Source organism: Chaetodon trifascialis, chromosome 7 (assembly GCF_039877785.1).
Source record: "Chaetodon trifascialis isolate fChaTrf1 chromosome 7, fChaTrf1.hap1, whole genome shotgun sequence".
In the NCBI taxonomy this organism is placed as follows: domain Eukaryota; kingdom Metazoa; phylum Chordata; class Actinopteri; order Chaetodontiformes; family Chaetodontidae; genus Chaetodon; species Chaetodon trifascialis.
In genome coordinates, this window is record NC_092062.1 from 23232044 (window position 1) to 23376222 (window position 144179).

Sequence of the window (144179 nt, forward strand, 5' to 3'; positions counted from 1 at the left end):
GTAAGGCAGGCTTCTTTTTTTATTATTCATTCACATGCTGCCGCCTACAAGTAAACACAGTCAACGTCAGGTCAAAGCCATTTATCTTAAGTAGCAAGGCTCAATCTGAGAGACGTCCCAGCAGCTGGACTTGACATCTCACAAGCTTCAGCAAAGCTGCTTTCACTGTCTCTGTGACAGTTACTGTAAGTGCCACAACTGGCCGCAGAGCGTTAATGTGAAGCGATCTGGTCTCTTAACAGCGCACTGAATTCTGTCAGCAGTCATGCTCGCTTTTCATTAGCATTGTGAATCACTGCCTAGGTTCATCATACTGATGCTCTAATGACTCACTGCTGTGTAGGTTAGCCTACGTTAGCATAGCTGATCAGTGCGTCAACAAAACTTGGAAGCTTTCTCTGCTGTGCTTTTTTAAAGTCTAGATTTAAAATCACTAGAGATAATATTTACAACAATAAATCAGACATACCAAGACACTTGTGCTCCATCATGCAGCATATTGGAGCGAAGGATTGAACTGGAGAGAACGGTAAAGAACTGACTATTGACTGGCCATTGATAAATAATGTATTACTCTACAGCGTAATTTGATGTGAATTGCAGAATGGTCATGATGAGGTTCTCAATGTTTAATGTGAACAGTGTTTAAAAGTGTTGATAGAGTACAGCTACACAAATGGTCTGGTAATTATTTTCAGCCATTGGCACTGAGCTCTGAATTAATTTGAGAGATGGAGAGGGAGATGGTAAAAGCATACATGCTACAGTTTAGAGTGTTGAACTCAGCCTAAGGCATCTTCGACAGGTCTAGATGTTGTTTGTTTATATAATTGCTCTTTAGTGCAAAATTTCTCAAAAATACTTTCTTTCATTGCAGGTTCTGATCATGCCATAACACACTCAAAGCTTTGAGCATATTAAACATTAAATATATAACCATGACAGCTGTCGGCGTAGTTGAATATATAATATGATACTTTATGTCTGTCATACATATAATATACTGTATATTACAGAATGTGCTGCGTTTGTTTTATACATGACCCATATCATTATCCTGCAGCATCTCTGTCGAATGGTACACGAGCAGGAGAATGAAGGCCAAACTTGGACAAACCTGCAGTCTAACTTGCTGAAGGAATAATAAAACTAAGACTCTATGGTAACACTGGCAGCTCAGACTGTGCTTTGTGGTGCTAAATGCTAATATCTGTATGCGGAGAAGCTAACAACAATAATGCTAACATTGTAATGTTAAGATACAACGTCTGTGCTCACCATTTTACACTCGGGACACACTGCCTATCTGAGCAGGGTGTACATCACTTTGCTGGATTATCAAATGCAGAGTCATTGTAGAAGGGGGCTGGCAGTAGCAGTGCTGCAGTGGATTTGGAGTTCACAATTTTAGCAAGCCTACATTCACTAATTAGCACTAAAAACAAACTACAGCTGAAGCGGAGGTGATTCGTTTTGCATGCACTTGGTCATTAAAAATAGGAAATTTTGACTGATGATGAAGCTCGAAGAAGGATCACCAAAGGTGTAACAACTCAGCCTGAAGGGGACATGAATGTTTGGACCAAATTTCATGGCACTTAAAACCACAAATGTCTCGGAGGCACCAGGGGGAAACATGTCAGGGGATCTCCAAAGGTATTACAATTCATCTCTTGGTGATCGTGAATGTGTTTCACGGCAATCCATCTAATAGTGGTTGAGATATTTCAGTGTGTACCAAAGTGCTGACTGTGGACATCCTCTGAGCCATACTGCCTTCATGGCTAAAAATATATGTGGGTGTAAAACTTTACGTGATGAATGAAGATAACTTAATATTTTCCTCTTTCCTTCATCTAGTATGTCTCTTGCACACGTTTCTGCTCACCCACTGCCTCCTGAATCCCCAGCACAGTGGGGGAAGTGACAAATTTGGTAGCTCTATTGTTTTGACCGAGTCACCTCTACCTAAAAACATAGTGTACAACTGTCGTACAACCTACCCCTAAATATAACAGAAGACTGTTGACGAGCAGCAGGGAACCTCAGGCTCAATCTGTCACATCTCACATCTGTCAGGCAGGTTTGAGCAAATGCATGCTGCATTATTAATGACGTACCGCTTAGGGAAAAGCTGGAGGCCAAGCCTAGGGACGACATCTGTCAAAGAGTAGCACATCTCTTTCTAGGCTGAGGTACTTCAGTCCAGACTGGCTTGAGGGGATGACAAGTGTGTGTGTGTGTGTGCATGAGAGGGATTTCTTCTAAGTTGACCTTCAATTTCCCGAACCTTTATTTATCACCCATTCTTCCTGCTAATTTTCTTACATTGCTATTCTTTCTCACAGTGCGGTTGTATGCAGCTTTGTCAGACAACACACTTGAGGCTATTTTAGAACTCATTAGTTTAATTGGCAATAAACTGCAATTATTTCTGCAGCTGCAAACTGCATTTCTGAGCTACTACAAACAGCGAATTGAAAAGAATGTTGGACCAGCGAATGAAAGAATGCCAGCGCCAGCTTCCCTGGATTTCTCCCTCTCCGTCCTGCATGGCTGTAAGAAGAGATAATAATTACTGCTGAGGGGGTTGGCAAGTTCACCTTAAAAGTTCCCCTGCACCAAAGGAGTCAATTTCCTCTCCCCTGCTTTAATAATAATACATTTGTGGACTTGTCTGTGGCTTTCCATGACTCAATAAAAAATAGATGAATAAATAATAAGCTCAATTGAAAGTGCTTGGAAGACATTCATGCTCCAGCTTCTTCTCCCTTACACAGAAACCTCCCTATTCCCTGCTCACATGCATTATTCATGCGTTCAGGAATGCAAGTGTGTGGCTGGAAGCCTGAATGATGATAGGGAATTGTATACACAAATAAATCACAACAGGTATATTGAAAATGCGCTATTTTGTTAGATTTTTGGGGTTTATCCTTTTAATCTTATCATTACGACCCCTGGAAAATCCAGAGTCAAAAACGGTACACATGCAGCATGGTGCATGATAACATCGAGTGCAGAGCCAGTGCCTGTACTTACAATAGAGATATTCACCAGCACTCTACTAACAGAAAGCTTGAAAAATGTAACATATTATCTCAAGGAAAAATGAAGGTGGAAAGAGGCAATCACATTAGTGGCGAAGGTGGACTAACTAAAAGATCAAAACTCATTTGAGGCCGGTTAATGGCCGCCTACCCAACTGTATAATTTACCACAAAGAAGTACAAGGTCTGGTTCAAGCCTGGTGTGTCAGAGGTTGGGTAATTAACCTCTGTGAGTGAGTATTTACTACGAAAGGATGAATGGGTTGTATGTGTGTGTGTATTTTCCCAGCATTTGTTTTTCACGTGTGCATGTGCGCATGTGCATGTGTGAGTATATCTCTCAGGCAATGGGACCTTGGACAGCAGAGTAATTGATTCAGAGAATCTTCAAATCAATTCTTGGACAGCTGGGGCCGAGGAGATTAGAAGTGAAGCACAGGCGGCCCAGAGTGCAGTCAGACAGGCCCCAGAGCAAACAGTAATCTCAGGATTATAGACCTGGGGGAGATGTACCTGTTTTCTCTCATTTCGCTCCCTCTTGCTCTCCCAGCAGTGACAGTCTATATTCACCGCTAACCACTTTCGCCTAAAAGGCTGCACTCCCTTCTTCCATCTGTAGAGCCTCACAATAAAAAGGTGACTAAAAGCTCGGGCTGACATCGAGGCAAGATTTCAATGAGAACATATGAACGCATGGCAATTGGGGGTGGATGGAGACAGGCTGATATATGCTGTCAGATGACTTTTGACCTTTTCATTCTCTGCATTTTCCTCAGATACAGCTCATTGCAAAAGTAGCCAAGTAAGAGGCAAGTGGAGATTATCTGGCCGTGTAGCCCAAAGGAACCACTTAACCTAATGAAGTAAATAAGGTAATGTGTTCAAAGGTCATTTGTATAATTGTTTTGGTCGGACTGAGTGCAGACGAATGATGCAGACCTTTGTCCCGTGGCTGAAATATATCTCATTGCCCCTTCCAATTGATTGGATTAAATCACGAGAGTAAATCTGTCAACTTAATGGTGGAAAAATTGGCCTTAGAAAGAGGTAAGGAGGAGTAATTTTAAAAAGAGCTTGAGAACAGACAGCACCACAGGCTGCAGCTGACACAAAATAAACCCTTATAACTTGCTCTATGTGCCATATTTACTGTTTGACTTCTGGCTGCTTTTGTAATTCTGCCTCTGAGCAGCCATGAAAAATACAGTATAGAAACCTCTAATTAACCAGAGCTCACAAGGTCCACTGAATGCATCTTTGCATTCACAAAATATGTGTTAATATGAGAGGGAAGGAAAACTCAAATCCATTATGCCATCTGCAGTATTTTCCAAAATTTTAATTGTTTCTCAGGGGATTTTAATGAACAATGCCACAGCTGAAGATTACGTAGAGGGGCAGCGCACACTCACCAATCACTCACACAAGGTATTCTCTAACTGAAATGAAACAGCCATGTTTTTTTTCCCTCATTACCAAGTTTAATATTCAGGGAATCCGCACTGTCTGAGCAAAAGTATTTAAAACTTTAGGTATTAAAATGTTGCTTAATATCTCCCACAAATGAGGAGTATATACATTTTGACAATCACTCACAGTGTATTTTGTTTATGGCCATTTTAATAAGCTGTAGGACAACTGTTCACTTCCAAGACGTGGGGGCAGCTCTGGAATAAAGAGATAACATGTTTGCAAAACAACAGAATGCATAGCAGTACAATTGAGCTGACACCACCAAATGAGCAGCTACCATAATGTTGTATACTCTTCTGGGACCAATGAGTCACTCATGCTTGACTTATCAGTCTGTTCATCAAACTACCTCATGTTACCCGTCCATTTGGCACTGCATCGCCGAAAAACAGCTTTTATTTTGAAATGTTGGACATTAATTCTGAGACGAGGCTTTTGAGGTCTCTTGTCTTCATTAGCGCTGAAATGATTAGTTGATAAATCAAACCGTTGATCAGCAGGAAAAACGACCATCTAGTGACAGAATAATTTAACAAGCTGCTCTTTGCCAGTTTCAGCTTCTCAAATGTGACGATTTCCTGTGTTTCTCTGTTTTCAATCAGAATTAAGTGAGTTTTTGACTATTCCTGATGATAAAACAAGTAATTTGAAGTTGTCACCTTTGGCTCTGGTACAATAGTCAAAAAAATAATCCATCTGGCAACATCAGTAGCCCCAATCTGCATATATCAGAAACCGTCTTTTCTTTGAGAAATTTGAGATCAGACCTGGAGGTCCTCAGAGTGGCTTCTGTGAAAAGCTCAAATTGAAAATGTTCTGTGTGAGGAGATTAGAGGGGGAACAATAGCTGGAGGACGGATATCTCAGTCAGCATATTCCTGCTGGAGGGAGTTCAAATGAAGCCCTGTAACAGGATGAGACTTCTGTCAGCGGTGTGGTCACATTGATGAGAATGGTGGCTCACACAACACTCCGTCAAGGGCTTGACAGGCTCTTAAGGTGATTACTGGATGATTAGCATTACAGTAATCACAAGATGATTCCTGATATGGAAGTGATTGTTGCTCCGCAGTTCATGACCTCGGTAGGAGCCTCATTCTTGCCAGCGAGTGAGATGATGCCAGGCAGATGAGAAATCCTGTGACTGCGTTCATTGCAGGATGGAACATGATGAATTCAACTTACTTCAAAGCAGTGTCATAATGCACTCTGCAGTCTGTCCCTCAGGCTGACGTTAGAGCCGACTGAATTACTGATCCTGATTCATTTATTGTTGCTATCTTTATGAGTTGGGAACAGATCTTTCAAAGTTATAGTTATGACTGGTTTTACCTAGGAATGCCATGCCAGCAGCTCTGGGATGATGTAATGAGGCAAAGTAATGCTTTGAGCTAAATGCTACTGGTAGCATGACACTCCCAATGGCAATGCTAATAAACTGATGTTTATCAGTTATATTAACCATATTCACCATCTTAGCTTAGTGTGATAGCATGCTAATATGTGTTGATTATCACTGACCACAAAGTACAGCTGAGGCTGATCATTAGTTTTGCAAATATTTGGTCATAAACTAAAGGATCTGACAAATTTAAATTTTAGTTTGATGATTACAAATGGAAAAGTCAAGAGAACACCATCGTTATTGCAATCCATCCTTTGGGGACCAATAGGTGTATTATCCTGGACCAAAGTTGTGGTCCATGCAACTAACCGACACCGCCATCCCTAGAGCCACTTGACAATGCCCGACATCTCTTTAAGATCAAAACATTGCTCTGCTAAATTAAATTTACTGGGAGCTCTCAGTGCAGATTCTTTTAGTCACAGCACTAGCATGTGTAAGAAAGCAGATGATGCCTCACCTTTAACTCTGTGTAAGAATCGAGCAACAGAAAACTACATGTCACACACAAAGAGCATGACAATATATGGAAATCTCCCTGCAGATCGTACTGTTGAAATGGTAATATGATTGTGAGCTGCAGTTTGAAGACAGCCAGGAGTCCTTGGATAGATATTTTCCATTTGTGTGGAGGTAAAAGGGGGGGAATCAAGAGATGATGGTGCAATGGTGGAATTTTTGAGGAGCATTTGCTTGGATTATTCCAGAAATCAGATGTAGAAAAAAAAAGAGGAGAAAAAGGCAGCAGGGGCTTGTGAGTGGGCACTGGTTGTAATGCACCACTGTGTGTGCACAGTGATCCAAAACCGGGAGGGACTGGATCAGGAAGAGAAATTAGAAGAGCTCCTCGCAAAGCCTTCTGCTGGAAGCCTGAGGTTTGACACAACCGTGCAATTTTTATACTTGTCAGAATGCATACCAGATGCGTGACATGTAAATTAGACTGGCAACAAAACACAGCCAGTGGGCAGTGAAGGCAACTGAGGTCTGGAGTTACCCTAAAATATCTAAAAGTGTTATCAGGGAATAGATTTTGAATGAGCGTGCCATTGTGGCTGCTGGAGGAGCTCTATTACTCTCCACAAAAAACTGTTGGGGGGTTGAGATTCCTGCCTCACTTCTCTAACGTTGCCAGTGGCAGTGAAAAAAATCAATAACTCCAAAATAAGACTGCTGTTCCTCCAAATCCTCTATTATTACTCCCACGTCACCAATAACTACTGCAATCACTGTCCTTAGCCACACCGCCTCAGATAATCTGATATACTGTCCAAAATAGCCCACAACTGCACATGTACTCTTTTTAGACACAGGGAGGAGTTCACTCTGGGAAAACAGTGTTATCTAAAGTACAGTCCTCTTTCACTTCCCTGATCACATGCTGAAACACAAACAGAACAAAAGCCCAGTAAATCTAGCCAGCGATTGCTGCAGAGTGTTCTCTGGCTGACATTAGGCTTCTCTAATCAGGGTCCTGGAGCAGAGTAACTGCTTGGCCCCAGCCTGAGCTGTTTCAGTCACACCACATTGTGCTGGACTGTGCCGGGCGTGGTTTTTATCATGCATATGCTAGCTGGCAAAACCTCCATAGTGGAAATCTGCAAAGATTTCTGCCAGTGCAGGGAGGTAGAAGCAGTTCAAGCAATGTGGAAAAAACTGCTCTGCACCCTCTCATGCTCAACATAACTCCGTCTCTGAACTAAAATATATAACTTGAAAGAACTCTAAGATATGATATCAAATTCAATGGATTTCAGTGCATGTTCTTTCAGCCTCCTGTCTGCAGCTCTTTTTTTTTCTGCAGCATATATCCCAGAATGACTTTCTACATGGCCAGACAAGACACCTGAACTTTTATTTGGTGTGTGTAGCTGAAAAGAGTGATAGCAAAACAGCAACAGTAATAAAGGGAAAATGTTTCAGGTCACAACAAGGTGAGTTGCACCCATTACTCAAAGACCTGCCCTTCATCCGCAATGGATTTCTTCCTGAATAATTGCTGAACATGGAGCAACGAAGTACATCTAGAAAGAGACCCATGCTCTCTGAATCTCAGATTCCGACAACAAAACCTGATGTTTACATTTCTGAATGTTTTTTTTTTTTTTTAATCGAACTCCGATGTAGCTGCACATCACATGGTCCATGGTTGACCAGTTAGCCACAGCCAGACGTGTAATGTGGCCCAGTAACACAGCTAACATCAATGATACAGTGAAAAGACTTTTATTATAAAAGGAGATAAAATATACTTGATTAATGAAAAATGATCACCCATTTAATACTGCACTCTTTGTTATAGAAATATTCCTTATTTGTTTGACAAATCCTCTGAAATGTGAACGCTCCTCGCCACATTTGATTTCTGCAGTTCCTTATGTATTCATGCAGCCCCTTTTCCAATTTTCAGGATAGGGAGCACATTAGTGTGATTAGCAGGTGGCCCCAAATGTTGATTAATGTGATCTGATACAGGGAGATAATTCTGTCTGATGCCTAATATTTAGCTGATCCAAAAGACAATGGACATTAATTATTGTCGTTACTAATGCTTCTGGCATGAAATGTTCTCATTACCTTATTCCCATCTAATTTAACACCAGGAAAGGCAGAGAGAGAGCGGACAGATTTAGCGAGCACATGAGCATATTATGAGAGAGAGAGAGAGAGAGAGAGAGAGAGAGAGAGAGAGAGAGAGAGAGATTGTATTATTATCTGTTGTTTTTCTATTATGTTAGAAAACATGGATATCAAGGAGCAGCATTGTTTTATTGTATTGCAGAGTGGAGCTAGTTAGCCCTCCTATGCAAAGCCAATATGGAGCAGGTTCCCCTGATACCCTGAACTGACACAACACTCAGGTGATGTGGCTGTTATGAGCGATGAAGGTCACCTGTAACCCTGCACACTGCACTGACACAAATATAAGGTGATGCTTTTTTTCTGGAGAGCTTTGAAACAGTGGACATCATCTTTAATGCAAAGACTAGACAAATACACGTTCACTAGATCAAATATTCTTTTTGAATGGAGAGAAAGTAGTGGTGTAACATCAACTCCGGCAGAGAATGTTGCATTATGGTTTGTTTGTAGCCTTAATATTACTGTGCTCACAAGTGTCTCGCATGTCTGTGCATGGTGATTTCTTAAATATTTACTTAGCTTAACCTACAGAGGAATTAAAATCATGATGGGTGAAAACGAATCCAAAGCATCCTCTGACTTCTTTACTACAGAAACATACCGCTGTGACTGAATCATCGAGCAGCCAAGAATCACCAGACAAAATGCATCAGTCGTCTTATATATGGGCTGATGTGGTAATGTATGATAATGTTAAAGGCTTATGTCTGGGCAGACAAATGGTGTTTCGGATGCAAGCTAAGTCTAAGTAGACCTTCAAACACAACACATGTGGAGAAATCTACAGCTTGACAGATCTTCTGTGCCCGGTTACACCAGCAAAGCTGCGATTGGACAATCAGTGCATAGGGGAGGGGTTTGATGAACTGCTGACGAACACAACCTGGGTATTTTTTTGCTGACGAGGAGTGAAACTGATCGACATTTGTCCGTCATGATGTTTGTAAAATACCGAAAGTGAAAGGCTTCAGGTAACATTCCTTGCTTTCTTTGAACAGACTCATAGCTCAGACCTGGTGGTTACACATCCTGCATTGAGATTCTCAGCATCGCACCAAGAGAGATTTCAAACACTTGCACCATTTTTACTCTATGAAGGCTTCAATTTAGTGATCGAGGACATATTTTGAGCCTGTAACACAAGACCTTTTGTTCTGCTGAAGTGAGATAACCGATCCTTAGGCAGAGCTCAGAAACTGCCTCTCCTCAAGATGACAGAAGACCTGCACAATGTCTCCCTATCCAGCATTCAATGGGAAAACAATAAACAAGCCTGGGGGGGAGACAGAGAGATTGATAGGCGTGCAGCTCTGATCACTCAACCAACAGAAGCTCACTTTACCGGTTCTGCGCTTTATGCACATTTGTGTTTATGAAATTGCAATCGATTGTTTCAATTACATGCACGGTTAGACCATGGCGTTGTCACAATTGATGTGCTACTCTGAGTCAACCTTTGTAAAAATCACTCAAGTTGTAAGTGGTGTAAAAACTTCTTTTTCTGACTATTTTTTTTCTTTGTATCCCACTGCAGTCTGAAACTCTGCAGCAGTACAACCTCTGCATCAGACTATGGCGGCAAATACAGAAACGCACCAGACAATAAAGCTTTACTCTTCTTCTGACTCACATCTATGGACATAAGCTTTGGGTAGTGACCATAAGAAAAAGACCACGGGTGAGGCGAATGCTGAAATTAGGTTTCTCTGAAGGGTGGCCTGGCTCTTTCCCCCTTGTCAGAGAAAGGAGTTCAGTGATCTGAAAAGACCTTTGAGTCAAACCACAATTTCTCCACATTGAAAGTAGCCACCTAATGTAGCACCTGGTAAAAAAAAAAAAAGTGGTCCAGCACCTCTTGTAAGGGGTGTTACTGATGACTGGAGAGTGAAGTGTCATAGAAACACCTTGGTACTAACACTGTTCAATGCATGAACAACACAGAATCCTCAAGATGAAATCAGATGAATAATGAGCAGCATTGATTGGATAAGTTGCTTTTAGAGTTGGAGTTCGCCTTACTGGAGATTTAAAGCCGCATTGTTAGCTAAGCCATGATAATACCGCTCACTGAAACTCCCCAAAGGCCACAGAAACAATCATGACTAATATGATACAGATAGGTGGGTGTTGTGTAACAAACCTCATAAGGAGTGCTTTTTTGGCCAACTTATAAAAAATACTTCGAAACAGCGACAGCAACAACTGAAGTGAGCACCGACTCAAGCAGCGTCTTAAAATCACAGCGTAATGGATGGTAATGCAACAACTTACTGATGTGCGTTTGGACCACCTCAGCATTTCTAGGAATTATGGTGGAATTGAAATGAATGTGCAACACTCAATCCAGTGCCAACTTTCAGGGTCAATGCAAGAAGTAGTTTTTCCTTCACGTAGCACTCAGCACATCATCACTGAATGTTCTGGCTACAGGGTTTGAATGATGATGTGATCGCGATCTTTAAACTAAACTCAAGATGCCTAACACAGGCCCAGATACCTCGTCATTTGTAAGCTTTTTGTGCTTTTTTATCCACTGTGTGTCCATATTTTTTAACATTGTATTGTTTTATTGGTGTGATTCTTGCACATTTCTATTGATTGCTGTCTTTGTTTTTGCTCCTGTGCTGTTTTAATCTTGCGCTCTGTGCTGCATGCTTGTACAAAAGTTGCATTATAAATAAAAATTGAGTTGAGTTGCCTTCCAAGGCTCACCCACTGAAAACAGAAGACAGTTGACTGGGGAAAGGCCCGGCTGGGATAAACATAAAAACAGATGGATGTCCTTTGTGGGCTGTGGATGATTTAGATGAAGTGTAATATGCCTAATAAGTCTAAAGCCTCCTTGATGAGTGTTTTCCCACATTCTGCTGTTGCCATTTTATCGCTCTCCACACAGTGGTTGATGGCATTTGAGTAAAGCAATGCCATCCCTCCTCAAATTAAGCTTGAAGAGACAAATGTTTAGTGTTGTGTCTCCCTACAGAGCTAAACTAAGTGCTGCTGCTTTCTGTGTGACTGCACACTTAAATGTAATCATTGCACCGTGCAACATGGCCACACAACTTCAAACATTACCAATGTAGCAAGACAAAGAGAAATTTACTTACACTTAATAAAACAAATACACTTTGTGCAGTTGCTCAGGTAATTTCTTGTTAATTATTAGCACCTGCACCTGTGTTTGATTACTGTCCACTGAGGATGATTTCTGCCATGTAAAACACAGAACACATAATGCATAATAAATACATAATATACATAATATTACAAAACATGTAGTACGGTTTTCATTTGTCCCCAGGTATGAAGTTTTTTGTGTATATTTTCTATTGTCATATCTTACCTCTATTTTCTTAATATGTCAAGTATTTTGTTTGTAATATAAAAGTTATATGTGATTTATCTGACATTTTTAGATCTTTACATATTTTTCTAATCTTGTAGAGTTTTATCTGCAGCCATTTGAGACACACTTTGAGATATCAGACTATAATAAACTTTGACTATTGCTAACCCAACGTGATTACTGATAGCAGAACATAATACAATCAAGCATTCCTGTTGTGTTTTTTATGAGTTTTCTGCATGTTCATGTTGTTTTTTTAACCACTTTAAATAAATCATAAATAATCAGCTTTTTCTACGACTTCTTGTTTCATTATTTAGTAGCTAGAGAGACCTTTGAGACTGCACATGTAATTAAGGGCAATAAATTAAACTCGACTAGACGGGAACGGCCTCCTGGGCCACCTTAATGTTCAGCATGCTGTGATCTCTCCCCTGTTGTCCTGTTTCTTTACATAGTTATAGCACACAGACAAAAACATCACATGCATCCCATGAGAAAAATAAAAGTTGTTGCCAACTCATTTGTCCTTTCCCACAGCATATAACCCACCCTCCCTCGCCCTCCCTCAATTTACTGAGGTAGCACTGAGGTGTTGATTGAAATTCCATTGACTGTACAGTACACAAATCCCTGGCCTCTAATCCCTATAATTCCAGCATATTGTATTGTCATTAACCACTCACTGGCTGGTAAATACAAATCCTTTCACCTTTCGCTTTACAGTCCATGAATAATTGCTGTATCCTTTCCTCAGAAGCGTTCCCATGGGGGGAACCAAGCAGCACACAGGAAACAGGCGCACTTGTGCTTGACACCATAATATGGAGCTTCAGCATACTGGAGCTCACTTGGCAGAGCCTTGTACAGGTCTGCCATCGCTGACAGAGCAGACACAGTGGCTAATTAGACCTTTGCAACCTCCCAGTGGTGAAACACTTAAATGTCTGGTCTTTGAGTTGAAGCTCCCATCTTTAAGGCTGCTCTCTGGTGGAGCCGGTGTTTGGTGCTCTGTGGTTTATTGAACAAAATGCTCACTTGAAACTGAGGCTCCACCACTGTGAAAGTAGAGACGTACAGCACATACAAATACAATGTGGAAGAAAAAAAAAAGGATGGATTGTAAAATGAAGGCTTGAGAGGGTGAAAAATGTGATCACAACAAGCCACTAGAGATGTGGTTTAGAGCCTTCTTGTCAGTAGCAATAAACCAGTTACTATGTCATTCCAAAGGATATTGGATATTCCTACCAGCAATCGAGTAAGAAAAGAAATGAGCAACATTGTGTATCTTCAACAAATTTACATTCTTGTCAGGTCACTCCCTCTTATTGACTATGCAAGTAAAGGAGGAGCACTCGGGTGAACCATTTCCCACAGAGCCTTCAAGGGATGTCACCACGAACAATATAGGTTAATTAATTCTCATGAGACTTGTACTAGTCTGTGATGATTGTTCAGAGAGATTTATGTTACAACAGAGCTTAGACATGAGAACCGGTTCTCCAGCAACAGGAGCATCAGCGGCAGCATCTCCTGTCTAGATTACACAAAAATACTCTTAAATTCCATATACTGTACATCCTGCAGTAATTTGTCTGCAGTTCTATTGATTTGTTGTGGCAAGAAGGTTCGGAGCAGATTCAGACAGCCTCCTTATAATGAACAAATTATAGCTCGAATGCAGCTTTCAGCCATCAGTAGTGCTTAAAAAAAATGTGGTTTTATCCTGAGGGACGAGCTGTCAGTGTAATTGTAATGATAACTGAAGTAACCTGCTGTTTTCACACTGTCATAGTGTTTCGCTAACAAAATGTCATATGGTGCTTTCAAGACGTGATTTACAATGCTGCAAGGGCATCATGAAAGTTGCATAAAAGTTTAATTAAGTATGACTGTAATGCTGCAGTTTTACTGGCTAATCTAGATATTTCATGCATATGGTAGATTCATTCAAATATTTGGAGAAAACATCATGCCTTCCATAGAAATCAATTGAACTACAATGTTAGTCAACTGGAGCCTATTGTCCTTTAGAAATGGATTGATATTTGTCCGTAATGCTCCCAGAGCTGAAGTCTGACTACCCATAACCATAGCACAAGATTCTAACAATGAGAAATGTGCTTTTATCAGTATGAAAGACACTGGTTGTGAAGGGGTGCCGATACTTTTGACCATACAGTTTTCAAGGCTCATAGGCTCAGGAACACTACCTAAAACTGTTGTCTGTAAACACAGTTTGTTTGTAAATTATCACTTTCTGTTTTTAATTGTGTTTTACACAGAATCCCAACTTTTGGGGGAATTGAGTTTGTAAGAAAAATAACATTACATTGAAAGAATTATGCAACAGACAGTCGCAAAACTGAATCAGCAACATCAAATCCTCCCTGAATTCCATCCAACATTATCTATAAAATTAAATATAGGAAATAAAATGTGAACATTGATGATATTTACATCATATCCAACCATCGTTTTTAATGATTAATCAACACAAATCTGATGCCTGTCCTTGAAGTTTCCTCTGGCTATGCTTTCCCTTCCAGTCAGCTGTCGCTGGCTTGTACTATAGCTATAATGTACTTCATTAGAGGCAAACAGACCCTACAGGACATACAACATGAACAAGGGTCCAATAATTAAGGATTGATCACGTTTGCACTTTCCCATCGAAATTGCACAAGTTTACTTTCAAACTAACACATGAAGCAGCGACATTTTCCACATCAGCTTCAATAAAATTACCGTAACTCTTTAATGGATTTAGATTTACATTCCAGCCCTCCATTAAACAGAATCAACGTCAAACTCTAACCACACTGATGTGTGGAAAATGATTTGAAGAAACTGTTTTTGATGTTTTCAGCACTGCGCAGATAACATCGCATGCAGTGATCCAGCAGATAGAGTCTGAGTGAGACTGACTCCTGTAACTCAATATATGCAAATGTCAGCCAGGCAAGGTTCACTTGTAGCGATTATCCATGTACAAGATCTTTGATTAAGCCAGCGCGGTGCAGTGTACATTGATTGTAAGAGCGCGTTCCCAGTGACCCCTGTCCCTCGTTACAATTTTTTTTTTTAAATCCAATCAGTGATTACTTCAGTAAGTGTGGTGGTCATTTTTCCAGTGTGTTTATTGTATCCAGTCATAATCAGTCAAGCAATGAGTAGGTGTTCTATACCTGAACAAGTGCATGCATTGTATCACGGAAATGTCAAATAAATCTTCTATGAACAGTGTTTTGATGGTAAATGTAAAACAAAAACAAACAAAAAAAAGCAATATTTCTAAACTTCTTATCAATCCCTCACTACACCTTCATGGTCTCATCGTCATCCTGTTATCTCAACAGATGTATCCCAAAGGTCTCTTTAATCCGCTCTGGAAAATTGGTCTCATATCACTCAGGATATTAAGAAATTCTGGAGGGAAGAAAGTGTGCGAATAGGAAACCTGTTGGTACGACACTGCACATTTTTGAGCTCATTCTTTGCATTATCCACCCCCTTACGGATCTGATAAACCAGCGAAATAATTGAGCTCCTCTTGCAACATTTTTAATTGAGCAGAATCTGGCATGTGCATGTTTGACGACGTGAGCTGCCTAATAAAACCGATTGAAATGAGGATAAACGCAAACTGATTTATATATATTTTAAATGTCTCTAAAATGTTGCTTTCTGCTTGCTCATCTGCAGTGTTTAAAAAAAAACCCAAGATACAGATCTATGTTTTAGATCTTGACATGTTGGTCAAAACTGGTTGTGAAGCAATCGCACCTCGACGTGTTCCTCGACTCAAGTGTGACAAGAGGGACTTGCCCAACATGAAACTGCGAGTGACATGCTGCTGGTTGGTATGTGCTTCACTTCACACTCATCTGCTCCCACGATGATGGACAGCACACACACATTCGTGTCCACAGGGAGAGATGTTCCAGGCATAGGCCATACAAGACATAAATGATCCACGGTGCCCGAGGAATATGTTAGAGCGGGTTCATTCATTCGTGTTGTCAGCGCTCAATCTCTGCTATTCTCTTTCTTCAGAAGAAAAAGAAAAAGGCTTCAGCTCCCCTGCTGCCTTTCAGCTTCTGTAAGCATTCCACGGCTTTGCGGCACATTATTTTTAAACTCCTTATCACACATAACACAAAGGGTAATCCTTAACTCACATCAACAAATGCCATAGTGTGAGTTTATCTTGTAAGATTAATAAACATGTTTTTATGGTTTGAGGAAGCTAGTTCCTTGTACAACACCAGAGTGAACGTAATCGTTCAAGACTCCAGCGGAGACATTAATGCAGGAGAGCATGTGCACTTTGTAACATAATTAAAAGTTGTCAAGGGGTAGGGACTGCTGCAGGGTGCAATTACTCATAACTGCCAATGTGATAACATGAAAGTCTGCGGATCACTGTATTGTGCACAAATGCAAACACGTTTCAAATTAGCGAGACACTTTCTTTCACAGGTTGTCTGAGTGTGTGTGCTCGTGTGTTGACTTGTTTACACAGAAGCATATTAAGACACCCGGGGTTGCACTCAGTTTTTAGGCTGTGATCCGGTGTGACCTGCCTGAAATGAACGTCTTCTCATTGACCGACGCCAACAACCTGTGGACCGTTATGTCAAACAGGAGTCTTAAACTTGAAAATCAAGTGCAGGAAACCTCGAGGTCCCTCTCACCACACAAAAAGAGACAGCGTGGAAATGTATCGTGTTCGCTCGTTTTGAAATATTTGACAAGGTTATGTCTCTGGAACATCAAAGTTAAATCAATGAAGAGCCCACGAGAGTATAATCATAAACAAAAACCACTGACTCTCAGAGCTCACACGCTCTGCAAACATCTGTGCTTTCATGATATCCCTTTTATGTTGCGGCAGATTTTATAATGGGCCATTGATTTAGCAGACGCAAAGGAAAACAAGGTGTAAATGCATTCTAAACCATTTATAATGCAGTTTTGAAGCCACTAAGCTTGTCTGGATTGGATGCTGCATATAATTAATTTCTCATTGTTTGTGTTAGACAGGGTCATTGAGGTTAATTGAGTCTTACTTCAAAATTCTGGCTGGGAGCCACACGTGCAGTCTTCAATGTATATTCATTTTAATTAATATAAAGGGAGTATGCAGCCTATGCGAAGCCTAATGATGGGCAAACGCTGTGTAAACAACAACAAAGGCTGGCCCTGTTCAACTCCCTGCACGATTTTAGCTGACATGGCGTCTAATCGTGCTGAGGCTGTCACCGCCGCGCCCTTTTTCGTCACTGATAGATAGGCTACTCGTGTGAAGTGAGTGGAGAGTGGAGATAACCTCCGAAACAAAGCCTCGTGGGGATTGGCTGCTGGAGTATTTGCAAGGCGTGCCATGATATCGGCCTCTCGCTCTGCCTCACTTTGAAGCACTGAACGAACTCTCTGGAGATAGTAAACATATTTAAAGGATGCTTTTGCTGATGGCCTACGCATAGTTCTGAGCTAAAACCACCATAATAATGTTTTCATTCACAAGTATTCACATTCGCCATGAGTCCACCTCTCAGAAAGAAAAATCCGTATTGCTTTGTTCTGCATACCAGCTCCTTTTAATCTTGACTGAAGGGTTACAGTGATGCTTCACTCTTGCTCAGTGCATTTGACCATTGTTTAAAAGATTTTTTCAGCAAAGCTACGAACTTCCTCCAAGTCCAGCATCTCAAATGTGGAGACTTGCACCTTTACGTTGTCTTATATGATAGAAATATGATTGGGTTTTGAAATAACAACAGAAGATATCAGAAAGTGTTAAGTGTTAATGAAATTAATTGCTAACTTTAGGGTACATCCATGCCTATATTGTTTGCAAATTAGGTACTCTTAGTGTATCAAGAAATACTGATGTTTCCCCTTTACGCTCCTTCGCTTCACCTTTTATATCGCTGTATTGCCTACATACATGGATTTGAGGTAGGATTGTTATTTTGGATTTTCAATAAACTTAGACTATACTTTGCACTTGCTAAATGAATGAATGTTGGGCACAGGTAAATTGTCATATGTTGTATAAACCAAAATGAAAGAGAATACTTAAGTCAAACTGCAACAAACTGTTGGATGAAGCGCTAAGAGATCAAACGAACAAAAAAGAAATCGTAAAAAAAAAAGAAATCAAGACATCCAAAGGATGACAATAGCTATGCAAATAATATGACCTCAGCATAGGACAAGAACAACAGCCTGGTCGTGACTACGTTCTGATGACAGCCTGAGTGCAGGTCACCAGTGATGCATACGGTGCACACAGGGTCAAGTGTAATCACAGAATTTTGCGAGAAAATTAATCACACCATGATTGCACTCCATAGGTTCTCCAAGAGAGGCGTTCGAGTATGATTTTAACCCGCCAGCTTGCCTTCTTGACCTTAAAGGTTTGCTTGAACGTCAAGGACCCGTCACTTGAGAGCTGTGCGCCTCGGGAGCGTTGTTCTTGATTGGACAGACTCATATAAGCATATGTGGAATCATGACGTTCACCGTGTTTTTTTTGTTTGTTTGTTTGTTTTACAGAGGCATCCATTCACTCAAATATACGAGTGTTGATTTAACGGTCACAAAACTGTGGCTTCGATTTTTTTTTTTCTTCATACATGCAGACAAACTGCTCCATAATTTCAAGCTGACATTCAGTAGTTACAGACGATAGATGGCGGGAATGATAAGGACAATAACTCTAATAATTCAATTGATGAATCAGGTTGGTCAGGAATCTATTATTACTCTGCACCTTTCTCATCTATAACCAGTGGCTGAACCCCGCTAGCAGTCATTTCCCATCTCACAGACTGTCTGGATGACTGATCAGGGTTGTGATTGTCTACCCTCTCCCCAACACACTGCCGCCACATACGTCAGCAGCAGCACATACATCTTGAGCAGTCTCTAACTCCAAGCCACAGCAGCATGGAGCCCCAGTAAACGTCGCAATCAGTGGCAGAATTGGCCCAATTCCTCATAACCTTGTCTGCACGTGACACCTCGCCTTGAATCACAAGAGTGCGAGGCTGTAGCAAGTGTTCAATCTGTCAGCAAAGCAGCTATATTGCCCCAGTACAGTTGAAGAGGGTAAATCGACATTTAATTATCTGTGTCTAACCACGAAAGCTGCATGGACATTGTAAACCTGATGTAATGGAGTTGCCACAAACCCTGTCATAGCAGCAAAATGTACAGCCAGCAGCTATCCGACACTGCAGCTCTGTTCAGAAAGTATGTGTCATTTTGACAGTGGTCGGGTGTGTTGAACGCAGCTTTGTGAAATGTTTTAAAGCCATGAAGGCACAGGGCCTAAACAAAAGAGCAAAATATAAAATAACACATCTCAGGTGTCCTTTATTCTGCTCACAGTAATTTTTTTTTTTTTTTATCCCAAACATCAAGCTTCTCTGCCTCCACACCTATTTTTGATTTGTCACTCCCTTCTCTTCCAAGAGATCAATTCAGCTCCCTCATAGTTTGAAAAGTTGACTCTGTGGCCTTTTGATGGAACAATCATCTATTCTTTTAACAAAGCTAAAGCTCCACCATCAAAAAAAAAAAAAAAGTGAATCCCATCAAAAAGGCTTGAAAAAAGCCTTCTAATTTATAACCACAGACTGAGACTTAGAGATGAGTTCCTATTGACCCATTGTTGAGGGGAGATGTTCGATCTGCATTATATTCAGTCTGGTGGCAGAGTTCTTTATGTTTCTCTTGAAGAGAAAAGCAAAATCAATGGTGAAAATGTTTCACATGATTCATTTTTAAGGCTCAATCGAAGAGCTGCAATTTTTCCAAATAATTATGAACAATCTTACATCTTGGATTGCACATCTTCTCCAGCCAATCAGAGGTGTATAAGCAAGTAGTGAAAGGCGCCGTGTGGAAATTGATTGTCCTCTTTCTCCTCTCTCACAATCCTCAAAAAAAGTAAACAAAATGTGATGATCAATCCTGTCAACTAAGTACACCGCTTGTCAGTGTCTCCTGCTTCACAGTGGAGGCTTTACTTCTCTGGAGCTATTAGTTATGACCAACTTGCCAGACGAGGCATTGATCACTGGCCGGCTGTAAATGCAACAGCAATCATTTGACGGGGAAAAGAATAGCTGATGGTACGACCCGCTTAAAAAGTGAATGACTTAATTTACTCCAGTAGAGACTGGACTGAGTTATTTCAGCGGTGGTTTGGTGGTTAATAATAGACCTCTGTGGTTCTTTTTGCTTCAACGTGGCCTTGCACAGCCACATCAGCAGCATACAAAGAAGAAGATTTCACAACCCTTACTACCATTTTTTTGTTGTTTTGTCAATGGGAAGCATATTCAAACATATCCTGTAAGAAGTGTGCAGCCTGGTTTGTTCAGGTGAAGCTGACGCTGCAGTCATTTTTCTGATCTGAATTTTGATGAATGTTGTGCAGCTGGTGACAGATTTCAGTTTCACGTTTGAGTATCAGTGTGCAAATATGGCTAATTTTCTTCTTGACTGAGAATGAAAAGATTTTGTCTTTTTATTTCAGACTGTGGTGGAAAGTCACTGAGGACATTGTACTGTACTGTATACTGTATGATTTACTCCATGTCTGACAGCTGAGCTAATGCTTACTTTCAGATTAATTTTCGCGTTTTTACATTAAAAGCATTGGATAAGCTTATAGAAACACAATGCTTTGTTATATATGAAACACATGTCCCCAGTCTTTTGGTCTGTCACCTCTTAGGTGGGGAACGTCTCAGAGGTCTATGAGCTGTTAACACTTCCAACAAAGAGACACTTCTCCTCTAAACTTGTCAAGTAGTTCATTTTAAATAACTGCTTGAGGCTCAAATGATCCAATATTTCAAAAAAGGCAAAAGACTGAAAAAGGAAAAATTCAGATTTCGTGCAGCAGAACCATCCTCGCCCATTAATCATCTTGGCTTGGATTTATCTTGTGACCCTTTAGAGCGGGCTGACCCCTCAGTAGGTAACCTCTGGTCGAAACTGCTGTTACTAAAGTAGGTAAAATTAGCTCTGCTTGAGCAGCTACTGTACAATAACAATAATATATTATATAATAAAATAACACTGATATGATGTACCTTTCTGCAAAATGAGTACATTTACTGATGATACTTTAAGTGCATTTTGCTGATTTTTGCAATTTTACTGAAGTGCAGGACTTTTACTTTTAAAATTTGAGTACTTAACATCGTTGCATTAGTACTTTGACCTACGTAAGGGTCTGAATACTTCTTCCAACACTGATTTCAGACTGTAGGTGGATGACACATTGATGACGTGACACAAATGCTGCTCTGGTCTCTTCTAATAATCGTCCTGGCTCCACTTCCTCCTGCTGCCAAAGTGCATCTCTGCTGTTTCTTGTAATGGTAGGAGACATTGTAACATATGGCACTTCTTACAATGACAAAGAGTGAACAGGAGACAAAACTGATGGCTGCATGAAGACCGAATACCAGCTGCTGTGAGAAACACAAACAATTAAACTCCAGTTTGCTTCAGCAGTTATTCAAAATGTAGAATTTTAACTGAGACACTACATCTTGTGCTTCACATTTCCTCTCTTTGTGTCACAGTGGGGAGCTCTTCCTGCTCCGGGGCCTGACTCCCTCCAGTTATCAGCCCAGGTGATTGAGAGCACAGACAGCCATCTCTCTATAGAGGGCACCCACAGACCCAGAATGTCTTGTTTGCTAGAGCTGTGTACATTTTGTATTTGAAAGAGCAGCAAGTCAATGAATCTCGATAATGCGAGAGCCGGGCCACATAACTCACGTTGATAGTCCTTACATTGTGCCAAGAGGCGATAAATCTGCTCTGGGAGACATGAATATGCAGTGGCAGTCAGTCTGGCTTGTTCTTGCTCGCATGCCCCCTGACGCACAGTTTATTCCTCTCCCCCATTCTAAACAGAAAAATAAAACCAATGAGCCGCTGCAGTATCTCATCAACAGTGTTCTATTAAGCACAAAGAAATGTAGCGGTGCATTTTTCAGAAAATGCTTAAAAACTGCAAATCATTAATGTAAAAAATAAAAATACATATAAAAGGGTGTTGGCTTAGGAATGTAAAATCGAACATGTCCACTACTCTTGCTATAATTTGTGATATCTATCTATCTATCTATCTATCTATCTATCTATCTATCTATCTATCTATCTATCTATCTATCTATCTATCTATCTATCTATCTATCTATCTGCATATTAAAGATGTTTCAAAGAGTTACAAATGAATCCCAGAGGCTGCAGCTTTCATCTCTCTCATCTCTCCAGTTTCAGCCTTTTGATGATGCCACAAGTTTCAGTTGTTTGTTTAAGTCGAAAATGCATGACATCTGTGCCATAAACAGGTGATCCAATACTTTCAGCCCGACTGTACCTCCTCCACTGCAGTGGTGAGAGAGCAGCTCTAGCTTGCATTTGACGGCTCTTGGTAAAAGCATGAAAAATGGACAGCCAAGATGGGCACCAAGCAGTTACGGGGGTTTAATGTACTCATTGACACACACGGAATGTCTCAAATAACAGCGATAAGAAGCCTGCTTTGTCAATGGCCCAATCCTCAGCTGACACTTATTTCCCTCGTGCAAATAATTCATTCCATTCACAACAACTGTAGACAGCCGGGGGGGCTTGCCATCTCTTGTGCTTGAGGCAAAGAAAGAAAAAAAAAAAAAATGCAAATTTCCATCGCAGCGATGTAAATAAGAAATAAACCTTCATCTCTAACATTCCTGATGACACAAAAACGCAAAATCCTAAATCATGATATAAAATGTGATGAAATTAACGGAGAACATAATGCACGTGCATGTGCTACATCAGCGGGAAAAGTGGAGAACCAGGTCATTATTCGGATCCCTCTCACCTCCATAAAATACTTCTTGGACATAGTTGACAAGTATGCGTAACGACGCGTGCCTCTAGTGGCACCGTGGAAGGAGGGTCGTCAGACGCACGCAGATGCACGGCTTTCCATCCAGCGCAAACTGGAAGATTTTTTAAATTCACACTGTGTAACAAAGAGGCTTTTTGGACAGATTTGGACGATCTTCAATAATCAGCCTCGTGCCATCGCCGTGCGCAACTGGAGAGGAGCGTCGCGGAGCGGCTTTTCCACCTTCACAAAGTGTCTCTGTGTTATTTGAACAGTTTTCATGACCGGGACGAGGGACTGGAGTGGTTAACCTGCAGTAAGCATTTTCTGAACGTCTTAAGTGCGTTGTTCCACAGCACTCATCGTGTAACGCTTTTCTCTGTGTGTCTTTTCGGGCGACAAAATCGTTCGAGGCGACCCAAAGTTCCGCAGGCGCAGTTCTCCTCCTCCACAACGGTGCGGGAGTCAGGCTCGGCTGTTGCCGTGGTACTTGCCAGTAGACAGATAGCATCGGTGGTAGGAGGGGATACAGAGACTCCTGCAGGCTAATTGTAGCAGCCTGCGTTCGCAGGTGTATCGCCGATCCGCCTGTGAGGGACTGGGGGGCTTCATCCCGATCGAGCCGCGCTCAGACTTGCGAGTAACAGAAAAAAAGAAAACCCTGAGAGAATGTTGCACCAAGTACAATGAGCGCAAATTTGTCGCAGACACCAAAATCCATATATGCTCCGTCGAATTCAGTTTTGATGAGCAATTCTGAGTCGTCTTTGGAATTTTAAAAAGTGGATCCCGCGACTTTACAACCATGCGAAATACTTGGCTGTCTCCCCGGAGTGCGATTTGGGAATACTGGACATCGCTGATTGCGTGTCTCTTTTGGATTCAGTACTCTTACGGGATGCCTCATGTTATTCGAATAGGTAAGTTGACCACATTTACATTCACACACACACACATACACACACACACACACACACACACACACACACACGTACGCACGCACACGTTTGGATTATAACCTTGAAAGTTGCTCCTTATTCAGCTCGTTTCAGTGCGGGTCAGCATCCGTGCGTTCCCAGCGGCAGCCGTTAGTTTTGGGGTAAATGAGCAGTCCCTTTCATTTTCGCCTCATTCGGGTTGTGTGTGAATTTCACTTAAACGAGGAGCAAGCAGCAAGCAACAAGAGAGCAGTGCATTATTGCAGACGATTGCCTTTAAAATTGAGGATGCCTTCTCCACTCAGAGACCATGCAATGAAATATTGTGGGTCAGTGTGACCTCTATGCACTCTGCTTTGTCTGTTCCATTTTCTGCAGCCAGCACGTTGAGTCACCAGCTGAATTCAGGCTCATTGCCATGCCTTCTGGAAGTAAGTTTTAGCATTTAAGGACAGCCTGTTCAATTAAAAGCTGCAGCATCGAATTAAGAAACAGACCACCAGAAAGTTTCAGGCAATGTCACACTTTATCCAGGAGATATAAGTTTTTATCTCATCTTATCACTGCAAACAAAACGAAGTGCACACACAGTCTGCTCAAAGTTGTCTTCCTCCTCATCGTCCACATATGTGAGACACAAAAAGAAGAAGCAGCGTTGGTGCTGCCTTTTTCCAATCTCGCGGCGAGCAACAATGTGAGAATTGTCATTCGGGGGCTGGCGATGCGATGAAACATTTTGCGCCGCCAAGAGACAGGAACAGAATGAAGATCAATAAGGTTTTTGTCATGAGGCAAATCGTTTTTGACATTTGGCGGAGTGCCATGCAGGACAATTACTCAAAATGGCACTGGCCCCACATTAACATACCACTACAACAGCCGGAGTGCAGGCGGGGAGTGAGAGCGTCTTAATGGCATGGAGCTTTTTGTCTTCGAGGTATAAATGATGGGTGGAAGTGGATGAGTGTTAGAAAATTGCATATTCTATATTCTGCAGTAGTCTAACTGAGGCAAATGGCCTCTCCCAAGCCGGTTTTCTGCTGTATGACTTCTGCAAATCACCAACATACCACTTTGATTTTGCAATTCCTGTCAAGCTCAGCGGGTGGTCTCTGAAAATCTACATTAATTCAAATTAAAGTTATCAGACTTTGATGAAGTATAGAGCTCTATAACCTTGAGTGAATGCTGCCAAGCCTTTCTGGATATTTGACATAAATCCTAAAAGAGAGATTCAACAGAAACACACAGAATTAAGTCCAAGACTGTATGAGGATGTTTAGTGCTGAGCATTGTATGCAGCTGTCCGGCAGGCCCCGGGTGTCCCTGTGATTGACTGCTGCACTCTGAAGGGCCCTGACTTCTCTGACATTGCTTTGTGTGGACTTTGGTGATGTCTTAGAAACTGCATAAATCCTTAAAGCACTCTTTCTACTGATGTGAACTGAAATCGTTTGGTCAAAGGGACATTTTTTCCCTTTCTTTTTTTTTTGTTTTACTGTGGCAGCAGCTCAGATGAAGACCTGAAATAGACTTGACAGGCTTTGTTTTTAAAAATGTCAAAGTGCTGAGACAAATTTACCTTGAAATGTGCTACAGTCGCACTATTGCTTTTTATAGAATCTATCATTGCTTGCGGTGCAGGAGCAGTTCGGTTCTTGAGTGTGTGTGTGTGTGTTCCTGAGATTGTATTTTGACAAGCTGAGAAGAGGGACATGCAAGAGAAGGTTGCTGAATTTGCCTCAATGGCAAAAGAAAAAAAAAAAAAATCAAAAGGCTTGCATCTTCATATGATCTTTTGAGGCTGAGTGTTCATGTAAAACGGCCATGTGTGCATCCGTTCTGTTGCATCCGCTCACAAGACAGACCTGTGCGGAAATAAGAAATGTCACAATATAAAATGTAAAATCGCCGTTGCAAAATTTCAGTCTGTTTTAATCGTGGATAAGCTGCATAAAACATTCAGTGTGTGTGTGTGTGTGTGTGTGTGTGTTATCGCAGACAATCTGTTGTTTTCTCCATCAGAGGACATTATTATTCAAAGTGTGTTGATTCGTTTAGGGATGAGCGTTTTTTTGAGAGGGTGTGTAGTGGACATTTTTGTCCCCCTTTGTTTTTTGGGTTTTTTTTTTTTTGTAATTTGGTACTTGGTGTGCGAGTGCGTGTGTGCTCTGTGTCACAGCCACCCCGCTAAAAACCAACAGAGGGCTCTCTTATATTCAGTGGCCAACGTCGCTCCTCAGCTCTGGTTACCAACACAAACAAACCAGTGAGGATCATGGAGGTGGGCGGTGGTATTCGAGCGCGGCGCTCTCTGTGTCTGCTCTTGGTTAGGTGGCCTGTGCACTTCTCCAAGCACACCATCTGGGTAATGGTGGGCATCCAAGGTAGAGTTGTTGCCATTGATTTTAGTGCTTTTACAGTGCGCTGCTCTAAGTTGAGGCCAGATGGTCGCTCCGTCTCATTCTGCAGCTTCTATTTGTTGGAGGGAATAAAAGACTACTCCTCCTGTATTTGTCCTCTTACCCGCTGTGCTTCTCTTTAGTCTCCCTCCGCCTGCTTTTTGGAATTTTTTTTTTTTCCACCTGACATGTTTTGCAACCTCTCATCTCATCTCGGAGCCATTTCGGCTGATAATGCCCTGTTGTTATAATAAAGATGAAAGTGCAGGAGGATGTGGATGGGATTTTTCTCTCAAAAGGTAGCACGTGTCCACCGAAATAATCAGTAGCTTTGCCAACATGGAAATCAGATGCATATTGCAACAGTGCACTGATGATTTCATTGAATGTGATAATTGCTTTTTGTGCTTTGTTCTGTACATTGACATGAACAGTTTTTAATGTGCTCGTCTGTTTCCTGCGTTGTTGTCTCTTAGATTTCCACTCTGGTGGAGGATAAACACATTTTCCTCTATAACCCCGGCGTGTAGCATTCTCTCTGCATAAATCATTAATTTCCAGACATGCGTTGCTTTCTCCCTCATCAGATAAGGAGCGCCCAATTTGGAAATTTGATCAGGTGAAAATGTATTCACACAGGTGTATAATATATCTGTCGTTAAAGCATTCAGTGATGACAGATTATTATACGTTTTCTCTTTCATCTGTGGATTGATGAAACTAATTCATCATTTGTTGTCTCTTCTCTCTCTCAGCGAGGTTATTCACTGCCTGACAGGGATTTATTGAATAATCAATTACTTTATCTACCTAATACTTAAAGCACTTAATCAGTGCCAGTTAATCAATCTCCCTCATGATTTCATGTTGATTTCATTTCCTCAGCTACTCGCTCTGCCCCTGCAGCACCTGGTCACATGCGTTTCTCATTTAGCTCTCCCTAAAATGCTTTGGGCGGCCATGACTGCAGACTTAATTATTGTGTGTGAAACAGCCTGGACGTTTAAACGTGAGCTGACAAATGTGCAGCACTTGAAGCTGTATGCAGTGTGACCACTCATAAGCTTCAGTGGGATAAATCAGGTTTGTGGTCACCACTCTGGTTGAAGTCTGCGAGCACAGAGCCACTTCAGAGGCTTGTCTTTATCCCCGCACCAGCAGCAGAGAGAGACTGAGAAGTTTTCATGTGATTAACTCTTCCAGCGAGCTATAGAGTGCATTTGCCCCGAGATCCTCCTCGCCGGGGTTTGTGCAAATGTCTCATCTGAAATGACTCAGACATATTTCAAGAGACCGCAAAAAGCTGTAATGGTACTTTGCAATTCTACTTTTAACAAAGTCAAACCCAAAGGGCCGCTTGTATTAAGAATTACCCACAGGAGGATGGCGTTGCTGGCAAAGAGAGGGAAGAGGAGGACATTTAAAAAAGAGCTGATATGAAACAACAATGAGGAGAGATGTTGCATCAAAAGTTGTATCAAATTAAGATGGCCATCACTTGCTGAGCGCAAATGAATATTTCATTTTCATCTAAATTTAATCTCTCCCCAGACGGAGAGAGGAAGCAGGGAGAAGCCTGCTGGTGGAGGTTTGGGTCCGGGGAATTGTCGTGGTGAATATGAACAAAGGCTGGTAGAGGTCGCAGAAGAATTGGATACAGGGAGAAGCTTCTTTGATGTGTAATTCCATTATCTGTTAACGAAAGCAGAGATTGAAGGGGGAGGAATACAACGGCTGTTTTACCTGCGCTGACACACTCCGCTTCATCCACTTCTATAAACATGAACAGATAAATGTACTGCAAAAGAAGCCGCAGAGGTCTATTTTCTGTCTCTCCCACTCTCGGGCAACTGTGTCTTAGCTTCCACACACACGCACGCACGCACGCACGCACGCACGCACACACATAACGGCCACACACTAAAGCCATACTCCATCCACAACATATTCCAAAGCATATGTCTGGTCTCACGGGCCTCTTGTACACAATCCAATTCCATTCTCTCTGTCAGCACACTCACGGCTCGTCATTAGCTTCAATCTCGCTGATGAGAAACGGCAGATGTTCGTTTTGTTGAGCAGGGAGGCCCGTCTCTGAACGCGCTGTCCTCTGTACTCGCCTGTGATCCTGTTAAGACGCTTTGGAAAGGAACATTCTACTTCTACAAACAAATATGTGCTCCGGGCGCGCTGTACTCTGCTTTTTCGGAGGCACTGGGCCCGTTTTTAAATTAAGTCAGTAAAGCCAGTCAACATGTATTAAACACACAGTGTGAGCTGAAGTCAAAGTGCAGTAAATAAACAGTATGTTTATGTCTCAGACAAGGTGTAAGAAATGTGCTCGTAATGTGTCTGATCACTAACACTAACAAGACTTAACTGCGTCAAGGAAGTGCAGGTACTTAACTCCTTGTTCAGTCACACATAATAATGATCATCCAGTAATCCAAGCCACTAGGGGCTAATAGAGCGGATCTACCAACCAGTAAGATAATCCTGTGACACAGCAGGGCCCTATCTAGCCCCAGCTAGCTTAGCCTAGCCGCTGCTAACACACCAGATGGTGTTTTCATATCGTACTACAAAGTGGGTGCTCCGCAGTGAAAGGTCTGCTGCAAGCATATGCTTGTGATGCCTATTGAAATAAATAAGGTGCTGAGCTCCTTATGGCTATGAATGTCATCTTTTTCATTCAAAAAATGAGGAAATCGCTTTGCTGTTGTGGAGATGGCAGATGTTATTTTGCATTTTGACAGTATTTCATTGGTTGCCTTTTGTAACCATTTGGGGAAGGGACAGGTGCTTAAAGGGTCAAATTACAAAAGAAACCCCCATACTGTATTACTTATTCTCGGTACTACAAAGTCTGCATGGCCTTTGCGGTACTGAGGGTCTCATGTCCTTTGGTTTAGAGACATCACCTCAGAGCTGTATACTTCCACCCCAGTGCAATGGAGGGGACTAGGATTTTGAACATTTTGCGCTTTTTAAAAACAGGTCAACAGAGGTGCTTTGAATATGAGATCTCAGTGAGAGCAAAATAATAAGAAAATTACAACAGACAAAACAACACAGATGTAAAATCAATATAGAAAATGATTAAAATAGAGAAGGGAAGGAAAGGGAAGGAGCTGGAAAGCCAAAATAGAAAAACTAGAAGTCAACAACGAGAAGTGAGGTTCTTAAAAGCAGAAGAGTGTCAAACACCTCGAGACTGAAAGATGCAGGGAAAACAAAAACGATCTGCATGTCTCCATACCATTAGAGCAACCCTTCAAATATCCTCACACAGCTCAACATAGAGATGTCCACCAGAAACAGCGACCTGATTGATCTGGTCCACAATCTGCCCCTGCGGCCCCCCGGAGGAACTCGGCGTCATTAAAGCAGGACGTGTGCTTTTTGGATTTGACAGCGTTTTGAAATTCATGGCATATCAACGTTGGCCATTTCCCTATGAATGTTTCTGTACCAAGGCAATGAATCAAATTTCATGCTCTAGCCATTTGTCTTTATTATGTGCCCTTGTCCTTTCCATTTGACTCTCCCGTCTCAGCCCTCCTCGGGGCTCTGCTGGAAAAGTCGAATAACATCAAAACAGAAGGAAGCCTGATCATCTCTCTCTCAGGTTCATGCCAGCAATATAACATAGTTAATTAGACTGATTTTGTCGGCACAGGGCGTAATTTGTCTTCACTTTTCCACACACACTGTATACAGTATGATGGCAAACCACACACACACCATAGGTGCAGCAAGCACCGCGGCAAAAGAGACAGAGTGAGGGAGAAAGAGCGAGGGCGGCTACATAGACGAAGCTAGGGGACTCTTATTTAGCTTGTTAATTAGCTTGAACCTTTTGATCCCAATTTTAAAACCCGCCACGTTGCAATGCTGGCGCCTTTTGTGTGTTGCCCCAAGCCAGATAAAACTAAGCTTTATTCCTGTGCCTTTCAAACACCGTGGCATTCACCGGAGCGGTATTAGCTCTGCTTTCCCACCCCGCCTCAGCGTCGTCCTTATCTGTTCCCAGACGCTCTGTGTAAACTTGGTCACCTCTGACACTTCAGCTACATACTGTTACGCACTTGCATTTTATAACAGGACCTTTTCTTCTCACTGCTTCAGAGCGATCAGGAATTGACAGCGGAGGTATCAGCTGCAATGCACAGGTTTAAATCCTATTTAACTTGGGCTAAGGACAATGAATGGAAGGTGAAACCGTTTCATTCTGCCCTTTTAATCAAGCTCTCATTGTTATAAATGTCAGGTCTTGGTTGTGTGATTCCCCCAAATTGCTGTTCCATGACTGTGTGTGCATGAGTGAGACGGAGAAAAGAGAGGAAGTGTGAGTAGGTGCATGACAAGGGGATGTATAAGGGGAGCTGGCATAGAATCCCTGGAGCGTAGGGGTAGAGCAGGAGTTACTAATCAACTGTGAGAGAGTAGGCTAGAGAAGACTCACCCTCTATTTTCCCCCCGGAGAGAAGAAGAAGGAACAGATAAGACAAACCTCTTCAGGCCAAAACCACTACAAATGAATGGCTATCACTAAAAATATCAGGGGGGAAAACAGAGATCTTTTCCTCCACGTTCTGCCTCACACATCTTTTCCCCCCTCTTCCTTTTTCATCCCGGCAGTAACAAATGCGACCGCGGGAAGCACATAAGACTCGGGGGTTACCTCTCTAGCCCATGTGCTCATCCCTCCACTGATGGATAGCCAGGAGGTTGAAAGTCAATGTCAATTTAGTTAACACAACCAATACCCAGAAGATTCCACTCAGCACTCACGCCACGTGCAGGCAAGACTGTACGGGATGGTCTCTCCTGTCTCGGCGAATGTTTTACCGGCTGCCGATCTGCTGTCCAGGTTGCCCCCAGAGAGCAGTGTGGTTAGCCACAAAATGCTCCCCCGTGACTAATCTGAAGACAGCATGTGACCAGCCTCAGATATATGGAACGAGACAGAGATTATCAGGCAGGGAGAGGAGGGGACGGCGTGGGCGGCTTGAGGCTGGCTCTACGTCTCTTAGTGAAGCCATTAGTGACGCTTGTATGAATTTGGGCCTCAAATGTAAAGCCAGACAAGGTAGTCGCTAACTGTCCTGCAGGTTTTCACCCTCACAGATGACGACTGTCATAGTAACCGAAGCTCGCGTCGTTGGTGAACTGGAACGTGATTGGTGGAGATTATAGCGTGTGATTAGTCTATCATCAAAGCAGCAGGCTGTTTTTTTTAAAGCAGTTCTCTATCAGAGAGAGTTAATGAAAAATTAGGCGTCTGATTGTTTTGTTCCTAAATCATGTTTTCCTCTCTCAAGTGCCTCTGTTTCCTCACTGCCAGCCTCAAGTGTTTTTTCCTTATTTCAGTGATCACTCTTGTGTGTTGCTCCTATTTTTCACACTGTGACTGCACACACCTTCAGTTAAAGCTTTTTAGAAACTTCAGTATTTCCTTATGTTTGGGGAACACAAGTCATCATTTTAATACATTTAACCATAAATAAGAGTATATAGAGTCTAATTGGATCACAGATTATATTTATGATTACAGTATATATGTTGTCCAGACATTATGAGGTGAAATCAGCCACTGTACCTTTTCCTTGTGCTCCTTACTAGTAATTGTGTTAGTTGGTCGAATTTCACAGGCCAAAATTCTAGATGCAACACTTCCAAAGAGAGAAAAAGAAAGTGAACTTCACATAATCCCTCCTGCTTTAACCCCTCAACCCCAGAGTTGTGTTTATACTTGTCTTGAGAAATAAAGGAGAATTAATTCTGTGAAAGCCGAATAACACCGGGCAGACTACGAGCGGCGCTCCTAATTGCTTTTCACCAAAGAGTGAAAATAATACCATGAAATTTGCCTGTGCCAAAATAATCTGCAATCAGCAAGTATTATCTGGTTTGATGAAAAGGATCAACTGAAGTAACGCTGCAATAATCATATGCAAATTTAATGAGACATCTGCAGCGTATTAGGCTGATTATTTTCATTGGTGTAGCAAACAATGCATGTCCTCCTTGCCTGCCATTTTAGTCAGAAATCCCAAGACATTAACATCAGATATCATCAGGCATCTTTAAAAACACATTTGTAATATCCATCCAGAATATTTTCAACATGCAGAATATTTAATGTCTGCAGCAGTTCCAATGGTAGGGTGTGTGGGTGTGTGCAAAACCTGAGCCCCATCTCTTGTAAAAGATGCTAATGTAATTGTGGGTAACACAAAAATGTAAAAGTCTAAACAAGGAGGAGAAAAATATCTTGTCATTGTAATTACACGTCTAGACTCACAAATCTATTAAGAAAATTTAGAGTAAAGAGGTCAATATTCTAAATGCCTCGAAAGGTCAATTAGAAATGTCACAAACTGGATGCAAGTGGGACCAAGGTTTCCAGTGGTTGCAAATGAAGACATCTGTAACTATCATGCCGCTGTGATACCTCTGACTTAGATGTCCACTGTATGTATAAGATGCAGATTTTAATTCCTATCCAATTTACAGGCCACACAAATATTCTCTTCTTTTGCTTTTGTTTAAACAGCCAAATTGCTGTTCACTCCTTCACTCTAGACTTTGATTTTTGTGCTTATTTTTAATTTACACTAAGGAGATTTTGTCGGCTTGACTGGCGCTCGGAGAAGTTGATAGCCATCAGAACATTGACCACATTTAAAATAATTGGCATCACGCTGGCATCACAGAATTAATGCTCAGTTAATGTCCTGCTCAGCCTCATTCTGCACTGTTCACATATGGATCGACTGTCTGCCAGAGGGGTAATTACTTCAAATGTGGTTAGGACCGTTTCCACCGTAAGGCTACGATACACAGAATAAAAAGGAGCAATCTCTTAATGAAGCAATTCAGAATGGGACTGAAATGACAATCAGTCAACAGGAAATGCTTTATTTAGGCATCAGTTCAGCAAAAACACCAGAGTTTATTGCTACAGTGTCATTCATGTCATCATAAACCAGATCTTCTTTTGGCTGTTGGTCACTTGACATCTTCCAGCTGTCATTTATTTTAGCATTTTCTACATGAAATAACCAATTCATTGAAAAAAATCGGCAGATGGAACAATTAGTCAATTAATCAATTGGCCAACAGAAAATTGGCTGGTTATTTTATGTGACAATAAATCAGTATTTTGAGGGTTTTGGACTGTGGATTAGATAAAAAAAAAGGTTATTTGAAGCTACCAGGAAATTTAGGAAATTATAAGCTGAATTTTTACGGTGATTAATTGAGAAAATTAATCAGTTTGCAATTGAAGTAGAGTGTCAGAATCCAACACAAAAGATAGACACATCTCAACAGAGTGTATTATATTGTAAGAATTCAGCATTTTCCTTTGTTAGATGTGTAACAGTATGTCCCTTGTACTCAGCATGGTGGAAAATCAGAGATTTAACCGCACAAGAAGGAGGGATGACTTAAAAAGGGAGGAATATTATCTCTTCTTTGCCTCTATGAGGGTCTCGAGGAGACCAATGGACAATCAGCAGGGTTTGTGAAATGGATTTCCAGTCTGTAATGATGGCTGGCCCAGACAGATCAGAGACAGTCTTTGTCAATATTCTGCGTATGCACTGGAGGACAGTACGAAATGACAGCATGAGCCTGGTGTGTGTGTCTGTGTGTGTGTGTGTATGTTGCTTTACAACTGCAGCCTATTAGTGTAGGAAGCCTCTCCAGCCACTGTCAAACTTAAAACAGAGGACGGGGGGAGGTATTACGTCCAATTACGTGCTGTGGTGCACCTGTGAAGTCTGAGCACTATCAAGCTGCTGGCCTGTCAGATTTAGTCTGCTTATTAATTCATTTTTGTTTCACATTATATGTATCATGGTAATAGAAAGGGAGCCCCCTCTTCCCTGTTTCTTGTCTTCTTCTTCTATTATCCATCGTCCTATCCTTGAAAAAAGAAATAACCATTTATTTGAAGTCGTGTTCTTTTAAGAGGGTAAAAGATAAGCTTTTGTTTGGTTTTCATTCACTTCCTCTCCCTCTTTTCTTACCAGACAGAAGATGTGACTCTGCTAACATATGCTCATTGTGTTAATCCCTTGCCAGGGTAAAATGAGAACTCCCTTCTCTCACCTTTCTTGACCCGTACCCCTTCTGTCTCCTCAACGCACTGTATTACAAGACTTACATTTCAATTTCCGAGCCCAATCACAGAGATCTTACGAGGTGCTGGCTGGAAAGCAATTGAGCCTCATTCAGTCTGATCCCCTCATGTTTCCAGTCCATTTATGATTTTTTAAAGATTTTAAATGGCTTGAATAAACCGCTTGCAGGAGCAAAAGTTTTTTCTTTCTTGTTCTTTTCTTTTGTCTCTTTTGTGTTCGCTCTTCATTTGATTGCACCCACCAGCCACCTTTGCCTCCATCCAGTGCTTCCTTGGTCATCTGTGCACCTTGATTTGAGAGTTGAAGATGGGGGCTGGGGGTGGAAATAACAGCACATGGAAATGGGCTGGTGATTGCCTTCCTCCCAGCGTGGTGATGGAGGGCTTGAGTGATCGCACCCCTCAAGCCCCTCCTTGGTGGTTGATTAGCTGTGGAGCCCTGGAGCTCTGGAGTGACACAGTAGCTCATCAGACCCCGCTCAGTCTGTCAGGAACCCCCTTGATTGCACAGTGCTTCATAATTGTCCCCCATTCTGCGTTAGTGTCCGGTGCCACCTCATCTTCATGTCAGAGAACGCGCCACGCAATGCTCGACTTTTCCTGTTGCTTTTAGGAATGTACACACTTGAAATGTTTCTGTATGAAAGGGATAGGTCATAGAAATTTCATTCATCTGGGATTCGAATAACTAACAGGTGACAGCATGGTAATGCTCTTCGAGGTATTCAGTGCGTAGTATTCATCATACAACTCAACTAGTCTTAAAATGTGACTTCTGTCTGAGGCCTGATGACAGCTTAGTCACAACGTACAATGAATGGAAAATGAAAAGGTCCATTAAAGATGCCGGTCAAAGGAATGCTGTGTTATAGTAATGTATATTGAATTGTATGAATGCAAGGATGAACTGAATTGGCAGCTGCAGAAATGCAGGATAACATTTATGTCAAGGAGTACCTCTTCTTTTTCCCTCTCTGTCTGCCAGCACTAGCAGCTGCAAATGGGCCCAGTGTAATGTCTTTTTTAGTAAGGCAATTGGAAAAGAATTGCCGTCGTGGCATTTATAATCATTGAGTTGGTAGACATGATTGAAAGTTAAAGCAGTCAGAACGGAGAACTCTGAGGGTTCTGGCCAGGATATTGATTCATATAGCTTACGTGGGTGAACTTCCAGAGGTGTGGAACTCATCGAATCATAAACTGTATTAATTATTTTTATGTCCTAGCAGCAGCCTCTGGTGACACTTGAATTTCTTAAAGTTGAGACTCGTGCCCATGGCGTGGTGGTCAATCTGTAAAACACTGGCTGACATTAGCTTCAAGTCAGTGTTTGGACACCGCGATGGACAGCTGAGGCTGAGGACCAAACATGTTCAGGAATCAAAGCTTTATTTGTCACGCATTCAAAACTTAAGGCTGTTCTAAAAGACTAGTGTGAAAAGTCTGAAAAGCACAGAAATATAAAAAAATAAAAGATTTCAAAAATGCAAACATGTAACATGTACATATAAGAGAAAAGCAAAATCATTTTTACACTCTGGAATGCAAATATGCAGGGAAGTGCAAAGGATCCACAGAGGACATGGTGCTCGACAGGGTCAAAGATATGCAGAGGTCAGGACAGAATTCACCATCCCGATAGCCTGAGGAAAGGTCTTCTAGAGTCCCTATCTGCTGGACTTGTAGCTACAGAGGTGTTTGCCTGAAGCTGGAATTGTCTTTTCTGGGTTAACGGACTAAGTGAACCACTGTTTGTAGGGATCTAGGGTCCTGAACAGAGCAGTTCCTATATCAGCTGTAACGCCCCCCTTTAGGGTGCTTTCCACAGCACCAGCGCAGAAGGTCTTCAGCTGTCTGAGGTGATAAAGGTTTTAACCTTTCTCTCTCAGTATATGTGGATGATGCCATATTCTCGATGACGCCAAGGTACCCGAAGGTGCTCACCTTGTCCACAAGTGCCCCTTCAATTGTCAGGGGTGTAAAGCTTCGCTACTGCTTCCTCATACAGTCCACAACCACCTCCATAGTTTTGTCGAGCTTCAGTAAGAGGCGGTTGATGACAGGTCTGCCACTTCTACCGGGTAGGCCTTCTCATCATTGCAGATCCAGCCAATCGCTATTGTGTCATCAGCAAACTTGACAATGGAACTGGAGCTGTTCCTGACCACACGGTCGTGGCTGTACAGGGAGTACAATGGGGGTTAAGTACACAGCCTTGAGGGGTTCCTGTTTTTATTTTTGCCTCTGGTGAAAGGCCCAGCATGTCTGCCATGTCTGTGCCACTCGCCAGATAGTTGAAATGACCTCCAGTCACTCAGCGCAGCAGCTGCCTCTCACTCAACCAAGACACATGAAATGACATCTCTGCGCTGATTCGACTCCTAGAAGCCATTCCCCGCGTTCAAGGCGCACGCAGCACCTACGGAGTAAAACATCAAATGTAAACTACGAACGCTGTGTTTTATAGAATAACTTGACTGGTGTTTGTGATGTGTGCAATTGCATTTAACTGCATGCCAGCTTTTATCTTATTTTCCACCAAAAAAGTGGTCACTGCAGCCACAGGCTTATTCATGTCCAGACTTTCTACTCACCAAATGGGCTTTTTCCCGTTGTCAAGCTTTGGATAAAATCACTCAGTCGTGTTTGTTGGTGCATTCTCCTTCTTTTATTCTTATTTCCCTCATGCCATAAGTAAAAGCATGGCTTTCGATGGCTTACTTTCGCTCTGGCTTCATGCAATTTTCTATCTATTTTAGCACATTTGCTTTATTCAACCATTACAGTTTCAGTGATTTTACCTGCCTCATGTTTACTAGACTTCAAGCATAAAACATGACTTTCGCCTTTGTGTTTCTTTGATAGAGATTATAGTGTCACAGCTCTCAATTGAAATAGGACTCAGTGTCGCCCTTGTGCAGGGTGATAGACTTTACTGTGCCGAAGGAGACTTGTTTTGAGAAGTAAATCCACCATCATATTCAGCTCAAGCATTTACATAAGAAGTAGAGGGCTGAAGCAGATGAGTGGCTTGTCGTACCGTTAACACATTTGTTCAGTCAGGAAATGAGTCAAAGTGTTCGCGGTGCGTCAAAAGGGAAGCCTCAGAGGAAATATTGGCTTTGTCAAGGGTCCCTGAAGAGTGCTGTAACCAGGGTAAAAATGACATGTTGGTTTAAAACAGCTCTCCTTAGGTGTCTGAGTGTGCCACAGGAAGACAATGGAGATACAGTAAGTGACAGTGCTGCATTTTTGCACAACTGGCTGTGGAACATCTATTTTTCGTGTATTAGTCAAATGATTTAGGTCACGGCAATGATGCATGGGGATCAATTTAACAGCTTTTTGTTTGATTTTGTTGCCCTTTTCATACCAACCTCTTTGTGTGACACATCTGAGCATTGTGCGCGCTATGTAATTGGCAGGGGATGCGTCAGAGCACACCTTTGTGATCTCAGGGCTCCTGATGATTCTGATGAAAATCTTTTGACAACTGTACAAATTCGGTTTCGCTCATACAGCCTCCATTTTGGGTTATTGCCAGAGCATTGTCAGAGTGACTCTGTCCATACGGAGACGCATCACGGTGAGGTCAAGAGGTGAAAGTTGAGCGTTGAGTGTTGACAGCTGCTGATCAATCTAAGCCTCTGCACATTTTGTTTAAATAGTCAAGCAAGTTGAGGGTAAACTTTTACTTTAAGTGCAACACATTGTGAAGTGTTGACCAAAGTGAAGGAGGGAAACTTTCTGCAAATCCAAATAAGACAAGCGTTGCCTTTTGCACTTCATCTGGGACAGAAGAGCAGTGTTCACAGAGCCTTATCACATTAACAAGCGTCAGCATCTCCTCTGGTCTGTGTTGGTGAATAGTACAAAATAAAGCTGGGTATTGAATTGGTTTCTGTTTTTTTAAGAAGTGGAGATGAATGAGTTTATCATCAGGAATGCTGGTAGCTGGGCGGCATAGTGACTACTTGCATGTCATGCAGTAACTTTTGTTGGTTGTGGCTGGTGTCATTTGTGGCAAATTGGATATAAAGAGCAAAGCTCCATTCGTGTTGCTTTTTGCTGTATAGAAATTTGGATGTTGCGCCTTAGCTGATATGATTGCTTGCTCTATTTTGGACTCTCCAGTTCTGTCTATTCCCTCAAGGGTCAGAACTATCACGACAATTTACAGGTTGTACAAGTAACAATAATTACATTTTATAAAATTAATGAAATTTTATGTTTTCATGCAAACAGCATAAAGTGCTGCATGACACATTTATCTCAACAAATCAGCTGCTGCTGTTACATCATTCCTCCTATGTGGATGCATTAAACTGCAGAGTGAGCAGTCACTAACATCGATGACTACAAGGAGCTGCGACAGGAAGTATTGTGTTTGCATTAACATATGCTCAACTGCATCAGACCTCATTACAGCTCTCAGCAGAGCAGATGCCGAAACATTAAGTCTGCTTCCTCTAGAAATGTTGCCTGATTGTTGATGGGTATTCGTAAGCATTTGGTTGATACGATAGGGGAATCACAAAATATCTTGTTATTTATGTCAAATGATCTGCTCAACATTAATATGGTTTGTGCTTTTCAGCATATTTCCATCCATAAGAATCAGGAATCAAAACTGGAGTTGATGAGCACAGTAACAGGTGCTGCTTAGCTTGGTAACATGTTAGATGTTTGACATTTTTGCATTCATAATTGCAAAAATATCAAGATTTTTTATTCTTGAAACATTACTGTATGTATCTCTGAATACACATTTTCATTTTCAGCATGGCAAAAAATAAAGGAAGGTTTTTCACCGACCAATGGAACAGGATGAAACATGACTCCTAAGCCCCATGTCCACCCTCAGCGTATGCCTCCTTTATGGGCTGAATAATATGTAATACCTTGAAAAGCTGCACACCTTCCTGGTAATGTGTCACTGCTGGAGACAGATACACTAACCCCAGTTCAAAGTAAGGCATGTCATTTTGTTGACAAGCTGTAGCTGGGTGCCTGTGAGCATGCCTGTGCCGGGGAAGACATGTAATTCTGTATTCTCTCACAGAAAAATCAGCATTGTGACAGGGAGTCTGTCAGTGCTGTGTGCTCAGATCACTTAAGTGGAGCATCTAGATATGGCGGAAAATCAAGGGCCAAATAATGATAGAGCCAACGCAGTGTTGGAAACAGAAACAGTTGCTTATGCACACTAATGTTACACACGCAGTGAAGATGTTTGGTGTCGCACCAAAATACATTGCATGTGTCCTTGAGACAAATGCGTCAAATGCATTTCCTTCCTCAAAGAACATTTGCAAAGCTGATTTTTATTTAAATTTTACTTGATAGACAGACCAGTTTGCCATATCAACCTAAAACTCATTCCTTTTTATGGTTTCATGCATGTCTTCTCCTTGATGTGTTATGGCTTGAGCGCATTTAATTTGAATACTGCCCCTGAATTCATCAGGAACATGTTTTGTGTCAGTGCCACATTCATGCTGGTAAAACGCAACATGCACACAGAATTAAATATTGCTCCACGACACCACTCGGGACAAAAACTCTTGCACTTTTGGCGCGCTATTAAGGCAAAAACAAATGTTAATTCTATCACAAAATATCTCTAGGAGGCACATCTTAACTGCCTTGCTCAAGGGCGTTGTGGTTTTTGTAACTGGGATTAGAACTCCTTCAGGCTACATCAGTGACCTCCTGGTTGCAAACCCACTTGGCTGACCTCATCTTCAGGCATTAAGCCACATAAATGTTGAGCAGCAAAGCAGTGCCTGGTGGTGATACTGTGCATTATGGACTTGCCCTTCCAATGCAAAAGGTCAATGTTGACGCACATACAGTGCTTCCCAGACAACATTTTAATTTCATAAACTCTCTGGAGCTACAAGGAATGTGGGAATCAATAGGTGCTGCTGTTGGCATGTTGGCATTGTGATTAACTCAACCAGAGGCTTGAGATATCTCAAGCTGAATATGTGTGCGCGCTTCAGGTCAGGAAAATGTGGGAGCCTTTTGTTTTCTGCACTGAATTTGGTTCAGGAGCGGGAAGTCAGCGCTGTGGCTGCTGGTTATTAACTTGTTGCGATTCAACATCCGACTTTCGGCCCCTTGCAGCAGCTTTCAGTTTAAACCCCACTGGTGCTTTGTCATTCTGCGCATATCCAGCAGAGAGTAAACATTATCACTTGAACATGCATATCTGCACATCTCCACCGAATGACACACAATTTTGAGAAATGACCTTCAATTAAATTTCTGCCAGAGTCATGTCAATGTATCTCCAAATGTAATCAGTGCAAAGTTTGCTCAAATATAAGAGGAAAGTGATGCTGCTCTTCACTCTGGTTTCTCCTTAATTAACAAAGGGGTATGCATTACATTCGCTCTCATATCACCTCATGGTTGTCATGCTCTTTGACAGTGTTTAATTGAAAAAGGGTGTCTGTAAACTTCTTACCAACTTTATGATCAGCACTGATCATAGAGTGTGTTGATGTGAAGTGAAACCAAAAATTACACACTGTACGCACACAGCATGAGAATGTCCATTACTGATCTCTCGCTCGCTCTCTCTGCTCCATTCATCTTTTTCCTCCTCCTTCTTTTTCACAAACAAACACACACACACACACACACACACACACACACACACACACACACACACACACACACACACACACACACCCTCTTTCAGATACGACATTTGTGTTTTCCAGGCTATATTCTCACATCAGGCCAGGATGAATATGAGACAAGTCATCCATTATAAGGACTTGATTGGTTCTGTAGTGGCAAATATCACAGCCCCATTTAATACTATCACCACACACTCTGATGTGCACATAAACACACACACACCTCAGTGCTGCCTGGCCCAGCCTCTTTCATAATTTTCTTGTCAAGCATAGCAGACAGACTAATGTGAGAGGGCAAGCACAGAGTAAACAGTGGACAGATTTTAGATGTATCGCTGTAATGGAGTAATTATCCGTCAGCGAGGGACGGCACCGGGCTGCTCACCAACACTCTGGTACAGCAGAATCAAAAGGAATCTTCAAACAAGGTATTAAATTTAAATTACCTGCATCTTCTGAAAGTTTGTTAAAGCAGAAGTAGGTTCTTTTCTTTTTTTTTTACCATGACGTTTTACTGAATCCCCAAAGCATCTGTTACATAAGGTTTTTAATACACACATTGGTGTCATCCTGACATTTTAATGCATCAGCTGACATACAGTGATAAACATTTCATTATTTAATGAATTCATTATTAACACCAATTGATGCTTTTAATCAGGAGACAGTTCAACCCACGTGGCATCTCATCTTCTAAGTAATTTAATTAGGAGATGACCGCCTCAACAATAGTCAAACTCATTAAAGAATACTTAACACCAAATTTTGAATGCAAAAAAAATTCATCCAAACTGTCATTATAACATAAAATATATATCTACCATGCCATTTGTCTGCCATACTATTTATTCTGTTTTAGCTATCCCTTTAATATTTTGTGGCAAATAAATGAATGAGTTGGATTTTTTATGACACTATTGGATCTTTGTGATTAAATACTTTGATCTAAGGTATTTCATTTTCTGTCTGGTCAGTTTTTAGTTAATTCCCCAGAACATTTATATACAGTGTTATAGAGAATTGTACAGGCCCACGCAGGCCAGGAAGCAAGTACCTCTACGGCGAAGTAGTTGTCAGGATTTTGGTTAAAACTGCTGATGGAAAATTATTGCAAAATAAAATCCAAGACACAAACGATGGAGTCAGAAACCGTGCGGCAGATTTTCATCTGTGTTTTTCTTTTCATTGGGAGGCACGCACTGGGAAGCATGGAATCACTCTGATGTTCACAGTTTGTGGCTGCAGCTGTACTGGAAACAGAATTATTAGATTTAATAGTATGTAGGGGAGAGAAAAGCAATGAATAAATAAGAGGTTATACAGTGGTGCAATTCAAATTAGCCTTGGATTCAATTTGTCGATGGAATGGTAATAGTGAGGCCATAGAGAGGAGGTTGAAAATGGTGTGTGATTTGATTTCCCCCACTCGCTTGCGTCACACCATGCTAATTTGTGTTTCATGCTCTGCAAATGCAAACCACAAATATTCTCCCCCTCAACCGTGGTGCACAACTTGGCGTTTTTGTTTGTTTGACAGTGCTTTATTTATTTATTTCGTTACTTTGAAAGCATTTACCTGAAATGCGGGTTTTGGTGATAATGGTGAGAGAAGAACAGCTGTTTAGTAGTCTTCCACAAGAGGCACTTCGAGCCCAAGTGACGGCTCGCGTTTCATTTTCAGGATGTCGGCGTAGCCTTGTGGCTCTCTTCAAAGACAACAACAAAAAAGTGTGCGAATAAAAAAAGCAGTGTAAATGGCCCTCCTAATGACTCTCAGCAGGACTACTCCTTGTATCTTTTATGAGGCAGGAAGAAAGGCGTGCATCATTATACAGTGCCCATCTGAAATCCACCAGCAGCATGATGCTCAACAAAAAGAATCCCCTCCTGGCAAATCGGGCGTAATGGGACACATTAGCGTATCGTTAGCCTGTTAGCGTGCCTGGAGGTCAGACACTGGCCGCCAAATTCTTGCTGCTGTAGAAAAAGAAGAGCTGGCTCCACATGTCTTTTCATTCATTTATGAACAGATGAAACACTACCGCAGACATGTCTATGTGAGATTTTGAGTATTTCGTAAGAATTTAGTGGCGATAGGGAGCAATAAATACATTCACATTTATTGTGTTAAGAATAGACGATTGAATAACTGGGCACTAATATTCAGAAACGTCTCAACTAATTGCTGATTCCTTCCTCAGAGTAGCTGCTTAGTTTCTCGTGTTTAAATGTATGCAATGGAAACATCTCTTGTCTGCATTAGGAGCAAATGTATTACTTGGTCTCTCACCTAAAATACACAGTATTCAGTATTAAGAAAATTATTGCAAGTCTTTGGCAATAATGTTCGGTAATGAAAAAGGTAAGTGAAGCAAGATGTCTGTGTTAAGGAGGAATATGTTTCTTGCTGCGTCTATGCTTGGACTCAAAGCGGGGACATACTACAGGTGTGCTTTATTTAAAATGTCACCATTTAGAGCTCAGCTGAGCACGAGAGGCTGTTGAAGATGCCCAACGCATCAATCAAAGCAAATAATATGTACTGAAGGTTGCTAATGGAGAGTTCAGTGTACATCCTGGGTAAGTTTCCTTTCATGTGTTTAGCCTCCTCATAAGGTTATAAAAGAAAAATCCTCACGCTGTAAAATCAAGCAGAGTGAAGGGTAGGAATTATATCTTAAGACTGTCATTACTGTCATGACTGTCATTTGTGAAGGAGAACAAAGGATTTACATCAGCAGTGCAGTATAGATGGCAGGACAGATAGGCAGAGATTTATAGGACGATGGACAGAAACCACAGCAACAGATGATGTGCATGACGGTGGAGAAAGAGAGATAGATAGATAGTTGTGGTCAGGGAGAGGTTAATAAGGAGAAAGAGGGAAAAAGTAATGAGGGCTGTCACAGTAGCAGTCACCTAGTGTCATCTGTCACTCACTGTACGGCGCTCTGTTGATGGGACCAAATCCCAAAATATCATCTAATTTCACTCACCTTCAAAATGATCCGCGCATCCTACGTGGCATTAAGGGGAAAATGATTTTTGAATCGTAAAACAAATGACCTGCTGCGGCGCTGTAATGTAGTATAGAGCAGGAGACGCTTTGATTTCCAAGGAGTGGTTTCGATGCATCACTGTGCAATCTAGTCAGGGGTGAAAGGTGGGAGAGTGGGGGATTGTAAGGCTAACAAGTGCAGGGGCTAGTCAGCAAATAATGGGAAAGTCATCTGTGAAAGATGACTATCAATTAAAGGCACTTAAGGCGGTAATGATCAGCAAAGAGTTCCTAATGAGGATATGTGAAGGTGGGATCACATCTCTGGAAGTCAAGTGCGGTGTTAAGATTCCAGCAGTATGCTAAAAGCCATGAATGCACACAGGCCCACTCATCACACTACCAAGGTCATTAGACGCTGTAATCAACTTAGCTAGCACTATTTCAGGGAGAAACAAAGTTGCTTTGCTTTAAAGCAGCAATGGGAAACCATGTGCCGTGGTACAGCAGGTGATTACACTAATTAGTTCCTTCTGTCAGCTAGAAGGCATGCTAATCAGTGAAATCGCCCTGTGCCGTGTTTTGTTGGAATGAATACCTGCACAGTCCATGCCATTCCCTGTCACACGGCCGCTTATCCCTGCCTCTAATAAAGATTTGGAGGCAATGATCGGTTTACTTTTGGCTGCTGCAAACAGCTGCTGCAATACGGACTAAAAATAAAGGTTCAAGAGTTCTTTACCGTCATGATCATGTAAAAAAATGCATGGACCACTACCATATAAAAAACACAAGTATATTTGTGTATGAAGTCTATATTAAAGGGACTGTTAGATTTCATGTAAGAAATCTAACAGTCTTCAATTCAATGCAGTTGAATCTAACTGTTCAACTGCATTGTCACATATGATGATTCTTCTAGATATTTTTCCACATAAGATGCCGATTTCTGCTGTGCACCATATGCTTCAAGCTTTATAAAAAGCCTTTAAAAACAGCACCATGTTCCATGAGTCTCAGCCACAGAAGTGTTGCCAAAGCCTAATGGGAATATTGAGCACTAACAAAGCAGACTTTAATATCTGTTAACACTTGAGTAATCAATATTTATTATGTGAAAGTGGTCGCTCAGAAGGCCGAACTCCAAATGTGCTTTTTTAGTTTCGTTTAGCTCATTGTTTTACGATTAGCGCGTTTATTGTGTAGTCCACTCGCACTGCTCTTTCAAGCAGCACAAGGCAGCCATTCTCTGAAAAAAGAAATGGGTAAATCCCCTACAAGCTGCATGCTCAGCACCAAGCTGACAAAGCTAGCAACTAACTAACATCGAGCAAGTTTAGGGATTTAATCAGACACGTTTCTCAGGAATTGGTGGAGACCAAAGCAGAGAGTAAATAGCAAGGAACAGCTCTGTCTTTGCTGGATGTGAAAGGTAATTGTTTGCACATTAGTTATAAAGACTCCCATGTAGGATTGTGAAATTTGGTGGAGGTGGACAACTTTTGACATAATGTTAACAGTGCCTTCAGGTTTGGATTACCCCTAAAAATTGCATTTCAGTTGTGTGATTTTAGTTGTCTAACTGCCTTTTCTTTCCTACTGAATCAGTAAACGAGTGGTCTGGCCACAGCGTGGATTGAGCTCGGCTCTGTCTTGGCTTTAGGAAGAGAACATTGTCTGGGCAGGAAAGAGCATGATACCTCTGACACTGCAAACTCTCTCAGCACCTCTGGATATTTGATTATCTCTGTAGCAACTTGCTCAGTGATGACCCCCATTACCTGCCTGGCACACAGGTCAGGCACATATTGCGTCAAATAAAATGTACTTCCTGACAATCTCACACACAAGGCCACAGAAAAGAGAGACAGGGACGAGAGGCTGGAAGAGGGTCCTCGACAACAATGGAACCATCTGTGCATCTATAGGGTGATTCAATCATGGGCTGCAGTGCTACATAGTCTATTATCCCAGATTTATCTCCACACAGATCTGTGTAATAAATCTGTGTCATAAATTTTTTAAATATTTATTTGTACTTTGGAAGCAGCTGACATCCTGAATTGCAAATGTAATTCCCTCACCACTTCAAGCCGCTCTCCACTCGAACACTTTCGGTATTGAAAAGTTTTAAAAACATATAAGGGTTTCTAATAATACACATCTTTATTATGCAAAGGGATCTTGCCACATGGTTTTCTGACATTACAGCAAGTAAACAGTGGATTTATAGATGCAGTGGCTTAACCTTACCAAATGAGATGGTCTCAAAACTAAGCCAAGCTTGAATGGTGCATTCAGGCATCCCTGTTGACAGCTGAAGTATTACATTTTACAACATAGTCAGGAAGTTATTCAACCAGAGACAAAATGAAAAAACCATTAGAGCGAACAGAACAGCGAGCTGTGAAGTTTATCTGCAGCACATAATGGACTTGTACCACATTAATGGCCATTACTTTCATAATAAATGTGTTTTTTCTGTTGTGCCTGGGTTGTGCCTTGCAGCGGCTTTTTTTTTCCCAGTGGTCAGGTTCAGGTTTTAGATCAGATTTCCTAATGACTGATGACCTCCTGAAATCCAAAACATTGTAAATACAACACGCTAAAGCGATTTCTGGAAATTTGTAACTGAAGCAATGGAGCATGGGATCCTAAGAAATCTGCACATTATTCTACTCATGTCCTCCAAATCCAGGCAAAACACAACTCCATTTGCAATGGAGTTGTGTTGTGTCCACATGACTCATTAGGTTGATTTTTTCTAACCTGCAGCATCGCCCTATTTTTGAAATTTGGGTCACACTGGACACTCGCAAGAACATGCTGGCATGTAATTGGCCAGACCTGCAGGGTTGGTGCGATCAAGAGCTGATTGTGTCCATGTGAGAAGACACTCCTCTGATACTTTTTCACCTGGGATGTCCACAGGTGTGAGGTTCTGCGATGTGCAGCAGAACAAGGAGATGACAGTACTCAAATGCCAGCATTTTGGTCTCAGAAGCATCGATTGTAAATCCATACTAAGCCTTGTGTGGATACTGGCATCAATTCAGGCAGTTCATTTTCAAGACCACTACTTGTGCTAATGAGAGCAAGCCCCCCTGAGAAAAATAGAAAGTGTGATTTTGTGGATGCCAAAAACTGTAATTTCTCAACTATGAATATCATTTTAATAGTGGTATTTTTCACCCCGTTTCCCTTGGCAAAGTAGAAGCGTGACTGAGTATGTCTGTGTCATTTGGCCACGTGGGTGTTTTGGAATAGACTGTAAGCTTTCACATATCTTGCAGGTTATTTTTTCATTCACTCAACTGTGTCAAGAAAATGATAAAAACACATGCCGTACATCAGTTGTTATATTTCTCCCATAGTAAAAATGTTTTTGGGAATGGCCCGCCACGGTTCACAATGGATAGCTCCTGAAATGTAAAATGAAGTCATTCTCATCTGCCTGTCATCTTAATGGTAAATAAGGCTTTCTGTTCAGCTCAGTTTGTTTTGCATCCACGTTAGTTCCCCCGTCATCATTCATCAAATAGAAGATTAAGCCACGCTGTATATCATTCTGCTGCGTGCTGCATGATGCAGTCCTACAGTACACAAGTGAACTCCTTAAAGGACCAGTATGATGGAGTCAATGGGATCTGTTGGCAAAAATTGAACATAATATTATGTTTTCTGTGATGTACAGTCATTAATTAAAAAAAATGAATAGATGTGCTTTAATTACCTTAGAACAAGCTCTTTATATCTACAGAGGGTCGTCCTCAGTGGAGTCATTTGCCACGTTGCCAGAGACCACCGTAGTTTCTGGAAAAGCATGGGGTATTCATCTAGTTACAAATAAACCCTGCTCACTGGTTCTTTAAGGTATGGCATGGTCTAAATGATGATGCAGCAAATGTTAAACTAGCAGAAATATTCATATGTTCATGCTGGATCTAGTTCCTCAACTCAGCTTCATGGCGATGTCATGAACTGTTTGTGGTTAAAGATGTCTGTCCCTTAAAGTGCAGGCTAGTTAGCTTAGCTTGTGAATATCATTTACCATTATTGGCACCAGCGCACTCACTGGTGTGTTCGTCCTACAATTTTAAGAAGAGAGGGTCCAGCTAGTGTTTGCTGTCTCTCTTTGGGTCCATCAGCAATGATGGTAACTGACCAATAAAAGAAAAAAAAAGAGTAATTCTGTAATCTCAGCACTTCGTACATTACCCCATGGATCAAATCAAGAGAAGAGACCCACAAAGTCATGTAGGGAGTGCTCAAATCACAAAAGGGATGAAGCAACGGCGAACAATGTTGACAGCTCCCAACCTGGTCAACTGCAATATGAGTTTAGGTGATTTTACAAAGCACTTTCACTGCAAGTAAACATCAGGATAAACCTTTCCTGCATGTAGCTTGGCAGAGTAAACAGTCTGGTGGCTTACGGAGACAATAAATCCCCTAACAGGACTCCAGTGGTACCGTACACTGTCCAACAAACTGAACTGCAGTCATGGCCCCCACATCAGGCTCTCAACAGAAGTCCCTAGCACCATCCCACACCTGCCAGGGACAGGCCTTCCTGCGGTTTCCTCTTCTCTTCCTCCTCCCACTGGCAGCAGGGCAGGCGGTAATTAATTTCAACATTTTAACTGGGAGGCAAAACGCTAGCGTCCTGGGACTGAGGCGCGTGCCACCAGCCTACATTCTGGATTCAAGGGATTAGGATAATTAGCCCCCGAAAGAGTGGGCAGACAGATGGAGAGAGGAGATGGTGGCACCTCGTGGCCAGGGACGCTGATCCTTCCTGTTCTTTCCTCTAGTTATGGAAGCAAGGAAGCTGTAAACAATAGTTTTCTAATGGAGAAAGAGTAAAAAGGAAAAAAAAAAAGAAAAAAGCTAAACACAAACAGATTGCCAAATACTTTTGCTTCAGGATAATCCATCTGAAATGTCTTTTTTCCATACAGCACATTGCTTTGGAAACATTTCAAACTTCACTCCTCTGCTGTGGAAAACTTTCCCTGCTAACTCCACACACACAAGAATGCGTGTATGTGATGTTGTTTGTGATTGTGTGTGTCGGCTTATATGCACAAATGTAAGAAAGCCCTGCTATTTCTCAAAATGGGTGGCTGCTAATGTGTGTGATGGTTGGCCAGGGTGTTTTGACAGCAGCTCTGCTCTCTGCTCTGCTCAGCCTCCAGGATCCCTCAGTCACTTAATGAAAAAGAGAGTGGACTTGTTGCAAGTCAGTGATGCAGAAAACAGATTAACTCAGCTGGGCTGTACTTTCCCAATATCATGTACAACAAAAGCATCGACTGAAGTGGTAGGCATGCGGGGGGGAAGCACAAGAGGGGTCTAGAGCAGGCAGGGGAGTTGGAAAGTATGGCGGATAGACTGGGTACTGGATACTGAATATATACTGGATATGGTATATACCAGTATATATAGCATATAGTAAGTTTGTAATTCCAGTCCTGGGATGGCTCAGGAAAGCACATTCAATGCAACACACCCAACTGCTTGCCCATAACTATGTGCCTAATTTCTATTTAAAATTTCCTTCAACTTGAGTTTTACTTCCCATGATCCTTTTATGAATTCTGGGGAGTGGAGGGAGGCCCATATATTTACTCACAAAGATGTTTGTCCAGAGGAGTTTTACTGAAGGGCACCTTCAATTCCCCAAAGCTGAACTTTGAGTTACTCAGCCAGAAACCTCAAGAGGGCTCATCGTGTCACTGCAGCACCTCGGGATCTTGGCAATGCAGGCATTTATTGATGAGAATTCAAACCTGCATTAAATGATCCACCAGGGGGCAGCGCAATAAGATGTAAATATTGACACATAAGTGCTTATTTAACAACGTAAACATTCACTTGGAATCATTTGAAGAAAGTAAATGCTCCAGTGACAAATATGAGAGTGATGAGAGTGAACCAAAAACCAAAACAATCAGCTGAAGGATGCTAAAATTCTCTGTTGCACTGAGGGGACAGCAGAGTCTGATGATAATCCTCTGTGGGTCTATCATTACACCATTCACATTACATATAAAATACTGAAATATTGCCCATTCCTTGTATATAAATGATCGAGTATAAGATAGAAGGGATAGTAACACACACACCCAGCCGTTGTCTTTGCCTTCAAACCCTCTCTTAGCATACTGTTGCAGCATCACTGACAATACTCATGTTTCACACCTCCCAACACGCCTTAATGATTTCTAGCACTGAGAGCTTCGGCTATGTCTTTCCTCCCCGAGTGTGTTTTGGTGCTTTTTCGCTCTCTCTCTCCTCATGAGGAGCACAAGGAAAAATAAGTGACAGTTAGCTCCAGAGACTCCAGCACAGTGGTGCACTATGTCTGAGGCTGGCATCTGACAGACCGCAATAGGAGGTCTGCAAATGTGAATAGGCTCGACTTGAGAGGGGGGCTGGCAGTGATGGAGGGGAGTAGCAGTACAGTGAAGGCTTTTGACAGGTATACAGCAGGTGTGAGTAAAAAGGAAATACTTGTTCCTGTGCAGAGTGGGCTGCATCACTCCAAGTGCTACTGATCTCATTTTCTTCTTTAATTGGTGGGCTGTTTGTAAAACAGCCATGTGGACTGTGACGTGTGGATTGCAGTTAGCCTCTCATGTATTCTTCCTGTTGCAGTGGTGTGCTTTGTAGATTTCAAGTTGCACTTTTAAAATGTCACAGTAAGAGTTTGATGTTCAACACTAATTGTGGCAACACGGTGCAATAACTCTCAGTCTTTCAACTGTATTGGAAAAAGCAGTGAATGAAAAACTGCCTTTGAGGTCACTTCATTGAAGTGCTACTGTTTCCATTCTGTAGACTCGTGTAATTAGAGTTCACTCCAGAGTTAACAGCTTCACATGAATTAATTCCCGTCCAACTTTACTCTTAATCAAGCTGACCTTCAGTTTGAAATGAATTCACGAGCACGGCAGCTACTTCAGTGTAAAATAGCACTTTATTGTGGGTCTTGAGAATGTGATGTGCATTTCGAAAGAGCTGCAAGGATTATGCGCTAACCCATTTACAGTAAGAATATGTCTCATAGATAAATTGCTCTTTGATTTGCACAACAATGCTGAACATGTGATGAATATTCACTCTGTTTAAGTGCAAAGTAAATGCTGACCCAAGCGTTTTCATGTCTTAATTTTGTTTTGCATGACTGCTCTCAAAGGCAAATAAAATCTGCTGTTTGTGTCAGATTTCACACAGTAAGTCTGCAGGAGATATTAAGGCTAAATGTGGGTCACCAGAAGGCGAGAGAGGTGCTTGCTGAGTAAGCTTAATTGTTTTCTATCTCTTAAGGTTTGAGGAGGAAGAAGGTAAAACTTTCATGCCTGTGTACACTAGATTTAAGTCAAATAAACCTATGGAAACACTAGATTTTATCAGGACACGTGGCAAAAGCACGATCATTTAACATCCTGTGCAACATACCAATCATAAATCTTTTGCAGGGAGATGAACAACATCTAGAGCGCATGCATCATTTTCATGTGCTCCAGCCTAAATTTGGTTATTTTCATCTTTTGGGAAATGCATACAGACTGGTTCTTTGTCTTTTACAACAACACCTGGCAGAACAAGATAAACCCTTCAGATTTCTCACAGCAGACCATAGTTTGAAAGAAGAATAATTATGTCCAAATTACCTGGTAAGCAATCATTTAATTCTCCTTGTCACATTGAATAAGGATTAATTTGCAGGCAAATATTACACAATGAATTATTGAATAACTCATCTCCCAAGCCAAATTAATCTTGAGGATTGATGGTGTGGATGTAACCTGTGATCGGAGTAACATATTTCATGAGTCATTGGTGGCGCGGTACGCATTCACAAGGGCATTACCATTACAAGAGATGACTTGATTTCCACCGACTGTCCCCGTTTGAATCCAGGTTACATAAACAAACAGGCGACGCTGGTTCGGGAGGAAGCCGAATTATGATTGCATAGTCACTCAGCTTTTTAATTAAGTCTGTTAACGGATTATGACAGTGCCTGAAACATTACGCATCACATGTAATGACTCATGAACGATTCCTTCTGGATTCCCCCAGACACCCGAAATGATTTAGTGCAGCGTCCTTTAAAAGTTGACAGTGAGGCTCCCTTGATGTTTGGGATCTGGACTCAGTGATGCACAGCAGTTATGCAGCTGTACAACTTGATTTTCTGCAGTCTGCCGTGCCCCCTCAGAAGACTGTAACAGGATATTATGGACAAGGTAGAGCAGTTCATATTTAAGTTTCTTGAAACATCTTAGCGCTTCGGGCTGTCTCTGCTCTGAATGACAAAATAGGTCCTTGACTGCATCCACTCACTGGCTTTACAGTATCTCTGCTTTCACGTTTCAAGTACTGTCGGTGGAGTGACTGTTACTAAACTAGTGCTGCGTGAAAGTCCTTAAGGAAGCAAGTGTATTACGGTTGTTTCTCTGTGTGCTAGTCTTTCTTCTTGCCACACTATTGGCTCTCTTTAGGCCTGGCGTTATGCTTGCTTTGGTCTCTTGATCCCATGAGCACCCTTGAGATTGGTTAGGCGGATTTAGTAGTTGCCTTCTGGCATATGGCCTTTATTATTCTGTGTTAGATTGGCAGAAGAAAACAATTGCACTTTTCTCTCTCTGTGTTGTAGGCTATAGGGCAGGGTCCCACCAAGTTTGAAGTGTGTCAGCAATAAATACCAACAGCCTTCACCACCCTCCCACAGTACAACCCTGTGCCCTGGAAATTACTTATATATTCGACTAAAGCTTTTTGCCAAACATGCTTTGAGGAGAAACGTTATGATGTCTGGATTAAGTTCCCTGGCAACATTATTTGAATATAGGTGGTGCTACAGTTCCTCAATATTCTGATAAAAATGTAACTGCATTATGTTTCATAAAAACGTATTTGCTGCTGCATATTAGTGTATATAAATGTAATTTTGCTACTGTGGAGTTTGTTCTGCGTGAGTTCTCCACTTTGTACACACACGTCTTTGTCTTGTACTTTTACACATGCGTCTGTAACTTCATCCTGCCTCTTAGTAGCATTGATATTTGTTATTCTATCTAATACTCCTAATAATAAAAAAGATCTAAGTTCTCATTCGTTGTCATCGCAGTGCATTCTGTATGAACGGGGCAAGCTGCAGCCTCTGCAGTTCAAATAATGGAACAAAAACATACTTGGTTTGACAAGTAACAGCAGCTAAAGAAAGGCTTCAGTGTGAGAAGGGGAAGTGTGGGATTAAAAACATGACCTTGATTTGACATCAAGCCACAAGCATTGTGGTGGCCAGACAGAAATCGCAGCGTGTGCAGTTATTTTTGAAACCTTTTATTAGCAAGAGCCTCATAAGGAAAGCTGCTAGCCAGGTGGTTTCAGCGGGTAATGAACTTGTCAGCTCTGAGGTTTAAGAGTTTGTTGGCTTTGTCGTTTTTTTTTTTTGTTATTATTCAATTCAGCACCTCGGTCGCTCTTCTCCCCCCGACTGATTTCTCAAGTCTCCGCTTGGCCGCTTGTTTTGCACCAGGAACACATTTTAGCTTTTCCCATTGGACCCAAGGTATCGAATTGCCTCTCATTCAAAATAAATAATCTGCTCCCATAATGCTCCTAGTGTGTATTCCCACAAATGCTAAGCAGCCAAAACGCTGTTGTAGCGAGGGGATTTTCTATTCTTTTTCAACAGCCCATCAATAGTATTAGGCCTGCCAGATAAAAGCACTGAGACTTGACTGCATAAGAAGGTGAGGTTAGTATGAGGTATGGATTTGCCTCAGTCCTTTTTCACTTCATTTGAGATTTTGTGCCTTTTTCATTTGGCGGAGGAAAATGCCATCGGCTCAGGTAGCATGCATTGCTCTGCAGCGGGTGAGATGAAGTTTTATGATACCTCGTGTGGCCTTGTGATACTTTGAAGCAAAAAGGACAAAAAGGAGTCAGAGCCATTGACTGTAACTGCCTGATCGTGCAGCAAAGTTTAACAACACAGTGTAGTACGAATTCACTCTGAGGGGGCTGAAAATAAAGAAATACAATAAAATCTACAATCGCATTATAATACTGTCAATGTTATTGACTAACGGGGTAATTATGGACAGTATACCGTATTTAAGATGTCATGAGCATGTACAATACATCGAAATGGGGTTTATTGTTATTATTAAATGTCAAGTATCTTTAACAATTATTCTATATATTTATTTATATATAGAATTGGAATTAGTTGATTAATTAGCAACTACTGTATTTTGATAAGTAATATATTTTTTAATCAGCTTTCTTTAGGGCACATCATTATCATTCCAAACTGAATACGTTTGAGTTTTGGACTGTTGATCAGACAAAACAAGGTGTTTGATGATAATTTGATGATCACCTGTAGCTCTAGAGATTAGTGAATGATATTTTTCTTTTTCTTTTTTTTTGTCACTTAATAGACCAAACAAATGAGCAAATAGAATAATCAACAGAAATTAAATAATGCAAAATAATTATAAGTTGCAACCCTATTCGCATCCCTCTTCCTGCCTATTAGACATCTCCAAACTGAATTAACTGTGTATGGAATTACAAAAAAAAAAAAGACGGTGGCTCAGATGAAAAACAGAAGCGACATTGTTATCACAAATGATGGACAGCCCTAAGTGAGCACTTAGACAAGGTCAGGAACGTAATAAGGCTTCGGAGCAAAAATAAAAATCATAGTATGGAGCCAGGTTTATTAAAAGTTATCATATTCATGTTCCAAAAATGATGAGAGAATATTTACTGCTCCTGCAGTTGCTTGTCATAACTGATTGCTTTAGTTGACCTTGCTCAGTTGGAGTGACAGCGATTTAAATTATTCAGCAAACGTCTGAATGCCACATAAACATCCATCCATCCATTTTCTTTCGCTTATCCGGGGTCGCAGAGGCAGCAGGTTAAGCAAGGTAATCCAGACGCCCCTCTACCCAGCAAACGTTTTCCAGCTCCTCCTGCGGGATCCTGCGGCGTTCCCAGGCCAGATGCGATATATAATCCCGTCAGCATGTTCTGGGGCTGCCCTGGGGTGTCATACCAGTTGGACGTGCCCGGAAAACCTCCTAAGGGAGACGCCCAGGAGGCATCCTGATCAACCACCTCAGCTGGCAGTGGCTCTACTCCGAGCTCCCTGCGGATGTCTGCTCACCCTGTCTTTAAGGGTGAGAACAGCCACCCTGTGGAGGGAACTCATTTCAGCCGCTGGTATCCGGATCTCATTCTTTCAGTCACTAACCAAAGCTCGTACCCATAGGTGAGGGTTGGGATATTGATTGACTGGGATATCGACAGCTTTGCCTTCCGGCTCAGCTCTCTCACCCCAACAACGGTCTGGAACTTACTGCTGACGCCAGTGAACAACCTTTCTGAATGTATATCTCATAGTAAATATATTCCACATCCAGTTTCCAGTTTTCTGAGGTCTGATTGTAAATCATTATTCCACTTCAGGCAGGTTGGTATTTCCACTGCGTTTTCCAGGTGAATGACCAGACACGATGCGCTGCCTGTTATACAGGCGATTCACAAGCTGCACACATGTTATGTGTTCTTTCAACAGCAAAGTGTTGGCTGATTGTCAGTACTCCACACGGAGCTGCTTTAGCGGGGTGCCATGTCCATGTCAGGGATCAAAGCAAGCAGTGAAGACAAGTTATGCTGTGCAGCGTGTGTGACCATCACTCAGAGGGCGAGGGTGGAGGAAGCGATGTGAGGAAATAAGTTGTTGCGGCGGTCGGAAGATGTCGGCAAACACCCAGTAGGATTCCAGCCCTCGACTCGGCCTTTCAAATCAAATATTATGTGTGTTAATTTGAAAAGTTCAGTCAGATAAGGATGGACATCGGCGGAAAAACAGGGGAACACTTCCAACAGAAAGAGAGGTTTGTCAAATCAGTATGACCTCCATAAATATGCCAGACAAGGTTGTTTTGAAACATGAGCTGCTTGGGAAAAAAAGGCTTTTGAATTATTGTTTTGGGAAGATGAACTGTCTTCAATCCCTGATAACTTCAGTGACCTTCAGGCGAGAATTTGATATGTGATATGTGGGGTTTCCGTGTGTGTGACGTAGAGATAAATACATGGGATGCTAAAAGACTATAAAGCATTAAGTACAGCATCTCCCTTTCAAGGACACATTCAGCTGACAATCTGATGTTTTTGGTGTATTTAATACAGGAAAACAAATAAAAATCTTAAGCATTTTCCACAGCATTGCCTTAGGACTTTATCAGTGCCTGTGTAATGAAACACATGCTTAATGGGTTTGTTTAAAATGTCCTAATGGTGTTCTTGGTCTGTGTCCAAAGATACTCAGAAAGGCAATACAGGAATAATTTAGACATTTAACTTTAGGCCGTATATTTTCGTCAAGGGCATTGATCTCATTAGAATTATTCTGTTATGCCACCGACTGACGTTTCTTTTTGTGCTCTGGCTTTTTGACTCACATGTGTTCCTTTGATTTAGATTCCACCGCGATCGATGGTGCGAGGGAACTTGGCACTATGAACAAAGATCAGTGATGAGACTCGTTGCACCTGTCAGAGTTGACCAGATCAGGTAATGAGGAAAGTCCCTCAGGATGTTAACGAAGCCATTAAGCACTCGTGTGTGAAACTGCGAGGAAGCCGGCGTGTTAAATCGTAGGGGCCAAATTAAAATTCACCGCACATGGCACTGAAATGTAAATATCCTGCCTTTGCGAGGATGAGCTGGCCTCCTTCTCCGTGCTCTAATCGGCTTTGAAAAGACGGTGCAAAGTGCTGAGGAATAATGCTTGTGCTCTGTGATAAAACAGGCAGCTTTTATTATAAACCTACAATAGTCAAGCCTTGTTTGAAAAAGAACTAGAATATAAGCTGTGCGCATTTTGTTCTCCACACTAAGAATAAATGGCTCTCAGTCAGAACATGGTGTGGATGCAACAGTTTTATCACACAATGTCTCTTGTCTTATCATTTTGTTTTGTCCTAACATCAGAACAGCTCTGACTTGTTGGAAGCTGTAGATTGATATGTTGATTTTAACAAGCAGGATGTGAAAGAGATCATCTCTATCTGCGTGATTCAAGTACAGACCTGTCTTGCACTATCTGTTCCATGAAACTACATAGCTGGCCTGAGTGGTGTGTTTACAAGAGAGGCTTCATGTAGGTTGTCAATCACATTAATGCAGTCAAGCATGTTTATTTACATACAGTCATGAGGGAACGTGCTTTGAAGTTGATCATTAAGACTATTTTTTTGCAGTCTGGTGTTTTTAATATGACGGATTTTTACAGCAGTGTCTTAAAATGAGAGGTCCTCCTGTTGTAACTTAAATTTAGATTTCTATGAATGTCGAATTTCGTTCAGAAGGTATCAGTTAATGTCCCTCGGTTGACTGGTCCCCGACATTCATTGCTCCGTGCTCTCGGCTAATCCTCATGAGTACATGGCCCTTTTACGTGCCCTGAGGGGAGTAATCTCCCTCCTCATACCACCAGAAAAGTTGGAGAACGTGGATAAAAACGAGCGCCCAGGGCTTCAATTCAGATTGGTCTTGTTCCAGGGGATGCGAACGCTCCCGCAGACACAGTGAATTTCCATTTGAGTGCCTCCTGTTCCAGAAACTAGCCAGAGGTGTCCCAAATGATCCGACCTGCACCTCCCCCTCATTTGTCTACATTAACTTTGCATGTGTGGTCCGTCCAATAATAAGTGGGGCAGATTTATATTTAGCCACGTCTGCAATGACTTTGAAAAAAAGGGTGACTCTTGTCTTCAGACCCTTATCGACCTCTCAGCTCAAGGCCCTTGTTCGTCTCTATAACGGATATTTGAGCTGTATTTTAATGTTGATGTTAATCAAGTTTATTGCAAATATTGAAATATCTGTTTGTCGTTATTTGGGTTACAATCGAGCTCTGTGTGGTGTTTCAGTCTTGCAGTCGCAACTGCAATAACAGCCTGTCTGAGATGTTTACTGCCTTTTACAAAAGTAAGACAGGAGATCATAAAAAGATACTTATGTCCTGTTTTCATTACGCCTTTGGCAAAAGACACTAATTTCTGTGGGTGGGGGACGATAATAGCACTGTCAAAGAGTTTTATATGTAGCTGAACTCAAACTCTTGTTCTAATTATGTTAAGCATTAAAGCAACTAAGTGGTTGTCAAAACTGCACGGTAATAAGGTGGCCTAAATTAAACAATGTCTTTCCATTTTAGTATGGACTTTGAAGCAGCTTGCAGGGATAAACACAAGCCTTGATATTAATTGCACCTTTAGTTGTAAAATCAATGTCAATTACGACACGTTTTTTTTTTGTGACTCACAGTAGTTATCTAACCTTTCACATCTGACTGCGGTGCTTTAACCCTCAGGATAAGTCAATTGGTCTGCAACAGGTTTGTGACAGTAAAATTAAAAGGTCCTTCTAAAGTACTGCTAATGAAAATGAAGCCCTGGAGCCCCCAAGTGACTCATCACAAGGAGTATGAACATAAAACTCTATGGTGAAGCCTTGAGGTGGAAGAATATTGCACTCAGCTTTCAGTGCCACCGTTTCACTGACACTCATCACAATGCATTGATCGCAACATAAAATGCGAGATGCAGTAATGAATGAATCAAAGACTTCAAAGTGGTGCTTCAAATTATTCTTCACAATAAATTCTTTTTCAGGAACTTCAGACTTTAATTATTGGCTATTACTGGCTGGAACGACGAACCAAGAGAAGAAGATGTCAAACTTCTGAAGGCTGAGTGAGAATAAAAAGTGATGTTTGGCAAATGTGTTTTGAATAGTGAACAGATCGAAAACTGTCCTGCATTAAGAAACGCAAGCGGCTGCGCTGGTGGGGTCATGCTAATGCAGATATGAGCGAGACGATGTGATGCAACCCAGGCCAGTAAGTAGCAGAGGCATTACACTGAGTCATCTAGATCAGCGGTCCCCAACCACCGGTCCGTGGACCGGTACCAGTCCGTGGGCCATTTGGTACCAGGCCGCACAGAGACAAAAAAATTTTTATTGATTGCAGCAAAACTACTGGGTTAGGTTTAGGAGTCCACGTTCACTTAGAGTTTCACATGGGACACAATCAGCATCTTTCTGGCAGAAAGGCCTAAATGCAGATCCATCCATCCATCCATTGTCTATACCCGACTATCCCTTCTCAGGGTTGCGGGGTGCTGGAGCCTATCCCAACTGTCAACAGGCGAGAGGCGGGGTACACCCTGAACCGGTCGCCAGCAGATAGTAGGGCAACATAAATAGACAAACAATCATTCACGCTCACACTCACCAATTGACGAGCATGTTTTTGGTCTGTGGAGGAAGCCGGAGTGCCCAGAGAGAACCCACGCATGCACGGGAAGAACATATAAACTTCACACAGAAAGGCCCTGCCCGACCCGGGGATCGAACCGGCGACCTTCTTGGTGTGAGGCACGCGCACTGCCTGAATGCAGATGCTTCACAATATAGAGTTTCACAAATCTAGGGATACCATCTCGATCTGACTCCTTATTAGATGCCAAAACACTGCAAATATACAAGAACTGTGGAAAGTCATCACAGCAACAGTCATTTTATCCTCTGTCCCTCAGAAATATCTGTTCATGCTTCAGTGTAATCTACCCAGAAGGTGAGCTTGCATGTGTTTAATTGGGCAGAGCAGCACTTTGCCATATGTCCTCACATTACAATGCAGAAAAAGTGGAGCCAGGTTCTTCTTTTTTTCAAATCTGTGTGTTTTTCTTTTTTATTCTCATGGTTTTTTTGTGCCAAAGCCCTTTGTGGTGGCACCCCTGCTGTGTCAACGCAGTGGTCTCACTGGAATGAAGCAAGGTGCTGCATTTTTCTGTCTGTATGAGCATGGTCTTACTCTGCTGAGATCCTCAGTGAAATCTCAGTGTTTTGCTTGCCTGGCAGATAGAGCCCATTTTGGGGGCGTCAGCTAGGAAAAGGGACATAGCCGAGTGTTTTCAGTGACAACCTATACTTTCAGACCAATCTTAAACAAACAATACTCAGCTGTCCTGCAAAGACCATTGTTTAGTGTCTCCTTGATGGTTTGTCACTTTGTTTTTTGCACATTGTGAGGATTTGAGTGCATAGAGGGAAGACTAAAATGTTTCGTGCTTCAAACCGTGCTTTCGTTTGAAGAGTAGGGGAAAGCCCACAGTCATTAGCTGCTTGCAAAAATAGTTCTGCCAGTTTCTGAGAACATACTGTAATTAGTCTTATCAAGCATAATAATGGTCTGTCGCTTTTCCTTCACGTTTTGTTTTGTTTTCTCAGTGTTGTTGGACAAATAGTGTTATGTCATGCATAAATTGTTTATTTGACTGGCATTTTCTTCCATTCATGATGAAAAACAGTGACGTCACTTCCACTGTGGACGGAGGTGCTTGCAAGTTTCCACACATGCAACAGAGAGCCATCAGGTTTCTGCACTGCGTGATTTAGTGTTGAATTACTATTTAAAAGTCAACTGTTGCAAAGTCGGTTTTACAGAAATGTCTGAGGACTTCTGCAATATGCTATATTATTGACAATATTAGGGTATGTTGAGACAGAGGATACATGGCCAACAGCACAATAATATGAGGCTTCACAGCTGGTATGTGTGAGTGAGGCACAGTGACATGTTGCTGTGAGGTTAAAGAGATTAATTTGAGTTAATTAGCCAGATTAGATTTTCAATTGTAGCATATATCCAATTTGGAAATGTAGGTTGACAAGACAAAACATAAACAGCAGAGTGTGAGCACTGTATTTTCAAAAAAGAGACAGAAGAGGGGGGCGGCACGGTGGTGCACGTGCCTCACACCAAGAAGGTAACTGGTTCGATCCCCGGGTTGGGCAGGGCCTTTCTGTGTGAAGTTTGGATGTTCTTCCCGTGCATGCGTGGGTTCTCTCCGGGCACTCCGGCTTCCTCCCACAGACCAAAAACATGCTCGTTAGGTTGACTGGTGACTCTAAATTGTCCTTAGGTGTGAGTGTGAGTGTGAGTGTGAATGGTTGTCTGTCTCTATACGTTGCCCTTCAATCGGCTGGCGACCGGTTCAGGGTGTACCCCGCCTCTCGCCCGTTGACAGCTGGGATAGGCTCCAGCCCTCCCGCAACCCAGAAAGGGATAGTCGCTATAGAAGATGAATGAATGAATGAGACAGAAGAGGCAGTCGTAGCGTAGCTGGTGAGTAAGCTTGTGTGGGGTCATCAAATTGTCCACTTCCGAGTCCACACACACAGGCTAGGTGCACCTTCCATAACTGTTATTTATGCGCTGTGTGGAGCTTTTTCCTGCTGTTGGCCACCTTTATGTCCCACTATGACAAAGTGCCAAGGCTGCAGGTCTGCATATTTTCTGCCACCATATGTGGACAAAGAAAGTGGCAGCGGGTGAGGAGATAGATGGGGAAGGGACGGTGATGGACACAGGTAGCTTGGCACAGCTCAGAGCCCCCGTCCACCTGGCATTAGTTACCATTGTCTCGCTCCCTGTTTTCCTGGCACAGCCTTTGATTGAACTGGCGGTGAGGTGAGGATTTGGCATAGGGAGGGTTTTACCTCCGTGATAACAATAGGCTACAGACGGGGGAGGTGGCTGTTTGTATCAAGCATTGTGAAACGGGATTGTCTAATGAAGGTTCACTGTGCATTGTGCAAGGTTTCTGGAAAGGGATTTGTGGTTTGTAAAAGGGCATCTGAGTCCCGCTGCTTGGTTTGGCTAATCAATTCTGTGTCCTCGCTGAGTTGTCCCACAATTGTCCTCATACAGTAGGAGGCAGTTTCTCTTTACTGGAGGATCTAATTGACACAGTTTTTATAGCATACAGGGAGAAAGATACACCCATTATTTCTAGTTTGGTTTAAAAGAAAAAAAAAAAAAAAGGTATTTTCATTGCAAGCACGCCCCGACACCCCTAATCATGACCGGGGTGCCCTGTATGGTGCAGAGCACAGGCTCCCGCCCTGACAGATTATCCGGTGTGAATGTTTGGGAATGATAATGAGATCAAAACACCTCACTAAGCTGGGAAGAGAGGGTGGAGACTGGAGAGGGAGAGGGAGTGAGGGAAAGCGAGCAGGGGAGAGGTTGAGCGATAGCTGCGATAAATTGCAGAAGCAGAACCACTTGAGCATAAAATTAGATTTTACAAATGTGTTGTTACCTGACAGTCCTCTGACAGAGGAGATATCACAACATTATAGGGCTGCATGAGTACTACTAATCGTATCAAATAAATAAGAATGCCTTTCAGCTGTGATGGAGCTGGATGGAGATTCAATGTGGACAGTGAGTTAGAGGGAGAAATAACATAATTAAAACAGCCTATCTCATTATGGACTCAAACATTAGAAGCCCAAATTCAATTTATATGATAATACATTATGCTCTGTAAAGGCTGTGCACATTACGACACATTTGTCTAAATGCAGAGACACTTAAAATGCCGTCCCTGGCTGCTGATTTCACGTTTTGAAGAGAAGCTTTCGCAATAAACTGTTTTCTAATGTCCCTTATATTTCTCTCCTACATGTGCATTTCTGCAGAGTTTATAATGCTGTAAACACTTCAGAACAGTCAAAGTGGGTCAAGGACACTTTAGCAGGACAAATACTTGACGCTAAGTTGGCTGCTAGACGCTCCTGCTGCTATCAATAACCGCTACGTGATATCGATAAGGATCTCTTTGCTTTGGATCCTGTAAGACAGGAAAACTATCTGAGGATACATTAAGGCCGACAGTGGTCGGAAGGAGCAACTTATATAACGAAGCGTACTTTGACTACATGCACGACTCGTCAAAGTAAGAAATATCAACAGCCATTCTACATAATGGTTTGCTATGAGGCTGAGCTTTCCAGGAAACAATTCTTTACCATGTTGCTGGTGGTACAAATAGTAAGTTAAATACATCATTAAGAGAACAATGAATCAGTCTGAATGATGAATGGAAGCTCTAATTCCAGTCGGCTTAGCAGAGAGACGGCATGTGTGAGAGACAAGCCACTGTGGCAAGCTTTATCTACAGTAAGCTCCAAAAAGAAATACATGAGTGTGCATGCGTGTGTGTGTGTGTGTGTGTGTGTGTGTGTGTGTGTGTGTGTGTGTGTGTGTGTGTGTGAATCTGCTGCAGATGTGTTGCACTGTGAATGAATATACAGGGGGCTTTATTCCCCGAGGTGCTAAATCTACGGGGAACTATTTTACCTGATGTTTATTGCTTGAGATTTCAAATAGATAATGATGGCTTTACCTGTTATAGTGCAATGGTCTTCACACTAATAACGTCAGGAAATATCTGTTGTGAGACACTTTGATGTCTGTAGTTTCGTAGCAGCTGGTGTCATGTTTTTTTAAGTGTTGAATCTGGCATTTGGAATAAGTTTTTCACATACTATGCGAGCGCCATCAGTCATTTAAACTTTCTTGAATTTGGACCAGATGCTGCTTTTTCAAATCTTGATAGGTTTGTGTGTATTTGGCATCAAACAGCTTTAAAAGCTGAACTGGATGTGTAGGTGTATTTAAGTTGTGATTTAAATTTTGTTTGTGCCACTGTCAAAAATTATGTTAAGGCCACTGTTTCATGTGTTTATACTCCAATCTTTAAGTCTAGATTAGATATTGTGGATATCAATTAGATGACACAAATTAAAATGTCCATTTTTCATTGTACACTTATCCAAAACGTTGTTGAGGAGCTGTAAATGCAACTGCTCAGCCTCTCGCTGTGAAGCCCTTTTAGTTTTCTCACCAGAACTCTGGTGCAAAATGCCTCAGTGATCCATTCATCATCAAGGTTATGAATAATAATAATAAGCAAAGTAACCTATAACCCTTTTCTTTACTGCCATGGTTCAAGTTGCTAATATGGAGGGCCATTTCTCACAGCTAATTTGACTTTTAATATTCCTATTCAGGTTTCATGAGCCCATTTGACCATTAGCCCAGCAAAATAGGATCTTAGTTGAATTAAATGAGACTATTGGTATCAATTCATCAAGTAATCAGTTGGTATGTTAGCTGTATTTACCAGGTGTCAGTAAATAGTAACACATTTATTAAATCTTAATATACTTAAGTAAACTGATAATAGTTAACAAGTTGAATGAAAACTGGTGGAAACTGTTATGTCAATTTTAAATTCGAACAGACTTATCATTTGATTATATGGCAGAGTGCTATTAACATTTGTTATTGTAAGCAGCATCCAGCAGTGTTGTTACAGTATGTTCCCACTACCCATTGACATTTGAATGTGTCACCGTTAAAGCATAATTGCTATGCTGTGGAACACAAATTCCAATGTACGACTGTGTTTACAGATTGATATAACAGTTTATTTACTTTAACAGGGATTAAACGGGCATTAATAAGAGCTTAACATCATGTCATTGCTGACTGGAGTTGTTGTGGCTAGAATGACGGCTGCACATTAGCTGCCATGACACTTAACTGCAGGCTTCATTCTTCTATTTCTGCTCATTTTATTGCTTGAGCTGTAACATTCTTTATCTTGCATATGTAGTATAAGCATCTAAAGCCCTCTAGGCTTTTTAACAAAATATGACCTCTTCAGAAAAGCAGATCTGATTCATTTACAACAAGAGTCTACAAGAGTCTCCTTTTGATCCTTACATCTTTTTATTCTTATGTCTGTAAACATATTCATAACACATAGTACATGGTGAGAATAAGGTTAAAACATGTCAAAGTGGTATCTTTTATTTCATTTCTTAATGTGTTTTTGTTGTTTTATTTGGCTTAAACTAAATGGTATATGCTTTCAGTACTTCAGCACTGACCTATGGCAGCATCGCAAGAGGAGCACAAACAGATGTAATTAAAATTAAATGATTCATGTCATTTAAAAGGTCATTCTACTCTGTTGATATTCATTTGTGGCATTTTGCAATTAACATGCACGCAAACATTAGCATGTCAGCACAGTCAGTGGCTGTCACCCTTATCACACCTTTAACCAATATCAACAGCTCAGAGACGCTTAGAGTCCAGCAGGTTAACACTTTGATTGAGCCAATAACAAAGTCTGGTGGGTTCGGTGGTCTGCCACTAGTCTACATATACCACACTAAGATACAGTTTATCACACAACCTAATGGCTGGAGTGGTAGCAACATAAGTGCAATTTGCATTCATTTTTTCCCACAGACAGTGTAAGGTGACTCCCAGTCGGAGCACTTCAATAGCTTGGATGGGCATTGAACCATGTTAGAAAGTATCTGACTGTACTTTGAGATAAAGGTTAACTACAACTCCCAACGTGCAAGAATCATTCAGTCACCTTGATCAAAACTCTGCGACATGCATTGCTAACAGAAGCTAACGATGGCGGTGTTGAGAAAGCTGAATCTGTGTGGTAGAATTTGTTCATGCAATATCCCCTAACAATTTTGGAAGGTCATGTGACCGCGACCTTTGCAATAACAGGATACTGAAACGGCAATAACAGGATACCTAAGAGTACATGTCCTACGCAATGTTCTGGTCATGGCTAAATAACAGGAAATCTGGCCTAAGATGAACTAATATGAGCCATTGTAAATTTTTCCGGCTGGGCATCATCCCAAATTAAGTAGGTGTCGGTCACGTCAACACAGAAGCCCCGTGTGGGTGTATGCATGGACAACTCTATTGAACATCTGTATATGTGAGCTCACGAAATAAAGTCCCGCTCTGGCTGTTTCTGCTGCACCTTGTCGTCAGTGTCATTTCTCTCCACAACACCTGCAGCTTAAATCAATTCAGTTCAAAATTTTGGGTCAATTTTGGATGAATTTAGCAACTCTGGTGCTGTTTTGTTCTGGCTTCTTCTCTATGGCAACGGAGGCTGAGGCTCATGGGTAGTGCAGCACTTTGACCTGTTCATCACACCAAAATAATGAACAGAACATGATTTCTCAGAAATTAAGTTTGAATAATCTAAATTGGTGCCAGTAACATAAACATATATGATTGTTACATCATCCAGGAGAGACCCGTGTGTCTGTGTGGTGTAATATTAAAGATAAAGATCATATTAAATGATGTTGAAAGAAAAAAAGAAACAGGAATAAAGAATGGGGAAAAAACTGCGGCCCCTCCAAATACACAACTCCATATGTAAGTGTTTTATTTCTGCGTGCATGCGTCATATGTGTTCACCTGTATTGTTCCTGTAATGGGAAGATTTAAACATTAATTTGTTCAGATTTTAAATTATTAGCTTAGCAGACTATTCACTGGACTAATTAATTATCCGTTCATCCATGCTCCTTTCTTCCTGATCGGGGTTATACGGGCTGATTGCAGCATCAGGGGGGAGACATGGAAACAGCCTGTGCAGGTCACTGATCCTCTGCAACACAGTATCACATAGACAAACACATTCACACCAACACCTACGGGGAATTCGAGGGTCTTAGATTCACATGACCTGCATGTGTTTGAACTGAGGAAACAAGCAGTGGGGAACCAAAGCGCATATGGGAAGAAGAACCACAGCTAAGATCAAACCAAGAACCTTCTTGCTGTGAGGTGACTTTGCTAACTAATGAGCCAACATGCTGCCAGACATCATTAATTAAGCAGCACCGTTAATTTCCTCCCATGATTCTTATCATTGATTAAATGTAACAGATTCCTGGTCTGCTTTTTTTTTTTTTTTTTGCTACATGTGGTACAAAATGCAGCATTGGCCAGCTTAACCACTGGTCTCGCTATTGTATAACAGTCCCAAGTGTTGTGTTGTTACCCATAATTACGGAGGAGCATATTCTTCCCAAAATTGGCTGCATTTCCGAATGTTCATGGTGGTTTGTGCGTGTGCTTTGTGCTGGTCATTGTTTGCTGCCATCATTGTGAAACTGAGTGCTGTTGCACATCCAGGGAGACAGGAAGCTATTCACAGGGAGATTGGGAATCCCACCAGTGAAAAGAAAGCACAAAAGAGCAGCACTCAGAAATGCAGTGGGCGAGCACACATGTATCCAAGAGCATAATGAGCTAGTTTCATTGTTGGGCTTCTGCAATGGTTTGTCTGGCAGCAAGGACTTCTTTTTAACAAGCTCAATGTATCATAGGATGGAGGGCAATAAAAAAATAACATATGCATGTACTCCTCTACCTGTTGACCAATCCTAATGGGTTGTGGACCAATATTGTATTTAAATGCATATAATTATTATCCATTTTGGGGGGAATTGGAGCTTGTGGTAATTTTATCAGATATATTTTAGCCAATTACATTTTTTTTTCTTCTTAAAAAAAGGTTTGAGTTGACTAAAAGTTTGGGCTTAACATTTCATTCACCTGTCTCACTTTCTTTGTGGTGACTCCTATTTTTGTGGTATTTTAAGACCACTTTGCTTCCCTTCTGATCAAGCAGCAAAAATTGCAACAAAAATGGTTCAAATATCACCTCGTTTCTTTCGCCCAAGCTCTGTTGTTGTCATCGTTACCTTTAACTCGATTTCTGTAAAATGGTTGATGTAAGTTACTCCGAGTACTGCTCATTGTGTGCTGTCAGTGTAGTCTGATATGATGCTCAGGTGATGTGCTGCATTGACAAAATAAGTCTATAATATACCATCTGCTCGATTTTGTCAACAAAAAGAAAGATGTTGGCAAAGTTTTTATTTTTTGGACTACATTTTAGTCTTGTTTTTGTTTTTTTTTTTGCCACAATATTGCAAGTTGATATAGTCACAGTAAGTGTTTAATGATGGCGACTCTTCATTGTTTCACCTTTGTGGAAAAAAGGTCATTTTTTTACTTGGAGCTGTGGAAAAGTATCTTTATTAAACACTATGTCCCATTTGTCGTTGATTTCAGGAAAATTCAGGAAAATCAGTCTGGTTTTCAAACCAGCCAAAACACGGGGTTACACAGGTTAAGATGGACAAGTGAGGTAATGAAATCATATTCCATGTTGTGAACCTGGTCACAGCTACAAGGTCAGATTCTTGCTTAGCAGAAAATATCAGAGAGGTCATTGATCTTGCCTGTGTTCTCCACAAATTTCATGTTGCACAAGGGCAATGAAATCAGTTCTTGCCTCTAAAGAGAGAAAAAAAACAAAAAAAACAACCTTGCCTGGCTTTTACATTGTAAGTGCTGCATTTATTTTGAGTATGAAGGAATGAAAAGGAGGACGTGGACAAACACATTTGGAAACACTTTATATTAAACTACACATATTCACCATCAAGTAGTTGCTTATTAGCATATACATAAATGGGGTTAAAAAGCACTTATTAATGATTTATTCTCCAGGACCACAATTTCCAATGGCCTAAGAGTTTTCCTTTAGTATCTTCCTATTTACTGGTTATTTATAGTAAGTAAAGTCATTTTACATGATTTACCATCATAATAACCTAAACCTTAATAACCCCGACCCCCCAACCCCCAGAATGAGACATTAAAAATTTTGACTAATAAATAATTATTCACTATAAAGCACTAATGCTAATGAGCTAGGTGATGGTAAATATGTGTACATTAATATAAACGTCTATTTTCTTTCATTACATTAAAAAAAACACGACTTCTACAATCTTGGATGTCAGCCCAAAGAATCCTAGCTGACAATGAATCATAGTTATAAAAACTACCACACAGCTGCTTTGAGATCGAGTTAAATTAAACACTGCCTACATTCAGTTTAGATAAAGACATGCTTCAGATGATGGAAGGAAAATGCAACATGTTTCTCCAACTGTCGAATTAACTTCATACGTCTCACCGCAGGAATAAAATCTCCTCACTGACATCAGAACATTAGTATGTTTGTACCAAAGCAGAACTTGGCAGCATTAAACACAAATTGACTTCCAAACTGGGCAAAGTATATATGCGACATATGTATGTATGTAACATAATGTGTAAAAGTCATCAAATCAAACAACAGAAATAGCGAAAACAAGCCTGGCCTCATGCTATTTTAATGTTGCTTTGTTTTGGCAGACTGTCATTCTGTCACTCAGATCACCCTCTTTGAAGTCTGTGAATGCAGGAGATGTTAAAAATAAGTATTTCCAGTGGTACCCTGATGATTCCAGCATAACCAACGAAGCTGGCTCGCAGGCAGTGCGCCACCACGTAACAGCAGAGGGTGTGTTGATGCTTGTGCACTTGCCCACGTTGTGTGCGTGTACATAACATGTAGGGCTTTCATGCTACAACATGGATTTTTGCAAGGGCATGCTTAGCTGAAATGTGAAACCTCTGATTTTGACTCGGCACAGCATGTCTCTGTCGGCTCCTCAAGGCCTTGCAGACCTCTCTGCACTCCCAGCTTCTGTTTCAGAATAACATTCAGCTTCATTTTCATTCACACCACAGATCACCGAAGGCTGTCATTTACATGCGGGCCAAATATTTTATTTATTAGCTTAAATAATAACAGTTTTGCACTTGTAATTGGCACTTTGGGCACATTAGTTGAACTGTTTTTAAATCTGTCTGAATATGTGTTTTTGTTCCCATATCACTATTTAGCATTTGATGAGTTATAACCTTGTTACCAGGTTCAGTACACTCATATATTGTGCCTTTGTACTTTCATGACGTCTTTGCTTTGTACGGCTAGATCTGCAAATAGGAGAATTTTAATACATGTGATAATATTAATGATAATGCTGGCCTATATTAGGATGGACAATGTGTCTCCACCTCCTTCCATTATGCAAAAGTTAAGCCAAAATATCCCGCACGCAATCTTGTGCTGGTGACATCATTTGGAGTCAGAGTCTGCTCAGTAGTGACGGGAGTGTGGAGCCTCCGTAACGACATCCCAGCTCAAACGCAACCATGCATGAGCTGTCAATCATGACATCATATCCCCTTTTTATAGGATCAAATCATTGATTAAATGCAAACTTATCAGAAGAAATGAAGACTTCAGCATACATCAATGTGATAAGAACTATGTAAAATTATAGATGTATACTTTGATTTTTGTCCCATCCGCTCGCAAGTAGGGAGCAGGGTTTGTGACCTATACTGCAGCCAGCCACCAGGGGGCGATTGACATGTTTTGGTTGGGATGAGGTTTATCAGTTCTAGATGCAGGCTTGTTATTTTAGTTAACGCTACTGGAACCTTCCAGCAAAACCAGCAGTGCAGATGTAGTGAGAAATTATGGAACTGCCTCTGCACAATGTAGCATAACAGTGTAACATTTCATTATATCTGACACTGCCACTGCTAGTTGTCCCTGCTGTCTATATTGATATGGTGTCTGCAGCTTTATACTTGAATTTCAATCATCCTCTCTTCACATACATCAGACTGTGGCTTTTGAATGCAGCTGATCCACAAACTCCTCAAAGGACAAATTATGGAAACAGCTTCAATTAGTGGCTGATTTATATATTGTGGTAGGACCTTGGAGACTAATTAAAGGCCTTTGTGTTCTTGTCTACTGGAGACATGCTAATTTGAAGCCTTTTGACTGAGATTCACAAGAACAAGTCTGAAATTCATGCATCTCAATTTGCACGCGCCCACTGCCATAACGAACATTCAGTGTAGTTGTTGAAATGGGAACTTGTAAACATGCTCCATAATATTCGTATCTCTACATCATTAGAGTAGATTTTGTGTGATGCCGAAAAGAACTGCTTATTCCTTATTCGATGGAGTTGCGGGAGCTTTTGTGCATGAAGCTTTGCTACTGTGCTTAAAGCAGAATTCTGAGAACGGCAAAGCAGGATCTGCAGGATTTTCCTCCCAAGGAGCAGGTTTCCCTCTGTTTATTAAATTTGTTAAAGTGCTTCTGAGCAATGCACATTTTATCCTCTTAACAGTGAAATTACTATATACTCCAGCAATTACTTAATGTACTCTAATGAGATTTCCCCATGAAATGGAAGGATTCATTTATTTTAATGTGGCGCATTCCACTGGGTGGTTTATGCATCACGTCCCCTTCGCAATCCAGGGAGGCTTTGAGTCATAAATAGTAAGATGAGCTTTGCTTCCAAAATTGCCACTCTGCCCTCAGCAGCAGCAGATATGTGAGTCTGTGACCCAGCACTGAGAGTCCGTTCAGGTGCATCAGCAGGTCACAGGTGCTATTTCGAAGCTCAGCTCTCTGCAACCAGGTTTGCTCTGGGATTAGTGAAATAATACTGGAGTGGCAGGTATTATGTGCAAGGCCATGGGAGTGCAAACACAAGCAACCCTCCAAAACACTGAAATCAAATAAAACAAAAGAGTTTTGTGCTCTTTAAATCCCACTGGGCCACATTAAATTTAAGCATTTACTGTGCCCTTTGTTATATGAAACCAGTAACTGACTGGATAATGTACTAGGTGGTAAAATGTGCTTTAAAGATTTCAGGTATTGAAATCCTTCAATTGAAGGTAAAACATATAAATCTTGAGTGAAATGTAACAAAAGCTCAAATTTTCTACAACAAAATTAGATTAGATCGAGCAAAGGGAGGACTTTCTGCTTTCGGTTATGTTTGTTAAGTTGGATATCTGTCGGTCGTAGACAAAACAAGCAGTTTGAAGACTTCAGTCTTGGAAAATTCTAAACAATCAACAGATTAACAGACCATGAAAACAGTCCTAAAAATGACAAAAAAAAAAAAAAAGCCCTAAAGCAGGTGACTTATTAAAGCTTGTTTAGTGTCGAGGCAGGAATGGCTGCAGCTTGACTAATAAATGCACTCAATTAAACCAGCAAAACCAAAAAAAAAAAAAAAAAAGCCATAAAGTCTTTAGGTTTCCCTGATTGAACTGGAGCCGACAAAGAGGCTGGAGCTGATTATTATTAACACTTAAAGACAGATCTGACTCGAAAATCAACTTCAACGCGCATTAACAAGCAGCAGAAATAACTTTAAGGCTCTCTCCTGTGGTGACTTAGTGTTTCGAAAAAGCAGGTTTCAAAAGGTTGTCTCTATAGCTGCTCTTAAAAGTCAAACTTAAGTAAAAACATTTGTAACTTTTGATGACAGTGAACTTTTTTATTCCAGAATTGACAGAGAATGGCAGAGATGTTTTGCTTTGTTATTGAAATGGATGATATGATGAGAGCGGAGGTGGAGGAGCCGGTCTCTCCGTAAGCTGATGCTCCTACAGGCATCTTTTAAGAAGCTGTCTAAACTGTCTTCTTAAAGGCTGCAGCTGAGCCACAAAGACACTTTGTTGTCTTACGTTTGACAGTACATGTAATGTTTGTTACTTTGCCAATTACACACAAATAGTGGAACTTAGACTGTTTTAATGTGAGAACATGACAGTGAAACATTGTCAAAGAAAGTGCTCTGACTTTTTAATATTTTCTGTTAAAATGAAACAAAAATAACTTAAGAGTAATAACACTTTAGATAAAGTCTGTAAAGATATGGATGCGTGTGCCACTTACAGAGGGAAAGGCTCTGGCTTAATGGGGTTTTCAACTGCTTTTCATATAAACCTGCATAAACGGATTAGTATTCATCACACACCTACTCACACCATGCATCTTTTTTTGTCTGGGATTCCTCCTTAAGGTCAATGCAGTGTGAGTTTTCGATCACATTTAAAGGGGTTCTCCAGTCCATGAGACATGACAAGAAATCAGTTCAGAAAAGTCAAAATTGAAGCAACAGTGGCCAAGATATCTTTTAATCCCCAAGTATGCAGTAAGCTCCAAAACCACTGGATCAATATTTTCTCTCATGCAACTAATAACATCATTTCATTCACCCTCCTGCCTGTTAAATATCCACTTCTTTCAAGCTCCATGCCAGCAGTTTATAATGCATGTTTCCTGTTCTAATGCAATAAATTTTAAGTCTCCAAGCCACCATCGCTATGACGTGATCAGGGTTATATTTTCAGACCTTAGAGAGCTCTTTTTTAGAGCTGCAGAAGACATCATACAGTTGTTTTCACAGGCTGTTGTACTCTCCATAACAAGTAAACCAATGTATAAGATCTGTGGAACTGACAATACATTATTTTGGTTATTTAAGCTCTATTGTGTGTCCTGTCAGCCCAGTGTATCATGAAAAACCCCATTTCATCTATTGAAATATATATAAATATATCTGTATTTCCTCTGCACTGCACTGATGGTCTGATACTCCATCAAGCAGTACTTTGAAGTGCATATAGACATGTTTTGTAAGTTTTGAGCAGCGGTCAAGCTCATCTAAAAAATAGAAAAATCCTTTGAATTTTATGTAAAAGGAGAATGCCGAAGCCCCGTTATCTGCTCACCAACGTGGTATTCTTGTGAAATAAAAGGACATCTTAATGGAGAGACAAGGGCCTGAGATATTGTCTGTGGTGGAGCCGACACACACACACACACACACACACACACACACACACACACACTCACGCATGTGCACGCGCGCGCGCACACACTCTTTAAATCCATTATGGCTTCAGACTTCAAAGCTGATATTGGTTTTTTCTGCATTCCCTGAAAATGGAGAAGGTTGCTCCATGTTTGCTGAGCAAATTTAATACCTGGTGTACTGTGCACTGCTCCCCTCACTGCTAGTCCTAAGTGCAAATGCTTTTCAATATTTTCCTCCTTTTAGCTCTACCTGGATTTGTGTGTGTTTCTTCCTTTGCTTGTGATTATGTTTGAGAGCAACTGTCATGGGCCTTATGTCTGTTTCTCTTTTGTTTTCCAGGAGGGATTTTCGAACAAACAGATGGACCTGTTTCACTTGTTAGCGCCGAGGAGCTTGCCTTTAAATTTGCTGTCAATAACATTAACAGAAACAGGACTTTGTTGCCAAACACGACACTAACGTATGACATACAGAGGATTAATATCTACGACAGTTTTGAGGCGTCGAGGAAAGGTGAGTGGCTTGTTCTGTGCTTACAGTGTGGAGGAGCACAAGAATCTGGTCAGTGATAAAAACAACACATATCATTTGATGATGATTGTTTTTGGCTCACAAATCAAAATGTTGTATTCATGGAACAAACCTTAAGTATTTTGGACTCCTTACTAAATGGACTGTGACTGAGAAGGCAGCAAGCAGACAGTCTTCTCAAGCTTCCTTCTCTTGCTCTTCTGCAGCTTGTGACCAGCTGTCTTTAGGTGTGGTTGCAATATTCGGGCCCTCGCATAGTTCGTCCTCAAATGCGGTGCAGTCCATCTGCAACGCACTGGAAGTGCCGCACATCCAGGTGCGGTGGAAACATCACCCCATGGACAACAGGGACACCTTTTATGCCAATTTATACCCGGATTATTCCTCACTCAGCTATGCTATCCTGGACCTGGTGCAGTTTCTCAAATGGAAAACAGCCACCGTCGTCTACGATGACAGCACAGGTGACTATCGTCTAATGTGCATTTTGAGTTTTAACCATCCACCTCATTGTCACTGCATTTTCTGTGTAACACTGCGCTCATTGGTGCTGTTTCTCTTCTTAAGGTCTCATAAGACTACAGGAGCTGATCATGGCCCCCTCCAGGTACAACATCAGGCTAAAGATCCGCCAGCTTCCTCTCGACACGCAGGACACGAGACCCCTTCTCAAAGAAATGAAGAGAAGCCGGGAGTTCCGCATCATCTTTGACTGCAGCCACCACATGGCTGCACAGATTCTCAAACAGGTCAGTGCCAGGCCTGCAGAGCGTGGCATGCACCCCGCCTAATGTCTGTGCGTCTGCCACACAGCTGTCACCGCCACCGGTTGATTCTCATCAGATTTGTTGTGAATGGAAATGTGGAGGCTTTGACTTGCCCAGAACTTGGCAGTGGCGATGTGGCGAGAGCGGCAGAAGGTGTGTCAGTAATAATTAAGCAGGAGTGAAATTTTGTTGTCAGAGAGGATGGGATTTCCGCGTGCGCCACCTGCCTCCTCAGAATACCTTAAAAGTGAGACAATGGCGTTAGACAGTCGATACTGAATCTAAATTTAACCAGCTGATATTTGTGAACAGGATAGACTTCCCAGTCGTCTTATGATCCTCAGCAGAGAAACATGTTATAGTTTGATGTTGAGCTGAGATCAGCTGTGATGCACAGATGTTCATTTTTGCATTTGTTACATTTTTTTTGTATTGCAGACTGTAAAACTATTGATGTGATACTTAGTTCTTAGAACGAAGTTTGGGCATTCGCCATTTGATGCGTCTCAGGTTTGCCAGTTAAATATTTGACGGAGGACGGAAAACAATGCAAAAATCCTGTTTCTGTTTTTAGTGTCTGGAGCATTCTGATCTCGTTCAAATCAGACGCTTTTAAAGGATGAATCGTTGGCCGGTTTGAATTTAATACACATCCCACAAACTGGGATGAGATCCAAAATGTTTCACTATCAAGACTATACATACACGTGTTTTGATATAAATGATCATCAGCCAACAAAGAACTGTCAGTGTGATGCTCGGAGTGAAGATCGTGTAGGTGGTCTGATGCTCTATAGTTGTCAGGAACAAGAGCCCCCCCCCATTCAAATTGTTGTCAGCCTTTGTTAACATGTTTACCAAATGCATCTTCTCCTCCCAAGTTATTTAAATAACTCAGTCCTCCCAAGTCGTGATGATCTAAGGTGACATATATCCGCTTGTGGCCAGTCTGCACATCTCACACTGAGGAATCACTGTCCTCTGGAGAGATGAAGTGGGAGAAGGTTTCGAGGCAAAAACGCTCCAGACAGTTCCTCTTCCAGGACCAACTTGTCAGGGCGCAGCAGCACAGACCACAGCTCTTAAAAGACGGGAAACAGGCGATGGCTTTGAGTGATGCCAATAATACCACAACCGCCGCGCTCGGTTGCAACTATGTTGCTTAATTGTGTACAACACTGTTTTGTCGTGCCACAGAAATTTTACCTGTCTGTCATCATCACTGGATATGACAAATATTTGGTTTACTGACATAAAACACTGAGAAAACAGTAAATATTCACATTTGAGAGATTAAACACAGAGAATTTTAGACATTTCTTTGAATAAATAAAAACTAAAATAGATGAAAATACATTTGAAAAAGGTAAACATTGCGAATATTAAAACTACAGCTTGCAAATACAGATCTCTCAATAAAATTCTGACAACCTTCTTTCTAAAGGCAAATTTGGACTGAATATGACAACATTTACCTGCTGCTGAATTACAGTATCTTAAGATTCACAGACTGCTCCTTGGTTGTACAGAGCGGTTGGTCCTATCCAAGAAACAGGAATTTATGTAGAATGTGACTCGACTGCAGGTGCCTGTGAAGGAAGATCTGACGCAACTATTTTAAAAGGTTTGAATATCACCTCTGAAGTACCGCTTTATACCCTTGGAATATTTCATTTGTCATGCCACGACTCTCATCATTACATACGTCCTTTCTTCGGCTGCATTCAACACGCCTCTGTCAGGTTAGGCTCCCTCTCAGATCGGATGGGAGAAAATAGGAAAGATGTCCCTTGCGTCTTTTAAAATAACCGTCTGCTATATGCTTTTATTTTTAACTTTGAGCTCTGACCCTACTGTATTGTTGGGAACAGAAACATATGGAGGTTTACTAAAATAAGAGCTTGATGAAGAATAGAAACGCTGACAGATTCATATTATCTCTAAATTCATCCTGCAGCAGAGGAAAGAACAAAAAAACTTCAATTAATGAAAACTCACAATAGAAAATTTGACAGAAAGTTTCAATGTCATGTATTTAGCTTGATGTCTATAGATGGAGAAGTGAATTTGCCTTCACATAAGCATAGCATCTTATTTACATAACCTTGGCTTTTTTTTTTTTTTTTTTTTTCTCACGACAGATGGTACAATTAAATGGGAAGCACAGCCGCCATGAGAATGCCGTGCCTTTGAATGTAGATTGAGTGAAACAAGTGGCGGTGATGGAGTGTTCGGATATGAGGCAAAGATTACCGAGCTCTTTTGACTGAAGCCTCTCTTCTCTGTTGGGATAACGTCACATGCCCTAAGCCATTGCAAACCATTTAAATGCATAGAAAGGCATCCAGTGCTGTGGCTATTCTGTAATTCTGTGGAGCACGTATGGCATGGCTCAGAAATCCCAGCCAGCAGTAGCAGAAAGAAAATGAACAGCGGGTTAATTAGTATATGCTTGTTAAAAACAGGCTCTTTTCTTATTTACTGGCAAAGGTCTTCTGGTGCATCTCTTTAGCTTTGCTTGTTCTGACTGTGCTGTTGATTCTAAAATGCCCTGACATGTCAAAATGACCATTTTCTCTATCCTGTCTCTATTCATTCACACCTTTCTTTCTCCCGTCTCCCTCCAGGCTCAGACCATGGGGATGATGACAGAGTATTACCACTATATCTTCACCACTCTGGTAATGTACCATGCTTGTTAATGCAAATAGAGTCTCGTTTGTCCTCATCTCCCCACCGCTTGAGTTTTTGATGAATAGCGGCTAATTGCCAATGGGGTTTGGATCCAGTCCATAATATCAATTTTGTTTGACAAGCTGGAGGCATAATGGAGTCTTCAGTGTGCTGTAGTAAACACTCCGCTTTATAGGAGAGTCAACAGAAGTCTTTGAGGTGGCAGCATAAAAAACAACAGCTTGAGAGAGACTGACTTCCAAGTTTGAAAAAATAGTGAAGTTGTTTATGTGTGCTAAATAATATGATTAAATAACATATTTTTCAGGTGAAAATGATCAAAATGTGAGCAAAATGGCAGCCTTCCACCAGCCCGATAAACCCCTCCTCTTCGAACTTAATATCCAATATCACTGCTAAATTCATTTAAAATGCTTCTGTTAAACAGATCAAATCTAAACTAATAAGCTAAAGAACTGGCAGCTGAGTGTATGTCTTCAGTGGACACTAAGGCCTTGACCACGCTTATGTCGATATTTAGCAAAACGAGCGTTTTCCTCTACGTTTGGGCCTTTCGTCCACACTCAAACAGCTGTAAGGTCATAAAGATTTTTTTAAATGCCTTCTTCAGGGCAGATTTTTCAAAACTCAAAACTGAGCATATGTCTGAAACAACAACACCGGCAGTTAGTTCAGATGTGTTTCGCACTGCGAGGCTGCGTGCCAGAAAGGTATGAAATAACTACAAATAAATGAAAGAAATAATGTGTTTTTAAGTGACTGCAGCTCATAAATATATAACTATGTGTGCTCTGAATATTCTTTGATGCATCATTGATGTCGACTTTATCGCCACCTACTGGTCCAGTTTGGAATCATCTTTGCATTCCTGTGTGTTTGTGCAGAGATGAGAGAGACGTTTTGTAAAGCAAAGGTCGTGTTTGCTTGAATTTTATCTTTTTTTCTTGTATGTGTGGTCAAGACCTTGAAAATACTGGGTAAAAAATTGACCCTGTGTGGGGTCAATATAACACAGGCACAATATCAGTTTCAGCACCAATGGGTAGACACCCACTCAGCAGAAGAGTTGTTTTCATCCAGTAACCCAACAGTAATATAAAAGTAACCCCAACACTGGGTCAAAACACCCCATTGGTGCTGGGTCAAGTTAACCCAGTATTGTCTCAGTGCTATGTTGACCCCACACTATTTTTAACCCCATGTTTTTCAGTGTGTAGGAACATGAGCTTGGGGCTGAGTGCCACAGACTGGTTAAGAGAGAGGACAGAAAATATTGAGAGTCTAATATATTTTTGGAGATTTGTTCACAATAAAAAAATATCTCCAGCCTTATCCTTTAAATTTGATTTGGGCTTGATCACTTCTTTCAGTATCAGATATGTTTTATGTAACCTGGGTATGTTACAGTTTCGTTCCCATTGTGATCATTTTCAGTTCCCACTCAGATGAAATGATCTCGTCTGACTAATACAAGCAGACCCAGCAGGGAGCCGCTGCCGCTCTTCACTGAGACGCTGGCTATCTGGTGACAAACAGACTGAATGGGAATGAATACCAGCATGATCTGTGCTGTTCCTTTCACTTTCTGTTATTGTCTCTGTTTCTGCCTCTCCCATGCACACACACTTTCTGTCTCTCCGGACTTGGCCAGTCTGTTGTGATAATGTGATCTGACATCGAGGTCCAGGCATGATGTGTGTCATATTTCACGCTCGACAGCGTGGCAATGACATTGGTCTGCCATGCGTCGTGTTTGTGCAGCAGTCTTTTAATAGAGAAATCCCAAACTCCTTTCATCACAAGTTTATTGGTGTGTGTGTTTAAGTCTAACAGTTTGCTGGCAGGGGCAAAAGAAAAAAATATATACTGGAAGATTAAGTTAAAAACTTTTATTTGATATGATTTTTTGCAACAACAATATTTTTCACACCAAGGCAGGATATCTTTATAGAATCAGAGTGTGGTATCTATCTAAAGCTGCAATATGTTGTCACATTGATAGACACACCATTAAGAAGATTATACCTGGCGGCTTGATTTGATCCAAAATGATGAATACTTGCATAGTGTACACGGCAATACAATTTCCTCTTGATGGAATCCACTGATGTCTGTGTTTTATCTTCTGAGGTGAGGGAAATGCCGACTTATTAGAGCGTGAAAAGGCAACAGCAGAGTGGTATGGGGTAATAACTTCCTTGTCCTTTGAAATGAGTCTGTCATAGCTCCCGCTTTGCCACAGCAAGTCTGAGCACCCAAAGCTGAGAACTTTGTTATGTTCGCCACGTCCATAGCACTTCTAAATGCACTCAGACACATGCAGCATGTTCTCCAGGTAAAGATTTCAGCGTAATGCCGCTGTAGGATTATGTTGAATTGGTTTTACAGATGTGTGTACACAGCAGCACCGCAAAAAGTAAACTTATAATTGGAACAAGTTGCTTTTCTGACATCCCCAAATGCCCTAATAGAAATGAGGATGTCACAAAAGATGAATTATATTTTTTACAAACAATTCTGTCCCAGTTAGTTTGTATTCTTAGCTTCAAAGCAGAGAAACTTGTAACCTGATCTACTTTTCTGAGCAATTTTGAATGTCATATGGAACAACAGTTACTTACTTTGATCTGGGTTCATAAAAGAGAGTACTGTACTGCGTTCTGGTGGGAAAGAGAGAAAGGAGGAGAAAGATTTCAGTGGCTGGTGGCGACTGTGCTTTTGTAAGTGTCTTACACGCTCCCGTTCCTCCAGCACTAACCCCACAGGGTGCTAATGAAATATCTATGTTCATCCAAATGTCTTTTCCGAGCCCCCTGGTCCATTCTGACACGACATGTGTCAACATGTGACTTCACACTTCAGCTACAATGGCTGCCCCAGAAATTACAGCGGCTCAAATTGAATTGCTTTTTGCTTAGAAGTTGCCATTGGGAATGCGAGTCTTGAATTATTAATATGATCCAACAGAATTGGTGTTTTTCTTAATTTTTTTCCTGAGCTACAAACAATAATTAGAATATTCCCAAGCAAGAAATTTGCACCTAGAAAAATTCTTTCACATAAACATGATTAAGAAAGACAAATATATCACAGTCTTGTAGTTCATGTAGTGTAATTCATTATTATGTACTGTAGGTACAAAAACAATAACAATTTGTCAATTCTAAAAGGATTTGCCAGCAGAAAAGCGACTCTGCAACCAAAGCTTTTTTAGATTTAATTTGCTACACAGACGCTGCTTCAGACTCTGTGCTCAAATCTCCTGATTTGACATTGAAAACTACTGTATTCCTCCTGCTGTTCACCCTCTTTGGTCTTAATATAGCATCTCTTTAATCAGCAGCTGCGTCATTCTCTTTTCATGTGAGGAGAAAGCATCCAGGACAAACACTTAAAACAAAGATGCTCAATGTTGGCAGACTGAATGAGAATCCATCCTTCAATAGTGTTGTCTCTCAACAGGACTTGATGGCCATTGACCTGGAGCCGTATCGCTTCTGTGGTGTCAACATGACCGGCTTCCGCATCCTCAACGTGGATAATCCTCAGGTCGCATCTATTGTGGAGAAATGGTCGATGGAAAGGCAGATACCACCTAAACCTGACTCAGGCCTGCTGGAGGGCATCATGACGGTATGTTTTATTACTTCTGTGTTGCTCCATTTAATGTCAGTCATCATAATGTCAGTATAAAGGGAGCACGGTTACGACTGTCTTATCTCTCTATCGTGCTAAGAAATGCTTTTAACCATAAATAGTAACCAGTGACAAACTTTTTTCCTCTGGAGCATCACTTTGACTCTTTCCAGCTCTATGAATGGGAAATGTGCACATTGAGATTATGGTGAGATTATGACTTATTGAGTGGTTCCAGCCTCTTATAAACAGCTATTGTCCTGAGATTGTGCGGCACAGGGTCTATTTACTCATGGGCAACAATTTCTTGATTAGAGAAGACAGAACACAAAACTCAGTCAACATTACACATACATAGGTATTCAAGATATATAAATTATTAAGTTAAGCATTCAGGTATAGAATGGGTCTCAGAAAGGACAGCCTGTCAAGCCTTGAACCCATGGAGTACACTCTTCAAACCCATTATCCAAGCAAAAAGCTGAGCTACAGTGTGACCTAAGATCCCTGAACCTGAATGACTGAAGAGGAGAAAAGTGCCGTCTTGTCACAAAAATTCCTGGTTCTGTTCTGGTACGTTGATGGCAGGGTCAGATATTAGCAACAATAGCAAATCTACAGGGTTATCTTGGGTTATCGTTTATGCTTTCAACAGCACAGATGGGGGTGATATAATGGCTTGGAGAACAGTCATTAAGCCCTTTCGCACCAATTATCCTTGAATGCGTCGGTCTCCCTAAACATTGTTTCTGACCAGGTGCATCCCTTTACAGCCAATCTTTTTCAAATGGATAGCTTATAACGGATGATGCACAATTGTCTCAGTATGTTTATAGAACAATGATAGAGACTTTGGCTTACTACAGTGGCCCACGCCACTGTAGTAAGTCCAGATAGGAAAATCAGGGATATGACTGCAACTTGTTCAGAAGGTGAATGTGTTACCCAAAAAACAAAAAAACAAAAAAAAAACAAACAAACAGATTTTAGATTATTAATCTAAAATAAACAATTGATTAAGCTACCCAACAGCATATACAGTTATTAAAATAAGCCCCACTCTTACTAGCTGCAACATTAAAGTGAACACAGTAATACTTCAATCATAATGCAGTAATATATATAAATGTTATATAATAAATATAATATAATTTTTTTTGTACTTTATGTAAGTTTTGAATGTCAGTATTTTTACACTTGGTATTGCTACTTCAAGATTTGAGTACTTGTTTCGCCACTGTTGGTAGATAGATGTATAGTCTGAAATAATTGCTGATTACAGTTCAGGTGATGATAAACAAAGTGCCAGAAATTGGTCCCATTTGTGTCATAATGCCAAAAACAGTTCCAGACATTATTTGTTTCATTGTTTTGGACGAAGGTTTCAAAGGTCTGTTATCCAAATGCAAAAGCAGAGGCTGACCTCAAAGTTCAAACACAGAGGACTGTAACCTGCTATTACTCTTAAGTTGATTGGCGGGTGTTTCTGTGCACTGTGTAAGTGTACAAGAACCACATCCAATCCAACTAATGTCTAAGGCTGCTGAAGACAGGTATGTAAAGAAGACAAAGACAACAGCACTATGCTACACTGAATTATGATCTTGATTATCATCTCAAATGTATATAGTTGTATGTAGCTGGCCTTTAAAGAGAGCCTGAAACCTGGACTTTCATGATATAAAATGAATGTGAATCATTGACCTGAAAATTTAATGTCTACAATAGAAGTGCATATAAATCATATGAAACTTACGAGTTTCAAAGGAAAAATCTGAGAACAAAAAGGCTCTGTTGGAGGGCTTTTGACCTTTGGATCTTTCCATGTCAGTTTGAAGATTAGATTGATGGTGACCAAACTATTTATGTTCTTCCACAGGCATCAGCTGAAATAATGTTCACCCCTTATTCCAGACAGATGCAGCTCTGACCTATGATGCAGTCCACATTGTATCCGTGTCGTACCAGCATGCGCCGCAGATGACAGTAAACTCGCTGCAGTGCCACCGCCACAAACCCTGGAGATTTGGAGGGCGCTTCATGAGTTTCATCAAAGAGGTGATGGGACACCTTTGGCCTGTTGCTATTTGATCTGAGCATTATTGATATTAGAGTGTATTGACTGAGTGGCGACTATGACAATAACAGTGGAGTGAGGGCTGTGCAGTCATTTGGGACTTAGATATTTACCCAGCAAATCAATCATATCCACATGCAAAGCAAACCAAGCCTTGATAGACACATCAAAGCAGTGTTGTTGTCAGCTTTATAAATTCCCTGTATTCATAACCTATTTTCCAGAAAGCGCGTACTGTAACCTTTTGAAAACACAACTAGTGTAATCGACTCTTATTTAATCTAGCATGAGAGTCTGACAGGGCCTCAGAATACACAAACAAGCCTGTGGAAAATGGCAGATTAAGGGTGTGCAGAGATGCGACTATTTGTATTCTGATTTGTTCAAACAAAGAAGTCATTTGTGTTTGTCTGGGGTGTGGTTTAGAAATGTTTAAAATTGCAGGGATTCCATTTATTTTTCCCATCTCATAATTGCCCCCATTATTGGTAAATTAAAGCATTAACCTCCTGGATCTAGTGTATTATACCCAGGCTTTGCCCTCTAACCAGGATCTCTCATCTGTGGTAACTGCCCAATAAATTTGCATATACCCACAGTGCAATCAGAATGATGGCTACTGGGGGCTGTCCATATAAAAGGGCAGAACTAAACCTCCTTCCTCATCCACTTTTCATTAGCAAAATGGATGACAACTTCTGTTCAGTGGCAATCTTTTCATCCATAGATTTTCTGCAAGCACAGCCAAGGTGGTTGACAACACTGTCTGTGCTTAATGCTCCAGAGTGCTAAGCAGCCTGACTGCATTTGTGACTAGTTTCTAGCATGCTCTTTGGCCAGTTTGGCCATATTTTCCAGTGATGACTTCTCTTCGGCTTGACTGGGATGACAGTGAGAGAGAGTGTGGATAGATGTGCCGAAGCCGACTCGCCCGTCCACAGCATCTTTCTCCATCAACATGTTAAAAATGCAAATGAGTTTCATTTCTCCAAAGTCAGAATAGGCTGCCATCATGGTTGAGGCTGCCACAAAAACATAATCCCTTTGTCATACTGTGCCACTGCCTGGGCTGTACTGTGCCTGCAGTGAGAGAGGCTAGTGAGCAGTGAGCGAGCAGTCTCTCTCAGATACTGTCGTTCCACTGACCTGACGTGTGTGTGGTTCCTCATGTGGTTCTTCCAATCTTGGGTACCAGGATGTGGGGAGCTAAGTAAGGGATAACTGTTGACCTGACTTTAAGCTTAGTCTGGTGGTAAGCAGGGGCAGAGTACAGGCTCACAAGCAGAAAAAGTATAACCTTTTGTTTCCCCTAAAGTGTCTGCTTTGAAAGAAAGTGTGGTTGCGTGGGAGGCTTGAAATGACCACCGCTTGTGGCTCCTCCAAAGGTTTTCTTCACCAGCAGGCAGCGTCCTTGAGAGAGCAAAGCCTGATCTTCCCTTATGGAATCAGGCTCCTTCTCTTGTTTTCAAAGACAGTGCTCACAATTGGCATAGCCCGAATCCTCAGCTCACTTCTGTGATGAGGTAGGCACTACATTTTTTTCTTGAGCTGCAAAATAACTCTTGGTTTCCCTCCTCCGCCTGCTTAGCAGTGAGGATGGTAGTCCATGTGTATTCAGGATTTTCTTCAGGTCTCTCTGTTGCACTAAAAAGGAACCTTTTGGGATTAATGACTGCTGCTTTCAGTCAATGAACTAAGACCAGAGAGGTGTTGTCATGTTTACCCGCCACCACCATCTACAGATTTATTAGTTGTGTGTCTTGTGTCTTATCACCTTCCACTAAAGCAGTCTCACTTGGCCACTCCAGTGAGACAAATTGTCAGAATCAGACGGTACAGTTATCAAGCATTACCCATTTAGCATATAGCAGCTTGTTAGATAGAGGAACCTGTGTGAAATCACTTGATTGATTATTGTAACCCTGGCTTGATGAATATAAGTGGGACTTTCTTCCAAATCATCCCCGCTGCTTCTTTAATTTCTTGGTAAATCAGACAGAGGCTCAGTGTTGACGTGAAGGAGGTGTTGGTGCCAGTGTACAGGGATGAATTTAAAGTACATGTAATCTGATTTTCAGTATGTTTGGCAAAAATGAGGGGTCCAAAGTGTCGAGCCCTGCTGGAGTACCCTGCCTCCATTTGTGGAACTAGAGTTATAATACATAACCATCCACCCATAATTTTATCCGCAACGTATTATTACATTGTCTTTGTGAGTGCTTTGTCGAAAGGAATAGGTTTCACCTTGGCTGAGAAAATGCAGTTCATCTCCTTCCACTCTGTTTTCAACCATTTCTACAATACCAAGAATTTATAGTGTGAAATGTGCTCTGAAATCTGACGCCCTGTATTATAATGTCTCTCAGCTACACACCCTCAACTGGCGCAGCATCCATGAATACTATTGTTTGTGTCTGAGTTGTAGCAACAGTTTCTGCCTGTCTGCCAAATGTGCAAACACAATATTGCAAAGGCTTATATCATTACAGTGCAATAAACAATGGCAAGTGTGTCTCTCTTTGTGTGTGCACATGTGTGTGTTTGTGTTAAATGGGATCAGTTGAATGAAACAGTGATTGTTGTCAGCTAGCCTAACAACCATCAGCAGCTATGTCAGCGACTTGTCATGATGGTGACCAAAAGCCAATGAAATCACACATCACATTGTCCTCATACAAACATACTGCAGTGGTTGGTTATAACAACACTTGCTCAGGCGTGATTTACACTCGCTTCAAGACAGGCGTCTGACATGATCTGAAGGTCAAACTGACCCTTTGGAGCGTGATGTGGTTCAGTCATTAATGTCACTCTCTGAATTAGAGCTGTTTGAACATGCCACCCACCTTGGTGGCGAGAGGCCAGATGGAATGAGGCATGAGGGGGTTTAGAAAAGGAGAGTGCCACAAATTTCCCCTTGAAGCTTTGATCTTCTCACAACTTCTGGTAAACAACAAAGAAGACAGGTGAGAGCTATAGCCTGTTGGATTGCCTCAGTTTTAAATATTAGAAAAGTGCTGCAACTTGACACACAAGGATTGATTACTGTGCTGCATCAAGACTTTTTCAAGATCCGGTGCCTGCATCAGGCTGTGACTGAATGAAAGTGACACCGATAGACAATTAATCTGTTTTTGCAGACAAAGGAGCAAATAAATACGAGCATGCCATATTGTACACATGTGAAGACTAAACTAAAACAGACAAGGACAAAGCCAGGTAAGAAGAGTTAGCGTTATGAGTGCTGAAAGATGGCTACCCGCAAGTGTGAGAGGAAGATGAATGCAGCAGACTTTCGTTTGTTTGCCCGTAACCATGTTTGTGGAGGTGGCGGGTATCGGGGAATCATAATAGGGGGCAGTTATGTGTTTTTCCCCCTCATGGGGAATCAAGCAAAAGGAGATGGTTGTTAATTAACTCCGCAGACTGGAGGGAAAATGCGTTGGAGGCGTTGAGATGTAAAATGTAATTAAAAAAAACAGAAAGGAAATGCAGCCTGTACGGTTTATGTTTGGACTTTTGGTCTGTGTGTGAGTGTGTGTGGGTGTGGGTGTGAATTTACTCAGTGAAACATAGAGGGTGTTGTAGTGTTTGGTACGTGTTTGTGCGCTTATTGTTGACAGCCATTTCTCCCTGCTTATTTGTTCATTACCGTCGTCGTATTGTAATGCATACCAAATATTTTGTTACATGCCTCACAATATGTGTCACCAAGAATTTGGTACATGATATAGTGCAATGTAAACAGCAACATCTCAGTCTCAACATAAATATAGTACAAATATGTAGATATATTATCTTTCAGTCCCACTGGGATGGTTTGACGGGGAGACTGTCATTCAACAAGACAAGCGGTCTGCGCACAGACTTCGACCTGGACATCATCAGTCTGAAGGAGGACGGACTTGAAAAGGTAACTCTTTCTTTTCAGTGGATTGTTTGCTGAGATGGAATGAGAGCACAAAAAAATTAAAGTTGGAACTTCTGTAACGACTATGCCATAAAAAGAATTTAATGGAATATTGATTTCAGAAATAAGTTTCAGATTCTCCTCTTGATGTGGAACAGATAATGCAGATTTGACAGAATCATTTACCTCCTAACAAGGAAGCAAATTGGCTGTTTCAACATAAGCATAAGTTAGTGGATCATAAAGCAAATTGGATTAGGGTACACATTAGGGTGTTAATTGCAGCCTCTCTTAATGATAATTTGAGGTGATGCCCAAAATGCTGTTTGGTGGTAATGAGCTGTATAAACACGTTTTACAAAAAAGGAAAAAAACAACTAAAAGGTTGGTAATGTAGAACTTATTTTATTATACTGGAAGGCAAAGTACCCTCTGGACTATAACAGCTTTTCTCTACTAGAGGGCTTTCATACATTATGAATACATCAAATAGGGATAAGTCCCATTATGACTTCCTCAAGTACTCCCTAAAGGCTCAACACTATACATATAATAGCGGGGGCTTTTCGGCTTGTAACCCTGTTCAAGAATGGAGCTTGTAACACTACTGCTTTGAAATGATTCCTCTTCTCCCTTTCACTGGCATCTCATCCTGCATGTGGTCAATTAAGTTGAAGCACAGTCATCTTGCAAAAGTATTTGATGCCATATTAACATCTTCTCATTGTGTCTCTGTCAAATCCTACGCTCAAGCATGCTAACGTTGATCCGGATTGCTGTTTTTTTTTTTTTTTCTTTCCTTGTATATCCGTGGAATCGGCTTTAACTGTTTGAGCCGGTTAAGATGTGGACTTTTCTCAACTAATCCACTGTAATTGAATATTAGCCCAAGTTTGAGCTTTGCTGGAATTATGAACAGGTTCTCTGTGTGCCACTTTCACTCAACATGCTCGGGAGGGTGGAATACATGTAATGCTCTCCATGTGGTTGCAGGAGTAAATAACTTTTGAATCAAACCTTTTGCTAATCATGTTTAATGAATTGAGCTAATTGTAATTGGGTACAATTAGAAAGAATTTTGCAAAGCGGAAAGCATTCACAGATATTTTTAAATCTCTCTCCTGGAGTCCTCTTTGCCTGTGTGACAAGCTGTAACTAATGTGCTTTTCAAATTAGAGCATATGCCTCTCTCTGGATTAGGCAGGGAGGACATTAACAGAAGTTTTTCATGCCTTTTGTGGGGGGCTGTATGTCTTTAAATGGATCCACCTCAAGCACAAACCCCAGTGAATATTAAAAGCTGTCTCTGTTGTAATAGAGAAGGCAGGAGTGATGGGAGGAGGGTTTGGTGGAGGGCCCGACTTGCAAACAAAGATTGTTACCGACAGCCACAGGACTATTTGTGCTAATGATATGTTCCAGAGTGTGTCTCTACAATATGCAGAGCTTTTTGCCTGAGGGCTTCTCGCATGTATAACTCCTTTTATTTGTTCAAATCTCTTGGCTTATCTCACTGAGACTGCAGAGAAAAATTACTTTCACAATGTAATCCAACCAGCACCCACATGCTGTACCTTCATTCAAATGAACTGTCACCTGTTTGCAGCATTTGCTGTTATTAATAATGTTCTCGTTGTTTTAGCCCCATGATTTATCCTTTTTCATGTGCATTAACACACGTTAAAAAACTCACAGCAGCAATATACCAAAATAATAGAACTAATCATAAAGCATATCATTACTGCATACTTAAACTGATTATACAAAAAGAGCAAACTTCCAGTGATTTTTTGTGATCTGTTGGATTTAGTTAAACAGAAGCCGCGATCTGTATTTCTACATTCTCGTATCTGTTTTCATAGTTTTTGCCAGAGCTTAGTTTGGAGATGAGGGCAGGTGATGCAATAGGTTTACATCTTTTGAAAAGTGTTAAACTATATTTTTGAGCATCAGGCCATTGTTTTGACATACTATCCATCACGTGTTCCAGTTTCTTTGATTTGTCCGTCATGCTTGAACCACCCCCTGCTTTCCCAAACACCCTGGCCTGCAGATATAAAGGTGCCTCAGCCAATCATCTAATGCTGCCAGAGATGTGTTCAACCTGGCACTAATGTGGGAGTCTGGTTGGCGGGGGAGTCTGCTGAGGTCACATCCCACCAACACACACACAAAACACTTAGCTACATGCTTTTCATCTTCCGCAGGTGGGGAAGTGGAGTGCGTCAGGAGGTCTTAACATCACAGAAGTGCCGAAGCGAAAAGGGATGAACATCACTGATTCCCTGGCTAACCGCTCCCTCGTCATCTCCACCATCTTGGTAGGTCACCTGTGTAGCCTGGAAGAAAAAACGTCCTACCCTTCATGTCTCCCAAGGTTTCCTTCCAGACAATGCACTGAAATTCAAGCCTAACAATAGGGTCTTACATTTAGCTCTTTCCAGCAGTGATATTCACTGCAGTCTAGAAAGCAGCAGCCACGTTTTATTCCAAGGAAGAAGTGTGCTCAGTTTGCATTTCTTTTCTCTATGACTGACACGTAAGATATTTGCAAAATCAAAACTAGATACTGTATTATAATTGACTGTTAGCTTAGCAAACTATGCACAGCAGGCCTCCCTGCACATTGAAGTGGTGTGCGTGGGGCATTGTAAGGGTGAGTGTTGAATGCATCACATCCAGGTACTTTGCTTTTTCGCTATTTAGAGGCCAAATCCTATTGCCAGTAAGGCAGTTATATTCATACTGAAAAAAGTAAAGAAGTAGGGGTTGAGTAATGTCATTTCAGTCTGCCTCCATCAAAGTAAACGAACCTGGCACACAAAACTTTCTGAAACTCCAGTTATTGTATTTCTGTCACTTTTTCTGTAGCTAAGAGTCTTTATTTTACCGTTTTGGTAGTCTTTGGTAGTTAACTAATTATATGTTTTAACTTACTGCTTAGTCGAATTCCTGGAGCCATTTTTTCCTTACAGTATGTTTAAATGTGATACTGAAGCTAGTGATTGGGAATATGAACAATAAAGCATACATCTCAGCTTTAGGCTCAGTGTTTTAGCATGAATTTTACTTAATTTAACAATTTTGTGCATATTTGAGAGTCCTTTTAAAGGGTTCGGCTGGAAACCTCAGAATTCACAGTGTTTTCAACCACCCAATGGAGCTAATATTAGCTTTATTAGCTTGCTAGCTAGCTAGCTAGCTAGCTACAGCTGATAAAAGCCAGACAGTTGCCGTTTAAGCTACGCACCGGTTAGAAATGAGAAGCCTGCTTTTCTCTATTTCCGTCTAAAATGAAGGGCCCATTTCTTACGAAAAAGAATTTAAAATGGTAAATCTGCCACCATCATGAACTGCATAGTGTAGGTGTGCTGCATTCAGATGAGATTTTAACTTTGCATCAGGATCATGTAAAGTGAGAATGCCTGAAGCAAAAATGAAGAAAGGAGTACAATGAACTATGAGAATGTATTAATTGCGTATGCAGATAGAAAGAAGCATCCTCCAGCTCCACATCGAATTAATTTGTAGATGCCCAGTTGTATGTACTTAACACTGTCACTGGATGTTTGGATGTCTTTGTGGAGCTATCAGGGAGGTGCTGACAAAAACGTCCCCCCTGTGCTCCCTTTCCAGGACAGATACACAAGCTACAACGATAAACACTATCATTATGCTTATATTGGACCACAACGCTGTAATTATGACAAGTGAGGTTAAGGCGAGACATAATTAATGTCTATCAGGTGCCATTTATGTTAATTCTGTCTCAAAGAGGAGAAATGGAACAAGGATTTAAGTGGTGTAATGTTTAACTACTGCACTAGGAAGGGGCACTGTTTGCTGATTTTATGTTGCAGCTAAAGTGCTAATAATGGAGATGGGTTTTTCACCACAGAGTTCAAGTGTTTTAGTTGCATTTTACATTTCTTCAAATTTTGGGGAATAATTCTCATCTTTAAGTGCATTTGAATATTTCTGACATGTTCCTTGATTTGCTATTTCGTTGGGAATCATTAGTTTGAGATGATAAAACTGCCTACTTTCAGATTTGCTGAAGACAGTTTCAACTTTAATATCAATTGCCCCTCTTAGTGTAATGACATTGCATCAAACTGATTCCAGTGATGCATGAACAAGACGTCTGACAGCTTTATAGTGATAACTTTGTTGAAGAGATTAAGGCACTTAATGTGTTTTCCCACTTACATTAATTGTTTGCACTCCATTGCCTGTGATGTCTCTGCGCAAGCCCACCTCCCTCCTCTTTCTGTTATGCACGCCCATGCTGCGACTGTGAGGGTAGAACTGGTATAAACACTTTGATTTGAGTCCAAACCTTGGGGAATAGCAAGAATTGGAAGGCTAGAAACAGATGGTAATGACTTTTTCCCTTAACATGCAAACTTTTTGATCAAGTTAATTGGACAACTTGAGCAAACTTTGTGGCTGTGTGCTTGTTCCTTAAATGCATTGTCATCAAGTATTCATAACTTATTATTTATTTAAGAAGCCATCTTAATTGTAATGTGCAAGTGGCTTCATATTTTTGATGGCAAACAATTACTGTATTAGTGCATTTACTGTATGTTTTTCAAGGCATAGCTGCGGCCACATGCCACCAGCACATGATATTATTTTTTTGTTGCCCCCTACCTCCATCCTCGTCACTTCCGCTTTCCTCCATGTCAAACAATTTCCTGAGGGAATAAATAGTGCTTTGACAGTCTATTTTCTACTCAATCACTGTATATTTACTTGCGTCATGCAAGCTACAATTGAAAAAACCAAGAAAACAAGGTGTCACCTTCACTAGAGAATCAATTACCGTGCTTCTGAGCTCAGTTTGTAAATTATACACCTGGCTATTGGAGGCAATAAATTCTATCACAGCCCCTGTATAAACGGAGCTCCATGTTTTGAAATGCACAGCGGGATGTGCAAGTCTATCTGGCAGGGAAATGGTAGCATGCACTAAATAAAGGAAATCATTTATGAGCTATTCTCTGTTAGTCATTGTCACTGCAGACATGAGCTCAGTTGCTCTCCCTTGGAGGTTGGTGTCAATTGATGAAGGCAACGTTGTGGGCATGTTCCATTTCACTGCGGTATTCTGTTCCTAATCAAGCTTTTATAGAGCCCAAATTATGAGCAGCCAGGCAGGATATTACAGGCCAGTAAAGAGTGTCAGCCACCTGACCATAAAATGAACCGACCTGTGCACCAGCTATATAGGTCAATGCACAGCAGCATGAGGGAGACAGTAGGTTTAGTTAGCTCAACACTGCAGGCACACTGATAACATAAACATTCTTTCTGTGTGTGGCACCATCACTGTGACAAACACTAGTCACAGCTCTGCAGTTTACAAGACATTTACTTACAATGCGGTCTTAAATTAGCTCGGGTCCCCTATCGTTAATACATCAGCCTTCCTTCATATTTTTACACAGCCTGTATCCGCACACTGAACTAGAATCTGCTGTCAGTGCCTGTTAAACGCAACAGCGACTCATCAGCTCAGATCACTTTGCTTCAATTAGATGCATGTGCTGAAACAAATTGAAAAAGCTGACCTCACCATTGCTTCTCATTTGATCTTTTGGGTCTGTGCAGGAGGAGCCATATGTCATGCTTAAGAAGTCTGACAAGGCGCTGGTTGGGAACGACCGTTTTGAAGGATTCTGCATCGACTTGCTCAAAGAGCTGGCGAACATCCTGGGCTTCACGTATGAGATCCGTCTGGTGCCTGATGGGAAATACGGCTCCCAGGATGAGAAGGGCCAGTGGAATGGCATGATCAGGGAACTGATCGAACATGTAAGTTGTGCCTCATATTGTCTGCTTCACATTCTTCCTTGAAGGAAACACGTTTATTTGCTCTCTTGTCAAAAATTATGAGAAGATTGATGCCACTCTCATGTTTGTTCACAACATATGTAGCTGGCGCCAGCAGCCAGCTAGCTTAGCTTTGCATTGGTCAGGCAACAGACTGCACCCAGCTAAGGAACTGTCTGGGACATATCCCACTGAAAAAGGCTAATTTTTGCATTGATTAAACAAATGAGGTATCACATGTTAAATAGTGAGCTGTAGAGGTGATGGTAAGCAGATTTTGTTCCCTTTGGACAGAGCTGTTTCCCCCTGTTTCCAGTCTGTATGCTAAGCTAGGCTAATCGACTGCTGGCTCCAGCTCCATATTTATTGTGCAAACATAAGAGTGGCATCAGTCTTCTTATCTGCCTCTCAGCAATACAGTGAACGAGTGTATTTCCCAACATGTCAAACTGTTCCTTTATTATCTGCTGCAACTGTACAATTATGCAGCTTCACATAATGTAAAGGTGTTTTACAGTGTGGCACAACCAAAAAACAACAAAAGCATGCCATTGAACTGAATGCAGGTGACGTCCTCTGTGCATGTGGTGATATAGTTATGATTGAGTACAAGTCAGGAAGAGCCTGCAAAGCTGTCAGTTACATTTATGGCTCAATTATGTCAAGGTTGCCTAAAAGTTACAAGTGTGTTGATGCCGTTCAGCGAGACAAAACGCTTCCTTTAGCTGGATACACCAGAGATCTAGGCCGAGCAAGTGATACTGCAAATATTGTAAGGATGTATGAGAACACACTGGCAATCATCTTGCTTAGGCATGGTGGGCAATCGCAGCTGTCTGTGTCCAACTCAAAGCTTCAGCGGCCATGAAACAGCCTCACATCCAAGTGATGGTGGCAATTCTCTCCTGGCATTTCATAAGTGTCCCTGTCACTGCTCTCTCTTTGTCCTCAGCCCCATCGGGTCAGCGCTGTACTCAGCTGAAAACTTGTAATAGCTTAAGTGGCATTTAGTGCAGGGAATCGTATGGCAGGAGTCAATGGCTCGGTGCTGAAAGGGTTGGGAAAGGTGGGCTCCCACTGCAGCACTTTATTTCTCCATCCAAGCTTTTTGCGAGATCCATGTTAATACCAATAACCTTGAGGGGAACAAATGGATTACTAAAGGTAGAGAATGCTGGCACGAAATGAAGATGCATGACTCCATCGTTAAACAGCACATGCTCTTTATATTAGGCCCTTCTTTAAAGGGAGAGCGTGCAGGTGGCCACAGTAAGTCTGTTCATTGTCTTACAGCCAAAAAAATACATGAAAAATAGTGTTGTTGTTGATTGTGACTTAAGGTTTACATGTGCTTTGTGAAGATGTAGCATTTGGTGATGAGACCTTTGGACTGAGGTCCTTATGAACATACACTGGTGAACACACGCACATGTGCGCGCGAACACACACACACACACACACACACACACACACACACACACACACACACACACACACACACACACACACACACACACACACACACACACACACACACACACACACACACGAGTAGCTCCATTTGCTTGTGTTTTTTGGAGAGTTGTTGTAAGTCAGATAAATCCAGTTAAAGAGATGCATTTAAGCATGGATTTTAAACTGTAGGCATTTATTTTAGCTTTTTGGGTCTATTGCCTTTGTAAATAGCAGCAGAAGTGAAGATTAGAATCTAGACTGCTAGTTATTGCTTTTACTGCTCCTTATCGCATGACCAAGGGTGCATGACGTCTTCTTTGTGGATTTTTAGTTGGTTCTATTTTGTGGTCTACTGCTTTCCTTACCCCTGTCCGTATGGATAAGCTGATCGTGATTCAGCAGACCTGAAACATAAACTTTAAGGAAAGCTCAAGAGATCTGACCCTGGAATGATACGAGGGGCCAGTTTGGCAACATATTTCTCGAGAGTAAACCTCAAACTGCCACATCTCCCTCATAAAGGTAATATGTTTGGGCTGTATTTCTTCCCAACTCTAACATGTACTGTTATGCACTGAAAGGCTACTTCCTTGTGTATCTATTCTATACAAAATACTATTAAGAAAAGATATTGTATGCATAAATTGCATTCATTATGTGCAGCAAATAAATAGAGAAGGGAAAAGTAAATGGTCACTGTCATAATTGTTTCCTGTTCAGTTTGTATTCATAACTACTTTTATTAACCTCTTAAAAACCCATTGCCCTTTCATTGTAATACAGATACATAAGATGTACAGTATAACAGCTGACTGGGGATCAGTGCTTTCACTTTAAGGAAGGGACCCCGTTTACATGACGCTCGCGGGTGAAAACAATGAAATACTTTATCCGATGTGCCTTTTGTTTAGACGGTGATGGTGTTTTTGGGGCTTAAAAATGCAAAAAAGTGAAACCCCCCTCCAGACTGGAAATCTTAAAAAATGCTCCACCATGTTGTTCCCGTCTAAAGGGTAAAAACACACATTTGTGACACCGTATGTATACAGATCCCCCCCCCCCAAAAACGCTGATCTAAACGTGGAATAAAAAGTGAGAACGCAACTCCACTTTTGTGTTTTCTGTTCAGATCGTTTCCATGTAAACGTAGCCTTAGATAAGGTCTGAGGTAGAAAACGGGGGGAAACGGTTGGTTTTAGCTGATCAACGGGTGATGAAGCACAAGGCTCATGCATTCACGCTATCAGCTCACATAGCGCACACCCTCATAAATCATAGTTGCACTGCAGAATTACACAAAACCGTGTGATGGACATTGTTTTAAGAGGACATGACTTGAGTTTTTAGAATCCCTTGCAAGCTTCATTTATCTCATTGTCACACAGGGAAGGTGCCATGACCCAAAAAGAATAAAGCTCTTTAAGAGTGAATATCTGTGTGTTTGCCTTTTTATATATTTTTGGATGAATATGATGCCATTATGTGATTTACTCCCCATGTAACCAATGCTTCTGAATGAGAAACTGCAACGTTGCCAAGTGCAATGATTTAGCATTGTGGAACATACAGCCCTTTATTTTCCACTGTGCAGTCACAAAGCTCACTGCAGTGCCAAAGGGCATTGTTTGGAAGGTGCTAAATGATGCAACAGGCCTTGTTAAACTTGATTTAGTCACAATAGATGATCACTTTAATCACGCTGTGATGCAAATGTTAATAGCGTGCTTAGCACATCATTTGTTTCTGTCATGGCAATTAATATTTGCTTTGACAGATACACTGGAAGGTTGTAGCCAGTCTATATCCTCTTTGTCTACACAGACACTGTAGTAGTAGTTCTGAATGAAAAACTTGTGTTTTTATGCTCATTTCAAGGTTTTTTTTATTATTATTATTATTTTGGAATTGAGGGAAGTGCGTGACTGCAAGTGGTAGGACAAGTGTAATTTTGACTTTTATCTGAGACAGCAGGATGACCTGGTGATGAGAGTGGCTGACCCATAGCTGCAAGGGCAAAAGTTCAACTGCCTCAGCAGCAAACATGTCTGTCTCGCCTGCCAAAGCGCCCCCCCTTGAGTAAATCACAGTTCCAGGCAACCACGCGCTGAACATGCTGCTTATGCAAAGCAACAATTTCTTGATTACATTGCGTATGCTTCATAATTAGCTCTTTGTATATTTCAATGTGAGATTGCATTATATAAGTGGGTTCAGGCATGTCTATACTGTTGTGCATGCAAGTGTCACACTGTGCTTTCACTCCCCACTCTGGGCTTTTTAAAACCCAACAACTGGTCAATCAGACATTTTTATATTCCCTCAGCATCCCTACAATAAAAATTGCTGTCTGTTATCTGCAGTAGCCATTGCATAGTTCAGCAAAGTGTGTTTCTGCAATTGCAAAACATTCCACTGAAGCAAATTTTGCTTTTGTATCTGCTCTAAATGTTCATAAAAAGGAACATAACAGCACTGTCTGCAAGTGCCATAAAATCCTTATATCAGCACTGGGATTGAAAGCTGTAAAATGCATATACGGAGTGTACTGTATAGCAGAGTGTTCAAATATTTGTTGCGGGATAAAAAGCCTTAGTTGTAAGCTGTGTGTAATTAATGTATGTTTGGAGCTGGAGCCAATGCATTAATGCCCTGTGCTCAATCATTGCACAGAAAAAGAATAAGACACAGCTCACTGAAAAAAAGTATGTTCAGGAAACAGCCTGTAGACTGGAAATGCATGGATGACGTGTGTTGTAACTTCGTCAATCCTCCAGGCTGTCATCAGGTGAGGAGGTCCGGAGGGAGAACACCACTAAGCCCACCATCTGCAAACCCAGATAACACTGAGCCATGTGGCACGCAGCGGGGCACTATCAGGTTATCTTGCTTGTGCCCAGTTTGTGTGCCTAAGCAGTGAGCAGAACAAGGACATGCAGCATGTATATTAGCCCACTGAAGGGATGTGTGGAATCGCATGCTGGTTGATCTTCCGGCTGAGTGGCAGGTTGGTTCAAAGCTGCAGTTGGCAGCAGAGAATAGAGGGAGCAGTATGTGATGTACAGATTTGAATAGCTTACGAGAGACAGCAGATGCACTGCAGGATGCATTGGTTTTCCCATCTTTCCATCCCTTCAGAGGCCACCGTGTATTTAGCCACCATGGTGCTGACCACAGGAGTACTTAATCCGCAGTGCCGCACTCAAAGTGGAAATGTGTTTTTCTGACCTTTGTTTACTGCTATGTAGTTGTTATCGTGCGAATCTGAGGGAAAAGCTGTCCGAACCACAGGGAAAGTTACATTTCTGTTAAGAGTAGCCTCAGGCTCTAGAATATTTTTTGTAACAAAAAAAAAATGTATTAAGGTGTTAAAAACAAATAGGATGTCATTCACAAGAAGTAAACAGGACGTGGTTACCTCATTCAGCCAAATTTCTTATTCTTATTAAGATTATGTGTGTGTTTCTGGAACCAGCAGACTGTTGAGCCAGGTCAAATGGCTTTGCATAAACTTCCAAAACAAACATGAGATCTCATTTTACTCGATGAAAGTGCTGTAATGGTGAATTGTTGTATGAACAATCCCTGTTCCCCTCTCACCGCTCAGTACGTGGGAAGAAAAGAAAGCCTGCCTTTGTGAGTCCTGTCGTTTCTTGGAGGAAAGGGGTATCCGAGCGTAAACCAAGCAGCTGGTTTCATTAACCTCCTGTCCAGCCATGGTGCAGGGGAGTTGTGGGGGCTGCCACTTTAAATGGTAACCTTATGAATATGCAGTCATACGCATATAATGGGTGACTGTAACTTATCTGTCAAGCTCAGCCGTACCTAATGCATAGAGCTCTATGGTGTCATATGTCATTCAAATGAAACTAGGTAATGGTTTTATAGATGGAGATGCATCTGATACTCTGCAACAATGCCTCTACTGCTTCCAATAGACAGAATCCTATTTCGCGTTCACATTACCAAATTCACAAACACATTAAGATTTACAGAGAATGTCACAGCCACACATTACTGTGTGTCTCCAATCAATCAAGGCACATGTTATATATCTCCGTTGTAACCTCCTAACAGATGACTCACAGCATCATTGATATAACACGAGTCCACAGTGGTTCTGTGGTTCTGTGCTTGCTGATGTCATTTTAACAGGTTGGAATTGTTAATAAATGTTAATATTTACCATCTCCACCATCTTATATTAGCATGGTAGCATGAAAGCATTTGCTAATTAGCCATAAAAACAAAGAACAGTGGAGGCTGATGGGAATGTCTAATTTTTCAGGTATGTGGTTTAAATTCAGTTGGTATAGCAGTACTTATAGTGCAGGTATAGTTTATTCAGAAATATTAAAAAAGCAAACTGAATTTGTGAAAAATCATGGTATCACCAAAGTGGTAGACCAACAAGCAACCAAACAACAGCTGGATGTTGCTCGCTTTAACCCTAACCCTGCCAATATGAAAAAGGAATCAGAATAATAATGTTTTGTTTTGTTTTGTTTTTTTCATTGCAGAGAGCAGACTTGGCAGTGGCTCCTCTCACCATCACTTACATGCGTGAAAAGGTCATCGACTTCTCCAAGCCCTTCATGAGCATGGGCATCAGCATCCTGTATCGCAAACCCAACGCCACCAACAATGGCTTCTTCTCCTTCCTGAACCCCATGACTCCCGACATCTGGGTCTACATCCTCTTGGCCTACCTGGGTGTTAGCTGTGTCCTTTTTGTCATTGCCAGGTGAGTCCACAAGTTCCATACTGTTCGTCCTATCAATTCTTCATACATTTTTCATTAGGTCTTTCAACAGACAGAGTAATTTACTGTGTTATGGCACTGCAGGCTGAGTACACCAGCCAGTTTCTCATACTGTGTTTGCTGCTGGGTAGTGATCAAGGCAGTTTATGTCTACATGGGCTCTCTACAGCCCAGCAGTGGGAGGAGGAATAGAAAAAAGCCTTGCAAAGTCCCATTCAGTGTGCAATTTCTTCTTTCCTGTGCGATGTCTTTGAAAGTGGCAATGCATCTTTAAACGATGTACCTTAAAATGGTCGTTTGAAAAAAAGGAATACTGAGGTGAAAAATGATAACTTCTCTAATTATCATACTTAGCAGTGCGAAGAGGAAAAAATATACACACCTGATGTGATGCTATTTATAGGCGATCAACAGCAGTTACATAGAAAATGAAATTGCTGGCAGTAATAAGTCAGAAAATTATTATGGATGGAGATGATCTGTTTGATTGGCTGATTTTTTTTTTTTTTTTTTGGTCATGAATATGATGAATATCCTGTTAGCATCATTGTCAGTATTTCCTGCAGCTTCTCATGCAAAGTGGTGCTTGAGGAAGTTCTAGAAAAGAGAGCTTTGAGAGGAGTTATGGGGCTTGAGAGCAAACAGCTGCACTCTTCTATCCTCATTCATTGTTGTGAGACCAAACAAATTCTGGAGTGGCTTCACACAAGTTCACACAAAATCATCTTAAATTGTTGCATGGTTTTTTTTTTTTTTGGAGGCACGCCTAGATTGCTGGAAAAGCTGCATCCCTAAAAGTGCATCATGTGAGCATAAAACAGACAGCAGTGAACAATGAGGGGGCCACTTCAGTACAAGTAGGTAATTTTAAAAGCTGGACAGAGGTGTCAAGGCATTACCAACAATAATAGGCAGAAAACACTGTCAAATGCTCTGCTGCACCAGAATGATTACCGTATGTTACAGGGTAACTTATATATATTTGCACAAAGGCACAATTTAGTAAACAGTTGTAGATAAATTACATGTAAAACATACTGCAATGCTCATGTGCCTGTGAAAGCAAAGCACTGCCCATCATTTGAGCCAATACCTTAAAACTAAGGATGATTTAAGAGGAGTTAAGGATTAATATATTTGCCTCTTTCATTCAATTCATAACTCAAAACTGGAGAAATGCATCTGAAAAAAATACATAGCTGCTGAGCACAGATTATGGGAAGATTTCCTGAACGTGTTGATGCGGATAAGAATTTACGCTCTGCATAGTGTGTAATGATGGAGGTCTCTTTATGTGTATATTCATCATCTAAAGTTGAAACACAGGGACCTGGTTTCAGCTTTCATAGAGCTCAGTCTGCCTCAGACTATAAGATCTTCCTGTATTCTCAATACACCTTGCAACACAGTGTGGATTTCTTGTTTAGTTCTTCTGTTAGTGATTGGATGTATGGTTTCACCCAGATTTTCAAGTGTTTGACTGTGATAATGTGGAGGGATATAAAAGCAGTTACACCATGTTGCTGAAGAAAATGAAGAAAGCTTTTGCAATGAACTGCAATCACCAAAATATGTTGTCAAAAGTGTTGCTCCTCAAATAACTCCAACATATTAAATCATTTTGGGGATGCAGACATATTGCTTATATATCCATCTGTAGTTAATCTATAGTTACCGCCATTGTTGTTTATTTTAAATAACTTAAATGGCAACGCTGTGTTTCTATAATGTATTCGTGATTTGAAATTCTTCACAAGGGACAGAAAAATTACAGCGTTATCAGGGCGTGACAGTAAATGTCAGCTGCTAATGATGGAAGAACTTAAACATTAGACGACAGTCCATGATGCATCATAGGGCTGGAGGAGGTGCAGCACAATATTTTGCTTTATGTTATGTCTGGACACCAAACCGTTTCCAGATCAGCTCCGTTAATGTGTAGGATGTACTTGGCCAGCAGCTGATAATCTGGTTTTGCATACAGTTTTGTGTACGGTTGTTCAGCATGCAGTCTGAAGCAAACTTATGGCTCCACTTGCCAGCACAGCCTTTTAAGAAATTAGCAGGGGAATTGAATCAGCGCTGTCATTGTCTGCGTAGAAACCACTCACTTTTCTTCATTTGTGGCCTGTTTAAGTCCAGTTCATGCATAGTTTGGATAAAGCCTTTCCTTGCCTCTTTGCTATCACATATTACTTGACCATGACTTTCAATTTAACATTAAAGTAAAACAAAATGAGACTGAGGGAATTAATTGAAATGGTAGGGAGCTCCACATTTTTCAACAGCTGCCCAAGGCCTGTCTGATGTCTGCTAATGTTTTGGGCTTTGAGATGAGTGTATTTGACAGTCGTCAATTTAATGCACAAGGAACAAATCTTAGGCGAGCCAACATTAGGCAAAAACAGCCTCTTATTGTCCATCAGTTCAGATGTCTGATTGCTGAACACGGAGGAGAAACACTTGAATGATGGCTGGAAAAGAGTCCATTACAGAGCTGTTCCTTGATTAACCATCAGTCCTGCTCAGTGTCTGATTAAAATACACTGCTGACATATTAGAAAATATTTCTGCAGCATATAATTAGATTGTAGTGTATCAATCTCTTGAACAATATACATTTCAGTCAATTAAATCTTTATTCGTTATTCAAACTGTGGTCCTTCAGAATAGAGAATATGCACTTCAGGTTTAGTTAGTTATCTGGTTTTGAAGAAAAAGTTTTTTTTTCTGTCTCCTGTATCTCATCAAAGTAACTGATATGCCACATTTCGAGGAGATGCTATCTGGAGCCTAAGGTATCCGATTCTACTCACCAGTACACCCAGAATAATCATGATATAAACACATTTCAAAAGAGGAAAGTAGTGACATTTAGCATGTTTTATCTCAACATCTGCTTCTGAAAATGACTTGTGCAATAAAGGTACGCAGCATTTTCAGCAGGTGTCAAACTAAATGGCAGAGATTTCGAAAGATTCACGCTTTATGGTTTCATGTGACTTCAAGAAGAGCTTTCATGCTTCATAATCTCAAACGTGACATTTTATATATACCCTCTGAAGAATTTGATTTTTGTGCCTCGTTGGTCACCTTTAAGTACAAAACATATAAGAAATAGTTGTGAGGATGTCTGAAGGGAAGGCTAAAGCGGAACCAGGTGATTTTAAAATGTTTCGATGAGATGTGACAAAGTTTTAACACAATGCAGGTGGTCGCATTATTCTCTGCATGTTATGACCACACACACTGTCACATTATTAAATCTGGACTAGTCAGTGTTTTTATGTGAACAATAGATCAAAGTTTGTCATTTGAAAGCTGTCGCACACAGTGATGATCCTACAGGAATCAACCAACCCTGCTGCCTCCCCGTTTTAACACTTTTCCCGCCAGATATTATCATTTAGCATTTTTGATCTTTCAAGACTCCCAGAATATTTTGTTCAACACATAAGCAACCAGAGAATTTATCAAAAGAAAGAACAGAGCTTCTATACACAAAAATGTTTTATTCTATCTTAATTCATTCTTTTCTGATCAACACTTGAACGTCGTCATTTTCATTAAAAAAAAATCTAAAAATTTCAGACCCAGAAGTGCTGTAATATTTCATAAGATCTATAGCAGTGCCCCCTACTGTACAGCAGTGAAAACAGGGATTGGCGAAATATCTCATCAGGAAAATGGTAATGTCTTTTAGCTCATTGTTTTGGTTTATACGCCCACATTTTTAAGGTTTTGGTACACTTTTACTGCTCTCATCAACCTATTTTCCAGCAACAGCAGGCTGCTGTTTTTAGTGAAAGATCTCTGGTAAACAATGTAGCAGGTAGTACTATAGGTGGATACCAAAACAGAGTTGAAAGGAAAGGACTTTGCTGGATAGGTAACTGTTTGAAAGCATGTTTGTCAGTGTTTACAGTTTGTTTTGCTGCCCCCAAGTGGACAAAAATCTGTTTAGGCTGCTTTAATTACTGCTATGTAGAACAGCAGCTCTGGTGCTGTCATCAACAGTGTTTAACTCCAAACCAAAGGCGGAACTCTAAAATAGCCTCTCAGAATAGCTCCCAAGCTAATATGATTCAGTTTCTTGAGGAGGTGTTCAAGAGGGAAGCAAAAGATATTCTTGCATGCTCTCAGATCTCAGATAGAGGTTTAAAAACAGCTTTCTGACTTCCTGTCTCGTTCCCAGGTTCAGCCCATATGAATGGTATGACGCCCATCCTTGTAACCCCGGTTCGGATGTGGTGGAGAACAACTTCACCCTCCTTAACAGCTTCTGGTTTGGAGTCGGCTCCTTAATGCAACAAGGTATGGCAGTGCACGCATCCTCTTTCCTGTCAAAAACAATACAATCACACAACCCCTCTTTTCCTGTGCACTGCTGGCTCCCACTTTCTGCCTCTTTACCTGACAAGCTCCATGATTTCCATTCTGTGACAGTTTCATAAGACATTTACCTGTCAAGAACAACTGCAGAGCTCAGTCTTACATGACAAAGGAAGGCTGTTGTCACCTACCTGCTGTTTAAAAAGGGAATAGTATAGGTGCCTCACACTTGTCAGAGAATGTCAGCTGAGGATGGAAAACACTGCTGCATTTATTTCCCCATAATGCAGGCGCTGGCCCTGCTCATGAGCTTTCTGAGCATTAGGACGAAAGGGATAAGTTGAAGAACGTGTCTGACAAATACAAGCTGTCAACTATGCTAGAACTGGCTGGTGTGACGTGTGACTTGCACTCATCACGCTAATGTATAATTTCATAACCAGTCAGAACAACAAAAGCATTTCTTTCTTCAGCACATGAACCCAAAGTGTATGACTAAACCTCACACAGGAGCCAAACCAACCACTAAACCAAAGGGATACAAATGGGTTTAAACTCGCTAGGTGGCCGTTCAAAGAGACCTATAAGCAAATGAAGGCCCAGAAAAAAATGCGGTGGAAAAAGACCCAAGTAATAAAATGTTTAACCTCAATGTAACAAGACAAATCAAGGAGGCTTAGTGAGACTCGGCAGTGGATCTTTGCCCGTAAGGATAGCAAACACATTCAGCAATTCATTAAGCACAGAAGCTCGGCGGCACTCTTGTGAAACTGCATAGCAGCTCTGCCAATTTGCCGGTGCAGGCAGAGGGTTACGAGTGTAGCACCACCGTGCCGGGAGGGAGAGGAGAGAAAGGGAATCAAAACAGAATGAGCTAGTTAGTTTCCTATATTATTAAACTAAACAGGGGAGAATTCCCCATTATAATTCGTACTGTGGCTGTGTCTGTCAATGCCTGAGCTCCTATGTTTCTCATATTTACAGTGGTTAACTGAAGCTGCTGCTGCTGCTAATTAGATTTTATTCATACCACCCTGAATAAAATTTTTCACAGTCATGTTGCAGTTAATATTAAGTATAGCGTGATCTATAATATAAACGTATGATGCAAAATTGATTGATTTTTCTATTGAGCGCCGTCAAAAATATCTTGACAGTGATCTTGAACATATAATTTGTGCAAGTTTAACACTGAGACAGACTGTTTCTGGCTTTCTGTGACACCCGTTTGTGCTACAGTACCTTGTAACACATGCTGTATGGTGCTATCTGCAGCGAGGTATATTTTGTCTGTGTCACATAAACAGACATCCCCTGCTTGTCTGCCAAACACAGTGACAGCAGCTGAGACGGAAGCCATTTCCTTGACATGTTTAAAATGCAAATGGACGTGTTTGAGGAGATTCGAAAAAAAAATAAAAATAAATAAAAAAAAAAACACCAGCTTGTCTGTGGGAGGGAGGTGTCATAGACAACACAAAGAACACAAAATGTGAGGAGGTGCAAAAGCAAACACTTTGTGCACTTCAAAAGCGTTCTTGGGGGTCTCAGTAGGCTTTTGCTCACAACAAACATATGTCTGATCATTTCCCGTAAATTGGTTTCCCCACATAAAATCATTTTTGAAAGTATGTTTGATTTGTGAGTTGACTTATTCCCAATTCTCTCATTCTTCATCTGACATTTTTTTCATATCTCTCAAGTTTCTGCTCTAAATATTACCAAGAAGCATGTGTTTAAGCCCAAATGACTGCATTATTTTCTTTACTTCTTACATAAAGATTGGTTACACAAGTAATCTGTGGTGGCGTTTTGTCTGGGGGTAAGAAACCAAATTTGTGACTTTGCCCCTTCTTGAGATTCAGATCAAGATTTACTTGAAATGAAATAAACATTTCCATTAACGAGTGTCATTATTTAAAAGCAATTAACTACTAGCAAAGCCTCAAGCTCTGAAGCAGTTTTTGTGCAATGACTCCACTGAGAGACTGCTAAGTGCAGGTAATCGTTCTCATGGGAAAGTCTTGTTCTCTCACGTTAAGGTGAGGCTCTGCTAGTTGGAAGAAACACTCCAGAAAACCAGGACACCACGTTTAGCATGATGCACCAGTGAGTCCACAGAGAACAGCTTTTTGTTTTTCCCCTGACTGACATTTCAAAAAGCATCCTTACATGCAAAACATTGCGTTCATTTACTCAAAGGAGAATATCAGTGTCAGGGTGACTTCTTCATGAGGAATATGTGTGCTGTAGTATTAGTCATTGTCATCGTCAACATTAAGTCTAAAAGCACAGTTTCTCTGAGTGCTGGCTAAGAATATTTATGCACTACAGAGAAACTGTTGAAACATAGAATGGAAATGGAGAGCCTCAAGAACTCCATGCTCACTTTGATATATAAATCATAAGACTGGATGATAAAACAAATCTAAAAAGGAGTTAAAAATGCAGCAGCAAAGTTTTTTTGTTTTTTTTTTCCTCAGACCGCCACTAGAGCTTCAAATTTCCAAATTAAAGTCTGCTTTTTGATATTATTAACAAATACGGTCCCTAAAGCCACTGTTGAGGCTAGGAAGTGCACCTAGAGTTAAGATTTTTCTTCTTCAAAGAGCATTTGAACCGTCTGTTGAGAATTTTTTTTAAAAATTATAGCAAACAAACGTTATCAATATGTGCCATCAGTAAAATGTGGTGGTTTCTTATAGCAACTGCAAAATGAGTATAGAGTCAGGTGGGGTTTCGCACTACCCTAACTATGAGTAAAAGCTAAACATTAGCATACCTCTTATTGAACATTTTATTAACTTTTTACTCCTGTCAAAGGGGACAAGTATACAATATTACAAGGCACAATGTTTCTTTCTTATTGCTGTAAGCTTATAAAATGTTGCCAATTGATTGTTGTGGTGAGCTAATGTTTGCTAGGCTACATTAGCTTACGTAGCTAACATTAACTACTCAGCTTGTTCTCCATGCCCAACAAATATAAAATTGTAAGCTCTATAACTCACTTAAAACAAAATAGTTTAGCATTTCAAGAAATAGGCATATTCACTTTCTGTCTGATAATACAGAGAGATAATCAACCACTCTCATATATGCTAACCATGCAGCTAGCCAGGTGTTTAGCCTAGCTTAAAGACTGACAGAAGGGGGACACAGTTAGCCTGGCTCCCTTTATAATGACTGTTAACTCATTTAAGGCTCCTTTTACATGTTCTTTTGTTCATCTTACAGTACAAGCACTGTTAATTGAAATAATATGGCATAAATAGGCCTTATTTCTGATTACAACAAATTAGAAAAATTTCCTTTTTCGCCACAACACATCCCACTTCAGTGTTTTGTACTGCATTAGGCATCTATTTATACTGTAGCATTAATGTGAAAGAGCAGTGCAGCAGTCAGTGAGATAGATGTGATGTTTTGGTAACTGAAATAGTATCGTGATCCCTGAAAGAACATTTATATTTCCTTGGTTTATAAGATAGGAGTCCTTCCTCAAGGAAATGTATGGCATATTGACACCATTTTATTTCCCTGGCACCATATGACTGATCTGCTTTTTGTATTTATTAGAGTGTTCTGATACAGCGCCATATACTGTTCCCTGCTGACAACAGCACTTTATAGTGTGGAATTCAATTGAGTTACCCGTTGCTCCACTTCATTTTTAGTGCAACCAGAGAATGCATCTGGATCTGCCCTCTCTGAAGTCATAGTGAATTAAAGGATGCTACTGTCTCCCTTTGTTTGTAACCATGTAGAGTCTTTGTCAAACCACAAAGGACAAATCCAATCAAATTTGGGAGGAGAGGTTAAAGAGCTGACCACTCTGCCCCCCTTCTGTGGGCTTGTTACTCTTTAGAATTGCCCTCATAAATCTTCTCAGTAAAGTAACAGAGTGCACAAAGCACAAGGGTATTTTAAAGGTTGTCAGAGATGAGATATAAAGTAACTTTAACACCAGTCAGTGAGCCATTGTAAACATAGTATTACTCAGCAGAGGACCACTCAAAGTCAAGGCTGATGCAGAGGTGTGCTGTCAGTCTGGATAGGTACTATATCTTGATTTTTCCTTTTCTATTGTTGTATACAGACTGTGATGATCTGTTTGTAAAATACATTAATGTCTTCATGGGGTAAAATTGAGCTATGAAATGACATAAGAGGAACATGGAGGAAACTGTCTGAATCTAATTTTTGTGAATTACATGTGATATATATAAAAAAAAAGACCTTTGGTGACGTAGTATTACTCGATGAACGGAGCTATATAATGTTTTGATTTTGCTCAGTTATTTTTGAGCTGGCATCTCACATCCTGCACTGATGCTGTTTTTGCTTATCAACTTGTATGCCAACTGGTTCTCCGAAACTCATGTCAGGCGAAAGATTCAGGAACAGTCTCGGATCAAGTGCAAATGCTATTAATCCTCACTAGATAAATCTGAATTGGTATCTTAATGCCTGCAGTGCTTTAGCAATAGAAACCTGTTAAGTGATTACAGTGGTGAACAGTTGCTTAGTTGCAGATTATGAATCAGGCTGTTAGAATGTTTGATGGGTCTTCCATGTTGTATTGTGAAAATACTGGGACTACACCATACTAGAAACAATGAAATTAAGTGTTGGAGTAGTATTTCTATTTCCTCATGATACATATTATATTTTCGATTAAAACACAGTCTGTTATTGATATAAATTAGATTTCAAAGAAACCAAGCCTCTAAAGGCTGACATGAAGGGCTTTTATACCTAAAGTAGAAGCCTGAGGAACATAGAGTTTAATGGTCTGATCTGCCGATTCTGAATTCGTAGCTTAGGGTTTGAGTAAACTGCCAAACTGGCTTTGTTTTCTGTTTCCTCACTGACAGTACCTTGACCAACACCAGCGGTACTGCCAAAAACATTTGCAGGCTAATTAACTAAAATGCACGCCATCGTGTTTCTGCTGAGTGAATTTGTTTCATTCAGTTACTGTTTTGGCAGGTACTATTTTATCTGGTTAATTGCTTGATTTTCTCTCATATTCTCTCTTGCGTACAGGCTCAGAGTTGATGCCCAAAGCGCTGTCGACCAGGATCATCGGTGGGATCTGGTGGTTCTTCACACTCATCATCATATCATCCTATACAGCTAATTTAGCAGCTTTCCTCACAGTGGAGAGAATGGACTCGCCTGTGGACTCAGCCGACGACATTGCTAAGCAGACGAAGATCGAGTATGGAGTGGTCAAAGATGGTGCAACCATGTCTTTCTTCAAGGTACAGTACACACAGTGAGATGAGTTATGATTAGGTAAAGCTGTTTTATCATTATGAAGTTAATTAATGAAGACACTGGACAGATATAGAGTAAAATATGGAAACAAACTTAGGGATGCAACTAATGATTATTATCATTGTTGATAACTCTGCAGGATTAATCTATTAATTATCAAAAAAATTGTGGAAAATGCCCAAAGTGACACCTTTCAAATGACTTCTCAGTCCAAGACTCCAGAATCTTCACTTGATATTGTAATGACAAAGAAGTAGCAAATGTTTGATGTTTTTGCTTGAAAGACTACTGAAACGATTAATCGATCAGCAAGAAAGTTGGTGATTAATCTACTTTTGATGGACTGACCGATTGATCGGCTAATCATTGCATCGCTGCACAATACAGCCACTGAAATTTCCTTCACGTCGTGTATTTTACAGCGCAAACAGTCAAACTGTAGCTAAAGTGTGCAGAGTACAGACATGTACAGCAATGATAGTATGCAAAAATGATGATGAGAAATGAGACAAGATGTCGATGTTGAGTTTTTAAATTGACTTTTCTCAAAACTTTTTATATATATATATAATAATAGTAGGTATACACAGTATATACACACACACACACACACACACACACACACACACACACACACACACACATATATATTTTACAGTTAGATCTTAATTCCCACAGCAAAGGCAAATTCTTCAGCTTCTCCACTTCTCCGCACTGTTTGATGTGTTCCTCCATAATGATTTTTTTATTCCGAAGTTTCAGCCTTTGCCTGCAGGGTCTTTGACTTTATTTTATTATTTTGAGCTTTGCTTTAGATGCTGCGGCTGCGGCTGCTGCTGCTGTGGTGCTGAATAACACATGTAACAGAGTTACAGTTTCTCCGAATAAGAAAATGAAAACACTGCACATTTCTATTGAAGATGGTCCATAAGTTTATGTCATTCAGTAGCAAGAAAGAAAAAAGTCTTCCAGGGCATCTGTCTGCCCTGGTTTTTATGCTTCCCCTCCCCCCAAAAAGAAAAGAATTGTGGTTGAGCTCATAAATGCTGTATGCCTCATTGTTGAATCTGCTGAATGGTGTTTGCATGCTGGATCCCCCAGCTTTGATAATGTGATTGGGTTAAGGGTTTTTGCTGATATCACATTCAAAACAATAGCAATGTCTTGGAACTGCATATCATGTTTATTCAGCTATATACAGTCACTAATCACAATACTGTAAGATTCTGCATTGCATCCCATGGAAATGAAATGCCCAGTAATAATAATTAGTGTGTCTGGATCCAACTAAACTCCTTGACCCTTGGAAAAAAAATTAAAAAATAAATAAAATCAACCCTTAGTTCTTCTGAATAGCTTTGGAAATGAAAGTTATTCTGGATCCCTCTGTATACTTTGATTAACCGTAGTTGTGATTGTAGCGTCACAAATAGAAGGAGACACAGGTGTTTCATTACCTCATCAGAGCTGCACAGCTCAAGTGCCCTCTGCTCCCTCTTGCTCTTACAGAAAGGCCTAATGATGTCGACTCAATGAGGCAGAGAAGCATGATAAATACCGAGGAGACCAGGGAGTAGATAAAGGCTTTGCAGATGTACATACAACCCAATTCCAAAAAAATTTGGACGCTGTGTAAACCATAAATAAAACAGAATGTAATAATTTGCTAATCCTTTCTGAGATATACTTAATTAAAAATGGTACAAAGACAATATATTTAATGCTTAACCTCATCAACTTTTTGTAAATATCTGCTTATTCTGAAGATGCAGTAACATGTGTCAAACAAGTTGGGACAGGAGCAACTAAAGACTGGGAAAGATGTGGAACGCTCCAAAAACACCTGTTTGGAACATTCCACAGGTAAACAGGTTAATTGGCAACAGGTGATCGTATCATTATTGACTATGAAAGGGGCATCCTGGAAAGGTTAGTTCAGAGTCAGATGTGGTTGTGAGACACTGACAGATAACTAGGTCATGTTGTGGTTGTAGATTGCGGTGAAATCTGCAACAGACAAATCTGTGCCCATCGGCTTTTGTTCTGGTTTGTTTCACCATTTTTAATTTGAGTCATGACCTTCAGCACCTTCACAAGACATTGGATTGGTGTAGAAATTCCGCCTCGGTTTGTCTTTGCTTCCATTCAACAATCTTTATTGTATATTGTCCCCACACATACACCTCTAAATATATGTCCTGGCTGCCAGATGTTTCTGGCAAAAAAAAGAGAAAAAAAAAAGAAAAAAAAAGACTTTCAAAAAAACTATAATACAAATCACTGTTGTTCTGTTGTTTTATGTATTTTTATGAGGTAAAAATGTGCTTCAAATATGTAGGAGCACTAATTATTTTTCATAATCTGAGCGTGATGAGCAGAGTGACACGTGGCACAGGTGGGTCAGATAATTAAGGCAGTTTGGGATCCCAGTGCCATTTTGCATCTTATACAATATATGTCTGCTTTTGCCCGTGATTGGCAGTTAAGTTTCAGTTTTGGCCGTTCAAGTGAAAAAGTTTGGCCCTTCGGTCTACAGTAACTTCTACCAGGAACATGAATGAATTATTCAGCGAGTAAATGTTTTAGTAATGGCTGGCCAGGTACTCTGATAGCTAACGGAAGGCATTATCTGACCGGCATTATGATACTGTTGAAACAAACATATTGCATTAGAAGCTTATCAGAGGTTTGTAGCCACTGTTGTCCAAGAGAGTGTCACATCACCTGAAAGCCGTCCGTCTGATGAGGAGCTGTTGTTTTGTTAAATCGCATCGAGAGCGTTGAAGCCCACACAAAAGCAAATCAAAGGAAAGTAGCTTTTACCAGCTGTTAACAGGTTGAAGGAAATGACTGGATGCGGTTGTATGCCGTGTTGCACTCGCAGCAGAGATAAGGGATCTATGGGGAAACATTCTTTATCATGAGACCAGGATGAGCTGTGTACCAAGTGCCATATGGTCCATTTTCCTTCCTCACCTCGCCTACTCGTCTGCAAAATAAAAAGTGACGCTACCTTGGCAACACCTGCATCGCATCCTAATTGGTAGTTTTAAGTTTTAATATCAGACTATCATATCTCAACTCAAGGCAACCAAGACTGTGCTTCTACTGTAGGGACGCTTCTTAAAATAGCATCTTTCACAATTTGAAATGGCTTATAGTCTTTAGACAGTAATTATCTAGGATTCGACATGGCATAAATGTGACCTCATATGAAATTGCATGAAATACCACATAGCCTGGTGCAAGACTAATGGAGAGGCATTCTATTATTGCTGCTTCAGTAGCACTTAGGAGAATAGATGTGCTCAAAGCTTCAATTAATGTCCTTTAATCCTGTGACAATGAAGATCTGTAGGGCTAATCATATAAATCTATTTGGCAAATGGCTGAAGAGCCTGTATTCTAAAATGCTATATGTGTGTGATCTTTAAAATGATCTGTTCAAGCATTCAAAAAATGCCCATAGGTGTTACGTTATCCTGCCATTCATCAGAGGGACGAGCAAGATTTCACGGTTAGCTGTATTTTCAGCCTTAACACCCTGGACTGTAATGTTAGAAAGAAATTTTGCTCAAGCGCAACGTTTTTTTTAATTTTTTTATTATTGGTAAAGGCATTGTATATTTTCCAGCCACTTTTTCCTCACCTGCAGCAGGGGAGACCGTTCAAATGAGGTTCAAAGGCACATTTTTTAAACTGGCTCTTTCCATCCCTTACAGAAATCTAAGGTTTCTACTTTTGAGAAGATGTGGGCTTTTATGAGCAGCAAGCCAAGCACATCACTGGTGAAGTCTATTGAAGATGGGATTCAGAGGGTGCTGAAGTCTGACTATGCTCTCATTATGGAGTCCACAACTATCGATTACATCACTAGGAGGAACTGTAACCTGACACAGGTGGGAGGACTCATTGACAGCAAAGGCTACGGCATCGGCACTCCCCTCGGTAAGACCTGCAAATGACCAGAGTACATTTTCCACTGCAAAGTAATGAAAAATTCAAGCCTTTTTTTTGAGTTGTGTGTTGCGTTTGAAGAATTAGGGTCAGGGCTTGCTTTTTAGACAATGCAGAAGCACAAGACATGTTTTTTTAGCTTCTAGTCAGACAGTATGCCACAATGTGTTTATGAACCTTATTATCACAGAATCCAGCTGGCGTTTCTTCCAAAGTAAAACAGGCCTTATGTTGCTTCCAGGCTCCCCGTACAGGGACAAAATCACCATAGCAATCCTAAGCATCTTGGAGGATGGGCGCCTACACATGCTGAAGGAGAAGTGGTGGAGTGGGAGCAGCTGCTTGGATGAAGAGCGTCGCGAGACAGGCCCCATGGGTATCCAGAACCTGGGTGGTCTATTCATTGTGCTGGCATCTGGCCTAGTGCTGTCTGTTTTTGTGGCAATCGCTGAATTCATCTACAAGCTACGAAAGACAGCAGAACGTGAGCAGGTATATATCCCCATAAATCATCCTGAATTAGTTAATTTGATCTTCACTCTGTGGCTTGGATGTAGGGAAAATTAATCTAACATTAATTTAATTAACACCCCATCAGGATTTCAGTTCATTTCACCCTCGATTTTAGCAAAGAAGTTGCTAACCATGCCTATTTTGTTATGATACACATAGCATCTAAATCGAAGCTGTGCTGAATTCATGGCTTTTAGTTCAAACATCTTATAAAAGGATTTGCATGCCTTCGGCTAATCCCTAGGAGTACTTGGCCATAACACCACAACATTTACTTATTTTAACAGGCATAATTGTAAATTGGAGCATAGAGAATTAATCCATTATTAGTCATTGGAGATGTCAGAATAGCATGAACCCTTTACTGCTGTAAATCACTAATTTGAGTCATGCTTGGTGAGTAGTTGCATGCATGCTCATGCACCACTTGTTCACTCTTTCTGACACAGCAGCAATAATGAACTGTGTGCAGGCTACATGTGGCGATGGTGCGATTTGACATTGCTGACAGCCATGGATGAATGTGCACACATACACACACCAGCAGTAACACAGCATGAATATTATGTTCTAATGCATTTTGTGCTCTTTAGACTGTCGACACTCTCTGCTGTCAGAACAATTTAAAGCTAAGGCATTTACCCCCCGTCCCTTTTCCCCTCTTCTCCTTCTTGCTCCCCTCCCCGCGTCCTCCCTTTTTGCCCAGAGGTCTTTGTGCAGTGCCATGGTGGACGAGATCAGACTGTCGTTCACCTGCGAGAGGCGGGTGAAGCACAAGCCTCAGCCTCCAGTCATGGTGAAGACGGATGCAGTGATCAACATGCACGCCTACAACGACCGACGACTCCCAGGAAAGGACAACATGAGCTGCAGCACTGGGATGACCCCCGTGTTCCCATGACAATGTGTTCCCCCCAGGGCAAGAGCCTCCTGAGCAACGTGTCAGGGGTGATGCCAGAGACTAGAGACAATGGCATAGACGGAATCACCAGATTCACCATTAACCACAGTGACATGGGGACACTAACAAAACATGGCCAACTCAAAATGGCAGCATCAGCCACACAGGTATGACAGCATTCACCACTGTATTCCAAACCACGAGAGGTAAAAGAAGTATTTGGGGGAGGTCCTGGGAAAACAGTATACCCAAATAATCAGTTTCAAGTCTGATGTTTACGTGCGCAACACAAAAACACAAGAAAATCCACATCGTTCAAGGAATCCTCAATCAGTGAAAAGACTGAGAAAAAGGACTGAAGCAGGAAGAAACGCTTTGTTATGAATGGCAATAAATGGCAGATATACTAGCAGGAAAAGGAAGAGCAGTTTTCATTGGAGATCAGTTTTTGCCACACATTAAATTTCTATCAAGTTCTTACCTTTATCCTGTTGATTTACACAAACTCCTGAATGGCCTTTGACAGCAGAAAATAATGTTACCTCAAACTTTGTTGTCTAGGCCTGAGTGGTTATCTCTGAGTGATAAGCTGCTCGATGTTTTGAAAGCGCGGTTCACAGGGACACGCACGATAACCCGCACGAACGCTCCTTCAGTATCTGCAGTATTGTTATTGGTGGGAGCCTGTAGCAAGATACAACTGTTCAGCAGTAAATATGCGTTTGTAGAAGTCGTTGTGTGAAATTACCTAAACTGTTACAAGGAAGCAATTCATTATTGATGCAGAGCAAAGCTGGAATGAGGAGACATCTTTGTTTAAAGATTCCACCGTGGACCATTTGATCATGCTGTCCTGGGATTAGATTTATTTGAGCAGAAGTACATTTTATGTCCAAATCATTTTGTACATGATTGAATTTTAATCAGTTAAATTGCCAAAGATATGACCATTCGACAGAACTATATACAGCATGGGCCAGTTCCTGCTCACTTGGCACTTATTTTGTGTTCAATGCGAAGTAAATTGGAGTGGTTTAAGTGGAACCATTAAGGGATCTTACAGTTTTTCCAACCACGCAGGGTAATGTGTATTCAAAGTTAATCATATTCTGCAAAGTCGCAGCATTTGTCCCTGGTTTTGCAAACCATCTCACCTCTTAATATTGTAATGTAAAACAATCATTGAATAAGAAGCATAAGAAAAAGACCTGATGGATTTCCTGATAAAATGTCTCTGAAATCATAAACTCAGGTCTGTGTAAATTCCAAAAGGATAATCAAAGACATGTTGAACAAACATATGAACTAATTTTAAAACTTGCTTACCTTTGATGGAGAACGTATGTAAGTGCAGGCTGGGTTGGAAGGCATTGGATCTGGCAGTTCTGTCTCTATCTTAGTTTAATATTAACTGTAAGTCACAAAAATAAGAGACTGTGACCTTAAATCTAAAGTGCATTTTTTTGGGCTGCTTGCTTTTAATTTTATCCATCGAACATCGTGCTGGAATTATTCCATGTGTGTTTGCAGGACCATTGAATGTCCCAAGTACTTCTGAACACATTTTGAAGCAGTTACTTCATTCATCAGTTGTGATCTAGAGGCTTTTTGGCAGGAAACTCGATTGTTTTGCATTATGAACGCCATGAAAACTGGGCAAGGGTTTGATTTAAAAATATGAAAAGATTTTGAAGGTTATCTCAGACTTGAAAGCCACAAGCTTTTTTTCTGTTTAATTACCTAACGTGGACAGAGTGTGAAGATAATGTGGTGAATAGACAGCAGGAGGCAGATGATGATTTTGCGTTCATGTTAACTTTGATGCCTGTTGCGTAAGTGTACATCTTCAGCAAGTGTCATGCCGAGGGAAGATTCGAAGAGTCTGTGAGCTGCTGTCGCCTGGGGGAGCTGAACGAACGGCAAACCTCTGTGAGGTTTACGTTGTCAATAGGTCTAGAGGCAAAAAAAAAAAGAAAGAAAATAAAAAGAAAAAAATCGTTCACTATCTAATTCAAGGAAACTCCAATCTGTAAAACTTAGCGTTGGTTTGGTAGAGATTCACTGTATAATTGTTTATCGATTCCCTTCTGCAAAGTAGAGTATGTAGATAAGATCAGCAGGAGAAAATGTATTTTGCTAAATTTATACAAAATGAATTCTGTTCACAGTCAAATATGTTAGATGCTATTTATTTCATTAGAGAGGTCACTTTAACCTACTTCCTCACTTTACCCCAGTTCCACATCCCCAAACCTTTTTTATTTATTTAATGGAAATTAATTCTATTATGGTATATTGGATTGCTATCATCCAGATGGGAAAATGTATGTAAATTTTCATTTATGATGGCAAATATATTTCTAAAAGGTGAACATGACATGGAACTGTTGAGCTTCCCCAATAATTTTGGGGATAGTCCCTTAGAGTTTATCTTGTGTACCTGGACCTTTCTTGCTCTTGAAATCCCAATTAGGACCTGGTCTCAAGTATGACTGCGGCCGATACGTGGTTATACTATATTACTGTTACCCTCACATGTACTGTAGCTTTCCATGCAGGTGATTCAAAGACTCAAGTTTGCTTGTATTTCACCTCTGTAATATGTGAAAATAATCGAAAATTTCATCATAATCAAAATTAGTTGGAATTTCAACAAGGTTTCTGATTTGGCTGATTCAGTCAGTTTGGTTACTGAATATATACATCTTTTTTATAAATTAATGTGAATAATAATGTCATTTTACACAAAATTGTATGAAATGTGAGAGAAAAGTAATGCAAAATGTAAGCTACATAACCTGTGTTCCATTAGCAGTGTGTGATATGAGTTTTGATTTTCCAGCAGTCACGACGGTATGCCTTTTTATGTATACCTTTCTTTTGAGTTGCACAGCTTCTATCATTTGGCAGAAAACCTTTCAAACAATGCGAAAAATATGTTTGGTGCCAACCAGGGTTTTCTTTGTGGACATGCAGAATTTCTATGAATATAGTTTTTGTAAGGTTTTGTAAAAAAAAAAGGAAAAAAAAAAGATTTTGTTTTCCTAGTAACTGTATGTGTCAAGAGAACATTAGAATAACCGACATCTGAGTAAAACATGGGGAAATTCAATGAAATGTTATAGAAAAGCTATTGAATTATTTTCTTTTTAACACATTGTGAATAATTCAATTGTACAGTTTGCTGTATGGGTTATATGAAGTTTTAAATAAAAAATACAAACTATTTAAATCTGCTGTTGAGCTACTGATTGATTGGAGCTGTGTTACCATGTTAAAACACATTATTAGCAATACTGTGGTGGTTAATCTTTGTAATAGTAAGTTGTAGTATTAGAAAGTTCACGTGAAGTAAAATATTACTGACTTAATACTGACTCAATTATAAAACCCAGTAGCAACCCAACATTTTTTAGGATGATTTTCCAAAGTACCAGCTACATAACTTGATTAGATTACATTAGATTTGATTTTTAAAGATCCCAGTGGGAGATCATAGCACGATGTGAGAAGATTATATGACAACATCGAAAGTACAGTGAACAATTAAGATAAGCAAATATACAGAAAATAATTTAAACAGATAGAAATAAGAACACACCACAATCATTATTATGCGACTTCACCAGATGTCAAATAGGAGAACTAACAGATGTTTCCATGCATGCAAATATGTATATATCACTTAATGAAATGCATTCATTTGCATGAACAATTTTCAATTTCCTTGGAGGGAAACAGAATGAAAGAGGAATCCTACCCACCTGTCACTAAGACTTTAAGATGTCCCTCAGACTCTATGGTGTGCAAGAATCTTTTTGAAACTGCAACCTGAAATTATTATTTCCCCCCAAAAAAAGTTGCAGGGAGGTCTCACCTGTCTTTAAAGCCCAACATCTCACACAGTTACTGAAGAATTTGACTGAAGATTAGTGACAGATCATCCTGGGCTGAATATCCTGCTGCTCCAAGTTCTGAATATACACCATTTAAGGATTTTCACTTTGGGGATACTTGCATTACTTGCAGCAATATGTCAAACAAAATAGCATTTTACATAAAGTAATGGCCTTAGAGAAAGATAATAAGCACGATAAATACCCACAGTGCATTTTGCCATAGCTATAATACCAGTCAAATAAAGAATAATGCTATAAACATGAGATCTGTGTCAAAATGAGATGGATATTAGAAGACAGATAAGAAAGTGGCTGTCTCAATAGTTAGTAAGATACAGGTCAGGAACCAGCCAATGCAAGTGGCAGCTCTGTGTGCTGAAACAAGAAACTTGAGGAAACAGAGGAACCTTTGAAGACTGAACATGTGAAAATCCTTCAAAAGTGTCTCAAGGTAACAGGAATTATTCAGTACCATTAAACCTCTGATGGAATAGGCTCATTTTTTCTTATCTATTGTCTTATACTAGTTGAGATAGAAAGAAAAAGACCGGGATTTCTATGTTGGTCTTTTCTTTGGAGTCCACAAATTCAAAACAGTGTTACACTTGCATGCAACAGCTGCTGCATGGTAAGGCCTCCCAGGTCTATCGTGTAAAACATGGAGTACTGCAAAACTCGAGAGGGGGAAAGGAATAAACACATGTGCCTCAAGTGGCTTTCATGCATGAATGAATATGCATGGTGACGTGAGGTAGCCAATCGACTGTGATAGGCAGAGATTGACCTTGCTGGCGTTGGGATGGCAGACATGCGTGTTAAAAAAAAAAAAGCAGGGGAAACCCCAGGCCAGGCCGTTGAGGAGCAGTGGGTGCATAATGAGCGATGGGCAGGGGCCTTGCGCCTAATGGGAAGATTTATTATCTCTCACTATCAATTAATCCCTTCGGACAGACCGGGGCCAGCAGGAGCACATCAGGAGTATGTAAAAGAGAGAGAGGGAGACCGAGGGAGGATGGGAGCCAGCCAAATGAAGAGAAAGAGATGTGAAAGGACAAGAGAGGTGGAGGGAGCAGGAGCAGTGGGGTGAAATGAAAAAAGATGGAGCGAGAATAGGAAAAAGCCGAGGAGAATGAGGGAATGATTTGAAGATAATTCCCACAAAGATTTGAGCGCTATGCAGAGAGTGAAAGGTGGAGAACAACGTGTTAATGACAAAGTAAAGAAAGGGGTGTAGTTGGTAATAAGATATAAGTGAAGCAAGACAATGCAGGAATTAGACGAGATAGAAATGAGACGGAGAAAAAACACGAGTGAAACAAAGAAAAGCCAAGACGTCTATGGGAGACTCAGGGAACATAAAACAGAATTTGGAAGACTGACACAACACTACGAGCTACTTTGTGCACATGCTTTTAAAGATTAGCTGCATGTTCAGCTTGAAAGCTCTACACTGGACTGGTGGTGCAATAATGTAGATAACAATCTTGGGAAGTAGGTCAGTGAGTATATGGATATATTTTAAGAAATGGGCCTTTTTGAAAATAAACTACACAGTTACTAAATGGCTTTTAATGAAAATAATAATTTCATTCAGGCGCAGTTATATGTAGTGGTGCTCAATTATGTTAGAGTGGCTTTTAAGAAAAGGGACGTTTTTCTTATTTTTATGATGGCAAGTCTGTGTTTGATTTAATGTTAATGGGCTGCGGCCCAGTCTAGAACCATAAACTATTTATCCAGAGTGGTTTACATAGTGTTCCTCGCGCTGCCTCATAGCAGAGGCAATGAATGACATGAGGACTTTGCACTGCCTTTACAGTCCCCAATCTCATGTTTTCAAATATATTCTCACATATTTCACTGTACTGTACCATGCACGATAAGTGAAGCTCCGCATGGAGAAAGTACAACCGAAAGCTGACCTCCAGCATCTTTGCATGATGGAGACTGCCTCGGTCCGTCGCTCATGCATGCTCGTGGCAGTTCTCTCACTCTGATGGCTCATGTCCAGACCAGTGCTATTTTTGATGACCTTGACAGGACCGTCAGTGGGTGATGTTCTGCTTGACACTCCAGGGTGCTGTGCTGGAGCCCGATGGCTGTGCATCATCGACCCACTTGGGGGTGAATGAATGCCCGACCCGTGCTATGCCCATCTCTGTGGACCCACTGGGTGAGAGACCCATCTTAGCTGTAGCTGCACCAGAGGTTTGGCTTGATAGGAGGGCCAGTGTGCGCTGAACCTTATTATAGGCACTGTCATCAACCCAGAAAACTGAATTCCCCCCAGGAAGCACAGGATATGTAGCTGTAAAGGATGCAGCTGAATAAAAATTGTCTGGAGGAATGAAGGTAGATATCAACTTTGAAAAAAAGCAGAGGGTATTACAAACCAGAGTGTGGGAAGTTAACTTTAAAGTTATAATCCTCGCAGTTTTCAGAAAATCAAACTCTGTTTTTGATACCATGGTCAGCTTTTTCGCAGCAATAGCCATTCAATGCATTTAAATTCAGCAATTACTTCTCCATATAGAAGTTTCCTTGTTAGTGGTGAGTCCGCCATTGCTGTGTTGAATTCAGATTACCTTCACATGCACAACTGATACACTGGAAAAGATGCAGCCTGTAGTCCAGCGTTACTGTAATTTTATTTCATGGGTATCGATCTCACTGTTTGTCACTGTTTGAATGCTGTATCAGAGCTGTGTTATGTTACAAACATTAAACATTTTGTGTCAGTGACATCCCAGAATGGAATCAAAATCCTCACTTAGGCCAACAGGCCAAAGCAAACCCTTGAGTCTCATCACATGCATTTAAACAATACAAGTCAAACGGCAGGATTGGATTGACGCTCACACATTTTCATATGTGGGCACTGGGCCAAAGCTGGATTACAAGACTAATAGAAGGTCGATAGCACTGTCCATCCCAGTAACATTAAAAATGATGAACAATTAATGAGTGTGTAATTACAGCACACCATTATGCTCTAATGAAGTGGTACCACAGTGGGAACACTCATGCATATTCTACCTTCTATAATGAGTTTGGCATTACATGTATCGTATTTGTACAAGGGGACACCATATGGTGGCATATCGGAATGAGAGCAAAGCATTGTTTATTCCAGACCCCGTCTCTTTTATTGCAAATCACTGCCACCACCAGTATCAGAGCTTTATCTTCACACCATCATATTGAATTATCCATTTGGCTTTAGGTGAAATAGCCTGATAGAGACATTGCCCACAAAATGCCTTGGTGACTTGCTCTGTCTGTTCTCTGTCTTTGACCCTGATAATGACTGGAATAGAGGCTTTTCATGAATATAAATATACAATTGGATGAAAGGCAATTTTCTCCACTGAGCATAAAATAACACTCTTGAACATTTAATATCGAGTAGTATTTGTCAAGAAGGTACTGTGCTTTTGCAGCTTAACATCGCTCAGTGGCCACTCTATTAGGTACAACTGTTCATTTATGCAAATCACTCACTCCTCTAGAGAGCGAGTCACATGCAAATGAAGCTTAAGCGCACTGTAGGGCTTACATGCAGTTAAGCTAAATGTTAGAATGCACATGATGCAATATTTACATGTTGTGTACTTTGACAGTTGGTGCTAGCATCTAGACCTTACCAAGAGTTTGTGCAGCAGACAAGGTGATGGCATCCATCAAGAACCCCTTAGTCCCATCTAAACCAGACCGATTCCAGTCTATTCTGTGTTAGAGGGCCTAGAGACGCTTCCTGCGTGCGCACACTGACCAAGCAGAGTAGCATGAGTGAGACGTCCCACCAGACAGCCTTTCTTGCTGGGGTCAAGCAAGAAGAGATGCTTATTTTAAACTATCTTGCTTTGTAGCGCAAGCGATTTAAGGGTCAGTGGATCTGCCTGATGCAGGCATTGCAATCACCAGCCAATCAGGATTGCCGTTATGAGATCAATGCCTCTGAGGAATATCCCATATTGAGACATCTCACTCATGCTACTGGTAACCAGGGTTATGCGAGTAGCCTGCAGTTTTACCTCATCAACGTCACTGATTTTTGTAAATCTACACTTTGTAAAACCGTTAGAACAGTTTGTTTGCGAATGACTGCATTCTGTTTCTATTAGGTTTTCCACAGCATCCCCACTTTGTTGCATTCAGGATTTTAGAAGCAGCGGTGGTGGTGGTGGTGGTGGTGGTGGTGGTGTCTGGATTATTTTCATTCCACCATTTCATAGCAATAAAAAAATGGCCTTTGAATGCCAAACTATTCCTACCCATCATAGCTTACTGTGTGCAGCTTTAAATTACCTTAGCAAATTGATATTTCACTCTTTGTGCAGATATGAATGTGTACATTCAGTATCCATATCACAGCTTAATGTCAGCCATCATGAAACACAGATACAATCACATAACATAAATATGCATGTTTATACTTAAAAGTATTGATATTAATGTTGCATTATATTTGAAGGCATTCGGGAATTTCTTCATTTTTAGAGACTAAGCAGAGAGACTTAGAGAGAGACTTTGTAGTGGAACCCATTATATTTAATAAAAACATCTGTGCTTTTGTTGTTTCTGTGTATCTACTATCTATTACAATCTTAAAAACTGGATATTTTAGGATATTAAGATCCCAGCAGTCCACTCATTTTCTTGATTATCTTGATTAAGTGATTTGAAGTGATTTTCACCCAGACTTTGTGTCTCCATACATCCAAAAAATGTTGTGTTTTCTTCTGCCAGAAGTATTCCTACCATCTATCAGCCCAAAGAACAAAAGATTGCAAACCTACAAAGCACCTTTGAGATGAGCTGGATGAAATGTTAGCAGCATGAAAGTTTCACTGAAGTCACTTCAGAAAATGCCAGATTCTATCAATTCATCAAAGACTGAGATTTCTTTGGAAGCTTCTTGCATCTTGTTGAGTCCATGCATGGAAGAATTCAGTGTTCTGGACGAAACAGGGACAGCTTTTTCATCACTCTCATTGATGTAATTACATCAATGAGAGTGATGCACATTACAGTTGGGTGAGCTCCTAAAAGCAAGCTCCAGTTGTGCCTGCAGGCAGCACTGGACTTAAAATTGCAACAGTTATATTTTCCTTGTTCATGGGAGGTACCATCACCATGTATACATCTGTGGGATTGAACTGCAGGTGCTGTAGCTCTCAGTTCCTGTAGCAATGACTGGACAGCTGCCTGTTGTGGCAGACCGCATAATATGAGTATGTTTGCAGGTGAGTCTGAATAACTTGCCAGTATTTTGAGTTGCTTTGCATCTGTAACAAAACAGTTGGACCTGCCTAATTGGTCGGAGCTGAGTTTATCTAATACAATGGCAACTGAGTAAGTTTTTGGACTTGCTGTGTAAGGAAGGTCTTTGTCATTATCAAACAGGAACTCCAAACCTCTTTGCTCGCAGTACCTGAGGATATACTGTCAATGTTTTATCCCAAGGTTTCTTGCAGCCTACAGCGAGGCTGTTTGATGTTGGCCCAGGACCAGACTTCATTCGGTTCCAAGGGGGATGAAGTTCACCAGCAGATGATTTGCTATTCTCTGTAAAACTCCATCCCTACATTTCCATTCTTCAGCCTGGGAAGCTGCCAACAACATGTAAACCCCTGTAAAATATCCTTACATCATACATAGAGTGGTTATGAAAAAACATCAAGATTGCACAAAGGCAGTGTTTACCACTAATGGCTTCTCTTAGCCTTGAATATCATGGGTGAATGGGCATATGCTGGCTTCTCTGCATAGCCTTTGTCAGTTGTGGGCTAAAAGTACATTTCAGAATCAGAACTGGCTAGCAGCAGCTTACCCCAGCTTGGCACATTCACTGTAATGATTTGATCATGATGATAAGTTTAATGGAGGCTTTCTTTTACTACAAGAGGGTGAGGCCAATTTTGCTTTACTACTGCACAGAGGAAGTAATTATAGCAGAAACTAAATTCAAGTATGTCTTTTGCTCTCTTTGCCTCCTTAGCAGAACTTGAAAAATCCTCAGTAAACGGAAGCCAGCCAGTCTCTCTTCTCTATCATGTCTCTCTTCTATAAGAGGACATTATATGGCCTGTCCACAGGGAAGGTGCTGGAGGGTGTCTGGCTGGCTAGGGGAAAGTTTATGGGCTGTGAAGGCCAATTTGAGCAGCCTGCAGATGGAGTCCAAAACCGCCATGTCACCTTCCTCCCTCAATCGCTCTCCAATAGAAGGGTGAAGATAAAAAAGCCACCATCAAAAAGGAAACAATACTCTCATTCAAAACTATTTTTGAGTGATAGTGGCATGGATTTGTGTGCCGTAAACTGCTCATTAATATTAAATAAGGAAGTGACAGTTGGACGGACTTGGCACACGCTCTTGGCACCTCGAGCGGGATTGCAAGTGATGGCTGGGTGCTTTGTTTAACCCAATATGTGGTGGTTAAGTGAAAGAACAGCTGCTTTGGACTCCTAAGACCACGGTGGTGCTTGGCAGTGTCGCAATAATGTGGTCAAACGGCAAAAGCCTCATATCTCATATGTATTTTACAGCAGGGTTATACTGTAGCTGTTCTACTTTTATTTTATATGTCTTATTGTATTGCAACTCTTACTTTATTTATTGAGATAAATCAAAGTCCTATTTCGGTGGTGACAAATGCAACATGTGTTATCTGATTGATGAATTCTTTACTGATATTCATTTGGTCATAGTTGGTCTTTTCAATCACCCTCTGATACATATCCATTCACAATTGATTTCAAGTCTTTTGGATCTGGCTTCTATGACAGATCTTGGCAGCGTTTCCCTTGTTTCAGATGGATAACTAACATCAACTTATGCCACACATGAAATAAGGAGTTGCAAACAAAGCCACACGCTGTAGCCATAAAGTGCATGATTAAAACGTGTGTCGTGCTTTCGGTATTTATGGCAGATGACTTCCGTTGTGCTAGACTTGTTTTAATATCCACACAAAGCTACAAAAATGTTAATGTGCAGCCATTGAAAATAACAATTTATGTCCCCCATTGTGTTTTATTTTTGTGGCTCATTGTCGCCTGTGTTTATGAGCAAGGCCAAATGTAAAGTCATATTTAATTACAGCGCATTATTGCTCAATGAGGCTTTGTTAATGCAAGCTAGTGTCTCAGATATAAAAGATAAAGAGACAGCACCTGTAGCTGAGCATAAATGTGACAGTGTATTGCCTTCTTTAGTTACACAGAATATAAGAGTGACACAATTTATGAGTTTGTTCTCAGCAGTGGATTAGGAAGTAAAATGTGTAATCTATAACTATTGTTAGATGAATTAGATGAAAAACAAAATTTTGTGGGTATTGTGGATCTGTCGAATGAAGGGGATCAGAATTAATGTGTGTGAGGATAAGGGACCTGGAAAGCTGCTTACTGGAACTCCTCCAAGTGCTCAAGTCATACTTTGCAATAAAGAGCCTCCAGTACTGAGAGAAGATTTGGGACCCCCACAATGAATCCAGAGCATTACAATTCCTTGCCATTGACTTCTCCGACTAAAAGACCGTTAGGAAATGTTGTTTGGCATCAAGCGAGTGGCGCGGCTTTCGTTGGCAGTTTGTGCCATTGCATAAGGGAAGTCCTTCAAAGTCAGCCTCTGTGCCGCAGGCAGCATTCTAATGAGGTCATCAATAACCTGAAACAGCTGCTCAGAGAGAGAGACCTCATCTGTTAAGCTCTAGCCACCAGTGACTCTGCTGTAACTGAACCAACAGCTCCAAAATAATGAGAGGTATTCTATGGAACATGCAGCATTACTTTACTATGAACCATTAATTGGTGGAACTGCAGTAGATTTAAAAAGTGACAGGAGAGACAGTGAATGAGTAAACCCCTCAGGAATCGTCACTTAGTCCACCGTGATGCTTTAGGAGAATGAGCCTCTCAAAACGAGGCGACAGTAAACATGTCACCCTCTACAAAGGATGCAGTCCCACTTTGGGCCAATCAAGAACGAGTAAACAAACTTTGTAGCTTCCCCCACAGGCAGGTGGATTTTGAAAATAACAAAATTCAGACTTTTTTGTGATTAATTCTTTTTCTACTGCTTTCAATCACGGATGCATACACATTTTCACAAACTCAGCCATGGGACACGTCATTGTGTCGCATTTGAAAAAAATACACTTAGCAGCATTTAAGGTGTTGTGCATTATGTGCAACAAATGAAGGTCCCGATGCTCTCACTTGTAAAGTGCAATTTTGAAAATGTGGTCCTAAAGCAATGACATTCATCACTAGACATAACTTTCAGTACTTGATGAACAAGAAACAATCTCGGTCAGTGTTGGCTGTCTTAAAATTAATGATTTTTATTACAGGACTGGGACCAGGAAGCAGAATCCACACATCAAGTGCAGCATCGTGTCAGCTTGACCACCCCCCTTTCACAAGCCTCTATATTAATGAGAATAAGTTCATAATAGGTGGCATGCAAGCATCTTCTCCGCTATCTTGTCTTTTTCTCTGAACATCAAACTCCATCCGACATCAAAGTATCTTTCAAGAAACTGAGGCACCCCAAAGTCTTCTAATCTTTACAAATGGACAGTCTGTACCCTGTCTCAAAAAGGTTGCAATGCCCTTTTTGAGTTTATTCAACATGTGATTTAACAATGATTCAGCAATTCCACACATACATTTCAGTTATTTTTAACCACATTACTGATGGATAGATGCAGACAGACCCATTAGTGCAGGAAGGGGATGCTTCAGGGGCTGCAGTCCCCCTGCTGGCCAGACTGAAACACAGTGCAAATACAATTCCTTTTTAAATAATCTCTGGTTTAAAAAAAGTCCTTTCAAGTGTGGAAAAAGAAGGTCAGTTTGAAGGATAAGCAGCATATACAGTGTATGTGTTCGCATATTTTAGAGCTCAACATGAGTGTCTAAAGCAAATAAATGGAGCAGAAAAAAACATAAAATAGCATTCAGTACTTTTACGTTTTAATTTTCCAAAGCAAACTAGAAATAGTTTCTATGGGAAAGCGTTGAGTATAGTGAGCATCTTTTCTGTGCATGCACAGGTGCATTTATGCAGAAACAGGAGACACAGAGCAGCAACTAGCCCAATATTAACCTGTGGAGGTGAGGCGATAAAAACAACATGTTGAATAAAGCACAAAAGTACGTAGTAATCAGTTGTTTTGTTTTCAGTTTATGCGTGCTATATATCAGAAGAAGAATAAATGAGGGCCAATCCGCAACCTTTGCCATAATTCATCACAGGGAAGAGCTATACTCTGCCAGATTAGAGGAAGTAGTTGGTTTCTGATGTCTTGTCGCTGGCTACATGAAAAGGCCAAAGTGACCTTCTGGTTTTGATATTGGGATGAATGACTTCTGATCCTAAATTTCCTCCCCTGAAACATGTCAGTGTCAAGCTTTTGCAGGTCGCACCATGTTGTATGGTATTGGTTTTCATCATTATTGCATGGTTGACCCGTTCTCCATCTCGCTGCTGGAGACAACATAAGCTCATATATTTGTGTGACATTTGCAGCATGGCACCTGTAACCTGGAGTCCTCTTATGCCTCTGTAGCTGTCAGAGGAACATGAGCAAAGACAGCAAGATCTCTCTCCCTCTCTGTTATGGATTTAGCCCACAGTTCATTCCCGCTTGGATAAAGCAACACTAAGACAGAAAACAGGTGCAACTCTGCTTGCCAGTAACAAAATGTCTGTCAGCCTACTTAGAAAGTCTAAGAAATACTGTTCAAGTTTTATGAATGCCGAGGTTGAACTTCCAGTCACAGTACACCCAGTGCAATTGACAGGCTTGCCAGAAGTATATGGTGCTGAGATGCCTTAAGATTTTTATACTTATATAAGTCTGCACATATTTACTTGTGAGAAACAGGAGAATAGCATCTAAATCCTTAACGTAAATATTAGGAGGTGTACATTATCATTACAAATAAAAGATGGATTTTCGAGTTTACTTGGTTCAGTTAAATATGCAATTCTGCCAGAGCTTCCCAGTCAAGCTGGTCTAAGTATAGCATCTTCGTGTCACATTGTTCGGCACATGAATATGTCATGGTATGGGCAACAGAGCACTGACCCCAAGCAACAAACTGCATTTGAATTATGTGTGACTAATGGATGTATACCACAAACTCAGATTGTCTAGTTTAATGAGAAAGTGGAATTATCTTTATGGGCCAAAGTAACTGTGTGGTAAATAAACAGTGCTCTTTGTGACTCAGAAGTGTAAACTTAATGGAGATCTTGTTGTTGTTACTTAGAAATGTGCCTCACCTCTAGAGATGCAGTTTCACATCAAATATGGACAACACCTGGGATTGGCGTTATGTTTTATGTGTCCTCAATTCATTATGTGGCACCACATATTTGCACCTCGCGCCTCTGCAATTTCTTGCAAAAGAAGTTTCATCTGTGTAGAAGCAGGCCTCCAGTCTTATCCGCTACCCATTATGAGACTGTCAGTGCACCATGGCAGGGAGTGCAGCGCTTAAACAAAAAGAGGAGAGATTCGATTTGCCATGACTAATGCTGGCTCCTATCACACCCACTGATAACTCCCTCCAAGTTTCTGTGCCACAGGTGTTCCACACACCTCTGACTACAAAAACACCAAGTATCGTCACAACAGCCCTGTTCAGACCAGACTATTGGCTGAATCATCAATTTACAAGAATAGGACTGTGGGAGTGCATGCCTGGGTCACATAGCTGAGATAGCTGTTGAAGTCACTACCAGTTGTGGCAGTAATTATTCTGGTATAGTATAATTACTGTCACAATGTTTCCTGTAGGGATTATTGTTTCCTTTGTCTATACAGCTAATGCAAAGCTACAAAGTTTGCATTAGTTTGAGAGGCACTCTGCAGTTGCTGTTACTACACATGCATTTCATTGACCTTTTTAATCCTGTTACTTTTAAGATCAGAGTAGTTGCAAGATTTATGCTTCAATGGTGAGTAGGCCTCACTGTGACGTTGGGCAACATGAATAAAATTTCTGATAAGCCCCTTTTTCTCTGTAGTTCTGCCAAGATGGCTCACATGCAGAGGCAAGTAGGGAGGTGGTGGAAGGATTAGGAAGAGGTTATATCTGAGGCTCAGTTGCAGTAGGGCACACTAAGGGTGGCAATACAGGTTCAGCAGATGCAGCTGGAGCATGGCCACATAGTCACAGATTAGATATGGAGGCTAATTATAAGGAAGGCAGCATCTGACAGCAGCCTCGCCACAATGCTAATATAAATCCAAAGTGGAGTTAATGAATGAAAAAGGATTTTAAACTAAATGCATGGGGCCTTCCATTAAAGTACGTTCATACACACATAAATCCATTTCTTTTGCAGAGCATTTAGGCTCTCCTACCCTCCATTCTCTCCCTTTTATTATGATGGTTTTCTTGTATTAATGTACCTCATCTGTCAATTAATCACCTTGATTATACATTTATTTACCTAATGGAATCTACTTAGCCCTGCCAGTCCCCTTCAAAATGACGTATTGCTCTTATTGATGGACTGATTTCTGTAAGCTGCTTGTGTTCCCCCTCATTGTCCTCACTGATTAATTTTCACTATCTTGTCACAAATGTCTCCTGTATTTAGCCCGCACATTCATTTGTGTATGCATGTGTGTCAGACCTGTTAAATTAGCAGTCTGCAGGCCCTTCCGGCAAGGCGGAGATTACCTAGCTGTACAATGTGCATTATATGATTAGGGCATTCGATGTGCAGGGAGCAGTATTTTGGAAATGCACATGCCCACAGGTTGAAGTTAGGCAAGAAAGGATACTGTACTTAGATAAGCCACTGGACACTTTGGAGTTGGAGTTGGCAAAAAGTGAGTGTAACATGCAGTCTGACCTCTCCTTGTCCTCTCTGTAACTTCAGCAATAGTTAACATCATAATGCTGCTATTTATGGCACCTGTTAAATAAGGCAATATCTCAGAATCGATTTTGCTGCCGCTCGCTCTCCCCTTTGGCACTCTCTTCCAACACACGTTGGATTTGATAACTCAAGCTCTATTGATTTTTCTATAAGCAAAAATAGTCTGCACAGAGGCATAAACAAAAAATATTGGTTGTGTCCACATGCCTTTATAAAGATCAATATTTAAATGGGGTTTTTTTTTGGGGGGGGGGTTGTTGTGGGACAATGTAACTTTACATACTGTAGTATATATAATGTATATACATATAGGAGCCATACAAACAAGCAAGGAACAAGTAAAGTGAAAATTGAATGTGAATCACTAGCTATAGGATTTTTTCTATCAGGTCATATCAATTTCCAAGAAAATATATGCAGTCTGGTCGCATAACAACTTCTTGTGCTTCAGGTATGACACCTGAGAGAGCATCATTTCTCCAATTGCAAGATTGCCTTGTATGCTATACATCCTCTTGGCAAGTGCATGAGGAGGAAATATGTTTTTGGAGGAATGAAGCTGATAGAAGGGTGAGATGATATACAGGGAGATTGCTGCCCAGATGCAAATGGAAATACACAGTATGCAACAAATGCAAAAATGGTAATGGCAAGACAGTGTTTGGAAAGGTCTTGTGGGATGGAAATGAAAAAAATGGAGGGGGGAAATGGAAAGAGAAGGACCATAACATTCAAATGCCAGATTGGGATCTAGTTTCCCGAGTTGGGGAGAAAGTGACAGAGACTAATGGATTTCTGTGCCTGGTGTGATTAAGAGGCTGTACTAAACCTGAGATAATGTGCTGATATCTGCTGGGAGCTGCTTGACGCTGGCTGATCATAATCAGTGGACCCAAGACAGTCAAGAAGCTGCTCACCTCTTTCTCTGCAGCACTCAGCTCGCCCCACATGTCCAGTCTGGTTATGTCTGGACTACTCTACAATCTCCCACTGTTACAATAATACAGTGACAATTGGGTTATGGCTGAACATGCGTTTCTTATTGAACATAATGGCATATATACGATGTAGTTCACCATTATACATCATGTGTTGTCAAGTGGAAGTACAGGAAATGTTCTATTACTGCTATTTGAACATAGCTTAGTGAGAAATACCACTTGACGAGTTGGCAAAGCAAAACTTAAAGTTTCATGAAGCAAACACGAGCTGTGGTGCATGAAACATTGCTGATGTTCTTATGCATGGTCCTTGGGCTTCACTGCGTCGTTGCGCATTTTAATTTTAATCTTAATCAATGTTCCGTGCTCTAATGAGAACACTGGTTTTTACACGCTTGTTGACCTGCCAGATCAGGATGTACTAAATGTGATCAGAGTCTTATTAGCCTTGGGAAGGTAAGCACTAGCCTCTAGCACCATAACAACAAGCCCAGCAACTCCTCGCCATGCAAGAACTACCACAACAAATATCATTCTATCTTCTAAAGGAATGACAACCTCTGATGAGCCAAAGTTTCAATTTAAAATGGCCACAAAAACCATGAGTGGGACTTCATGTAGCACCTGTAGAAATATGACTCTCATCAATTCATTCCATACTGTCGTTACTACTTAACTGGTCCAGTGGGACTCCTTTACCACAAAATAACAAGTCCCTGCATTGCAACAACCATATGTCCTGGTTTCCCTTGGGACAACGCCTCCAGCTGCCCATGTTGTACCACCAAGTTGGATCAAGATGAGCTACTTTGCTTTCAAATCTGAATAAAAATCCACAATTACAGTGTGAAGTCTCTCTGATTACTCTTGTGAAGGGTAATCTTTTGAAAACTTTCTCTCTGAATTGCAGTATCTTGGACTGTGGCGCCTTGCTGAAAGCATAATAAATTCATCATGAGATCTAAAGCCGTGTTTTTGATGGTAGTAATCTCAGCAGTGCTACTATTATAACAGTGCTCTGAAGTTGTACAAATACTAAGAATCTGTCACTAATTTGTAATTCTAAAGGCGCTAAGCAGAATCTTCATCAGATAAAACCTTCAGTTGAACAAACATTGCTATTTAGGGAGTCTGGAATGAGACAGTTTCAAGCTCATCATCTCATCTGCCCCAGAGTGAAACCTGATAGATGAGTGTTTGAGATGAAATACATTGCACTGCGTCCTGATCTGGGTGCAAGCTGAAGCAGTAAACCTATATCGATGAAGATCATACAGTTTATCTGTATGAGCAACTGAAAATATTCAGGCAGAATGCTTTTAAATGTTACTCCACTGTACCGCCGACTGTGCTATTCCAGACATTTTAAGAGTGAGCTTTTAATATTACTAACTCTCCATGTCCTGACACTTACAATATGATTTGGAATGAATTGCGTAAATGAGTAGGATAGCTCATTTGTTTATTTTTTTCCCCCTCTTGTGTTCATTATTGAATTAAATGACACAATCCAATTAGCAGTGTGCATTACCCTTTCTCGCAGTTTGATTAAGCAAGTAAAATATTAAGGCTGATGCTCAGCCAAATTATGTTGCATTACAAATCCTCCGAATTAGAGGGCTTTTCATTCATGTGCAAAGATATTATTCTACAGAAACGCCCTGAGCTGCAGGCTGACAGCAGGAATTCCTTTATCTGCATCTGTCAGTAGTTTAAGACTGACCTGTCCAAAGAGATCCAGTTTAATACAAATGTCATTAATCAGTGGTGGAATGTAACCAAGTACATTTACTCAAGCACAGTGTTTAAAAACAATTTTGAGGTATTTGTACTTGTTTGACTTTGTTTTCATGTCATGCTGCTTTACACTTCTGCTCCACTTCATTTCAGACTATTACTAGTTACTACTCAGATTACAATCTTTCATACCCTTCATGTCCAGTGAAATGTCCAAATTTGGTGATTTTGAATTAACATTCAAAATGGATTAACATTATTATTATCATTAGTATTATTATTATTATTATTATTAGTAGTAGTAGTAGTAGTAGTAGTAGCAGCAGTAGTTCATAATACTTATGAAATTAATAATAATAATAATAATAATAATAATAATAATAATCTTGAATTAAAAATAAATGAAATTAAATGAGGAAACATAGGAGAAAAATTAGAAATATTAAAACAATAAAAATAATAATAAAATAAATAAATAGATAAAATGAAATTGAACAAAATGCATATATATATATATATATATTAGTGCTGTAAATCGATTAAAATATTTAACCACGATTAATCGCACAAATGTCATAGTTAATTCGCGATTAATCGCAAATTAATTGCACATTTTTATCTATTCTAAATGTCCCATCAATTATTATTTTAATACTGTTATCAACATGGAAAAGTGGATAGGCTTGCTTTGTGCAAATGTTTTTCATTGAAAACAACAACGTGTAGTGTTATATTTCACACTAACATTCTCATTTTGAGCAGTCATTCACATTTGAATAAATCAAATCTCACACATTTTAACACTGTCAATAAACAGATGACAAAAAAATAAATGCTTGGTTACAAAAAAGCCTTCAACAACCCTTTCCAAGGGATAAAAACAGTAAAGATAAAGTTACAAAGTGCACATCATTGTAAACTAGGACTCAGCCTATAGTGCAGTTAAACCATGGCTGACACTTTCCTTTCTTAAGTTTCCTCTGAACACAAGCAGTCAGACTATGATGCTCTTCTATTTATTCACCAGAGGCTTATCAACGCAGCCTCTTATTTCTCTCCAGAAACAATGAACATTACTTGGCTATGGCTGCAGGAAGCTTGTTGAGTTGCGGTATCCATATGCCTCTGTCCAAACTTTGGTCTTGTAAGTCGACCCATCGGGCAACTTTTTGAAACTAAACTTTCTATTCAGAATCTTGTTCGCATCCATTTCACATTTGACATCCGAGAGCTAGCGAGCAGGTGAGAGCAAAACATGCGTTGGGCGTGCCTATTGTTTTGTTTCCAGTTTACAATCAGATCCTGTAGTTTTTGTAATGTTACTAGCAGTGGCCACAGCTTATAAAAAACTACAAGTTCACTAGGTCACAAAGAACGTTAATCGCGCGATAAAAAATTTCGTTAAAAGCCAGACTAAAAAGGTGGGTCTTAAGTTTGCTTTTAAAAGTATCAATATTACATGTTGCCCTCAGATCTTTAGGCAGGCTATTCCATAAACGGGGGGCATAGTAATAAAAAGTTGTCTCACCGTATGTTTTGGTTCTAACTTTAGGTACTGTTAAATGGCCACTTCCAGAAGACCTGGGGGCTCTGCTGGGTTCATATGGTAAAAGCAAGTTAGATAAATAAGAAGGAGCAAGACTATTAAGAGTTTTATAAACCAATAAAAGAATTTTAAAATCAATTCTAAAACACACAGGAAGCCAATGCAGAGACTTTAAAATCGGTGTAATATGAGCTCTCTTTCTGGTCTTTATCAGCATTCGAGCTGCTGAGTTTTGTAGTAATTGTAGTTGGAAAATATTCTTTTTAGGGAGACTAGAAAGAAGAGCATTGCAGTAATCAATCCTGCAGGTAATAAAAGCATGAATAAGTGTCTCTGCATTGGCTTGAGAGAGAAACTGGCGTATTTCGGCAATGTTTTTTAAATGCCTTTTCTTGTGACATCCTTTATATAAGCCTCAAAATTCAGTTCTGCGTCAAATGTTACTCTAAGATTTGTGACTTGTTGACATGGGCTAAAAGAGATAGCTTGTAGTTTGCCAGCCAGTTTCTCTGTGGTCTCCTGTACCAATAGCTAAAACCTGAGTTTTGTCCTGGTTGAGCTGTAGAAAGTTCTCTGCCATCCATGGATTTAATGTCTGAAATACAGTTTAAAAGGACATCAAGTGGTCCTGTGTCATCAGGAGACACAGCGATGTAAAGTGTGTCATCTGCATAGCTGTGAAAGTTGATGCCGTGCCTCCTGATGACATTTCCAAGTGGTAGTATGTATAGCTTAAAAAGAGTTGGACCTAAAATTGACCCCTGGGGAACATTAAGTGTTCCTTTACATTTCTTCAGTGAAATAAACTGTTTAAAAACCCTTGTGGATTAGCTGGAAGTTACACTGTCACAATATTTACACACTTTCACCTTAGTAAGGTTTTGAATGTAGACCTTTTACTCGAAGTGGAGCATTTTCACTGTGTGGTATTGGCACCTTTACTTAGGTAAAGGATCTGAATACTTCTTTCTTCACTGTCATTACATGGAGAAAAAACTCTGGCATGCTTGTACTTTTGTTGCACATTTTTCCATGTTATTCACAGAATTTAATGCACAAAAAGACTTTTCTTCACTGACTGCTGTCTAACAATGTTGTCATTAGGCTGAATTTCTCCTTTGTCATCACAGTTATTCTTGCACATTTTTTTACCTCCCGTTGGATTGTCAGGACAACAAATATTTGAATAGAAATGACCTCAATTTCGAGGGAACATTTCATTTGGCTGGAGAGCGTGTTATACATATTGAGGAATGGCAACATGTCAGGCCTGCCAAGCTGATTCCCAAAGTAGCTAAAAATGACACCGCTTACAGCCAGCACTGTCTTCAGTGTACGTGTGTGCCAAGAATTTTGAATGTCACGACAAATATTTTACACACTGGTTGCAGAGGATGTTTTGTTTTTGTCTTATTCTGATTATATCAATATTTTTTTCTCCATTGCAGAGCTGTGACACGGGTGATCCATGTTTTCATTGTCAATCAAACAATCGCTTGGCAAGGTTTCTAGAAAACACCTTTCACTGTGTCCTAACACTGTGATGGTATGTCTGCTGGACAACGACGATTGTTGGAATACGTGACAGGTGTCATTTATAATCCACCGACATACCACAGATGGCTGTATGGAGGAATTGCTTGAACATGAGGAGCATTGAATACTTTCTCCAGCCATCTACCGGGGTGAATAAACTGCCAGAAAATATAATGCATGACCCCAATTTTCCTGATGCTTATGACAGATGTCTCTCCTTGCAGGTCAGAGTGAATGTGAAGAGGTTTACTTTCTCTTTTAACCAATCTTTAGCAAGGGTCGGGACATTAACTTCGCAAGACATGTGGTCTGTAATCTGGGTGAGCAGCTGTGTCATATATCAAAACTATTGGCAAGAGTTGTGGGTTCAAAAGTGTTTTAAGAACCAACAGGGAGAAGAAGTGCTTAAGGCACCCTCGACTAAAAGAATGAATCTGTCCCCAGCACTCAGAGGAATGTTTGCTTTTAGTTATACAAGCACCCTACACCCTGACTGATTGAGGGCTTACCACTGTCGTATGTTAGATAAACATATCTATTTGTCTAGCAGTGTTGTCTTAAATGGAAAACAGTGTTACATACTTGACCACCTCGAACAGACAACTTGATCAATTGGTACACAGGCTTCCCACTCAACAAAAAATGGAAAGCAAATACAAGCAAAAATCTGAATTGCAAACCAGTGCCTTGTCAAAGGGACATCAGTCGAGAAATTGAGCACTCATGAAACAACGAAATAGAGGGGGAGAGCATCTATTTGCAATAATAAAGTGCAAATACAAGCAGACGGTCCTTAATGGAACTCCTCACTGTATCGCTCATTGCTGGGGCCCCCTGAGGCTTAGCAAGATTGAATACACCATATGTTTATCTGGAGCTTTTCCCCTTGTAAGTGGCACTGACGGCATGGTTTTGGCACTACCCTTGTCCTTCCCATAATGCATCAATCCAAAAGCTCATTTAGGCAGTCACTTCCCAGACTCTACGCTCAAAAAGGGACTGGGGCTTATATTTGGGTGTTAGATCACTGTTATCCACCCACTTTGTGTATTCATCTGCTCAGAGGTTTTACATTGTTGTGCTGTGTGTACAGAGTATCACATACAAATGCTCAAATGAGACGTTTCACTTGTATGATCAATAGAAGGTCTGACGGTATGTCCAACCCTGTCTACTACAAATGTATTTTTGATGCCTGAATGATCAACCCTGGCAAGAGTTTTTCGAGTGCGGGAAGTGCTCCATTTATGTACCACGCCAAATATGTAGTGGGGTGGTCGTGATGGATGATGGACACAGGGGGTGTTACTTTGGGATATTTGCCAAAAACAATGGGACTATGGACTATGGGGAACAAGGGAGTAAATACTGGGGATTTTAGAGGAAAGAAGAGTGAATGATGCTTTAAGTATTTTTGTAAATACTGAGTACTTATTGGGTACAGTAATATAAACAGAACTGAATGGTTGACAACAGTGACGTACTGCTCTTCCTGTACTTTTTTTTATTTCACAGTAGAGGCTGACATGTCCTTGGAAATCCTGTCAGTCATGGGATTCCTGTGGGATTCCTGTGGGATGCACCAAGTTTCAGCCTCTGGGGCTGAAAAATGAAGCCAACACGAAGTGCTAAAAACCGCAATTCGAATGGCCACTTGAGGCTGGCTCCAAAGGCAAGTCAGTCCCTGTAGATCCCCGTATTAAAATGCACAACTTATAGCAGATATAAACATGTTTACAGACTGGTACAAAAAATGCTTTTGGTCTCTATAGCTAAATTTCTCATTCATGACAAATGTACAGGGGGTTAATTTTCATGTAACCCACTACTTTAATTTATATTAAGGCTTTAAGTTATGCATAATGTTGGGCCGCTAGGTTTCAACAACCAGGCATCATTCAACCCACGTTAATGGCCCACATAATGCTTGTCAGTCATGCCTTGGCTTAAAAATGGTTGCATAAGCCTGAATCAATCACTGATTTAATGCACCACCCGGGAAGCACCATAAGTGACAAAATGAAACACACCTAAGATGTTGCCTGACCAACAGGTGCACGCTGCGTTTGGCTAAATGCTAAAAGCAGTAGCTGCAGCAGTGACTTCTACATTTGCTCCACTGTTTAGGAACGTGTTCGGTCAGTGAGATGTGTGAGGATGCTCTGCTGTGTCTGACAGCGTCTGTCACAGTTCTGAGTGCTGAGCCTAATTCAGCTGAAGTGTTTGAAAACTTTGAGTAGTACAATGGGGCAGGGTAAACAGACTGGTTTTATTATGAAGTCAACCGCAGAAGGTGAACCAAGAGCAGACTGTTGAGGACTTTGTTGTGCACAAAGCTCACAGAATGACATTCAGACAGGCAAGTACATTGCATGCACTATGCTACGCCTGGCAATGTAGCATAGTCTGTATGAGCTATGCGATGTGTAAAAACTGTGCAGCTGTTATTTGCTTTAACCTGTGTTTGTGGCTGCAGTCGCTGTGGATAATGTTTATACATCTCTGCGCTGTATGCTTTGTTGATGCTTCATTCTGCTGTTGAAGTGGCAGTTATGTCATTTCTACTGCTTGTTGTAACCACTCCAGTGTCAATAGCTCTTTGTAGTTATTGTTGGTCATTTGTGTTTAATTGTGTGAGTTTTGTCCCATTCTCTGGTTAATTCCAGTGAGGCTATACAGAGGAGAGCTGTTGTTTACTGATAAATGATAATCAGTGGTATGCATAGGCCGCGAAATCTGTCTCTGCAAATGGATTTTAACGTTGGTTCGGACATCAGGGCTCGTTGGCACTGGAAATATATAACAAACAAACAAATAATATACCTGAGAGAACATTTTCACTGACTTTTGCTTTTTGTTGAAGTAAGTACATCTGTACACAAGTCCTTTTACTTTAATAAAGTTTCTTTAAAGTAACACTACTTTATATTCGGTATAATGTTCTAGTGCTCTTTCCATCAGTCTAAAAGTAACCTGGAAGGGACAACAAGAACATCAAATCAAAATGCTCGCAATGCCGAAAGACAAAAAGAAAAATGCGACACAACATGGGAACAACATGGGACGGGAGTCATTCTTCTGATAAAAAACAACTTTTTCCTCAAGGCAGTTTGGTCGAATGCATTTGAATGTAACCCGTACAGTGTAATGCGCGATGCTGAGAGACATTGAGCTGTGACTGTCCAAACAGCACGTGTGACCAGCAGTGTCAGGGAGTGTCTTCCCATTCAGTGCAATGTATTTCCTCATGTGGTGTCATACAACAACTGCACTAACCCAATGTGTGGGCGTGGGTGGGAGTGGGCGTTCAGACGAGTTTGTGCGGCTGACGTTGCTCCGCTTGTTTCTGTTGCTTCTGCTGCCTCATCGGGGTGGAAAGCTCACAGGTGAGTCCTCAGATATGATGTCGTTGCACTGGCACAACAGCCTCATCTTTGTTAGTTATTCTGCCATTTATAATGTGCTAATATAGACAGTCTCACCGCTCTGCTCTGCGTATGTGAAGTGAGCGCTGATTACGATTTTGTGATATCGTATCTCATCTAACCTTGTAATGATATTCCCTCCCCCTGCCTCAGCAGCCCTCCCCCTCCTCCCTGTTACCCTGCTGCTGCTGTACGGCCATTTTTAGCCCCATAATTTCCTTGGCAGTAAGCTCCTGATGAGGTTGGTCAGGGATGAAGACTTCTATTAACTCAAATGTTGTACATGAAGGGAATTGCAGACCCATAAAGCAAGGTCTTGTCAGTCTCCCAGGTGAGCTCTAGCATGAAGAGCATAGCCTCTCTCTCCTCCCACTGGCAGATTTGCCTTAAAAGTTTAGATGCCCGAGGGGGAAGGTAAAAACTTTGGGAAAGCGGCTTGATTTTCCCCTTCACTTATCCAGCATTTATGCTGTATCTGCTGTTTAGTGAAACTGACTCAAGAAAACAAGCTTCACTTAGTGATAAAACATGGAGGAGCATTTACAATAAGTACTTAATTTGACAATATGGGAGTCATAAAGTATAATTCATCGGGATATGGTAGGGTCCTAACATAGGAAAAGCTCATTATTTTATATTTCAAATGTCCTACCCCTCCAAAGAGGGAGAGGGAGAGAGAGAAAGAAAAAAAGCATCTTCTGTGTTTGTTATGAAACTGTCAAACATGCCATTTGGAGTCCAAACTAACTGTGACACAATTTGCTCTTAAAGGTGCCCTGTGGGGTGTTAGACTTCTAATGGTAAAACGGAGCAGTTTCTCTGTGAGTAGGTCCTGCACACATGCAGACAACGTGGGTGGTGTCACACTATTCTACTGATCTACAGGTGGTGATAATACACCAAGATATGCAGCAATACCCCAACAAAGCTTCTAAGGGGACGAATGCAAGCTAGCAAACATGGTTGGAAACATTGCTGGATTTAGAATCACTTCAAATCTAGCTTTGCAAAGGTTTTACCAGGAGGGATGCACTGGACATGGACCTCAAAGATGCACACAAGGCGTTTTGGTGAGTATTACTGAATATCAAAATATTTTGTTTGTGTACAAGAAAACTCCACAGGACACCTTTAACTTTTTATTTCTGAAGACCTTTTTCTTTTTTTTTCCATTCACAGAAGACCTTGTTTACTGGAAACTATTTCCATCTTCTTGCAAAACTTTTGGATATGTGCAGCTCATCCTTTCAAAACAAATCTGGGAATTGCTGATGAAAATGAGCTAAAAGGCAAATTTATGAGCTGTAATCATGTTAAGAGGGCCCACTTATAAAACAGCATACCACTGGCAGCCTGTAGGAGGCAAAGAAGCAAAACAGTTTGACTGAGTCAGTCATTACTTTTTGATGAAGTGAAAACCTCTCAATCCTGCTCTCACCTCTACAAACTGATGGGTGTTTGCCGGATATTGCCCTCATATATGCTTGTGTTCTCATTTCCTGAAACGCTCCGGTATCTGGAGGGAGGCACTGACACTTGTCCAAATGTCAGCGAGGAAACTCGTTTTTTTATCCATTATCTGTTTTTGCTTCTTACTTTCATATCTATGGACAGCGCTGCATAGCATATCCCACTGAACCTTCCAGTTGTGTGATATTTCCTTTAAAAAGCCCCTTTAGCTTTTTCTAATTTTAAAGGTCTTTTATAGCTGCCATTAACTTAGTTCTGTATGTATCTCATCAAGTCAAATCTTGGGAATTAATGCAGCAAACCAGAGGGTCATATTTTCCTTCGTAAATGGTCAAAAACATCTGACAGGCATTAAAATGGAATCTCACATGAGTATTTAATCTGGACGCAAGGACAGCGGCTACTTTTGGTCGAAATCATACAATTAATCAGTTAAATTAGAGGAGACTGAAGGAGCGATTAAGTCCTGTTACACCCATGATCAACTTAATGAACACTATTGATCAAAATTCTAAATATAACTGAATGAGACACTGAAAAACACAGTCTGACTGAGCTTTGCTGTTCACGTTCTGTATACTGCACACAGTCTGCCTTATTTTTACTTTGCTGGAGCTTCTATTATATGCTATGCATATAGCCCCCCACTTCCCCCCCGACTTGAGCAGACCTTCCTTGGAAGACACAGAAAATCATGTTGGCAGTTGCAAAGGATTTAGATGCAGTAAAATATTCCATATATCATCCTGGACACAGCACTGTGGGATGTTGTGCAGACAGCAGAGGCGAAGTGTTGCTGATGGACACATAAAAGCATATTTGCAGTAGCAGAAAATCATCTTGGTAGCTGGAATCAGAGAGGCTGTTTTTTCAGACCGCTGCATGCACATTAGAGTATTGGAAAGAAAAAAAGAAAAAAAAGCAGTAACCTTAAAAAATATGACGCAATAAATTAATGAGGAGTCGTTACCGCCTGGAGGGTTGGTTTGGGATTAAAATCCTTGCTTTTATACCTGGGGTTAAAAAAAAAACAGTTTTAACTGCTATAACCATAATATTCTATTTTAGCATAATTAAATCCTTCTCTTAATCTTAGTCAACAGTTACAGTATGCTATGTAAATTAAAACAGTTGTCTACATTACAATATTTGGATATTTGGGGTCAAAATGTCATAATTGTGTGGGAGACTGTAACTATATCATGCTATGAAATGGACTTTTGGATTCACTCCTCTTGGGAAAACATGTATTTTGTTATTTTTTATTTAATTATTTTTTTTTTATGTTCTCTTGATTTTTCCTCTGCATCATTGTTGCTTCAAGCTTGACTCGACTTGAACATGCACAGCCTGGATATCCATGGATATTCCACCCACGTAACGTACTGAACGAACTCTTATAATTTGGTTGATAACCTCCTCTGTTATGTCAGCAGTATAACATTCCCAGTGAGGTGGGATGTAGTGTAAACAACAGTGATTAAAGCGCGTTATCTACCCTGCCTTTTGACACTTGTATATCTGAGGCTGGGTTAAGAAGACGCATGCTGTCAGGCAATAAATCTTGGTTATTTCCCAAGGTCTAACCATGTTTACACTTAGAGCACTGCCTTCCGTGTGTGGAGAGTAGTACCTCAGCCAGTCACAACAATGTTTGGGAATATGTGAGTAACCTTTTTGTCAAAAAACAGGTGTTCTTTCAAATCCAGATATGCAGCTTCTTGATTGTCAGCTGATGCAAAAAAAAAAAGAAAGAAAGAAAAAAAAGAAAAATCATCAGTGATTTATCATGATTGTAAAGCTGTGTTCAATCACCAAACGGCACAGGAAACAATGATCAATGACTTAAACAACACATCCCTTCAATGTTTGGTATAAAATGAAAAATTCATAGCCAATGATTACTGATTCATGAGGACTGTGACACTGGGAAGACATTGTATGGATTACATCCCACTTCAGATAAAGTGGTTGCTCTAAACTATCTTTGGAATAAGGCTGGATTTCTGCTGGTGCCACTTTATTGGAGTTGTGAATGGACAAACCAAACTGTTAACGTTCAGTGTGAGTAGCCACCTTCTGACTGCTCAGTCGAGCTGTACAGTGTGACAAGTGCTATATTTTGTTAGTGCACAAAGGATGACTAAAACCGCTAGCGTGAATTTGCACAACGTAAATAAATAAGATCTCCCGGCCTTATGTTACGTTCAGTGGTAGTAGTCGTATTTCATTCAAGCATCACACATAATACAGGAAGTATAAACAGCATAAACAAAGTCAGCAGTCTGTGTTTTAAGTAGTAACTGAAGCTTGAGGCTCAAGCTGAAGCGAAATGCTTGAAAAAGCCCGTCCTACACTCTAATCAATGGAAGATGCCTTCAGAAATAAAAAGAAGCATTCAAACTTGTAACCCTCAAAAATAGATTTAGAAACCATTCTCTTAAAAAACCAAACATCTATTACACGTTTGCTTTTATACTGACATCTGCTTCAAGCGTAAGCAGAGATTTGAGTATGTTGAGGTCTTTTATTGTTCCTCGGGTGAACTTGTCATTTTAACCCCACAGTGATGCCAGTAGGTGAAGTCGATGCAGTGTTGCTGTAGTAACGCCACACATTGCCAGCTAGCTGCTGCACTGGCAGCATCTCCGAGATCAGATGGATGAATGAAGGAGGTTCTGAAGCAGTTTGTTATAGTTTGAATGATTCAAATGTGAAAGAATAAAAATAGGTTTAATGACTGGATATAACGAAACACATCAGCTCATTTAAACATTCAAATTTCAGGTGTATGAAGACTGAAAATACATGTTTTTAAGATGGACATGTTCATGTTTGAGCATCTGTTAAGAAGTGTAAGAATTTCATTAACAGAATAAAATGTCAAATATTTGCTAAAATCTGAGAAAAATTCAAGCCCTCTTTTAGGCAAGTCTTATCATTTTAGCAGCCAGGTTCTCAAGTTTGTGTGCATGTGTGTCTGTGTGCATAGGAATGACTCAATAAATCAATAATAATCATTGTCTATAGGAACACCTACAAATACTGACAGGTGTCAAAATGCAGGTATGATGGATTTCACTTCGCACTGAGTTACATTGCAAGGAATTCTACCATCTGCATGTCACCACAAACTGGTCCCACCTATGAAGGTGTCTGCTGCACCTTAATGAGAGTCGGGGTAATGGGCTGTTTAATCTGGCCTCAGAGCAGGGATGAATATTATGATTAAGAATATGACAGTGCCACTTCCACACCTTGAGAAAGTGATGATTCTACACGTGTTGGTTGTCGCCTTGCGTTAAACGGTTGTTTCATCACAGTCGGCGACAGATGCCGCGGTCCCCCTCCTGCCATCCTGAGCTGCTGCAGAGGAGCCTCACAACAGACTAACGTGGCGAGGGGAGAAAGCGTTCGCTGGCGTGCATTATTCTGTAAAGAATATTGATCCAGCGATATGTGTTTGTACGGCAGTAACTGTATCACTCTCAGCAAGCGTCCCCCTGATATCTGACTCAATTCGGTGTCACAAAAATGCCTCCCACAAGAAAGGAGCCCATTTCCTACCACATCCCCAGCTAGAAATGTGAGACTTGCTATAATTCATCACCTGTTCCAAGAGAGGTGCACTGCTGCTGGCCATTAGGACCACTGAGGGTTTAACCACAGCCTAGCAATGAGTTGTAGTCATAAACTACTGGAGTGTAATTGTGTGGATCTGAATGAGC

At 40.8% G+C, this 144179-nt stretch overlaps 1 protein-coding gene across 2 annotated transcripts; it reads left to right on the forward strand.

Moving 5' to 3' along the window:
• The first annotated feature begins 22886 nt into the window (after positions 1-22886).
• On the forward strand, positions 22887-117226 carry grik3 (glutamate ionotropic receptor kainate type subunit 3). 2 transcript variants are annotated; one of them, XM_070965830.1, is made up of 16 exons: positions 22887-23758; positions 73676-73849; positions 74074-74331; positions 74435-74616; positions 77262-77315; positions 80791-80961; positions 82879-83022; positions 86847-86954; positions 89159-89272; positions 92568-92771; positions 98762-98985; positions 103199-103317; positions 108385-108602; positions 112341-112566; positions 112817-113067; positions 113795-117226. In XM_070965830.1, exons 1-16 carry the CDS (start codon positions 23644-23646, stop codon positions 113987-113989), a joined length of 2757 nt encoding a protein of 918 aa, XP_070821931.1. In that variant the 5' UTR covers positions 22887-23643; the 3' UTR covers positions 113990-117226. The 2 variants fall into 2 exon arrangements, with proteins under 2 accessions (XP_070821931.1, XP_070821932.1); XM_070965831.1 differs by lacking the exons at positions 22887-23758; positions 73676-73849 and having other exon boundaries at positions 74058-74331; positions 113797-117226.
• The last annotated feature ends 26953 nt before the right edge of the window (positions 117227-144179 follow it).

Bases quoted from the DNA above. Each gene is read 5' to 3' on its own strand.
- grik3 (XM_070965830.1), top strand. From the start codon at position 23,644: ATGCGAAATACTTGGCTGTCTCCCCGGAGTGCGATTTGGGAATACTGG. The intron at 23,759-73,675 runs GTAAGTTGACCA...TTTGTTTTCCAG, and splicing joins GCCTCATGTTATTCGAATAG to GAGGGATTTTCGAACAAACA. The intron at 103,318-108,384 runs GTATGGCAGTGC...TCTTGCGTACAG, and splicing joins CGGCTCCTTAATGCAACAAG to GCTCAGAGTTGATGCCCAAA.